We start from the raw sequence: 106869 nt of genomic DNA, 5'->3' as shown, positions 1-106869 counted from the left end.
GGTGTTTGAAACTTTCTTGGACAATTTTTCTATTTACTTTTTTTTATTGTCATATCCCTTCACGTAGTTTGGCAATGTTAATTATTGTCTATAAGCATCAGCCTCAAACCAAGTTCCTTTCCTCCTGGAAGTTTTAATTGTTATCTCCAAATTTTTTTTCAAGAGAAAGTTCCAATAATTGAAGAAGGGTTTCTGGAACATTTCCCCCCTTTTTAATGCTCTTAGTAATGTGCATGCTACAGTATTTCAACTACATCTTTGGCTTGGATTAGATCCATGGTTTGCATGTTTCAAGTGAGGCGTGAATGGTATAGGAGCTTGAAATCTCAACCTTGACTGAGGTTCTGCCAAGTTGTTTTGGAAAGCGGTTGCGGAGACATAAGATTTGTTTGGGGGGGGGGGGGGAATGAAAATTTGACTTTAAAAGGTTGGATGGAGGAAAGAGTCTTATACCTTATCGTAGGCAGTTGTTCAGGGTAGGCAGGTTAGGATACTGATGCAGATTTATCACCAAATTGGGCTTCTTTTATTAGGAATAAGTCTAGGGTTGGGTTATATACATGTTGGGCCTTTGGTCCCATGGGTTTTCTATGTAATGGGCCTAAAACCTTTGTACCTAGGTACCTATATTTTAGCCCCATTAAAGTGGCCTATTACATAACCCAACCCTAGACTTATTCCTAATAAAAGAAGCCCAATTTGGTGATAAATCTGCATCAACTATTTAATGTAGTCCTAGGTAGGAGTAATCCCACTAGGAGCCAAGGTAATGGGGTTTCCTAGTAGAAGTAGGACTGTAGGAGAAAAGGGGTAAAACTGTAATTTCAGACAATCGGCTGGGTGGATGGTGCTGAAATTTGAATCAAGTCTCTCTTAGGGTTTGAGGAAGACTCGATCAAATTTTTAGCAGGTTTTAATGGTTAGATTTGGCTGGGCAGAATTTTCACGAAAATCACCTTGTAGGTGACCTTCTAGAAGGAAGAAGAATAGTTGCAGAATTTCTTACTTGTTGCAGGTCTTCAATGGCAGCAGCTTTGAAGATGAACAATGGGGTCTCCCGATCTTCACGATGCAAGGAGATAAGTAGCAGTCCTCCTGATCTTCACGATGCAAGGAGTTGATTGGAGATCCACCAATCCCTTCCACCTTGATAAACCCACAAGGATGCAACACTCTCAAGGAGCAACAGCAGCAACAAAGGCAACAAGCATAAAGCTGAGTTTTATTAATCAAATTCGTGTTCAATGCTGGCTTCCCTTACAAACTTATATAGAAGACTCCAAAATAGACTTAGACACTATAAATTAATGAAGAAAAAGAGGAAGAAGAAGGAGAGAAACCGAGAGGGAGAAGAGGAGAAGAGATGTGCAACTTGGGAGTTACACGATATGTGTAACCCTCCCTCTAAACTTCAATATATAGCCACTCAAAGGCAAAATAGGAAAACAGATAAAATAAAAGAAATAAACTGAATTACAAATCTACCCTCCTCACCCCTCTCTCGGTATTAGCTATCGACGCTAATTACCAAGCTCATACAATTCATGATAACACTCCCCCTCAAGCTGGAGCATAGATGTTAATCATGTTCAACTTGTTACAAATATAATCCACTCTTGCACCTCCCAAAGACTTTGTGAACACATCTGCAAGTTGTTCTCCTGTACGGACATGACCAGGAGAAATTAAACCTTGTTGTAACTTTTCTCGAACGAAATGACGGTCAACCTCAATGTGTTTCGTCCTTTCATGAAACACCGGATTTGAAGCAATATGGACATCAACTTGATTGTCACACCACAGTTTCATTGGAGAACCATCGACAAAGCCAAGTTCAGCCATTAATTGTTTCACCCACATCAACTCACAGGTAACATGTGCCATAGCCCTATACTTTGACTCTGCATTGGAACGAGCAACAACTGTCTGTTTCTTACTCTTCCAGGACACCAAATTTCCACCAACAAACACACAGTAACCTGTAGTAGATCTCCTATCAACTGGAGATCCTGCCCAGTCAGCATCTGAAAAACCTACTATCCGCTCATGGCCATGATCACTGTAGAGAAGACCACGTCTAGGAGCCTTTTGAAGATAGCGTAAGATATGTATAACAGCCTCCCAATGAAATGTCTGAGGAGCAGATAAAAACTGGCTCACCACACTAACAGGAAAAGCTATATCAGGCCTAGTCATTGTTAGATAATTCAATTTTCCAACAGGCCTCCGATACTTCTCTGTATCAACTAAGACCTCCCCATGATCTGCAACAAGCTTTAAATTAGGATCCATAGGAGTATCTAGAGGTTTAGAACCTAGCATTCCTGTTTCTGACAGAAGATCAAGAACATATTTTCGCTGTGAGAGCGAAATTCCTTTCTTTGACTGAGCAACTTCCACACCCAAAAAATATTTCAACCTTCCCAGGTCCTTGGTCTGAAATTTCTACTGCAAGTGTGTCTTCAAACCTTCAATACTAGAAACATCATCTCCTGTGATGACTATATCATCAACATAAACCACAAGGAATAATTTTCCAACTTCAGAACGGCGAAAAAATACAGAATGATCACTATCACACTGTGTCAGCCCAAACTCTAACACAACTTCAGTGAATCTGCCGAACCAAGCTCTAGGGGATTGTTTCAGCCCATACAGAGACTTCTTCAATTTATATACCAAACCAGACTCCCCCTTAGCAACAAACCCAGGAGGTTGCTCCATATAAACCTCTTCATTCAAATCACCATGTAAGAATGCATTCTTGACATCAAGCTGATATAAGAGCCAATGGTAAGTGGCAGCAAGTGATATCAAAATATGAACAGAAGTAAGCTTTGCCACAAGAGAACATGTATCTAAGTAATCCACACCATATACTTGGGCATAATCTTTGGTAACCAGGCGGGCTTTCAAGCTAGCCAAGGACCCATCAGGGTTCACTTTCACCACATATACCCATCGACAACCAATAGCTGATTTCCTTGCAGGTAAGGGAACAAGATCCCAAGTCTGATTTTCTTCCAATGCCAACAATTCCTCATTCATAGCAGCCCTCCAACTAGGACTAGACAATGCCTCTGCGACAGACTTAGGAACAAGATGATTTGCAACAGTATGTAAACAAGAATGAAAAGTGGAAGACAAACCATCATGGGAAACAAAGTTAGAAATGGGGTGTTGGGTACAAGCCCTAACCCCCTTATAACGAGCAATAGGAACATCAAGATCAGAATAAGGTTCCAAAGGAGGAGGACCATTACCTGTTGCAGGATCTGTCGGCAAAGGAGGAGATGGTGTAGAAGTGATGTAGCGGGGGTCCAAGCACATACTTTCCATTGGTGACGTTGAAACACACTAGGTTGAGGTGCTGGTGATGAGGCAGCCTGTGGAGCATGGTGAACAGTAGACTGAACAATAGAAACGGGAAGATCATCATCCAAGTCAGACACATTATTAGAAGAATTATCAAACGGTGTAGACTCAAAGAAAGAGACATCAGCTGTAACAATATATTTTCGCAACTCAAAAGAATAACAACGATAACCCTTTTGAGTACGAGAATAGCCAACAAATAGACACTTGAGAGCCTTGGGATCCAACTTGGAAACACTAGGACGATGATCACGAATAAAACAAACACTACTAAACACACGGGGTGGCAAAACAAACAGTGGCGCAGAAGGAAATAACAAAGAAAAGGGAATACCACTATGTAAAATGGAAGAAGGCATACGATTAATGAGGTAACATGAAGTTAAAACAGCATCTGCCCAAAAAGATTTAGCTACCTTCATTTCAAACAGTAGGCAACAAGTAACCTCCATCAAATGTTTATTTTTCCTCTCAGCTACACCATTTTGCTGGGGGGTGTAAGCACAAGAGGACTGATGAATCATACCACGTTGAGTCATAAATTCAGCAAAAGGAGCAGAAAAATATTCCTTAGCATTATCACTACGAAGAACACGCAAAGGATTCGAAAATTGATTATTTCTTTTATTCACAAATGCACAAAAGATAGAAAATTACTTAGAACGATGTTCCAGGTAACCCTGGAATAATCATCAACAAAAGTTACAAAGTAATGAAAACCCAAAGTGGAAATGACAGGACATGGACCCCAGACATCTGAATGAACTAAAGAAAGAAGTTGGTCAGACCGTTTATTGACTCTAGAAGGATAACTCACACGGTGGAGTTTCCCAAACTGACACGACTCACAATTTAAACTAGAAAGTGACCGAAAACGACTATCAAGAAGCTTCAAACTCTCCAACGAAGGATGACCCAAACGACAATGAATCTGGTGGGGTGATGCCACACTGGTATACTCCATAGATGAAGTGTCCTCAAGTATGTAAAGTCCCCCCGATGCACGACCTCTATCAATCATCCTCTTCGACGAAAGATCCTGAAATACACAAGAATTAGAAGAAAAGGTTACAGAACAATTATGGGTTTTAATAAACCAACTATAGATAAAAGGTTAAAAGGAAAATCAGGAACATAAAGAATGGAAGACAAAGAAAGAGAAGGTGTAATATGGGCAGTACCAGTACTAGTCACTTTAACCAAGGAACCATTAGCTAAAGTGACACTCGAAGAAGATTTCTGAAAAGAAGAAAGTATACCTGAAACGCCAGTCATATGTTTTGAGGCCCCTGAATCAATGATCCAGGAACGGGAAGAGACAGTCGAAAGGCATGCAGTGGCATTACTTGTCTGAACAAAGGTCGCAGTTGGAGGCTGGGCTGACTGAGAAATCTGGAACTATGTATAACGGGCATATTCATCATCAGACATCTTCACAGTCTTACCTTCAGGCTGTGGAGATACAGGAGACTCAGTAGTAGTAGAGTTAGCAAACTGTTGCTGATTTGGTTTGCCATGAAGTTTCCAACAGAAACGTTGGATATGTCCCGGACTACCACAATGATGACAAGTTCGCACTGAACCACCAGAAGTATCAGAGTTACTTTGAGTACCCGAAATAGGTGCCTTACTAGAAAAACCAGCCCCACCACCACGACCACGGCCACCACCACTAGATGGGAAAGAAGCCAGGGCTGAAGTATCACTATCAGTAGTATGCTCTCGAGAAACACGAAGAACCCTGGAAAAAGTTTCAGATAAAGTGGCTACCTTGTCACCACCAAGAATTTGGAAACGAACAAAGTCAAATTCTTTTCCAAGGCCTCCCAAAAATCCCATAACAGCAAGTTGTTCCTGCTGACTTTGCATCTGTTCCACATTAGCTGTGATAGGAAGTAAGGAATTAAGCTCCTCATACATTCTCTTAAAATCAGCAAAATATTGGATCAAAGTACAACCCTTTCGATCAACTCGGTAGAACTCTTGGGACAAGTCATAAATGCGGGAAATGTTATTTTGTCAAAAATACAAAACATTAAGATACTCCCACAACTCTTTCACTGTATCAATGTGTGTTACCAAATCCACGATTTGGTTCTCAATAGAATTCAACATCTGTCCCAATATTCAAGCATCAACTGTGTCCCACGAAGGGTCATTCTCAGGCTTAGTGTTGAAGAGGTGTTGGTGCTGATCACGTCCAGTTAACACTAGCCTAACAATTTTCTTCCACTACAAAAAATTTATAATCCCTTCCAACTTCTTCTCGTTAATGCGATTGGAAGAGGAAGAAAAAATTTCTGTAGTTGTTACAGACTTTGAACCTTCACCAGATTTCAATTCATCACCCATTGTGTACTTGATGAAGTGAAGAAAGATAAGATAAAGGATGCTGAAAGCAGGGACAGAAATCGACAAAGGCAGAAACCCTGACAAAAGTCGACGAAGGCAAAAACCCTGATAAAATTCGACAAAGGCAGCAAAGGCAGCAATCGATTCCTTCAAAAATCCTGTTAAAAATCGAGTTGTCTTCTTATAGAAAAATCGATCTAAGAAACCCTGTGAATATTGTCGATTGATGCTTGAGACTCCAACACAACCTTCACTCCATCAAAACTCGTTCAAATATATCCACAAACCAAAAAGGTGACCTAGTTCTTAATTTATGTCATGAACTAGTCTCTAAACAATCCCAAAATACAGCATAGGGTGCTGCACCCCTTCAAGCAGAAAATAGGAGAAACCGCAAGGTCTTCAAGTCTTCAAATACTTCTTAAATCTTCAATTGGATGCTGTAGATAAGAGAAGTAGTGATCTACGAAATTTGTAGCAGTCCTTACAGCTCTGATACCATGTAAATTAATGAAGAAAAAGAGGAAGAAGAAGAAGAGAAACCGAGAGGGAGAAGAGGAGAAGAGATGTGCAACTTGGGAGTTACACGATATGTGTAACCCTCCCTCTAAACTTCAATATATAGCCACTCAAGGGCAAACTAGGAAAATAGATAAAATAAAAGAAATAAACTGAATTACTAATCTAGCCTCCTCACCCCTCTCTCGGTATTAGCTATCGACGCTAATGCCAAGCTCATACAATTCACGATAACAGACACTAAAAAGGAAAGGCCTAACCCTATCCTTAACCTATTAGGTAACTTAAACTGAGTAGGAAACTGAAATAGACTCAAAATAGAGTCTTAATCCAGCCCAGCTAAACAACTAAAAGAAAAACTAATAAAATCACTTAAATTGAACCACTGGTTCAAATTAGCTTTGGACTGGTTCAATTTAAAACATTAAAAACATGAAAATAAACTAAGTATAGGGCTAATCCCGTATGCAACCTATGTACCCATATTTTAGGCCCATTAAAGTGGCCTATTACATAGAAAACCCATGGGACCAAAAGCCCAACATGTATATAACCCAACCCTAGACTTATTCCTAATAAAAGAAGCCCAGGTTGGTGATAAATCTGCATCAGATACAAGATCGTGAAACCACCTTAAACATAGCTGGTGGTTACTTATGAGTCTCTGACGCTTTGAATATTACTGGTGATGTGAATGTTGGCTTGTTTTGAGAAGACCCTGGACACTTCAAAAAGAGCTGCACCGTTGTCCATCATGTGTGGACACATTCTTACACAGACCCAACCACTTCTATGACCACGAGAACCGCTACTGTTACTGCTAATTTTACTACTACAACTGCAAAACACAAACACGGACATAATGATCTTACATCCAACTTCAAACCCACTGTCATGATGTTACATTTTTTATTTTTCCTGTTTCATATGTATGCTTTTATGAAGGAGCATAGTATAAAGTATATTGGGTTATAAACACTGAACTACAACAAGAAGTCCTGCAAGTCCTTTATTTATTTGTAATCTCACCTATGATTCTCCAGCCAATTATTACACGATAGAATGTTGCTAATTGGTTTCATATGTATGCTTTTATGAAGGAGCATAGTTTAAAGTATATTGTGTTATAAACACTGAACTACCTACAGCAAGTCCTGCAAGTCCTTTCCATTATTCGTAATTTCAACTATAATTTTCCAGCCAATTATTGCATGATAGGAAGTCTGTTCCCTTTTTCAATGCCTAATCTTCATTTTTAATTTGATGATTTTACATCGCTTTTAGCCTCCAAGGCAATACATTAAGTTTTGTGAACATTGAATGACTTGATAGCTTAGTCCATTTTTATTAGTGTTACGTGTGGCGTGACATTGCCTTTGTAAAGAACGGTTAACAGGAATGTTACGTTTTCTCTCCTTTTTGGTGTTGCAGTCAGAAAATATTGTACTTGCAGAAAAGCACAAAATCGAAAAGGAGCAAAATGCTCAACTTAGAAATCAAGTTGCTCATCTTCTGCAATTGGACCAAGATCAAAAAATGCAGATACAACAACGAGATTCAACCATTCAGGCACTACAGGTAGTTCTTATACCAAATTTCCTTATGTTCCTATTGGTATGGTAGGTTCATTTATATGTATCTGTTGGAACATCCTCATGCATTGCCTTGAATAATATGTGTGCACCATCACTTTGGTGATTTGTTGGTGTTTGTTGTGTGACCATGGTTGTTTTAAAGCTCCTTCCTACCGTGCATAGTTATCAAGGCGATGCCTTGCTTGCCAGGTGGCTTTGTATTCCCAGGGGGACCAGTAGCCAACTATCCATGTTTGTGACTTTGTGTAGAGTCTCAGGATACCAAACATTCAAAAAATCCAAAAACGAATAAAAAAATAAAGAAAAAGAAAAAGGAGGAAGAAGAAGGAGAAAAGCAAAAGGTATGACGTTGGTTTGGTAGTGTTGATGACTAAGGGAGTGCTGCCAAGGCAAGGGGAAAACCAAAGGAACTAGAAGAGGTGGAGGAGAAGGAAGAAGAAAGCTACATCCTTGGTCCTTATTGGCAGTATCACTATTGCTGCAAGTTGAATTCTTTAATCTATTAAACAGGAACTAAAAGATTTGCTGAAGTGTCTATATTAAATGAATGTGTCTAGATACATTGTGCACATGTTCCACATGTTAGAATAAGGAGGCATCTGATAATTGTAATCCTTTCTCCCATCTATAACCCTGCTGCAGCCCTAGTGACAAGCAATGATGATGCTGATATTTCCAAAGTGAAAGCACAATTAGAAAAGGAATTTGAAATAAAGAATTTGGGACCTCTCAGATACTTCCTAGGAATAGAAATTGTCCGCTATGGCAAGGACATCATTATCTCCCAGAGGAAGTATGTCCTAGATGATGCAGATTCATCATCGAAATGGGCTTATTTCTTTAGGAATAAGTCTAGGGTTGGGATATGTATATGTTGGGCCTTTGATCCCAAGGGTTTTCTATGTAATATGCCACTTTAATGAGTCTAAACTAGGGGTATATAGGTTGCATACGGGATTAGCCCAATACTTAGTTTATTTTTATGTTTTTTAATTGAACCGGTTCAAATTGGTTGCATCCAATTGGCTCAATTTAAGTGATCATGTGACTTGGTTAAGTGGTCATGTGACAACTTAAGTGGTTATGTGATGTAAGTTGGGCTGGATTAGGACTCTATAAGTCTAGCCATGTTTTGAGTCTATTTCCTTTAGTATTTTAGTTTCCTAGTCAGTTTAAATTACCTAATAGGTTAGGGATAGGGTTAGGCCATTCCTTTTTAGTGTCTAAGTCTATTTTTGAGTTTTCTATATAAGTTTGTAAAGGAGGCCAACATTGAATACGAATTTGATTAATAAAAATTAGCTTTATGCTTGCTGCCATTGCTGCTGCTCTTTGTGAGTGTATGTCCTTGTGGATCTCAAGGTGGATAGGGTGGGTGGACTCCTGCGACTCCTTGCGTCTGTCTAGTATTGGGAGGTTCTTCTTCTTCTTCAAGCTGCTGCTGCCTTTGAAGGAGATCGAACCAGTAAGTAATTTTAGTTTCCCACATATATCCTTCCCCTCCATCCATCAAACCCTAATCTCCATTAAACCTGGAACTCCTACCTTAACTAGGACTCCCTCATAACTTCACATCTGTCCATCAGTTTCAAACCAAACTTCCAGCATACCACCCCCACACTTATCCCTACACTTTATCCTAAACCCAGCTCATAACTCCCACTCTATCTCCTCCATTTCTCCACTCCATTAAACCCAAAACCTGCAACTCAATTCTGTCCAGAATTGCAGAATTTTAAAACCTTCCCAAATCCTATTATTTATATGCCATAAAAGCACCCTAGACCTGCATATTAAAGCCATATAAGACTCATTCCCAAATTCCCATCCTAAACCCTAGAATTAACCTAAAACCTAGTGCTGACCATTCGAATCAGCAACCCCTTTTACTATTGATTCTGTTATCTAGCTCCTAGTAGGTCTCCTACCTATCTAGGACTACATTATTTGGTATTAGAGCTATGGCAGAGGGAAGCTCCAACCAAGCCTTGAAAGACCCACCTCCATTCATTTTTAAGACCCGAGTTCGTCTACCCAATGGGGGCACAACCATATTAATTGTTGATGAGAGGCGACGTAACAACATTATTTCACAATCCGTAGTAGATATGTTGTCCCAGTCAGGAGAGATTTGCATCATGCTTACAGGTCAAGTCTTTGTTGAATTTGAGTTTTCCTCATACTCTGACGGTGCTTGGTGTAAGCCGGTACCATCTCCAAGGAGCGTTATTGCAGTAGGTTGTAATTGGTTGGACGAGCGACAAGGTTGGGTTGAACCTGAAAACAACTCGTGTGTCCTACCTGATCGACACCGTCTATACCATTTGTTTACTCTAAAAGGGTTATAACCAAAGGTGACCACATCGACTATATAACCATAGGGACTGTCGAACATGTCAACTCAAACGCAAGTGACATCGACTGTGTTTGAAGTTTCACCAATGGCGGATGTACCAACAAAAGATTTTACTAAGGCAATTTGTGTTGAAGAGATTCAAGAACCGATAGCTAAAGAAATTCAAGTAGACCAAGCTGCACCAGTATTTGAGATCATAATTGAGAAGCTCGGCCATCAAATTGATGTGGAGGTCCAAAACACAATTGTAGAAGATTCTACTGAAGAGGTATACATTGAAGAGAGCAAAGTAGCCAAGGCTGAGGATATGGAAGATGAAGTGGTGATTGAGAACACTCCACAAGAAATCATCGACATCCAAGATGTTGTTCTTGAAGAGGTCGAGCACATAGAGTTTGTGTTAGCATTATTAGGAGTTCTTTTTTTCTTTAGTTCAAGTTGGATCCTCTTTCTTTAGTTCTTTGTATAATCCAGCTTGAGGGGGAGTGTTGAGAAGTGTACCACGATTGGGGGAGTGTCCCTATTGTGGTTGAGTCCATTATGGTTTCCTTTATTGTTTTATGTTTTTAATTGTTAGGAGTTAGGAGTCAGTTTCTTAGTCTAAGTTGGCTACCTATTTTAGATTAGGTTTAGTTTCCTTTTCCTTTTATGATTGTAATGGTTTTATTATAAATAAGATACTTGAGGGAGGAAGCAAGAGAACACATACGGCTCCTCCCCTTGCAGCTACTCTTCTCTTCTTCTTTCTTCTCTCTATTCTCCTCTCTAAGGTTATTGGTTACAGGTCCTTGGTTTTCTACATGGTATCAAAGCCCTAACCAGTACCTGTTTCTCTCTGTTATTGCGGTTTTGAGAGTCGTTTTTGGGTTTCTAGTTTGAAGAAGAAACCATAGTTTATAGAAGAAGAAGAACTAGGGTTTCATATACCTTTGAAGATTTGTATGAAAATTCGTACCTGTTCTGCTGATGATTGAAGCCTAAGTTTGTTCCTACTGCTGGCCGTTCTGCTGGTTGTATAACTATTGATATCTGGTCACAATTTCTGGTTTCGATTCACTGGTTGTTGTTGATCGAAATTTATTCCTGATTCTTCGATTGGGTTTGCTAGTCATGATTTGCTGAATCCAAACAAACCGACGCCTCTGCTGCAATAATCTCTGGTTTTCTTATTTACATTGCTGATTCTATTTTCTGCTAATCGATATCCTGCTACTAACGTTGGCTGGGTTTTCCGCCTCTGATTGCTAGTTACAGAACCAGCTACTTTCGATGGTCGGAGAACTGATTGTGGTTTCTGTTTTCAAATATTCCTCGATTTATTTTCTTCTAATGGTGTTTATTGTTCTCACCTCTGCTGATGGAGTCTCTCGAGTCTTGTTATCTTTTACTTTTGGACCTTGGTAGTGAGGTTGAAGACGATCACTGTCGTGGTATCTTTCCCTTTGGCTACAGCCAGCAAGATATTTGGTTACTTTCTTTTAATTGACCATAATCCATTCAATCCCAATGACATCGTTCTTTGTTATATTCCATATTTTATCTTTTTCCTAAATTGCCCTTGCCTTTATGCTTAATTCGGCTTCTATTTATCACTTACATTTGCTTCCAAGATTGCCCCTACTTCATAACTGGTAATTCCTATTGCATCCCAGCGCTTCTTTGTTTACCAAAAGCCCTTGAAAAATTCTGGTTATTTACCAGATTGCCACTCCTCCCTTAAATTTGGCCTTGCTTGTGCATATATATATATATATATATATATATGGATTTCATTTAAATTACAATTCTGCCATTCCCCTATTTGACTACCCAATTGACCCTTAAAATTCTGGTTTATTACCAGTTTGCCCTTTGGCTTGGATTGTATTTAATAGTGGATTTCCACCAAATTACAGCCATGCCATTTTTTGTCCAACACCTTTCTCTTTCAATAATTCTAATTCCCTTCATATCCCATACCTTTGGTAATTACCCATAACACCATTGGAAACTTCTGGTAAATTATAATTTTGCCATTCCTTCCTTTTTTACTTACCCATAGCACCTTTGGAAAATTCTGGAATATTATGTTTTTGCCCTATCTTTTACATTATCTCTATTATGTCCACGTGTACTACACGTGAGGGGGGGATTATGTACAGAACACCTACAGACATTGCAGAACGCAGAACTTGCAGAACATTGGTGCAAAACATAGATCAGTTTTCTCCACCATTGCCATTGAGTATCCTTCGTTATTGGGTTGAGTTTGCCGTAAGGGGGAGATTGAAGTATTGAAGAGTATTGAAGATAATTGGTTGTTGCCTATTTGAAAGTTTATTTGGGAGCTGCATTCATATGTCAAGCTGGATTCTGCTGCACCTTAGTTTTTTTTCCATTTTGTTCAAGTTGGGCATTAGTACATTGTATGCGCCAACTTGAGGGGGAGTGTTAGCATTATTAGGAGTTCTTTTTTTCTTTAGTTCAAGTTGGATCCTCTTTCTTTAGTTCTTTGTATAATCCAGCTTGAGGGGGAGTGTTGAGAAGTGTACCACGATTGGGGGAGTGTCCCTATTGTGGTTGAGTCCATTATGGTTTCCTTTATTGTTTTATGTTTTTAATTGTTAGGAGTTAGGAGTCAGTTTCTTAGTCTAAGTTGGTTACCTATTTTAGATTAGGTTTAGTTTCCTTTTCCTTTTATGATTGTAATGGTTTTATTATAAATAAGATACTTGAGGGAGGAAGCAAGAGAACACATACGGCTCCTCCCCTTGCAGCTACTCTTCTCTTCTTCTTTCTTCTCTCTATTCTCCTCTCTAAGGTTATTGGTTACAGGTCCTAGGTTTTCTACAGTTTGTTATGCCACTATGGTTCTCTGAAGAGAAAGCTCCACGCCTTGAACACATTATTCCTAATATTCTTGCCTTACCAAAGTTCTGTTTGGGAGTGGTCAAAGCTGCTACTCATATGTTGTTTCCCCCTCATCAATGCAAAAATCGAGGACGAATGTTTTCAAGCTGGGGAGAGTTGATGCAGATTCATCATCAAAATGGGCTTATTTCTTTAGGAATAAGTCTAGGGTTGGGATATATATATGTTGAGCCTTTGATCCCAAGGATTTTCTATGTAATAGGCTACTTTAATGAGCCTAAACTGGGGGTATATAGATTGCATACGGGATTAGCCCAATACTTAGTTTATTTTTATGTTTTTTAATTGAACCGGTTCAAATTGGTTGCATCTAATTGGTTCAATTTAAGTGATCATGTGACTTGGTTAAGTGGTCATGTGACAACTTAAGTGGTCATGTGATGTAAGTTGGGCTGGATTAGGACTTTATAAGTCCAGCCATGTTTTGAGTCTATTTCCTTTAGTGTTCTAGTTTCCTAGTCAGTTTAAGTTACCTAATAGATTAGGGATAGGGTTAGGCCATTCCTTTTTAATGTCTAAGTTTATTTTGAGTCTTCTATATAAGTTTGTAAGGGAGGCCAGCATTGAATACGAATTTGATTAATAAAAATTAGCTTTATGCTTGCTGCCATTGCTGCTGCTCTTTGTGAGTGTATATCCTTGTGGATCTCGAGGTGGATAGGGTGGGTGGACTCTTGTGACTCCTTGCGTCTGTCTAGTACCGGGAGGTTCTCCTTCTTCAATCGAGCTTCTTTAAGCTGCTGCTGCTGCCTTTGAAGGAGATCAAACCAGTAAGTAATTTTAGTTTCTTGCATATATCCTTCCCCTCCATCCATCAAACCTTAACCTCTATTAAACCTGGAACTCCTACCTTAACTAGGACTCCCTCATAACTTCAGATCTGTCCATCAGTTTCAAACCAAACTTCCAGCATACAACCCCCATGCTTCTCCCTACTCTCGATCCTAAACCCAGCTCATAACTCCCACTCTATCCCCTCCATTCCTCCACTCCATTAAACCCAAAACCTACAACTCAATTCTGCCCAGAATTGCAGAATTTTAAAACCTTCCCAAATCTTATTATTTATATGCCATAAAAACACCCTAGACCTGCATATTAAAGCCATATAAGACCCATTCCCAAATTCCCATCCTAAACCCTAGAATTAACCTAAAACCTAGTGCTGACCATTCGAACCAGCAACCCCTTTTGCTATTGATCCTGTTATTTGGCTCCTAGAAGGTCTCCTACCTATCTAGGACTACATTACTAGACCTTCGTAATGGGACTGGTATGCTTGGATGTAAACTAGTAGACTCCAATATCGAGGTCAACCATCATCTTAGCAGCAATGGTGGTGAACCAAGTTGACAGAGGAAGTTATGAGGGACTTGTTGGCAGACTGATATACCTTTCCCACACCCGACTCGACATTGCATTGTTAGCGGGTTCATTCATGATCCATAGGCTGCTCATCTCGAGGCAGGATATCGGATCCTGAGATACTTAAAATTTGCTCCTGGAAAGGGAATCTTATTCTCCAACATTGGAAACCTCAGAGTCGAAGCCTTCATCGATGTTGATTGGACTGGCTCAGTTGATGATCGACATTCGACTTCAGGATATTGCACATTTGTTGGAGGTAATCTGGTTACCTGGAGAAGTAAGAAGCAATCAATGGTTTCTAGGTCCAATGTCGAGGCAGAATATCGGGCGATGGCACAAGTATGGCTTAAGGTATTGCTCAATGTTTTCCGGATAACTGCTGACGAGCCTATCCGTTTTTATTGTGACAATAAGGCTGCCATCAGTATAGCTCATTACCCGGTATAGCATGACCGGACGAAGCATATTGAGATCGACGGACATTTCATCAACGAGAAGCTTGAGCAAGGCTCCATTTGCATTCCTTTTTTCACCTTGGAGATTTAGTTAGCTGACGTGTTTTCGAAGGGCTTACATTGTAAAGTTTTTCATCCTATCATATGCAAGTTGGACATGCATGATATATATGCACCAACTTGAGGGGGAGTGTTAAATTGTCTAGATACATTGTGTCTAGATTCAATGAATGTGTCTGGATACATAGTGCACATGTTCCACTTGTTAGGATAAGGATTGTGACTCATCCTTACCTAGCATCTCATAATTGTAACCCCTTCTCCCATCTATAAATAAAGGTGGCCTCTGTCAGTCTAAACAAGCTAAATCATTCTCTTACATTCTAGTTGTCAACTATATTGTTTACTGTTATGCCCTTAGATTTGTTTTTATTTACATTCACTCATTAACTTTTGTTACTTGACTTTAATGCCCATGGGTAACCAAAACAATACTTTAAAATCCTTAGTCCTTTACACCATAAACCCATACCCACCCCTATTTCACATGGTATGCCTTATTCCATAATGTGGTGCTTAGGTGATGTAGTAGCATTGGATTGACTGAACAAATATGACAGGCTTTGGAGCCAAAGCCTAAAAAATACAGGCCATCCATATCAGGTTGATAGTAGCTAGTTTTTATTTTTTTCAAAAAAATCTCAGGGGTCTTTATGTAAGTTTCTCTTTTAAATATATTTAAAAGCCAGCTATTAGAACTGTGGTGCGTTCTGGTTGTGGGTCCAGTTTAGGCTCTTTTTTTTTTAAAAGAAAGTCTTATTTAAGTTAATTGTCATTACTTTTTTTTGGATGAATAAATATATTACCATACCCCAGGAGGGGGCAGGAAAAGAGGGGAAGGGATATACAAGGGAAAGAGGGGGGGGGGGAGCAACGACAAGCCTACCTACGTAGAGGTGGAGGGAAATAAAATAGACAAATCCAGGCCCTAGGAGGCAGCGATATGCCTGTTCCTAGGGGAGTCCAGAACCGGATGATGATGGGTGCAACTGAGTTTGGAAGAGATTTCAAAGGAGATGGCTTTCCAAATCAGATCATAAGATCGAGAGTTGGAAGTCCATCTCCTAAGGTTCCGCTCCATCCAAATGTGGTAGATAGCAGCTCCAAAAACCAGCTTTCCAATGGTGTCGGATATCGAGGACATAGAAAAAGACATGTCTATCCAAAGCCATTCTCGCTCAAAGGGAAGCGGTCTCCTGCTACGGGGCCAAATCGAGGAGAAAGCTTTTTTCCAGATGGTAGAGGTAAAAGGGCAAGCAAAGAAGAGGTGGGGGGTGTCCTCAAAACCATTCCAACAAAGGGAGCAAGCAGGGGGGACAGGGATGTGTCGTTGAAGCAGGAAGGCTTGGGTTGGGAGGCAAAGGCGAAGGGATCTCTAGGCTGTGAAATTGTGGCAAGGAATATGGCCTTTGAACCAGATGAGATTGTGTCAGGGAACGATGGGAGCAGGCTCACAAACAAAGTTCTAGGTAGAGCTAGTGCTAAATAGGCCATTGGGGGAAGGCAGCCAAAGGGTCTTGTCCACAAGGGGAGGGGGAGGGGGAGAGGGGGGGGGGGGAGAGCAGGCCAAATCTGAGAGACAATGGAGGGATTAAGGAGAGGTGGAGGGGACCAAGAGCCAGAGGAAATGAGGGAGGAAAGGGAGCAATCTTTTCGGAGACTAGAAGAGTAGATCATTCTGGGGCCTAAGACACAATAAAGAACTCCAAGAGGGTGCCAAGGGTCAAGCCAGAGGGAAGTGGAGGTGCCATCAATGACAGAGGATGAGATACCACGAAGGGCAAGGGGGCAGAGGGCAAGGATCTTGTGCCAGATCCAGGAGGAGTCAGAGGGGATTGCAACAATCCAGATGGAGTCAGACTTGAGAAGGTGAGAATAGATCCAGTTGACTCGGATGGAATCCTGACGGCAGGAGATTTTCCAAATAAGCTTAAGAATGCTTGCGGAGTTGGAGTCCCGGATACGCCGGATCCCCAGACCTCCCTCGGATTTGGGTAGACAGATAGACTTCCAACTAACAGGATGGAGGAATCTAGATGAATCATTCCCTTTCCAGAGGAAAACACAGAAGAGGCACTCCATAGCCTGGATGGTGGCTTTGGCTAAGCCGAAAATCCCGTTTCAGTAGATGTAGGAAGCTTGGAGGACAGAACGGATGCAAACAAGGCGACCAGTGTAGGAAAGGAGTTTGCTTTTCCATAGTTGGAGACGTTTGCGGATGTTATCCAACATAGGAGCACAATGGTGATTGGAAAGCCTGGCAGGGATGAGAGGGAGGCCAAGGTATTTAACTGGGAGGGAACCAATGGAGAATCCAGTCAGACGCAGAAGGGATTCTTTATTGGAATCGGGGATGCCTGAGAGGAAGATTTGTCATTACTTGTTAGGAGGTTGAAGTCCATTAGAACGATATTTTCTTTTGGGGAAAGTTTTCATACACAGCTGTGTAAGCCATGTATGTGAGAGGGTGGGAGTTTCAAGGCATTAATTAATGGGTGGAGGTTTATGACTTTTCCAACTCTTTGTGAGAGGGGACACGATCGTGCATGCTTACACGGCCGTGTATGAAAACTTCCCCCTTTTCTTTTTTAATATAAAACCCTAAAAAACCTCCCAGTTGATAGTTAATGAAAAGACATTGTTTTATATCGGAAACTTGAGAGTCTGAGACTCTTTTCTCTCCTTCGTTCTTCCCCCGTGCGATGTTTTTTTCTCCTCTTTTTTTCTTTCCTTCGTTCCTTCTCTTCTTCCCTATTCTTCCATTATCACAAGGCACTGCAGGTGCAGGTTTCAGCAAGCATCTCCTCTGGAAACAGTCTTGACAACAGTTCAGTTTGAATCATATATTTACCAGTTCGATATTGGTTCTTCTCTCACTATTATTTTTTTTTCTTTATTAATTATTAAGTTTCTGTTTTGTCTTTCTCTGATTTGACAATATAGCTAGTGGTATCTGTACTCTACTATTCTTCTCTATCTTCTCTATTCTGGAATATACATATTCAACTATAAATCTGTCACTTCTGATCTTTTCTCTTACATTCCTATTCTTATTGTTGGTTATTCTGATATCCTTCATTATTGCACACCTGATTTCTTATCTGTTCTCTGATATATCCTGTTAAGTTCCTGCGTATCATTGTCCGTCACTGACAAGTCTCAAACCTACTTAGCTCCAAGTTTCAGGGTCTGCATTACTAGGTGTGTGCCTAGGTGCCCTGCCATCACCATGGTTAACATTGGTGCCACGGAAACTATGCCAATTTGTTCCATAATTGGAGACTTGGAGTCAGTTTTTACTTTCTTGTATTAGATGTATTTATGTTCTATTAAGCATTAACTAGGAAGAGGCTAAGGGCATGGTACAGTATTAAATATTTTAATTACCTTTGATATCAAATTGATTGTTTAATAGTAATCATGATATTCTACTTGATTTTGCAAAATCTTTCTGTGGTATTCAGAACAAGAGCAGCTTGGCCTTTAACCTGGGAAAGCTGCCTTGGTGGATCATTCTAGCTTGGGACAGGATCTGCATAGAAACAGGTCAAAAGTTGGATGATTTGGCAGTTCTGTATCAAAATCCATTGCCTATTGGTTGATTGTCCCTGCCTCCATGGAGAGGATCAAATCTATCTGGCTGTTGAACAGTCTTCATGTTCTTTGGAGGTTGAAATTGTTGTCAGTTCTGATAACAATGACTTATACTTTTAATGATTCTTCTACTTCAAATTGTCCTTTTGGTTTGATTTGATGTTGGTACTTCGTACATTTCAGATTTCTTCACTAATCAGATGTTTACAAAAGCAAATTAGCTTAAATGTTTTGCTGGAAGGTACTTCCAATGAATATACTTGAACATCTGGCATGATATAGAATTCTCTTTTACCTTATTTATTCATTGGTGAAGTAATTTCTTTTTTCACCTAATTTTTTAAACTGTTTTTATAGGCCAAAGTAAAGAGCCTTGAACAACTGAATGAAGTCCATCACTCTGGTTGTGTGGGGTCAACAATTGCTTCAGAGACTAGGTCTTCTGATGGTATCTCAGTTATGAAGGCAGCAGGGGACAGCATGGATTCTTTGGCAGTTACCCAGAAACTTGAAGAGGAGCTATCAAAGCGGGATGCACTTATTGAGGTGTATTATACATCCTTGACTCTTACAGTTGCAATAAATCACGACTTACTAGTAGTTTGCTACATACGCTGTTCTGATTTCTTACCTACTTGATTGCTAAGATGCAAAAGTGCCATACTGCTATATGATGCCTGCCACATGCTCATAATTCTGAACTTGATTCAAACATACTTTTTCTGTTGAGCGAAAATGTGGTATAGTTTTTCCTTGTATTGCCTTCACCGGTTTGCCCATTAACTCTAGCTCTGTTAGCCATGAGCCATAACCATCCCCTTCAATATTTTCCTCCTTGTTGAAGAACATTTGAGTTGTCAGTTGGCTATTAATCTGACTGTTTCTTCATTCCTACTTCTATTTAGCTCAAATTGTACTGTCCTAGTGTCCTTAGTTTGTTTTTAAGGTTCAGCATGGGGTTCTTCTCTGCTTGCTGGGACATCATTGGTGTTGAGCTAACCAAGGCCATTAAGAGCTTCTTCTTCAACCCCCATCAGATCCAAAGCATCAATCACACCTTTCTTTGCCTTATCCCCAAGTCTCCTGGAGCCTCTTCCATTGCTGATTTCAGGCCCATCTCCCTTTGTAATCTCCTCTACAAGTTCATTGCTAAAGTTCTTGCCAACCACCTCCATCTTGTCATCGACTCCCTTGTTAGCTCCAACCAGTCCGCCTTCATCTCTGGGCGAAGCAACTCGGATAATATCATCTTTTGTCAGGAAATTGTCCGAGGTTTCGACCACAAATCACTCCCCGTCTGCACTTCTGAAAATTGATATCCACAAGGCTTTCGACTCCATCCGCTGGGATTTCATCACCAAAGGCCTTCTCAAAATGTCCTTCCCTCCCATCTTTGTTAACTGGATACGCTCCTATATCTCCACTCCCCGCTTCTCTGTTCTTCTGAATGGCAGCCCCGCTGGTTACTTCCCGTCCTCTGTTGGTATTCATCAAGGTTGTCCTCTCTCCCCTTTCCTTTTTTGCCTATCCTTGGAGGTGCTTTCTCGCAGCGTCCAATCTAAAACTGACCTTCATGTCATCTCCCCCATCCCCAAGTGTAAGCCTACCAGCTTGACCCACCTTGCCTTCGCCGATGATCTCATGATCTTCTCCAAGGCTGACCCTCTCTCCATTGAGTCCATCATGTCCTCCCTTCGCCTTTTTCAGGACCTTTTCGGCCTCCGCATCAACCTCCTCAAGTCCCAAATCTTCCTTGTTGGTGTATCAGACACCACCAAAGCTTCCCTCTCCTCCCTTACCGGCTTTACCCTTGACACCCTTCCCGTCCGCTACCTTGGCCTCCCCCTTATCCCTGCTAGGCTCTCGGCTCACCACAGCTCCCCCGTTTTAGATCTCCTCCGTAAGAGGCTGCAGCTTTGAAAAGCCAAGCTTCTATCCTATGTAGGTCAGCTCGAGCTCATCAGATTGGTTCTCCAATCTTGTTACATCTATTGGAGTGGTGTTTTTGGCCTCCCCAAGGCTACCATCAAGGCAGCGGAATCTATTATGTGTACTTTCCTTTGGAAAGGTGTGGACTCAGCCAGATTTCTTCACCCTAAGAGTTGGTCTTCCCTTTGCCTTCCCAAATTTGAAGGAGGGCTTGGGCTTCGAAGGATAAAAGATGTCAACATTGCTGGTTCGATCAAGCTTATCTGGAAGCTCCTCTCCAACGAAACCAGCTTTTGGTCTTCTTGGTATGCTGGGCCTCTCCGTAGGGACTCTATTTGGACTGTTTGCTCAGAGGCTGACTCCTCCTGGGTGTGGCGCTGAATTCTTCAAGTGAGGCATATCGCCAGAGAGGCCATTTCTTGCAGGATCGACGATGGTATGTCTACCTCTCTTTGGCTAGACAAATGGCACCCTTCAGGTGTTCTCTCTACCCTTGTCAGCCCCCGTGACATTTACTCCTCCGGATTGGACAAATCATCCTTAGTTGCCTCCATCATCACCAGAGGTTCATGGTTCTCCCCTCTCTCCCCCCTCCCCTGGCAGTCCTTTGGAGCTCCCTCCCCCCTATCCCCCTGGCCATCGAGGTAGAGGTGACTCCACCTTGTGGCTCCCTTCCCCCTCTGGCAGTTTTAGTTCCCACTATGCTTGGGATATGGTTACACATAGAGGGCCCCCCTGTCCTTGGCACAAAGTAGTCTGGTTTAAAGGGCACATCCCTCGCCACAGTCTCACCGCTTGGCATGCCCTGGCGAACTGCCTCCCCACTCAGGCTTTCCTTATTCATCGCCATATGCAGGTCTCCCCCAGCTGCTGCCTCTGTTGGAATGTAATTGAAGATGCAGATCATCTGTTCTTCTCTTGCCCCTTTGCTTCTTCCATCTGCACCCGTGTCCTTCGGAATCGTTGGCCTAACCGCCGTAGCCCTCTTCCTCTCAATAGGGAATGGGTTTGGATTGATATGACGTTCGGAGGAAAGACGATTTGTGATTCGGTTGGCAAGATTGCCTTTTGTGCCGCTATCTCCCACATTTGGATGGAACGCAACCTTAGAAGATGGACGCCCAACTCCCGCTCTTTCGACAAGATTTGGACTGCCATCTTTTTTGATGTTTCATCTAAAGTTAGTTCCCTCCCCCTTTCTGATGTTAAGGATACCCCAAGGAACAGGCTCGTTGTTGTTTCCTGGGGTCTTCCTCTTTCCATTTTGTGCCCTAGCTAGCCTTTAGCTTTGGTTGTTTTCCCTTGGGCTTGTATATTCCTTCTCCTTTCTTCGTAATTTAAATTTTTATTCATCCAAAAAAAGAAAAGTAAGAGCCATATAATGGTTTTATCTTACATGTTGTGCTTGGTGGGTCAAGCCAGAGATGGGCCTGCCAATTAGGATTCAAGGGTGCGAATTGGACTTGAATCCAAGTCTCTGTAACATAAGACCCATTTAAATAGGAAATTTATCTTTACAGAGGTAGAGTTGGGACTTGGGATGAGGCTGAGTTGTTGTTGTTTATATCTACATATGTAGGTGTTAACAGACATCTTCTTGAATATGGGAGAATATTTACCGCTCACCCTTAAGGGGGTCTCTTTGTGTTTTTGTTGGCTCAAAGGTCAAAGAGGAAGAAATTTTAACATGCTTCTCAGCAGCAATGTAGCAGTGTGCCTGTGGAACTATTAAGTAATGTCTTTCTGCATGGTTAACCCTTCTTTCTCAGACATATTTTTACTCACAATTGAATCCTCCTTGGAATCTTGTTCCTACACTATCTGTTATTCTGTTGGGTCGCATGCAATGAAAGATCCTGAAGATTGTTAGGTAAACACTGGAGGACAGCTAGGCTGTCTTGATGTGAATCATCTGGGATAGAGTTGCTTTGACAATGCTAGAGGGTAGACTTCAGTTGTCCAGTCTTGTCACTTCTTCTGCTCTTTTTTTTTGATAGGCCCCTAGGAAAGTTGAACTCATGATCTCTTGTAACAATAACACAACCCGAATCAGTACCTGGACATAAGGCTGGGAGATGAGAAGAGAAGAGAAGAGACGAGATAAGTCAAAGAGAAGATGAGAGAAAACTGCCCATGGTTTGAGTGAGGAGCAGAATGCTCAAACCGTGGGTGGGGGGATGTTTATTTTGATATAGAAGTAAGAAATTGCAATTAGGTCTTGGGTCCACAACTTAAGACTATTACTTAAGGACAGAAACAAGAAAGAACATGTTGTAATATGGGTCCAAGGATAAATCTATCCATGGGGGTATTCTTGTATGTGGGTTTTAGTCCCACATTGCTTAGTTATATTTTTGTCATATGATTTCAATATTATAAATAAAGGCTGGGTTGTGATCACATTGATCAAGCTAGTATTCACAGAATTCCACATGGCATCAGAGCAAAAAATATTCCGGGGATATGGGAAGTAAAATTTTTTCGTTTTTTTCTCTCTTCTTTTTCTTTTCCGCCGTTCTGCCCTAAAACCACCCACCGCCAGCCCCTCAACCACTTCCGCCACCTACCGCCAGCCCCTCCACACTTCCGTCAGCCACCAGCACCCACCGCCAGCCACCGCCAACCCTCCACCGCCTCCGCCAGCCACCGCTGACCACCGCCGGCCCTCTCCCTTTCTCCCACCACCTTCGCAGGTCCCTGCCTCCTTTTCCGCCACCTCTACACACCTCGGGAGGGCCTCCACTTTGTTCGATTTTTTTTTTCATCCCTTGGTGGTGAGTTGACTCCCACCAGGGGTTTGTTTTTTCCCCTATACATGTTCTGATTTTTTTTGGGGATTTATCTCTGCCTATTTTTCTCCAGCCACCATGCTTGACGAGTCTGAGATCACGACTGCTTCGACTGGTTCTGACGATTCCAACCAGCGGGACTTTGTTCCCTTTCCGGTGAATCCCATAAAGTTGAATGGCAGCAATTATCTTCTATGGTCTCGTTCTTGTTTATTTGCTATTGGTTCCCGTGGGCTCTCTGGTTATATCACGGGCACTAAGGTCAGGCCTACAGAGGCTGGATTGGCTTAGGATTGATGGATGAATTTCAATTTTTTGGTGATGTCCTATTTGGTTAATTCCATGGACCAAACCATTGCTGGTCGTTATCTACTCCTTGATACCGTTGCAAAAATTTGGAAGACGGCTCATGACACATACTCTCAGGTTGGGAATGCAGCCCAATGCTATGAACTCTGTCAGAAGCTCTATACTACCAAGTAGCTGGAGTTGTCTCTGTCCCAATATTACAATACCATGTGCACACTATGGCAGGAATTGGATTTTTTGGGCACATTTAAGGCTACCACAGATGTTGACGCGACGGCCTTCGGGAAGTGGGAGGATGGTCTATGGCTGTTTGATTTTTTGGCCGGCCTCAACATTGAATTTGATAATATCAGGTCCAATATTTTAAATCGGGATCCTCTTCCCTCTTTGGAGTAGGCCTATGCCATACTTTCGGCTGAGGACATGAGGCGCACTGCCATGGTTCATCCTGTCACTCAGGAATGGTCAGCCCTTGTTTTTGGTTCTCAATCTTCCCGTGGAAATTCCTCTCGTCCTCCTCCTACTGATCGGCCATCTAGTGATCTCCCGCATATTAAATGCGATCATTGTGGGAAGGACTGGCACACTAAGGATCGATGTTGGAAGCTTCATGGTCGTCCTGTGGATACTCGTGGGCGTGGAAGGGGGGGTTCCAATCGGCCTAGTTCCTCTCGTGCTAATCAGGTTGCCACTGAAGATCCATCTAAACAGTCTCTTTCTTCTGTGATGGCTGAGTTGCACAATCTGCGGGATATGATGAATCGCTTGGACACATCTTCTTCGGCATCTGTATCTCCTTCCATGGCGGCTTCAGCTTTGTCTCTACTTGCTCCATCCAATGCATCTTCTTCCACAGGTATTTCTTTTGGTGGGAATTGCACCTCGGTCATGCCTGACTCTTGGGTTATTGACTCAGGAGCAACCAACCATATGACAGGTTCTTCCTCTGTTTTTACCACATATACTCCTCTTTCAGGCTAGTCAAAGGTTCGGGTTGCTGATGGGTCTCTTCTATTTCTGGGAAGGGATCCGTTCAGTGCTCCTCCTCTCACTCTTTCCTCTGTTTTACATGTTCCTAAGTTTACTACTAACTTGCTGTCCATTAGTAGTCTAACTAAGGATTTGAACTGCAAAGTAATATTTTTTCCAACTCATTGTTTATTTCAGGATTTGGAAACGGACAGTACGATTGCATGTGGTAAGGTGGTTGGTGGTCTGAACGTGCTTGAAAATTCCCGGCCAGCATTGACATCACAGCCGGCATCTTCTAGTTTTGATTCTGCATTGCTTGAGTTAAATAATTGGCATCGTCGTTTGGGCCATCCCTCGATTGAGGTTTTATATACTTTATTTCCTAGTCTGGTAAAACAATGTAATAAACACAACTTTTCTTGTGATGATTGCACTTTGGCAAATCAAACTCGGAATATTTTTCCTACTTTAGACAACAGAAGTTTGACTCCTTTTGGTTTAATTCATTCTGATGTTTGGGGCCCTGCCCGTTGTGTTTCTACCTCTGGGTTTAGATGGCTTGTCACATTTATCGATTGTTTTAGCCGGACGACTTGGGTATATTTGATGCATAGCAAGAGTGATGTGTTCAATTGTTTTATGTTATTCCACAAAATGGTCTAGACCCAGTTCGATGCCAAGGTGAAGATTCTTCGCTCAGATAATGGCAATGAATATATGGATGGTGCTTTTCGTTCCTATTTGGACAGCCATGGGATCATACACCAGATTTCTTGTGTTGACACTCCCGCTCAAAATGGAGTGGCTGAACGCAAGAATAGACATCTACTGGAGGTAGCTCGTTCCCTTATGTTCACCATGTCTGTCCCTCCTCGTTTATGGGGTGATGCCGTGCTTACAGCTACTTACCTAATCAATCGACTTCCATCTCGTGTCTTGGGTGGCCGCTGTCCCTTGGAGATGTTGGTTGGCAAATCCACCTTTGTGGTGCCCCCAAAAGTGTTTGGCTGTGTTGTGTTTGCACAAAATCACCACGTCCATGGTAAGGTCGATCCCAGAGGATTACGGTGCATTTTTCTTGGTTACTCACCGACTCAGAAGGGTTATAAATGCTACCATCCTCCTACCAGAAAGGTGTTGGTTACTATGGATGTTGTCTTTCAGGAGTTGGAGGCTTACTTTCCACCGCCGGTACCTCTGCAGGGGGAGACTCAAAGATATGAAGAGGTCCCGCTGATTGCTCCTTTAGATGTTGAGATACCAACCATTGAAGATGTTTCTATTGAACTAGAGGATGGAGTTACAAGTCAAGAACAAGAAGTGGGACAGATTGAGCAACAGGTGCAGGGGGAGAGACTTGTGAACCAGAAATACACTCGGGGAACTGATTTTCCTACAGATGGTCCTCAGTACAAAGAGAAAGAAACCACCACTGCTGCACCACCTACGCAATCGGCATCTGTTCCTACTCCAAATCTTGCTCCTTGTCATACTTCGGGTAAGCCCCCTCTTGATCCTAGTCTTGATTTACCCATTGCTGTTCGCAAACAAAAAAGAAGTTGCACTCAACATCCTATCTCAAACTTTATGTCCTACAACTCTCTAACTCCTGCCTTTCAAGCTTTCATATCCTCTTTGTTCTCTGTCTCTATACCGAACACTTGGCAGGAAGCAATAGCCGAACCAAAATGGAAGGAGGCAATGAATGAAGAAATGCTTGCCCTTGCGAAAAATCAGACCTGGGCTTTGGTAAGTTCTCTACATGGGAAGAGGCCTGTTGGTTGTAAATGGGTCTTTGTTGTGAAGCACAAGGCTGATGGTTCTGTGGAAAGATACAAGGCGAGATTAGTCGCCAAAGGGTTCACTCAAACCTAAGGAATCGATTATCAAGAGACTTTTGCCCTTGTTGCGAAGATGAATACTATACGGGTCATCAATTCTTGTGCTGTAAATCAAGGATGGGAACTTCAACAACCGATGTGAAGAATGCCTTCCTACATGGAGACTTGGAAGAAGATGTCTACATGGAGGTACCCTTGGGTTTTACCTCCTTAGAGACTCAAGGGAAAGTGTGCAAGTTAAAGAAGGCCCTGTATGGTTTGAAGCAGTCCCCAAGGGCTTGGTTTGGCCGATTCCACAAAGCTATGATCGCATATGGGTATAAGCAAAGTAATGCAGACCACACATTGTTTGTTAAGAGAGTGGGACAGCAAGTTACCCTTTTGATTGTCTATGTTGATGACATAGTAATTACAGGCACTGATGCACATGAGATTCAGAAGCTGAAAGCTTATTTGGGCACCGAGTTTGAAGTCAAGGATTTGGGCAAATTGAGGTACTTCCTAGGGATTGAGGTTGCCTATTCAGCTAAGGGCATATCTGTCTCTCAAAGGAAATATACCTTGGATTTATTGAAAGAAACAAGGATGCTTGGGTGTAAACCAGCAGATACCCCTCTGGAGCCCAATACACATTGGAAGAGTAAGGAAGGTGAGCCAGTGGACAAAGGCAGCTATCAGAGGTTAGTGGGTCGATTGATTTACCTCTCACATACCCGGCTAGACATCACCTTTGCTGTAAGCCTTGTCAGCCAATACATGCATGATCCTCACTCTTCTCACTTGGAAGCAGCATACAGAATTCTCCGTTACCTCAAGTCATCTCTGGGGAAAGGAGTATTGTTCTCTCTGCACGGCCATCTCCGGATAGAGACGTACATTGATGCAGATTGGGCTGGCAGTCCTGATGATAGGAAGTCCACATCTGGATCTTGCACATTTGTTAGAGGTAATCTAACTACTTGGAGAAGCAAAAAATAAGCTGTTGTGGCTCGATCTAGTGCTGAAGCTGAATTCCGAGCTATGGCACAGGGTATTTGTGAGCTCCTTTGGCTCAAGGGCCTTCTTCAAGACTTGGGGATGAGTGCTGATCTTCCTATGCGACTCTACTGTGACAGCAAGTCAGCAATCAGCATTGCTCACAACCCAGTCCAACATGATCGGACCAAACATGTTGAGATTGACTGGCACTTCATCAAAGAGAAGTTGGAACAAGGAATTATTTGTATTCCATTTATTCAGTGTAGTGAACAGTTGGCTGATATCCTTACCAAAGGAATCAGTACGAAATTGTTCTTTCCTACTATTAGCAAGTTGGGCATGTTTGATATGTATGCACCAACTTGAGGGGGAGTGTTGTAATATGGGTCCAAGGGTAAATCTGTCCATGGGGGTATTCTTGTATGTGGGTTTTAGTCTCACATTGCTTAGTTTTATTTTTGTCATATGATTTCAATATTATAAATAAAGGCTGGGCTGTGATCATATTGATCAAGCCAGTATTCACGGAATTCCACAGAACATTATAATAATACCCCCTAAAAATCGGTACCAACTTAATACTCCCCCTCAAGCTGGAACATAGATATCAGCCATGCCCAGCTTGGATCACCCTGGGAGAAATACATTTCAAAACAAGGTTTTGGTAAACAAGTCTCCAAGTTGATTACTAGAGCTGACAAATGGAGTGGAAATCAATTTCTACATCACTGCATCACAACCAAATGACACTCCACCTCAATATGCGTAGTCCTCTCATGAAAGATTGGCTTTCTAGCAATATAAATAGCTTCCTGGTTATCACAGAACATGTCTATAGGTTTGTTGATCTGAAACCAAACTTCTGTGCAAAGGATCTAAGCCACATCAACTCAATTGCAGTTTGAGCCATAGCTATATATTCAGCTTTAGCATTAGAACTAGCTACAATAATTTGCTTTTTACTCCATGTAACAATATCACCTTCCGACAAAGGTACAATAGCCTGTAGTCCATCTTCGATCACCATCAGCACCAGCCCAATTAGCATCAGAATAACCAATAATATATATATATATTAACCCGAATATTACCGGGGACCCGGGCTAGCCCCTAAAGCTTTATTAAATTCCAAAAATAATAAAGAATACAAGGGGGGGGACATTCCACCTTACCCCAACCCAAGAAGCAAAGCGCACATTAACTCTCAAAACCATTCATACCAAGCCCATACAAAAAAGACAGTAAACCACAAGTATTACTTTCTAAGGACAGGCAGACCCGCCTCGTCTTCCCTTAGAATACCCTGTAAATCACCCAAAGGCAAACTACCCGGTTGGAAAGGAGGACCCAGAATCACAAGCAAGATTGACCAACCAATAAGCCGCCCTGTTGCTCTCTCGAAACGCAAAAGACACATATGCCCTTGTAGCAGATGATAAAGCCAGTACCTCCTAGAACCAGTACCAACCCTTCCACAAGTTACGCCTCTTGAGGTTAACCATTCTGACAGTGGAAGCGGAGTCCGAGCTTACCACCAAATCAGAGAAACCCAGCTTCTGGCACAGGAGCAAACCATCCCTTAAGGCTCTCAGCTCAGCAATCGAATTAGTGCAAAAACCATAAAAATTAGAGAAAGCAGCCAGGACCACTCCATTCGAATTCCTAACAACTCCTCCACCCCCCCCCCCAATATCCAGGATTGCCCCGACAAGCACCATCCACATTAAGCTTAACAGAGGCGAATGGTGGGCACCAATAAACTAGGAGAGGGCGTTTCAGCTTGGGGGAAGGCGTCACGAGGCCAAAGCACTGGAGGATCAAACCGTCTCTAGAGGACCCCTGTCGACCAACCTTGGAGGTTAATGGAAGGTCTTTCACCCAGGTTTTAATGCACTCTATAATGGAGCTAGCAGTACACCTTATTTCCCCATGTCTTCTATTGTTTTTTATTTTTTATTTTTTAAACCCGAATATGACCTGGGACCCGGGGAAGCCCCTAGACTTTTATTAAGCTCGATACGGGGTCCCCCTTGTCTCAATCCCCTAGTAGATTTGAAGAAACTTGAAGAACTGCCTCCCAATACAATAGAGAACCAGCAATTCTCTGTAGTTTTCCTGATTAAGTTAATCCAAGCATCAGCAAAACCAAACTTTGAAAGGAGCAAGTAGAGGAACCTCCATTCCCTTTAATCTGTCTTATGTGGTTTATCTTCGATGAATGGTGCTAGAGTTATATCACCCACCTTTGCTCATAACGCTTTTCATTCCATGTCTCCATTTAATTTCTTAATTTTCTTCAGGTGAATTACCCTTAACAACTCTGTCTTCGATTCTTTCCGTTTCATCTTTTCTACTCTGTTTGGGCCATCTCTCTCCATGTTTGTTTGAGATGTTTTGGTCTCTCTGCCTGTAGGTTGTGCACTTGCATTATTCCTGAATGATGCCATATTCCTTTTTTTTTTCCTCTGCTAATTTGAAGTCTATAATAAAAACAAATCCAGGCAATCTATTTATTTGAGAACTGCACCATTTTTCCACCACTAATATCTGAGTTCTTTAACTACATACATGTGGCAGCACCAAAAAATATAATTACATTCATATGGAGCCTGAAAGGGCTCCCCCCCCCCCCCCCTCTTTTTCCTCTGAAGGATTTCTCTAAGATTTTTTTTGTGGTCTGGGATTGCCTGTATCAATGCTTCTTGTGAAGTTTTTGCTAAGCGTTCTTCCATATGAAACATAGCTACTCTTTGTAGAGTTGGAGTTTAATTATCCCACCATGCGTCTATGCTTCCTCTGCCGTTACCTGTAACTCACTTCTGTTTATGAAGTCAGCGAAGCTCCTCTCATACTTTCTATTGTCCTGTTCGGCACCATATCTCTCTTCTCATATGTATTTCTAACCACAGGAGTGTACCTCCTACGATCTATGTGTCATCCCTTCACCTGTATGCCTGTTCTGCTCCACATGAAATACCAAAGTTATCCATTTAATTTATTTCCTGATTCTATCATTCTTAATTCATTGGTTGACAGATTTGTGTTACTTTAACAGAGGTTGCATGAGGAAAATGAGAAGCTATTTGTTAGATTAACAGAGAAAGCTAAATTTGGTGGATCTCCCCAGGTTTGTACACTTCTAATCACACTGTACAGACTTTTGCATTTTCATGGTATTTACATTCTTATATTTCGTTGTAGATGACATTTACAGTTCACACCATTCTGCTCCTTTTATCCCTCTTCATTTTGAGAGAGGATTTGTTATGTGTGTAGTTCAATTGCTAGCGGTAATTGTTTCCCTGAAGTGTTCTGTTCCATGTTTTGGCTTTGTCCCCAATGTCTTAGTTAATCCCTTGTAGCATTCTGTATACAATTATTTTTTGGTATATTGATGCTTCAGTTGCTAAGGAAAAGTTCTATGAAATCTGCTTTGTTGGTGCCATTTGCATGAGCTATATGGTAAAATTTTTGAAGGAACTTATTTTGATTTGCATGGAATTTGTGATTTGGTCCTAGTTACTTTGCTTTTGTGGGAGTCTGCTCTACCTTAATTTAGGGGTGTTTGTTCTTACGACCTTTTGTTCAACTGGGAAAGGTTGTTGATTCTTTATACGATGCTCTCATTCCATTCTATTTTTTTTTTGGGTGTAATCCTTGCCCTTTTCTTATAGAGTCTTTTGTGGTTTTGAAAATGGTTTTGAAAATAAATGAAAAATGGCATTGTAAATTATGGTTTTCATTTGAAGTTTGGCTTTGGTTTATGAAATATGATGATATTTATATCTATAAAACAAATTGATATCTATCATCCTGTTCACCTTTCTAGCTGTCTCTTGAATTTAGGATCTTATCTCATTGGCTTTTCATCATTTTTTTTGAAATACATTAATGCTTTTGGGACAGCAGTTGGTTGATTCATATTCTTTAGTTGTATTACTGGTCCTCTGCAGTGTTATTTAGGCACATTGAGGCACATGCCTCAGGCAATGCGCGAGGTGGTTCAAGTTGCAGCGCATCACTGCGGCGCTTGCCTTTGTGTGGCTTAGTTGAGGTGCAAGGTGTGTGATGCGTGTACCACAGTGATGTGGCCTGTTTGGCATCTTGGTTTAAACATTTGGAAATTACATTTGCTAGTTTTCATGTTTTTGGTTCCTTAGATTTACATTTGATGCTTTGAACTTAAATAAATGATGTGTGTGGTTGGGATTGCATGGGGATACTAACCATTTGCTAGTTGATACTTTGGTTTTATGCTTTAATATCTGTACTGAAGCATGTGTTATGCATATGTATGTTACTGTGCTTCAAATTAAACTTTAAATTCTGCCTTGGCATATGAGTTTCTATTTGCTTTCGTGCTTAATCTATAGTTTGATGTCCAATTACTCACAAATTTCTAATGGATTGAGTGCTGATATGTTTATTTGGTGAGGAGTGCATCTTACATCCCCGAGGCACACCTTACGCTAGGAAGCTTTTGCACCTTGAGTGCAACTTGCTGTCTTTGGCCAATGTGTTGGCATGGTCATGACACATACAAAGGCACGTGTGTGCGTGGCTCAGACTTAATGACGGCCTTTGTTCTTTGCACGATGCATGTTCAAGCTCTATGGCATCATGCTGGGGTTATGGAAGAAGGAAGGGGTAATTTGGGAAACCAAAGAGTTATGATGACCCGAATATGACAATATGAATTTTTGAGGGCGTTGGTGTCTCCTGAAAAAGGGGCAATTGATTAAGAGTTACCTTGAGGAGGGGTGGTGTGCCTCACCCCCCTCGGTGCCATTACATCAGGCAAGGCGTCATGACATGCCATAAGAAAGGCTTGGTAGGCATTGTGGCTGCCACAAATGAGGCATTGTGTATTTGTGTGTGGGGTTGGCTTAGTTGTGCATGCATCAGTAGCATAGGTATTCCATGGGTGGAATACCTTGCAGGTCTCCACATCGGCTCCTTCCACTGGTCCCTCTTGAGTTATTGTCTCTGACGCCATTGATCATATGACAGGTATGTCTTAGTGTTACGATTCCTATTCTGTCTGTTCTGGTAGGGAGAAGGTTAGAGTCGTTGATGGCTCCCTTTCCATTTCTGGTAAGGGCAATGTCCATGTTACTTCCTCTATTTCCCTTGACTCCGTTCTTCATGTCCCTAACTGTGTCACTAATCTTTTATCTGTGAGCAGCTTAACCAAGTCCTTGAATTGTTGTCTCTTTTTTTTCTCATTCATTGTTATTTTTAGGATTTGGTGACGAAGAGAATTATTGGCAGTTGACGTGAGGAGAATGGGCTTTACCTCCTGGAACCCCACACACTTGTTTTGCTTACAGCTCAGTCCTATGCGTATGGAAATAGTGACAATAGTATTGTGGATTCAGTGAAGCTTTGGCTTCAACGTTTAGGCCATCCTTTTGTTATTAGGATAACAATTACCACATTTGTTTTCCTTCTGATGTTTTTCAGTGTGAACCATGTATGTTTGCCAAACATTGTCGTTCTTTTCATCCATATCATGGTGATAGATCTACTGTTCTTTTTCATATTGTGCATTTTGATGTATGGGGACCTGCCCCACTACTTCTTTGTTTGGTTATTGTTACTCTGTGTCATTTGTTGTTGATTATTCTCGGTCTACTCGGACTTATTTGATGAAGCATAAAAATGATGTTTATGATGCCTTAAAAAATTTCTATTAGATGATTTGTACTCAATTTGAAACCAAAATTAAAATTGTTCGTTCTGATAAAGAGGGGGGGGGGGGAGTACATGTATGGTGGACTCCAAAACTTTTTTACCGATGGTGACATTATCCATTAGCTTGCTTGTGTTGACACACCCCAACAGAACGGGGTAGCTGAGAGAAAAAATAATCATTTGTTGGAAGTCACTAGTAGTCTACTATTTGGCATGCATGTCTGATGTAGGACAAAACATGAAGAAGAAGAGGCCAAAACATTGTTCACGTTACTGTTCACTTGAACAGTGTCACAGCCCCTTATTTTGCCTTGGTGTTGAATGCTACTAGAAGATCTTGTGGGCCCAAGACCAGATCATGTGAAGACTTGATTAGAAGACTCAATTTTGTCTATGGTGGGGGAATTAGGAGTTTAGTTTAGTTTCTATTTTTAGAATTATTCTCTTGGATATTTTATGGTTGTCTATTAAGCAACCTTAGCTCTTTAATTTCCAATTCCAGATTTAGAAAGTAGGCTTAACTTTTATTTAGAAGTTTCTATTTTCCGTAAGTTTCTATTTTTAGTTTGTTTCCTTTTCTTGCAAGTTTCTAATTTTCTCTTACTTGTAAGGCAAGCATAGTTGCCCATAAATCTGTAATGCCCCTTAGAGGCCCCCCACCAACGATTATAATGAGGCTGAGAATTGCTTTTGTGCAAAATTTTATTATCCTATTCTGTGGATGAAGGGCTGAGAGAGCTGAAACCCGAAGGGCTGAGAGAGCCGAATCTCCTTGAACCTCATTTACTTGCTATTTTCTTATTTTCTTCTTCTCTCCATCTTCTACACCAACGGAGCTTCATCCTTGGTATGTTTTGTGACTGCAACTATTGCAATCGATCACTGTTGAAGCCTGGAATTATTATTCAATCAAGTCTTGACTGTTGTTATTGATCATCTTCAGTAAAAGGATCAAACCACCCTATGGCAGACCTGTTTCTGCCCTGCTGCCTGCAATAATCAAATCAGCCTTTCTCTGAAGTTTGAGCTCTGTTCCAGCAGGGTTTTGGAGGGTTGAATTAGATACACAAGAGGGCCACTCGATCCTAATTCCAGCCCAGTCTGCTGGCTGGTTTGGCCTATAAATCTTAACCTTCTAATTTGGTATTGCTTCCATATCTCCCAACTCCACCATCAGAATTGAGTGAAACTTTCAGCAGTGCTTTCCCTCCATACAAGCTTCAATCGATCCAAGTTTGGTTGTAGTCCCATGGCAGGTTTGGTTTGAAACCCTAACTTTCTAATTCTACCCTTGTTTCTAATTTGGTTTTGTGGGTTATTTGGGACTAGTATTCTAGTCTTACGTTAATGTCCCTAAGACTTTTTGGTCTGATGCCCTTCTTCTTGCTGCCTTCTTAATCAACCGCATGCCCAATTCCTTGGTTCTAAATTTCCTTTGGGTGTATCTGTTATGTTCATGTTAATAAGTCTGCTCGGACTAAACTTGACCCCAAGGCACTCAAATGCCTCTTTCTTGGGTATTCCTCCTCTACAAAAGGCTACAAGTGCCACCATCCCTCTTCCAAGAGGCGACTTCTCTCCAAAGAAGTCACTTTCTTTGAATTTATCCCTTTCGTTAATCCTCATCAACATCCTCTTTAGGGGAGATAATGGGAGTGAAAAGGCTGCTGATGTCACCCCTCTTCCTTCATCATTACCCATTCCTCCATTTCTGTTTGATGTTAGGAAACACAAAGAAGTGAATGTTGTTGATGTCGTTGATCATTTAAAGAGTTTTGGTAATTAGAAAGAGTTGCTTGTGTACCAAAGAAAAGCAAAGAAGACATGCTAAGAGTCCTCTTTGGATCCACATCCTGATATCCACCTTCCTTAGTTAGGTAACACTTCTATTCCTGATTTAGACCTCCCTATTGCTATTCGAAAGGGGGGGGGGTAGAGCTTGCACTAATCCTTTAGCCAAGTTTATTTTCTATGATGCTATCTCTCCTATATGTATTTCCTTTTCTGTTTCTCTTTTCGCTGTTTCATTCCCAAGAATGTTACTAAAGTCATGTCTGAGGAAATTCTGGCACTTGAGAAGAACTGTACATGGAAGCTAGTTGATCTTTCCAAAGGGAGAGCTCCAGTTGGATGTAAACGGGTCTACACGATCAAGTATTGATCAGATGGTGTTGTTGAGAGATATAAGGCCAGGTTGGTGCCCAAAGGATACAGTTAGATGTATGAATTTGATTATCAGGAGACATTTATTCTTGTGACTAAACACAACTCGATAAGAGTTCTCTTATTGCTGGAAGCCAATAGAGATTGGCCATTGTATCAGTTGGAGGAAGAATGCTTCTCAATGGTGACTTAGAAGAGGAAGTGTACATGTAACCACCTCCTGGTTTGAAGTTCCTTTCAATTGAAGAGAAAACATGTCTTCTCAAAAAGGCATTTTATGGCCTCAAACAGTCCCCAAAGGCTTGGTTTGAGAATTTTGGATAGGCCATTCTAAAGAATGGGTATTCCCAGAGTCAAGCAGACCACACTTTATTTACCCGGTAAGGTAATGGTACCATCATAGCTCTTATTGTCTATATAGATGACATTATGGTGACTGGAAATGACAAGGTTGAGATAAGTTGACTGAAGTCCTACTTGACCCAATAGTTTGAAATTAAAGATCTTGGACCCTTGAAGTATTATTGGGGATTGAAGTGTCAAGGTCTAAGAAGGGAATAAATATTTGCCAAAGGAAGTTTGTGCTGGATTTGTTGAAAGAAACAGGAATGTTGGGTTGCAAACCAGCAAACTCTCCTATGACTGAAACCACAAGCTTGGAGAAGATTGTAGTCCATCCGTTATTGATGCAGGGAAGTACTAGAATCTAGTGGGGGAAGCTAATTTACCTCTCATTGACTCGTCCAGGCGTTATATATGCAGTTGGGATGGTGAGTCAGTTTATGCATGCCCCCAAAAGTGGGCACTTAGATGTTGTATACCGCATCCACAGGTACTTGAAGTCCACCCCAAGGAAAGGATTATTACATGCTAGACAAAACCACTTAAGGATAGAGGCTACACTGATGCCGATTTGGCTGGTTCAGTTTTTTACAGATGGTCTACATCAGGCTATTGTACATTTGTAGGTGGTAACCTGGTCACATGGAGGAGCAAAATATAGCATGTGGTGGCCTGATCCCATGTAGAGGTAGAGTTCAAGGCTATGGCACATGGAGTTTGCGAACTCCTATGGTTGAGAAGATTGGTTCAAGAGTTGAGGTATGATATTGAGGCACCTATGAGACTCTATTGTGATAAAAAGGCTGCCATCAAAGAGAAGATTGAATCAGGTCACATATGCACCCCTTTTGTGAGGACTAGTGATCAATTGGCTGACATCTTCACCAAAATGCTTATTCCTTATTAGTTTAGTACTCTTTTGTTCAAGCTGGGAATGTATGATATTTATTCTCTAGCTTGAGGGGGAGTATTAGAGTTCTGTTACATATATAGGCCAGAATACCGTAGGGGTATTCTGGTCCTTTCCTCTGGTTTTATTCCTTTATGTTTATTCTTTCTTTTCCTTTGTTTATACTATGTATGCTGTGTAGCGGCATTTGTCCATGTAACTCTTATTTATTAGTATAAATAAAGGGCTTAGGGGAATCGTATTGATTCACCGAAGCATTAATCAATTCTGTTTTATATCATGGTATCAGAGCCACGATATCATTGATTCTTTTTTTCAAAAAAAGGCCATGGTGGTCTATATTTGCTTGATGATGGCCGTCTCTCTCCACCAGTTCCTTCTCCAGTACATCAGAACTCCTTGGTCTCTTCTGAACTTTACCAATGGCACTCTAGATTAGGTCACCCTCCATTAGGAATTTTAGCTCATTTATTTCCTTTTCTGGTCACCAAATGTAATAGGGACAACTTTTTTTGTGAGGCTTGTGTTCTGGCCAAACAGACACGTGCAACTTATTCTTTATCAAATAAAAGGAGTTCTTCTTGTTTTCATTTGGTGCATTCCGATGTTTGGGGCCCTAGTCGTAAGACATCTATTTCTAGCCATCGTTGGTTTGTCTCATTTGTTGATTGTCATTCTAGAAATACTTGGATTTATCTTCTTCAAACTAAAAATCAGGTTTTTTCTTGTTTTCAACATTTTCATAAAATGATCCAGACCCAATTCCAGGCCACTCTTAAGGTTTTACGAAGTGATAATGGTTCTGAATATAAGGAATCCCAATTTCAGCAATACCTTGCTAATCATGGGATTTTACATCAGACTAGTTGTGTTGATACCCCGGCCCAAAATGGTGTGGCTGAAAGGAAGAACCGCTACTTATTGGAAGTGGCACGGGCATTAATGTTTGCCCGACATGTTCCATCCCAATATTGGGGTGATGCTGTTCTCACTGTTGCTTGCCTTATTAATAGGTTACCTTCACGGGTTCTGGATTCCCGTAGCCCATCTGACATTTTACTTGGGGATTCCTCCTTTGTGTGGTACCTCTCAAGGTCTTTGGCTGTGTCTGTTATGCTCGGGATACTAAGTCCACTGGCAAGCTTGAACCCCCTGGGTTAATGTGTATTTTTTTGGGTTATTCTCCAACCCAGAAAGGTTATAAGTGTTACCACCCTCTTACCTGTCGTACTATGGTCAATATGGATGTGGTTTTTCATGAAACACTATCCTATTATTCTTCCCCACCTCTTCAGGGGGAGAGTTCGAGTGAAGATGTGGTTCATACCCTTGGGTTTCCCCTCCCTTCATCACCTATAACTACTAACCAACCCTCCCCGGCTGCTGTCCAGCCTCCCGTGGCTGCTGTCCAGCCCCCCGAGGCTGCTGTCCAGCCCCCCGTGGCTGCTGTCCAGCCTCCCGTGGTTGCTGTCCAGACTCCCATGACTGCTGTGCAGCCTACCGTGGCTGCTGCCCAGCCTCCTGAGGCTACTATCCCTTCGCCTGAGGGAAATCCAATATAGGGGGAGATCATGGAAACAGGTGGTGGTAATATTCCTATTCAGGAGGAGCTGAATCCAGTACAGAGGACCATTCGTAACTTTCAAAGGACCATTGACAATTCCTCCATTCTCACTTATAACCGGAGATGTTCTAATAGAGGGCAAAATCGGTCCACTGCAGCACCGATACCCATCTAGTTGCCGCCTCAGGATCCAGATCCTCCTTCTCCTGGTGAGCCTTCCTCTTCTGATTTACCCATTGCACATCGCAAAGGTACCAGGACCTGCACTTTACATCCCATTTCCCATTTTGTTTCTTATAGTTCTCTCTCTCCGTCTTTTCATACCTTTGTTTCCTCCCTTTCTTCTGGTTCCATTCCTAAAAATTGGCAGGAAGCATTTACAGATGGAAAGTGGAAGGCAACAATGTTGGAAGAAATGAGAGCATTGAACAAAAACAATACGTGGGATCTTGTAGCTCTTCCTCCAGGGAAAAAACCAGTGGGTTGTAAATGGGTGTTTGTGGTCAAGCGGATGCGGATGGTGCAGTGGATCGGTACAAGGCACGTCTAGTTGCTAAAGGCTTCACTCGGACATATGGCATTGACTACCAGGAAACTTTCGCACTGGTAGTAGAACTCAATACTGTAAGGGTATTGCTATCCTGTGCAGTGAACCTTGGATGGGATCTTCAGCAATTAGATGTAAAGAATGCCTTCCTCCATGGTGAACTAAAAGAAGAAGTATATATGGACATTCCTCCAGGTTTTTCAAGTCCTGCTACCAAGGGTAAGGTGTGTCAACTGAAGCGTGCACTCTATGGCTTGAAGCAGTCACCTAGAGCTTGGTTCGGTAGATTTCACAAGGCTATGCTTTCAGTGGGCTACCAGCAAAGCAATGCTGATCATACCTTGTTCATCAAACGTGTGGGTGATAGGGTTACTCTCCTCATGGTCTATGCTGATGATATTGTAGTGACCGACAATGATGGTGATGAGATCAATAGGTTGAAGTTGTTCCTTGGCCGTGAGTTTGAAATTAAGGATATGGGGACTCTGAAATATTTTCTAGGGATAGAGGTTGCTCGCTCTTCAAAGGGCATATTTCTGTCTCAAAGAAAGTATGTCCTGGATCTATTGTCTGAAACAGGGCTGCTAGGGTGTCATCCTTCTGACACTCCCATAGAAGCTATGACAAGACTCAAGGAGAAGGAAGGCACACCAGTTGACAAAGGTCGTTATTAGCGGTTGGTGAGCAAACTTATCTACCTGTCTCACACTCGACCTGACATTGTTGTTGCAGTTAGTATGGTTAGCCAGTTTATGCATGACCCGTATTCTTCTCATATGGAGGTAGTCCTTCGCATCTTACAATACTTGAAGTCTGCTCCGGGACAAGGGATACTTTTATCTCCCAATGGTCATCTGAAGGTTGAGGCATATACTAATGCAGATTGGGCTGGTTCAAGTGATAGGAAGCCCATCTCTGGATATTGCTCTTTTGTAGGTGGGAACCTTGTCACCTGGCTTAGTAAAAAACAGAATGTGGTGGCAAGATCCAGTGCTGAGGCTGAATTCCGTGCGATGGTTCATGGCATCTGTGAATTGTTATGGCTTAAGGGGCTGTTGCAAGATATTGCGGTTGCTGTCCAACTTCCAATGATGTTATATTATGACAATAAGGCTGCCATAAGCATCGCTCATAATCCTGTCCAACATGACCATACTAAACATGTGGAGGTGGACAGACATTTCATCAAGGAGAAACTTGAAGCTGGACTAATCTGTGTTCCCTATGTGAAGTCTACTGATCAGCTGACTGATGTGTTCACGAAGGGGCTGAGTGGCAAAGTGTTCACGAAGGGGCTGAGTGGCAAAGTGTTTCATCCTTTTCTAGCCAAGATGGGCATGTGTGACATTTTTGCACCAACTTAAGGGGGAGTGTTAGATATATAGGCCAGAATACTGTAGGGGTATTCTGGTCCTTTCCTCTTGTTTTATTCCTTTATGTTTATTCTTTCTTTTCCTTTGTTTATACTATGTATGCTGTGTAGGGGCATATTTGTCCATGTAACTCTTATTTATTAGTATAAATAAAGGGCTTAGGGGAATCGTATTGATTCACCAAAGCATTAATCAATTCTGTTTTATATCAAGTTCATACAAAAAGGGTACTTTAGGTATATAGGTGTTATGTTGTAATATTGTTATAATGTGTTTATTCCTTTTTTTTAAAGAAAATTTTTTACCACCCTTGATCATAGAACTAAAACTTGCGAGATCTCGATGAGTTTTTCGGTTTCTCAAGACCTCGAGACGAGATCTCATGCGATACAAAAAACTACCCAAAACACTTAATATTAATTCCAGATCTCGCGAGAGAGTCGAGATTTGGACTCTGTCTCGACCGAGAGGTTGTTTGGGAGCTGTTGCCACTGGTTTTTCACCATTTTGTGCTGGATTTCGTCGTAGAAGTTGCCGGAGACATCATTCAGCTATTGTGGTGCAAGATTTGTGCATGATGATGACATGAGTATGAAGACCATGCTCGCAAGTTTCGGAAGCATGAGTATAGATACTACTAGTGAGCGTCAGTCATGGCATTCGTGTCAGCCTCATCATGACTATGATTATGGCCAGGGGAGCACCGGTTCCGAATATAGTGGCTATGTTCAGTTTGGGCAGTCAGCTCTTGAGTTCGGCAATCAAAGCACTGTGTCAAGTTTTGTGGACATATTCCCAGTCCCAAACTAGCTACAACCGTACATGCCTCAGTATGACAGTAGCAATGAATCTCACGCCTCATGGCAACCGGCTCTTCTATACCCTAAGATAGGGGACTTGGTAAGATGTTGATGACAACACTTATATGCGTTCTGTGGCCAACTATGTGCAATACTACAGTAGCATTGTTACATGAGAAGAATATACAGACCGAATTGTTCTAAATGAGTGATAAGGTCACATTTTATGGGATGATAGATCATAGATGTAATATGTTAAATAGATTGATGTATTGTATGCTTTAATATTTCTAATGCTTATTTAAGTTGTTTTACATTAATTGAATGCTTTGATTGCTTTTTATTACTAAATTCTGTGTAGAGTAGGGTATTTTAGTACGTCGTCGCCTACCAACCTAGGGTCCGAAGTGAAACTCCTATTTGGACTTTGTTTTTGCAAAATCTGATAGTGCCATTGTGTTTAAATGGCCTAAAATGGGCTGAGTACCAAGTTTCAGCCCCAAAATAGGTCTAAAACCCATCGAAACCAGCCATTGAGTTGGAAAAAAAATATTACCCAACTCGAGATCTCGACCCAACTTGGAAATTTGGCTGGTCGAAACCTGTACTCGAGACGAGTTTTAGTTCCTTGCCCTTGATTATCTTATATTGGCTTGGGCTTCCGTTGTTATGCTAAGGGATTCAATAGGGGAGAGAAGTGTATTCTCTCCCACAACTTTCCACCGCCATCTACTCTTCTTCTTCTACCTCTTCCATCCATCATCTCCTTCCTTCTTCCTTGATAACTTGATACCTTTGATTTACAACTACACACACAGAAAAAAAAAATTCCCGTGAACTACCCTATGAAGTAGGGAGAATATGTTCAATAGCTTACTCTTTACTTTTGAGACTTTTGGAGATGTTTTTTTTCTTTTACTACTTAATATACTAGCTAAAAATGTAAATAATATAATGAAATGTATTTTTCTTGGGAAGTGGGTCTTTTTAAGTATATAGTTTTACTTATTCCTTGGTATTGAGTTTTCTTTAGTAATAGGTACCATCATTTCATATTTTCTGGAATCTTCTGCATGAATCCCATGTTAATCATATGACATTAGTTTCTTAGTACTCTATTTTGTCAAGGTTTCAAGTCCTTCCACCAGAGAATTGTTGGATCTTCAAACTCGGGACTCGGGAAGGTACGCTTCTTTTTTTGGCTGTTGATTGTTGTTACCGTTTTAGAACTTCTTCCTTCATTGTTTCTCTCTGTGTTAGTTGTTTCGTTGACCGTGTTTGTTGTGATATCTTGGCAGGAGTGATAACAGAAAAGGACATTCTCCTGATGTTCTTCCCTTGCCATCAGCCACAGATAAGATCGATGGCACAGTTGCTCTGGTTAAATCAGGCAATGAGAAAGTAAAGACTACGCCAGCTGGAGAATATCTTACCTCTGCACTGATGGACTTTGATCCTGAACAATATGAGAGCCTTGCAACTGTTGCTGATGGTGCAAACAAGCTTTTAATGCTGGTATTGTTTTTCATAAATTTCACTTTGGCAGTCTCAAACACAGCCTTAATGTAGAGAAAAGAATAGTTAATTGGATGATAAGCTAAACTAGACGAGGCATTTAGTTCTTGTTGTTAGTGGTATAACTTAAAAACTATGAATGTTGTATGTAGACTCATGAGCCTAATATAATCATACTTCGTTAAATCTACAAGTAGATTTTTGTTTTTTTTTTTCACTTTGTAAGAATTTGATTTAAAACTCATCTCTTATCACCTGCATATCTATTTGTTATGTTCAATTTGTTGGGAAAAACTAAATAATGACACCTAATTATGTATGTGGGGGGCATGTCACATGGTCCACCCAAGTCCATCCAAGTCTGCCACTTAGAGAGATTACGGATATCTAACATAATGAGTCGTCATTACACTCATCAGCTACCTTAGTTGTTTCCTACTATTAGACAATGCTGAGAAATATATGAGCTCTTTTACATTTTAAATGTATTTCATGACTGGATTATTGTACTTTTGCAAAACATTGTATTCTTGTTTGTGTTGGAAAGTATGAAGCATAGTTGTCAAGGTGTCGCCTAGGCTACCAAATATCAGTCAAGTAAATGTTTTATATTTGTTATTTCATTTACTAATGATATTATTCATGAATAAACAAATACCCCCTATTTGAATCCAATAAAAATAGTTAAAAAGATCAATTCCAAAAAGATAAAAAGTCAACCCCCTAGTTCAAGGTCAGAAACTAGATTTTTGGCGGTAGGTGAAATTTTTAATTTTCTAATGCTGAGTATTTTTCTCATATCTAAAAATTCTATAAATCTTAATATAATAAAATATTGCTAAAAAAAAAGTGGTAAAATATTCATCTGTTTTGATATTTAAAAAATATATTTTCATTCAGAGTGATTTTGATAGCATTCATCACACCAAATAAGGTTTGACTGGAACATAACTCCTTCAGTATAAATTAGATTTAAGCAATCTTGGATTTGTTGGAAAACTGGTGTTGTATTCTACCTAATACAAAAAGTCTCACGTAAAAATAAAATCATTTGACCAGTCAAACTTCTTAGAGAACAAGAACATTTCTCTAAATCAAGAGCAGTTTAATTACTTATAGATAAGATCATATTCTAAGAATAGTATAAACCAAATGTCAGACTAGGTATACTAGGACAATGACCAATTCCAATAACAGTATAAACCAATTGTATGTTCTGATTGTTTCAAACTTCCAATAGCTTGCTTCTTTAGTTCTGTTGTCTTTTAATTCTATGTTGATTTTTGATGACTTGATGTGGCTTAATATTGATTTTTGATGTCTTGATGTGACTTAATATTGATTTTTGATGACTTGATATGGCTTAATGTTGATTTTTGATGATATAAGGTATATATTGTAGCATACTAAATAATGTTAGTAAAGAGGGGAAATAAAAATAAAACTTGGGCGCCTTGGTTCCCTAAGCGCTTAGGCACCCTCCACCGACTTGGGTCGCCTTGACAACTATGGTGTGAAGACATTTTTTTTAGATACTTTTTAATGGACTTTCATTGTTTATTGTAGAAAAAAAATTACTTGTAAGGGCCTGATGCTTCAAATTGTTCACATAAGGACAATCTTTATTTTTTCTCATTGAAACAAGTGTTTCACAGCACTTGCTTTTTGGGACAAAAGGATATGACCAATGTACGACCATTTCCTAACTTTATAAATAAGAGACACTTTTTAATTGAGTAAAAAATCCTTTTACATTATACTGTCTTTCAGTTGCTCCCATCACATGTTTGTTCCCTTTTTTCTTCTACTATCCTTCCTCTTCTTTCTTATGCCTTCTTCTGTCCACTGTTTGAGTGGCAGCAGTGTTGGTCAGCATTGTAAAGTTTGGATTTTAATGACCAGCATCGCTAAATTTGGATTTTAATTTTCATATCTCTGTGATTAAAGAGGTGGGAATCTGTCATAAAAATGCATAAAATCATTCAGTTGATTCCGACTGACAATGGCAGTAAGACAATAAATTCTGTCAACACAACTAGCAGGCCCATTTCCCCATTATTGTTAGCACCAAGAGCATAGTGTTTGATAATCTTAAATGTTTAATGTCTCAGCATCATCCACTGCTCATACAGGTTTCTTCTCAATTGGGGCTTTTACTAGCTTGACCTTCTCTCCAAATGTCCATGTTGATGCTCATTACTGCTGTAGCCCAAATTCCCTGCATGTAGACCTTCACCTTAGCAGCCTGAGATTGAAGATTCTAATTAGTCGACTTAAAGGCCTGTGCCTAGAACTAATTCAAGGTGCAATCCGTGCAACTCAATTCGCCTTGTGCCTATTGCACATTGTCTGGATTTCCCATGGCAACAAAAATTGATTGTAAATAATAAAATGGTAATTTACACATACCACCCCTGAGGTTTGCCGAAAGGATGATTTTACCCCCCAGTTTTGAAAAATTCTGCGTACCCCCCTGAGGTTTGCAAACGGTAACAAATAAGCCCATTCCGTCAGTTCATGACTAACTGCGTTAAAATTTAGATTTGAACTGATGGAATTGCCCTTGCAAAAAAAAAAAAATAATAAAAAATCTGCAACTCATCTTCCCCAAATCAATTGGGGAAGATGGGTTTCACTCTGATCCCAAGAGCCTTGACCACTGCCTCAAACCCATTGAGCATAACGTTATCTTCATCACTGGTCTGCTCTTGTAAAGCATATAAGCTTCCACCATAAGTTCCTCTTCCAAACGATCATTACTATCAGAAGCACCCAAGTTCGTAAGGACTTTCCCAGTTGTCTCCATCACCATCCGCCTATATGGTTCACTCTCATCTTTAAGATCCTCAAATAATCTTCCTATGATATCAGCGGCACCAACTTTGTTTGCAATCTCCACAGTTGTATCTACCAGTTGCCTATAGTTTCTGGGATCCAGTGCCATCCATCTAACCCAGAAATTAGGAAAGAAGTCAGGCAAAATCATAATACGAATGTAATCAGCGTCTAGTTATGTGTTCATACACTGCTTCGTGAGGGACGCGAGTTGTTGCTCTATCTTCTCCCTCTCTTCCTCGTCTATTGATGCCATGTTTCCTTCTCAGAATCGTTCTCACAAAAAAACAGAGGTTACAAAACCTTAGGATAAGGATTTCAAATCGTCAAAAAACCCTAAATCTTCACTTGCTCCCACATGAACTGTGGATTCAATGGAAGAGTCAGAAAACAGATTAGGATATCAATTACCGAATGGTAATGAAGAAATAATAGATTAGGGTATCAATTTTTTCCATTTCCATGAGATGTCGGTGATTCCTTCCCTGGAAATACTTATATGTTTAGATTAATTAATAAGGAGTGGATTATACACACATTTTTCATGGATTATTAGGCTGCGTGACTTACTGCACAGTCATCGGAAGAAACAGATTACAAATGGAGAAGAAAGGAAGTAAACCCTAAAATCGAAAAAACGATTGTATTGCAGAGAGACAGAGAAAAAGAGTTGGGGAAGATGAGTTGCAGGTTTTGTAGGGAATGCTGGAATTCTTTTTTAGGCTGGCCTCTTCTTCTCTTCAATCTCTCGCGGGAAGGTCTTCAGATCTGCATCAAGGATCATGATCAATTGCTACTCTTGAAACAGCTTAATGACAATGGCGATCCTTGATTTGAGATCTGCTGCTTGCTATCTCACCTTCGCACTCTTGGTTTTCAAGAGCAACTCTTGGTAAGTTAACGAAATTGTTGTGTATTGAGAATCCATCACGCTTTGGGGGATGGAATTTCGTTGATGTCTCTGTTTATTGCTTGTTGTCGGAAAGCCGATCAGCCTGATCAGATGGCTACAATCCCTAATAATCCATCTTCCTCTTCTGCAAATTCGATTTCGAGGAGAAGTGAAGAGATTGGAATTGGTTTCTGCATAAAACCTGCAACTCATCTTCCCCAATCGATTTGGGGAAGATGAGTTGCATTTTTTTTTTCTTTTTTTGCAAGGGCAATTCTGTCAGTTCAAATCTAAATTTTAACACAGTTAGTCATGAACTGACGGAATGGGCTTATTTGTTACCGTTTGCAAACCTCGGGGGGGGGGGTACGCAGAATTTTCCAAAACTGGGGGGTAAAATCATCCTTTCGTCAAACCTTAGGGGTGGTATGTGTAAACTACCCATAATAAAAAGATGTCTACACTATCGTCGGAATTTTTTTCTGCCATTTCTGAATTGTATTTCTGGTGCATATTTTAAGGGGATTTGCCGTCCAAATGAAACTTTAACCAATTCTTTATACTGTTTATAGCTACTACATTCTTGCTCATTTAAAAATCATATAATGACTAAATTTGAAAAAAAAAAAGATTTTGTTCTTATCTTATTCGATCCACTGTTGGCATGAAGAAGTAGAACTCAACTCAGCTAAGCCTTATACCAATTAAATGGGGTCAGCCACGTGGAGTTTGTTTCTCCATTCAACTTATTCAAAGCCATTGGCATGGAGTAGAAGTCTGTCATAAAAATTATCTGTATCCAATTTCATACTTCAATACCCAATCTTCAATAAGAAAAGGTTTGTGAAGAAATGAGACGTGAATTTAAAAAAGGTTGAAGTACTCTTCAAATTGCATGTATGGATTTCATTACCTGGTTGATAAATGCAATGTTTGTTTCATCAACTTCTAGTGTAAGAAAACTGGAAAAAATATTGTACTTTGTTTCAACTCCTAAGTTGGCAAGCCTTGGCACAACGTTTAAGTTGTGCTATTGCAACCTGTTGGTTATGGGTTCAAAACTTGGAAACAGCTTCTCTTCTGTAGCAGGGGGAAGGCTGCGTACATTTGCCCCTCCCAGACCCTGTTGTAGCGGGAGCATCGTGCACTGTGTTGCTTTATTTTTTTCAACTCCTAAATATTACTCCAACCCAAAATTAGTTTAGAACCTCAAACAAAGTATTGCTAATCATTTGAATAAATAAAATTGTCATAGTCTGTTACTTTAAGCACTCTTATGACATTCTGCATCATAGTTGTCAACATAGTACTAAAACTCGCGAAATTTCGGTCGAGATATCGAATATTTCGAGTATCTTGACCTGTCCGAAACGAAACGCAAGTCTGAAATGAAAAAATGCAATATTTCGAATATTTCGGAAATTTCGGAAATTTCGATGAAATTTCGATCATCTCGTTTCGGAAATTTCGGAAATCTCGGTAATTTCGGTCATCTCGTTTTGAAAATTTCGGAAATCTCGGACATTTTTGGCATTTTACACCCACAGAAAAATACCATATTTCGACCGAGATTTCGACGAAATTTCGGTATCTCGGAAATTTCGGTCAGACCGAAACACCGAAACGAAACGAGATTTAGTACCATGGTTGTCAAAGGCGACTAGGAATCGTTTGATGTGCTGACAAGGTGCCCACCTAGGCGTCATTTAGGTGCCCTAGGTGTGCAGTATATGACCACATGTAATATAGCAATGATAATTATATATAGTTATGCTGCAACATAGAAGCCATATCAATGCAATATGCTATAAGTATGCTAATATTGATATAATAAACAAAGCATAGGATATAATATAAGCACATTCATCAAAAAACACAGCAATAAACATAAAGGAGAGAGAATAAAGCCTACTAAAGTGAGAAATAGAAGTTGCGCTATTACAACCATCAGGTTGCTGTCAAAACTAGGGATGTAAATGGATCGGATTCGGATTGGATATGGATATTCCTTAGCCGAATACGGATACCTCTAAATGGATTCGGATGCGGATCGGATTTGGATTTTCGATCATTCGTTTACATCTCTACCTTGTGTAACTCGGACCTTCCTCCCCCTACTGGATACAATTCACTCTCAATCCATATCTCTTAGATCATGATTCTTTTTTCATCATATTCTAGAACATGTTGAGTGTTAAAAAACCCTCAAAATCATTATTTACTTAATTTTTTATTATTAAGTATTCGGATTTTTTTTGGGACGGATTTTTATCGGAGTATTCGGATTTTTTTCCGGATATCTTTAAACGAATACGAATGTCCCTAAACGGATACGGATGCGGATTCGGATTTCGGTTATCCATTTACATCCCTATTCAAAACATGGAAACAACCTCTCCGTGAAGCTGGGGTAAGGCTGCGTACATTTGCCCCCCCCAAATCTTGCAGTAGTGGAAGCCTCATGCACTGTGATGCTCATTGTAAAGAGAGAAAGCAGGGATTAGTGGTGTGTGCTCTTTGCCGATGATATCGTTTTGGTGGATGAGACAAAAGCAGGGATTAACACTAAGTTAGAGCTATGGAGATCTACCTTGGAAACAAGAGGCTTTAAGATTAGTAGAATGAAGACGGAGTATATGATGTGTAATTTTAATCATTCTATTATTGATACTGACATGGTGCGAATTGAAGAAAGAGAGATGCCCATATTTTGATATGTACCTTGGAAACAAGTGGCTTTAAGATTAGTAAAACGAAGACGGAGTATATAATACCACAAAATGACTATTTTAGATATCTGGGGTCAATCATAAATATAGAAGGTGACATAGAGGATGATGTTTCACAAAGAATTAAAGTGGGATGGATGGATTGGAGAAATGTGTTTGGAGTCCTATATGGATGACATATTCCTTTAAAGCTTAAAGGAAAGTTCTATAGGGCTGTTGTACAACCGGCTATGATGTATGGGGCAGAATGTTGGGCAGTTAAGAAGTGCCATAATGAGAAGCTATGTGTAGCAGAGATGAGGATGCTAAGATGGATGTGCGGAAAAACTAGGAAGGATAAAGTAAGGAATGAACGTTTTAGAGCTGACTTGGGGGTTGCCCCGATCAATGAAAAGTTCCAAGAGAGTCATTTGAGGTGGTATGGTCATGTTCAACGGAGGCCTAGGGACGCCCCCAGTAAGGAGGAGTGATATGATCTAGTTGAAAGTGCTAAAAGAGCTAGGGGCAGGCCTAAAATGACCATGGGAGAAGTTTTGAGGAAGGACATGCATTGTCTAGGTCTTGAATCAAGTATGACCTCGGATAGAACCTATTGGAGGACAAATATCCCTCTTTAATCTTTCATTTGTCATTTTCCATTTTTCTGTTCTCTTTCATTTTCTCATCCCTCTGTTCCCCATCTTTCCCTACTTTGTTTTGTTTGGATCCATGGCGCTGGAGAAGGTTGCATGGCGACCTACGCCAGCGTCCCTCTTTGATTTCTTCTTCCTGTCTCTCTTTCCCTCTTCGATTTCTTCTTCCTGTCTTCTTTCCCTCTTCGATTTCTTCTTTGATTTCTGAATTTTCTTCTTAAAACTTGAGAAACAATAGAGAAAAAATAAAACATGGCTTGAGTATACATCTATTAAAACATTAAAAATAAAGAAAATAAAAAATAAAACATGGTTGACATGCTCGCCATGGCGAGCGACATGTCGATATATCGACATGACACCCCTCCACCGACTTGGATCGCCGTGACGCCGTGACAACTATTGTAGCCGACCCCATTAAGTTTAGAAGGAAAAAAAGAAAGGGAAAATCTTCTTACTATGGAGGGTGATATAAGAGAGAAATAATGGGAGAATTAATGAAAGGATAGATAAGAAAGGAAAGAAATAATGAGAGAATTACTGTGGGATTGGGATGGAGAGAAGAAATTAGGAAGAGAGAAGAGATCCCTTACAAAACCAAGAGAAGAGCGAATACATCCCACAACGCAGTTACCAGACAAACCAAAACAATCCTTTCAAATTCCAAACCGTAGGAGGGGTGGTTACAAATTTACATATTTATAATCTGTAAACGTTCTTAAATTGACTCTTATAAGCATACATATCAAGGCGGCTGCCTAGGGGTCCTTGCCACTTTTTTTTTGGCATCTTGTTGGTGTCGCCTTAGTCCCCCCCCCCCACCATCTTGGTTTGCCTAGGTGGCGTAGCAACTATGCTTAGAAGGAATTCTTAACACTCTCTTACGCTAAATAAATAACCAAATTAATAAAACTCTTACTAGCCAAAATAACTAACAATAGGACTCTTGGATAGCTAAGATAAGGACTCTAGACATGAGACCCACAAATAAAATCATAATTTTCAGGCACCCCCTTAAAACCCCACTTTTGGGCTTTATATTTCAGCCCATTACAACAATAAAATCCAAAAACTAAGTCCTGACCCACGCTAATACTAAAACGTGTCCCAATTTCCAAATTTTAACCGGCCCTGCATTATGATGGGACTACCCATGAGTTCACCATTTCATTTTACCCTCAAAGTGAAATTATTTAATTGAGATTCCCTTTAAAAGAAACAATGACGACTTGACGAGTTCATAGGCAATTTTCTTAAAGATTACGAATCCATCCAACATTCAGTTGTTATGACAAAAAAAATTAGTGGAGGTTTTATCTATATGCCTATTATTTGCAATCAAGGCTGAAGAAAAAACTGCTACATTGCTGTATTACAGGTCTTGGCTGCAGTCATCAAAGCAGGGGCTGCAAGAGAGCATGAAATACTTGCTGAAATCAGAGATGCTATATTTTCATTTTTCCGGAAGATGGAGCCAAGGAGGGTAATGGATACAATGCTTGTTTCTCGTGTTAGAATTCTATATATAAGATCTTTGATTGCTAGATCACCCGAGCTGCAATCCATCAAGGTAATTAGACTTTAAACTCTGTATTTCTATTGTTTAAAATATATGCCATCACCTGCATATTTTGTAGAGATGAGAAGGTTACACTGCTTACTTCCTTTTAACTGACAGGTTTCTCCAGTTGAACGCTTCTTAGAGAAGTCTAATACTGGTCGCAGTAGAAGCTCCAGTCGGGGCAATAGTCCTGGTAGGTCTCCAGTACCTTATGATTCCATCACAAGGAGCTCTCTGGTTGATGAGCACTTTCATGGATTTAAAGTAAATATAAAGCAAGAAAAGAAGTCTAAGCTCTCATCGGTTGTTTTGAAGCTCCGAGGAATTGATCAGGTACCTACCTCAAACTTTTATTGTAAGAGCAAAATGTTCTTCATGTAAAACCTGCTCGATTTAGATAAGGAAAATCGTACAGATTTTATGAAACCATGTGCTATGGCTCGAATCTGTAGTCAATCCTATTTCCGATGGGAGCAGTTGACAATTGAATCCCATTTTTCCCATTATTTTCGTATCCGTATAGTGCGAAAAGAAGGCCCGGCTCCAAGTTGTTCAGGAATAGTGGCGTTGAGTTTCTCAACCCTTTGCCTTAGGATTAGTCAGCTCTATTTCTTGATGGAGGCAGGGAAGGAATTATTGGTTGAGATTCCTAAGTGTATTTACTCATTTTCCAAGAAATGATCACTAACTAAAGCATGTTATGCTCACTACACACAGTTTTTTTTTGTTGACCTTATCATTTGTATTAGTTACTGTTGCTGCTTTCATGTTAGAACACTGTTGTGTACCGCTTATATTGTCATTGGGAAATTGTACCAGTTTCTCTTGTAATAAATTGGATCTCGTTATTTATTATATGAGATTATTGAGCATGGGCAGGAGGCATGGAAGCAGCATATTACTGGTGGAAAGTTAAGGGAGCTAACGGAAGAAGCCAAAACTTTTGCAATTGGGAACAAGGCTCTTGCAGCTCTCTTTGTTCATACTCCAGCCGGTGAGCTGCAACGCCAAATTAGATCTTGGCTGGCAGAGAACTTTGAGTTTCTTTCTGTTACTGGCAGTGAGGCCATAGGGGGAACAACTGGACAGCTGGAGCTTCTTTCAACAGCCATTATGGATGGTTGGATGGCTGGTCTTGGTGCAGCATTGCCACCCAATACTGATGCTCTAGGACAACTTCTGTCCGAGTATGCCAAGCGGGTTTATACTTCTCAATTACAGCACTTGAAGGTACTTGGTATAGCTGAAACCTAGCTTCTCAAAGCTACTCTTCTAGACTTTCAGATCTTCCTTCTGAGTCCAAACTCTTCTTTGACTTCCCTCAATTAAATTTTGCGGAGCACTCTTTTCTGTGAGTGGTGCTTTTGTGTGTCATCATGAGATGCTGTGGTGTTATTCAGTATCACTTCCTTGGAGTGATATACTGATATGAGGGTTTTTTATTATTTGAGGTGATTATGACTAGAATTGTGTTTGGCACAAATTTGATTCTTTATGATTTTTAGGTTAGGGATCTTTAGTGGTGGTTTTTCTTGAGCAAAATATTTTCCTACGAGTCACTTCCTTGTTCTATTTATATAGTAATTTTCATTTACTGTGAGACACTTGTATGAATAATAGAACTGCATTCCAGGAGTACCACTCCAAAGTTTGATAGTTATACCAAACATGGCCATTATTGTCAACCCTTTTTCTTATGATTTTTTTCCTGTAAGATATGCTAGCACTATAGATATTCTATTGCTATTAAATATTTGGTTCCAACTGTCTTGTCTTGCACAATACTGGAAACATTTTTCTATAGTTTGTTGTTTTGCCTTATTTGTGTCTCCTGCATTATAAATTCTGAAGAAATATGTTTCTTGAATAATTTCTTGAGTTTAACTGCTATCTGTACTGCATTTTTAAATTTGTTGCTTTTTTTTCCTAATTATTTTTCAACTCTGATATTGTATGTTTGTGCTTATTTCATGTCTGATCATTGTCTCTCTGTACTTGGGGTGAAGTCTTAAAATAACAACTTAGCAGTTAAAACAAGTATATAGAGTTGATTGGTGCTTTAGCTTCTGTACTATAGCTACACAATATAGAGTTGATTGGTAAAAGAGGATCCATATAGCTGGCTCCTTATAGTTGGGATAAGGCTGAGTTGAGTTATACTATAGCTACACAAGTTTTCCGTGGATTACTGGTGCTGATATGATGCCCAGAAAACTCCACATGGTACCAAAACTGGGCAAACCACAATAAAAGAAAGGAGTAATAGACTGGTGACAAAAGCAATTTCATAATTTTTAAAATTTGCAATCAAATTAAAACTCAAGTGTGATAGGCTGGGGACATACAAAACTTCTTAATTTTTAAGTATTTGCAATTGATTTTATATCATGTATGTAATTCCTTAGTGCTGTCAAATAAGTCACATCATTCTTTAGTTTGTCACCCATTTTCTCTTCCTATTTCCACACTCCTTCCTCTCCCCCCCCCCCCCTCTCCTTTTTTTTTTTTCCTTCAAATTTTTTACCAGTATCACTGTGGCAATTAGATATTCGATTCATTAATCACTTTCAAGTGATCATTATGTTTTCTACTATTATTTAGTTTTTATTGACATGAAGATCTTATTCAGTCATAATGGATATTTGACCTCCTTGAGAGTTCCAATTTTGGTAATGTTTGAATTGGAGCTTGAGTTGTACTTTTTACAGTTCTCTTAAGTATAGTTGCACACACGTCTTCAGATTGGTGAACTTCCAAATATCATTGTGATATTGACAAGTTTTCAGTTTTGACTTTTCAAGTGATTCATTTGAAATAAGCATGTATTGTTTTCTTTTTTCTGTATTTGTATAGTTCAATGTTTTAGAGTCCATATTCTTGATACCTACTTTGGTCTTTTACTAGGATATTGCTGGTACCTTGGCAACAGAAGAAGCAGAAGACTCTGCACAAGTAGCTAAGCTTCGTACTGCACTTGAGTCTGTTGATCATAAGAGAAGAAAGGTATCAATTTATGTTCATCAATCATATATGTAAAACTGCCAACTTATCTATTCTTCCACTGGAGAAAGTTGATATACTTCTTTACATCACATGAGGATATTTTCTTTTGGGTGAATAAAATTTAAGGGAAAAAAAATAAACTACTTAAAGTAGCCTAATCTGAAGACCCCAAGAAGAAACAATCTGGCGGTTCTTATCACAATCTGAGTCAGAAGCACTAAGCTGATTAAGTCTAGTCTAAAGGTTCGAGATGTAGTAGACCATCTATGCTTGTTGCTTTCCCACTAAATATGATAAATAGGAGTACAGAAAGCCATCTTGACGACCCGATTCCATTTACATCACATGAGAATTTTGAGCTCTCTCATGTTGTACTTGGTATCTAAATCCTAGGTAAATAGTCTGTAGCCAAGAACTTGTTTTCACATGCATTGAATTTGTGATATGGTCAATATATTCTTCAATAGACTGATGCAAGACCTCATTGAGGGAAATCAACTCACTTGAGAAATATTAAGTATAAAGCTTTCAGATTCTTGGGGTTTCTCTGTTAGAGGACTAGGTTTATGATTAAGGCTATCGAATTAGGGTCCTATGGGATATTGTATTTGGAGATGGTTTTGGATGAAAGATTTGTAAAGCGGTGGGATAATTATAGGGTTTAATTTCAAAGTAATATAATTGAAGTCAAATTGAGTAAAGAACAGAATTTAGTAGTTCTGGAAGACAATTAGATTATACAGTGAAGTTCCAGAACCTGATCAAATTAATGTCGAGAATCATTGAATTTTAACTGGGTTCTGAATTGGAAGTGACAAACCATGTGTTATCAAGAAGTCACTTTCTCTGATGATTTAATTGGTGTACTCTAAGGGATTGACCTGCAGATCAGCAACGTGGTTCCAATAAACGAATCTATTGCAGATAAAACCAGAGAAAGGAATCTGATATGTATGAAAACTGATTAAAAAACTGGGAGTACAAAAAAAAACCAAAATTTACCTTGGTCTTCTATACAAAAGAAGTTTGTAATACAGTGGCAGCAGAATGTTCTTGCCGAAGGGAAAATGCCAGGAGTGCCAATGCTTTTCAGCAACTAACTCCTTTGTTTCTTGTATTTGAAGCTCTGTTGATATTTCCTTCTAGGATGCAGTATTTTTTCCCCTTTTTATTAGGAGTTAGTATGTCTAGTGGTGGAGGATGGAGGTGGTTTTATGTGTTTGTTTTGTTTGGGTGTCAGGCTTCTTTTAGGGGTTGGGAGTTGGTGCTCTAGGGGGAGGGAAAGGGTGTTGATTTTTCGTTGCCTTTCTCTGCTTTTGGACTTCTGTTCCTTGTTTGGGTGGTGGATCTCTTGTCTCACTCTCCCCCTCCCCCAACCCCCCCCCCCCCCCACCACCAAAAAAAAGAACGTTGTTTTGCTTTATCTTTATCCTTCATGATGGGTGCACCAAGGGCGTGAGGAAAGGCACGCTAGCTCTTTGGAAACCTGTACAGGACTGTACTATAGAAGCTCGGTTAGGTGGGGTTTGTCTGAGATGAAAAGGCTGTTTTTTTATGGTTTCATTTCTGTCCTGAGGGGGTTATTTTAATACTTCCAATTGGAATGAAATACTTATTTATTGATTTAATTCAATTGAAATAAATCCTAGTAAACGTAAATCTGTTGACAAATCTATTAATCTCATTGACCATGGGTGATTCTTGAGGTTGCAAAATTTAGGTACTAGTTTAGGCTATACAATCGAAGGGTGTGACCTGATAGCTGGCCCAAAGTAGACTCATATCAATGATGAAGGGCAGAGGACTGTGTCCAGCCTGCTGAACATCCTGTGTTGGGAGAAATGCCCAATATTTCACGGTTGTCACTGGTACATTGAAATGTCTAGTTCCCAAATTTTTTTGATGTGGATGATTTGATTCTTACTCCTGCACGTGAAGTTCAAAGAAATCTAAAAAAATCTGTCAACCAATGTAAAGTCTGAGCCTTGTAAGTTGTATATCATCTAATATGAATGCAAAGTGTAAGCCTTGTAACATGTTTCTAAATACCCTATCATATGTAACTGTGAATGATATATTTGGTTTGCTGACAATATTTCTATCACCAGATTCTGGAACAAATACGAAATGATGCAGCTTTACTAATGGTAGGACAAGGTGGTTCGCCTATTCAAAATCCTTCCACTGCAGTGGAAGATGCACGGCTGGCATCTCTGATATCCCTTGGTGGCATATTAAAAGGAGTCAAGGTTTTTACTTTACTTCAGTTGAATTTTTTATTTACTTGAAGTGGGGATTGTTTTTCTTATAAGTCAATTTTATAAACAGGACATAATCAGACAGGCCTCTGTAAACTCACTAACCAAAAGTAAGAAGAAGGCCCTACTTGCTTCTCTAGATGATCTTGCAGGACAGATGCCTTCTCTTCTTGAGATTGATCATCCTTGTGTCCAGAGACAAATTGCTAATGCTCATAGTATGGTTGAGGTATGCCTCAAATCTTGTATTCGCAATTAGAGATGTTTTTATTCCAAGTAATTCTTTATATCCTAAGTACAACTGGTTGATGAGGAAGATATGCAACCATGCAATGGTATGTTTATTGTCCAGAGATTTATCAAGAATAAACAATAAATGAAATTTTGGGAAGTGGAAATTATTTTGCTTTATAATATTCTCTCACAATGTGGCTATTGGGTTATTAATAGCTCATTGGATACAGATTCATGGATCTCAAAATCCTTATTGTCTGGGATACTGGCTTCTCTTCAATGTTTTTGTAAATGATTGCACTGGAGTTTAGCATTTAAAACAGCTGGTGTATAATAATGAAAACCATTTTTTATCAGAAAATGAAAATCGTTTGGTAACCATTAGACATAATAGAGTATAAAATGAGAAACCGTTTGGTAACTACCTATGGGTAAATAATTTTAATTGGTGGGTGAAGGGATTCCCCCGTCACCCATCTTCCTCCCTATGTTAATATACTATTTTATATATTATATATATTATAATAATAATAATATAAGTATTATATTATTCAGAATTTATAATATAATATTTGGAAGAAAGAATGCCACCCGGTCGCGCAACACACGCCACCCTTATGCCTAAACATAAGGGGTGCGTATAATGACCGCCGCACCACCCTAGAAAGATGGAAATGACTAGGGGTGTGGCGGTCATTTTGAGTGCCCCTATGTCTGGGCATCGGGGCAGCGTGCGGTGCTCGACCATGTGACGTCCTCTTTTCCATAATATATATAACAAAGGTCTTTTTTGTTATATTATTTATTATATAATATTAGATATATTATAGTATGACCGCAGATAGAGTTGTTTGGAGGACAAGGACCCGTGTAGCCGACCCCTTGTAAGGGAATGTTCCTGGGATGCTGCTTTGAATTTTTCCTTTACTTATTTTCTATTCTTCTTCCTTTTACTTCTTTTTACCTCTCTTATTTCTTTTACGGTCATAGCCTCTTCGGATTCATGTAGCCGACCCCATTTAGTTGGGATAAGGTTATGGTTGTTATTGTATTATATTAGATATAATATATACCTAATGATGCAGAATGATCACCAAATAGGGCTTATTTCTTTAGAAATAGGCCTAGGGTTGGGTTATATACATGTTGGGCCTTTGTTCCCAAGGGTTTTTTATGTATTAGGCCACTTTAATGAGCCTAAACTAGGGGCATATAGGTTGCATACGGGATTAGCCCAATACTTAGTTTATTTTCCTATTTTTAGATTGAACCGGTTTAGAATTGGTTGCATCCAATTGGTTCAATTGATCTAATTTAAGTGAAGTGATCCTATTGGCTAAGAGGTTCTCATATCCTATTGGCTAGTAGGGAATCTTCTTTATTTTAAGTAGCTTAAGTTGTTTTTAAGTCAATAGGACTCTATTTTGAGTCTATTTTAGTTTCCTAATCAGTTTAAGTTATCTAATAGGTTAGGGATTGGGTTAGGCCTTTCCTTTTTAGAGTAGAAGTCTATTTTTGAGTCTTTTATATAAGGTTGTAAGGGGGCAAAGCCGGGAACACGAATTTGATTAATGAAAAAGCTTTTGCTTGTTGGCTGCCATTGTTGCTGCTCCTGTGCTCCTTGTGAGTGTGCATCCTTGTGGTTCTATCAAGGTGAAAAGGGACTGGTGGAATCCGGTTGACTCCTTACGCCGTGACAGCTGGGAGGATCTTCTTCAAATTCGAAGGTGGCTTTATCCTTCACAACTATCGAAGCTTGCTGCCAGTGGAATCTTCAGTAAGTTTGACGCCAAAATTCTTCTTCTAATCCTCTAATCCTTTTACCCAATTGATCCCCTTTATTTTTGGTTTGAATCCCATAAACCCTAACTCCATTAAAGCCCAAAACCTGCAACTCAATTCTGTCCAGAATTGCAGAATTTCAAAACTCATCCAAACCCTAACTTTTTTATACTATATTGACCCCCTAGACCTGCCCATTAATACCCTATAAACCCCATTCCCAAATTCCCATCCTAAACCCTAATTTTGCCCTAAAACAGCCCCTAATCAGCCCCAAACAGCAGGCTTGTCCAGACCTTGCTTTTATCTGGCTCCTAGTAGGATTATCTCCTATTCTAGGACTACATTACCTAATATATTATATATAAAAATATTGTATATATTATATATGGAAGGAAAGAATGAGACCATAGTTGGCAACCTAACTGTAGAAGAGAAAGGGAACACCTCCCAGAGCCAAAACACAAACGCCAAACTCTCCGCTAGCTGCACAAGTGAATGCAACAACAACACAGCCTTATCCCAACTAAATGGGGTCGGCTACATGGATCCTTTCAAAACAAAGGAAAGTAAGAGAAACTTAAAAGAAATTGGATAAGAAAAGTAAGTAATGGAAACTGAAAGATGAAAGTAAGAGGAAAGAGGATAACCCAGAAATTCAGGAAAATCTCAGCTACATGGTGTCGATAACATGGATCCTTGCCTTCCAATAGGCTCTATCCGAGGTCATACTTGGTACAAGACCCAGACTATGCATGTCATTCTTCACAACCTCACCTATGGTCATTTTAGGCCTGCCCCTAGCTCTTTTAGCTCCTTCAATCGGCGTCAGATCACTTCTCCTTACTGGGGCATCCCCAGGCCTCCGTTGTACATGGCCAAACCACCTCAGGCGACATTCTTGGAGCTTGTCTCTGATCGGGGTGATCCGCACATCCATCTTAACATCCTCATCTCTGCAACACATAGCTTCGCTATATGGCACTTCTTAACTGCCCAACATTCCGCCCCATACATCATAACCAGGCAGACAACAGTCATGTAGAACTTTCCTTTAAGCTTTAAAGGAATGTGTTGGTCACATAGAACTCCGGTCGCACCTCTCCACTTCATCCATCCTACTTTAATTCTTTGTGAGATATCATAGTTCAAGATCTCGTCTCGTCTCACCATTTCGGGTAGGTAAAGATTTTTGAAATATCCAAAATTTACCGAAATTTCGCCGAAATATGGTATTTTTTCTGCCATATTTCGGCAGTTCATTTCGGTGGGTTTTTGGCCATATTAAGGCCTAATACTTCATATACACCCCTATTCAAGCTAAATAAACACATTAAAACCTTCATATTACAAAAAAATGAACTCAAAGTAGTGTTTTGGGTTTGCACCCTTGATTGACAGTATACGGTCGGGGACCCTGATGTATAAATAGTTACATACACATTGTTTAAGTAATATACCGAAATTTCACGAAACATACCAAAATTTGGACTTTTTTCATTTCGTTTGGTCATCTCGTCTCGGCAGTGTCAAGATATCCGAAATATACCGAAATATTGGTGATATATCGCGAGATTTTGAACCATGGATATCATCATCTATGTCACCTTCTTTGTGTATGATAGACCCCAGATATCTGAAATAGTCACTTGGCAGTATCTCACGCTCCTCAATTTTACCACGTCATCATCCATCATAGTGTGACTAAAGTTACACATCATATATTCCGTCTTTGATCTACTAATCTTGAAGCCTCTTGTTTCCAAAGTCGATCTCCACAACTCTAACTTAGCGTTAATCCATGCTTTTGTCTCATCCACCAAAACAATGTCATCGGCGAAGAGCATAGACCACGGTACCTCATCTTGGATGTTCTTGATTAATTCATCCATGATAAACGCAAACAAATAAGGGCTAAGTTCATCCACGGTACCTCGTCTTTGACCAGCACAAGTGAATATTGTATAATATATACAATATTTTATATATAATATAATAATATATTACGTATTATATTATTTATAATATATAAAGAAAACTTCCTTTTTATATTATATACTATACAATATTAGATATAATATAATAATATAGTATGTATTATATTATTCATTATTTATTATATTATATATATATATATATATATATATATATTTTTTTTTTTTTTGGGTGAATAAAAAATCCATTACCAAAGAGAGAAATACAGCAGCCCTCAAATTAGGAGGGGAGAAGAATAAGAGGAAAATATAAAAAAGGCAAAGACTCAGAGAGAGGAGTCAGAAGCCTGAAGAGAGATAGAGGTAAGCCCCCAGGAAACAACAATGAGCCTGTTCCTTGGGGTATCAATACAAGTGGAGGGGGGAGACGAGCTAAGTTTAGCTTTAATCTCAAAGAAAATGGAATCCTAAATCTGTTGAAGAGAGCGGGATTTGGTCGTCCATTTCCTGAGGTTGCGTTCCATCCAAATATGATTGATGACAGCACAAAAAGCCAGCTTTCCGACCGCGTCACAAAGGGAGTGGCCACTTAAAGTCTATCAACCCAAACGCATTCTCTGTCAAAAGGAAGAATCCTATGGTTTCTTGGCCAGCATTTAGCGAGGATGTCTTTCCATATAGAGGAAGAGAAAGGACTAACAAAGAAAAGATGGTTTGAATCCTCATCCGCATTTCAAACAAAGATCACAGCTTGGGGAGACCGCAATATGAAGGTGCCGAAGGAAGGACTGCGTTGGAAGACAATCTGAAAAAACTCTCCATGTTGTAAAGCAATGGCGGGGGATGTGGTACTTGAACCAGACTAGATTCCTCCAAGGGGCTAGAGGGTTGCGAGAGCGGATATGATCCCAAGCGGCTTTGGAACTGAAGGAGCCCGAAGAATTCCGCAGCCAAGTAACACAATCACCTCTATGACAGAGTATAGATGAAGAAAACCAGAACCGAGAATGGAGGAAGAAGAGAGAAAGAGAAGAAGATGAGGAAGAGGACAGAACTGTTATATTAATCAGTCTCCTTCATAATGCTTGTATTTATAATCTCAAATTACAATAGAAAGGGGAACTCCTAATCAGATTAGGAATTCCTAATCATAATAGGATTCCAAGTTACAATAGGAAAAGAACTAGAACTAGAACTAACAACTCAAACTGAAACTAAGACTAACAACTCATAGTAGAATTAGGACTTGACATAATTAGAAACTAGGACTCCAACTAGGACTAGGAAAATAGAAGATACGCATATCAACCAATTCACTGTTCACGTGAACAGTATCACGTGAACAATACTTCAGTACTCCCCCTCAAGCTGGAGCTTACAAATCACCTAGACCCAGCTTGGTACAATTTCGATGAAAAGCAGGTCCAAATAGAGCCTTTGTAAACATATCACCAAGTTGATTGGTAGTAGAGACAAAAGGAGTAGCAATTAACTTCTTCATAACAGCATCCCGAACAAAGTGACAATCAACCTCAATGTGCTTGGTCCTTTCATGAAATACAGGATTGCTTGCAATATAGATGGCGGCTTGATTATCACAAAACATTTGCACAGGCCGAGTGATGGAAAATCCCAATTCTTGGAGCAAGGATTTTACCCACATCAATTCAGTTGTAGTATGTGCCATTGCTCGATATTCAGCTTCAGCATTTGATCGAGCAACAATTGTTTGTTTCTTGCTTTTTCATGTGACCAATTTACCACCCACGAAGGTACAAAAGCCAGTAGTAGAACTCCTATCACCATCAACACCTGCCCAATCAGCATCAGAAAACCCAACCAAATTAGCATTTCGATTAGGTCGATAAATAAGACCTTTACCAGAGCACTCTTAAGATAGCGCAATACACAGCAAACAACATCCCAATGAATTTTCTTTGGACACTGCATATATTGACTAATAACCCCAACAACAAATGATATATCTGGACGAGTGACTCTAAGGTAAATGAGTTTGCCAACTAATCTTCTATATCGATGAACATCTGAAAAATCCTCACCCTTAATGGACCCAAGTTTCTGATGGGGATCCATGGGAGTATCTGCTGGTTTAGAAGCAAGCATTCCAGTGTCAGTCAGAAGGTCAAGAACATATTTCCTTTGAGATAGGCTAATACCTTTCTTGCTTCGCAAAACCTCAATACCAAGAAAATACTTGAGAACTCCCAAGTCCTTCATCTGAAAGTATAGATGAAGAAAACCAGAACTGAGAATGGAGGAAGAAGAGAGAAAGAGAAGAAGATGAGGAAGAGGAGAGAACTGTTAAACTAATCAGTCTCCCTCATAATGCTTGTATTTATAATCTCAAATTACAATAGAAAGGGGAACTCCTAATCAGATTAGGAATTCCAAATCATGATAGGATTCCAAGTTACAATAGAAAAAGAACTAGAACTAGAACTAACAACTCAAACTGAAACTAAGACTAACAACTCACAGTAGAATTAGGACTTGACATAATTAGAAACTAGGACTCCAACTAGGACTAGGAAAATAGAAGATACACATATCAACCAAATCACTGTTCACGTGAATAGTATCACATGAACAGTACTTCAACAACCTCTATTATGGGGTCTCCTAGGGATAGAAATCAAGATATTCCAAATGTTATTGAGCGCAGGGCTGGAGGAGGACGGGACAGACCAGCCACTCGGATCAAGAATATCAGCCACCAAAGATGTACGAGAGAGACCAGAGCCATAGATAGTTCTAGAGCTGACTTGATGAAGAAGAATTCCCAAAGGGTGCTAGTGATCGAGCCAAAGCAAAGTGGATGCTCCATCGCCAATGCAAGATTGGATAGCTCCTTGAATAGAAGAGCGATTAAATAGGATCTTGCGCCAAACCCAAGATGCGTCTGAAGAGGCTGAGACTGTCCAAATTGAATCAGATCGGAGGAGGCCCGAGTAAATCCAATCCACCCAAATGGTCCTTTGTCTAGAAGCAATCTTCCATATCAGCTTGATTATGCCAACAGAGTTCACTTCCTTTATCCTTCTGATGCCCAAACCTCCTCCTTCCAGCGGAAGACAAACTAAGGCCCAACTAATGGGCCGGAGAAATCTTGTAGAGTAAGAACATTTCCAAAGGAAGGAGGACATTAAGGGATTCCAAAGACTTGATGGTGGAGTGAGGAAGCCCATAGATCCCAGACCAATAAATGTAGCAAGATTGCAAAACTGATTTGATGAGAATCAATCGCCCCGCAAATGAAAGAAGTTTGCCTTTCCAAAGTTGAAGCCTTTTCCTAATGAGATCAAGCATTGGAGTGCAGTGATGAGCGGAGAGCCTAGTCGGGATCAAAGGCAAACCCAAATATTTAACCGGAAGCTGACCAACAGGGAACCCGCATTTTCCTATCAGAGCCTCTTTTTCCAATTTAGTGACTCCAGCAAGGAAGAGGAGAGACTTTGTTGGGTTGATCTCGAGGCCCAAAAGATCTTGGAAGAGCTGAAGGCATTGCATATTAGCCTCGAAAGAGTTGATGGAGGCTTTGGAGAAAATCATAATGTCATCAGCGAATGCCAAATGGGAGAGCTTAAGGGCTTTGCAATTGGGGATTGGAGAAATGAGCTGCTGATCTGTGCAGATTTGGATATCACAAGATAAGTCTTCGAGAGCCAAGGTGAAGATGTAGGGGGAAAGGGGGCAGCCTTGACAAATATCCACCAAAGAAGCAAAGTAACCAGCTGGGCTACCATTGACTAGAACTGAGAACCGGGGAGAAGAAATGCAGCAATGGATCCAATGGATGAAGGGTGGGGGGAAACCCATCTTGACCAGTACCTTGTCAATAAAATCCCAACGTAAGGAGTCAAATGCTTTGTGGATGTCAATCTTCAGAAGGGCAGCTGGGGAGTGGTTCTTTCTTGCAAATCCTCGAACAATCTCATTGCAAAGCAAAATGTTGTCAGTGATATTTCTACCTAGAATGAAGGCCGATTGGTTTTTCACTGACAAGTAGATCCACAACAGTCTTGATTCTGAGAGCAAGGATTTTGGCAATAAACTTGTATAGTAGGTTGCAAAGGGCAATAGGCTTGAAGTCCGACGTTACTGAGGCATCCTCCCTTTTAGGGATGAGACAGAGGAAAGTGTGGTTAACTCCTTTGATTTGACTTGGGTTGAGGACGAAACTTCTAATAGCCTTAATGAGGTCTTCCTTGATAATGTCCCAAGAAGATAAAAAGAAACCTATACTGAATCCATCCGGCACAGGAGTCCCATTCAACTTGAGAGAGTGAATAGTTGTAACAATTTCTGCCTCATTTGGAATGGACCAAAGGGACTCTAGAAGCTCACTTGGAATGAATTTGTTGAGCAAATTGTTTGGAATCTGACCTTGATCAACCGAGTGACCGCTGAAGAGGTTCTTGAAGTAATCCACAGCTGTATCCTTAATGTCCTTAACTCTAGAAAGAGGAGAACCATCAGGAGCTACCAAAAGTAAGATTGAGTTGTGGTTGGTTCTAGCTTTCAAAGAGCGATGAAAATAAGCTGAATTAGAGTCACCTAACTCCAGCCACTTGATCCTTGACTTCTGCCTTAGAAAACTTTCCTCTTGGGAAAGGAGCTTGGAGAGCTCAATGGATGTAGCTTTCTCTTCTTCAGCCAAAGTGGCATTAAGACTGTCAGTTTGGAGCTGCATCTGTATAGAAGAGAGCTTGTCCTTACATTCTGAAACAAGCTGAGAAATATTTCCTAAAGTATTGGAGTTCCAATCCTTGAGGGCAGCTTTCACATTCCGAAGCTTCCTACTAGCAAAAGCAATGAGGGGAGAGGAAAAAGCTTGGACAGGCTTGTCCCATGCAGCCTTAACAGTGGTTAGGAAAGAGGGATGGGAAGACCACATATCAAATTATTTAAATGGCTTGGGACCAAAGGAGGTATAAGGCTGGATAGATAGGGAGGTGGGACAGTGGTCTGAAATTTCAGGGGCATCAAAGGAGGCATGGGAAGAGGGGAAGGAAGAAAGCCAAGATTCATTAACAACCACACGATCAAGCTTGCAAGCAATACGAGAAAGACCTGACCTTTTGTTGTTCCAAGTGAAAGTAGGACCAGTCCAACGGAGATCATTTACCCCAATATCCTCTAAGCAATCATTGAAAGTCACCACCCTGCTTTTCATGGTCAAATCTGATCACATTGAAGTGTCCTCCTAATCCCCAAGGAAAAGCACCAATTTGACTGGCAACATTACGAAGATCATCCCAAAGAGAAACCCGCTGGAGAGGGTTATTTGAAGCATAAATAACAGTAAAGAGGAAAGAAGTTTGGCTTAGGCAGTCTGAAAAACTCAACTGAAGGAATTGAGCAGAGGAGAGGAGGGAAATTTTAATTTTTGAAGGATCCCATAGAACACAAATACGGCCATTGGGGTGATGATTGAGATTGGTTAAGAAGGACCAGCCAGGGGCAATGGAATTAAGGATACTTTCTGCATTAGAGTCTTTGAGATGGGTCTCTAATAAGCAGCAAAAATTGTAATGATGGAGCCTGATATGAGATCGAATAACCGCATGCTTACAAGGGGAATTGAGACCCCGAGTGTTCCAAATATGGCCGAGATTCTTTTGGAAATGGATTGGGGGAGTAACTTAGGCCCATCGAGCCTAGAAAGCACACTACGGGACATAGAAGAGCTTCGGTGGCGCCTAATGTAAGCGCAGTCCAGAGAAGGCATTGCAAGCCTGGCAGAAGGAGCAGGGGAATTCAAAAGGGGGTGGTTGAGTAAGGGAGAGTGAGTGGAAGAGTGTTTGGAGGCATGGGTCGACTCGACCCGAAGACCTGAAGGGGTGTGTAGCCGTGTAGGGAGTTAGGTAACAGAACAGATGGGATGGGGCCCAAGATAGATGAGGTGAAGGGGGAAGAAGAGTTAAGAGCAAAGTGGGGGGGGGGGGGTAACGACAAAGAGGGGGATGAGATGGAATTAAAAAAGGTATTAGGGGGGCCCACAGGAGTGTTAGCATAAGAAAAGGATGTAGCAGGCGAAACCTGGGAAAGGGGAGTAGGAGAACCTCTCACAGGAGCGTCATCAGTTTGCAGAGGAGGAATAGGCCCCGGCAAGCAGAGCGACAACTCTCGAGAAGAGTTAGGGCTACCTGCAGCAGATGGCGATGCCATTCGTGAGCGAGATTGAGGAGCGACAGAGTCAATGATCCTCTCGGGATATGGTTCCAGCTCTGCTTCAACATCAGAGGATAAAGTTGCGAATCTGTTTTGTCCGCTGGGTAAAGGAGATCCCAAGATGCTTCGACGATGATCCTTAACGGCAACAGAGGCCCGCGCGAGATTCCGGCTGGCTTTCCGGCTGGACTTCTAGTGACGGAATCTGGCCATGGATCTTCCCCTGGAACTAGTTCTGCTTCTTCCTCTGGAATTAGGAAGAGCGTGTTCCTCTTCGGCGGTGGTAGGAGTCAACGTTGGGTTGATTTCATTAAGAGGTTGCTCAGCGATGGATGAAGAAAGCTCCGTTGGACCTCTAGGAGAGCAGAGAGCAAAGTCGTGCCCAAACTTCTTACACACAAGGCAGTGGGGGGGCTTCCAATCGTAGTGCACTTCCTGATCGAACGAAAAATCCTCCCCTTCATTCACGGTGATGAAAGAGGGTAACGGCTCATCAGCAGCCACTTCAATGCAGATTCGAGCATAGGCTAGGCGAAGTTTCCTCATCGTATTCACATAAGAGAAAAGGGGCTTGCCTAGAACAGACCCAACCGTGCGTAGACCCTCAGTACACCAGTAATGGAGAGGAAGGCCAGGGAAAGAGACCCAGAGGGGAATAGTGGAGAGATCAAGCCGCCGGAGCTGAAGGTGACGATGCCATTGACGAAGAAAGATCGGTTTCTTCCCAACTAGCCAAGGACCCCCTTCGAGCACACGGACTTTGTCAAGGTAGCTGGAGAACTTGAAGATGAAGAAGCCATTATCAAGAAGGAAGGTTTCAAAGGTGCCTTGGATTCTCCATTGCTTAGAGAGGGAGAGTTTGACAATGTGGAAGGGAGGTCGAGAGCCAAGGAAATGGCCTACCAAACAAGCTTCCCAGATTTTGGCCTCATCGGCAAGGAATCCGGAAGGACACATAGCCATTTTTGCGCAACCAACAACAGTGGGAGAAACATAATGCAGAGGGAGTCCTTCGGGTGAGGAAGAAGAGGGCTGGTTTGAACGAAACAGGGAACTCCATAGGGGAGGAGCAGGGGCAGTGTGTGGAGGAGCTTCAGGAACTGGAGCAAAGGTGGTGGGAGGAGGAGATTCTGAGGTAGACACAGGATGGGGATCAGAAGGAGCAGACATCGTGCCGGGAGTGGCAGTCAGCTCTCATTTATTATTATATTATATTATTATGTAATATTCCTTGTTTTTTATATGTTATATAAATGTGTGTGTGTGTGTGTGTGTGTGAGAGAGAGAGAGAGAGAGAGAGACTTTGTTTATAATTTTCATTGATTTTACCATCTTATCCCCACTTAAGTAGCAATTTTGCACATGTTCATTAATGGTACCTGCATAAATGGCCAAAACCGATTTTTCACCAGATAAATGGGTCTTGACTCTATAGTGTTTTTCTATTATTTTGATTTATTTAAATAGAAATCGGGCCCATAAATGATACCAAACACTTGCAAAATTGTTTCAGAAAAAAAAAAAAAAAAATTGATACCAAAGAGAGCTATGCAATCAGACAAAAATGGTTGTAATCTAAATGATGTTGTGACATTAAATAGAAGCAGAAAGATACTATGACAAACACAAGGATGAATTTTATATCCTTCCATGTATAAAACTGATGATAACTGTGCTCACTGAAACCAATGGTTGAGAAAGCTGCAAAAATAGCCAGCTTTTCCATGCCTTTGTCATGTCTTGCTTTTAGGCAGAGAAAATGAAATTTTCACTATCTTATGGGTCATGCTAGCTGAACCTAGTAGAAGTTGTTCTTTATCGATGATGTGCAAGTAAGCATGCTTGTAGCAGAACCTAGTAGAAGTTGTTCTTTATCGATGATGTGCAAGTAAGCATGCTTTTGCAAATGTAGGGACTGCCAATTTATTTGGTCCCTCAAAGAGCGACACATATGATAGAAGCAGATTAATGGACCCAATGTTGCATGAGTTGGTGAGGACCTTTCTATTTGACTGTTCTCAACTTCAATGAAGTGTATCTGTCATGGATTTAGAAACTTGGGGGTTTTTTCCCCCTTTGGCAGGGAAGGGTGGAGGTGTTGCTGTTGTGATGAGCTTTTTTGTTATTAGATAGGGAGATAAGTTGATTCTCCTAGTCCAAATTGAAGGCAGTTGTATTCTAGTAATATTTCCAGAAGGATGAGGGGATGAGGGTATAATATGAAGAATTTCAATAAGTATATATTGGGTCCTCTTGTGGCTGAAGCAACTCTCTGAAGTCATTTCATTGGCCTCAAGCAATACTACTACTAGTATTCCCAGTAAATGAACTCGTTATTGGCTAAGAATAGTTCATCTAGCCAGTTTGAGAGGCTAAAGGCACTCTTTTCTCTTTGTTTTCTAATTTCTGTAGTTACATAGATGAGGGGCTGTTATTTGGTGTGATGGTAAAAGCTCGAGCTGCCACCATGAGGACACAGGTTCAAGACTGAGAGTGCTTGGCTGCACTTACATAATAAGAATGCTAATGGAGGCATTTAGTTTAAGAGGAGGTTTAGGATCTACCATCATTAGTCTAATAAATGCTTTAGTTTTACTTTCTCTGGACTCTATTGATTATAATGTAATGTTTATTTCATACCTATATTTCTGTTGAGATTCAGTTACTTCTGATGACCTTTCATAATGGTTCATGTTAATTCCTCTCTATGGACATCTGCAGTCCGTTCCAGAACAAGATGACCATCTTCAAGAAGAAGCACATGCTCTCCATCCACCTGCAGATTGGGGGCTAGGGACAGAAACAGATGTGTCACAGTGGAATGTCCTGCAGTTCAACACAGGCTCGACTACCCCCTTCATCATAAAATGTGGAGCAAACTCTAGTTCTGAGCTGGTCATCAAAGCGGATGCTCGAGTGCAAGACCCCAAAGGTGGTGAGATTGTGCGGGTTGTCCCAAGGCCAAGTGTTCTGGCAAATATGAGCTTGGAGGAGATGAAACAGGTACTTGCTGAACTCCCTGAGGCTTTAAGTTTGCTTGCTCTAGCAAGGACAGCAGACGGAACCCGAGCTCGGTATTCTAGATTGTACAGGACTCTGGCAATGAAGGTTCCCTCATTGAGAGATGTAGTCAGTGAACTTGAAAAAGAGGGAGTAATGAAAGATGTAAAGTGAATAGGTGCTAAGGGTGGATTGTTTGAAGATCTCCATGTTTGCTTTTAACGGATGGCACCTTCAGATAATCAAATGGGGAACTGTGAATATAATTTGGACCAGTTGTCTATACAGATGCTCTTTGTTATCCTGGTGAATCAGGGAGCTGTTAATATCAGGTCTGTTGTCTAAATATGGTGGAAATTGGTGGTATGTATTTAGATTATCTGTTCTTGGCAATTAGGTATACTGTATCCTGATACAGTTGCTTGGACTGTTTGTTTACACGGTGTATTGGTGGTCAATGTTGGCAATTTTGATGGGGGGTTGTTTTATGTGGTTATGCATTATATTATTTTTGGATAGCAGTTGTATCGTTATGTAATCCAATGTTTAATCAGGCGGCTGTTTACATCATTTTGGTCAGTTTTCAAACAGCGGAACTGTAATAGTAGTATTTTCTCCACGATTTATTTTTTGGCAATGTAGTATTTTGTATCATACTGATTTGTTGGTAGCTTGCCTTGTGTTTATTATGTGGTGATATGATGTTTCACGGATTTTTTGGGAATTGGATCGGCAGTCACCCGATTCGAATTGGAATCGGTGCTCCCTGATCCTAATTCTTATTGTTCACAACTTTGCAATTTGGATCGAGTGATCTGATCCGATCTGGACGATCTAAAAACTTAACATTGATAACACTTGTACCTACATGCAAACCTTTTGGAAGAGCCAAGGACTCTTGTAGAGCCATTCTATTTGCTTCATGGCTGTTGATGTAAAACATAGTTCCAAATAGCTTCCAATTATTGTGAATTCATTGCCGTCTTTGTGGTTGACCTCTTCCTTGATCTTGAGACCCTATAACTTGTTCAAACATGCCTTCCCTCCTTTGGGTATCTCTGCTCCCAATACTCGTTACTGTGGCAACCTCCACCACTCAATGTATTGGCAACACCAGTGTTGATGGCATGATCCCCGAAAGGTTGTGCCAAGTTCACCTTTCACATTGCCCGACTGCAGAGTGTCCCAATGGCTCCATTGTCGATGATATCAAATTTGAGCTCCCCCCACAGTTTGGCAATATCCAAATTGAGCTCAGCATCTCAAGTTGAGCTCGGCATCCAAGTGAGCTCGGCATCCAAGTGAGCTCGGCACTCAAGTTGAGCTCTGCCAACAACTCGACGATATTCAAGTTGAGCTCTATTCAAGTTGAGCTCGACATTCAAGTTGAGTTTGGCACTCAAGTGGGGATTGGGCTTCTCTTAGGAACAAGGGTGCGTTGCATATTTTGTGGCACGGCACCACAGCTCACCACGTGGACGAGATCCCCTTGGGACGGCTTGGATCGAGCTGGGAAAGCGAAACATGGTGCACATGCAATGTATAGGAGGATTTATGGATTTTGAAATTCAGATTTCCAACTCGATCCAGGCTGTCCAAAAGGGAGCTCGTCCACATGGTGAGCTTTGATGTTAAGCCACAAGATGTTCGGCACATCCCTGCGTTGTAGAGGAGTCAGAAGTAATTTTTGAAACTCCAGAGGTGGTAGACATAATTTTCCCCTGTTTGAAAATTTTTTTGGTAGAAGATATGATGCAAGCTAAACAAGCCATTTCCCTTGTTCATTATGTATTATTTATGTTCGGAATATGTTATTTTTAATTCTTTTAAGGGGTCAACAAGCAATAAAGGTATTCAACAAAAGATAAATAAATAAAGGTTAATAAAAATAAAAAATAAAGTTACATAGAGAGGAGGACAAAACCGAAATTTGGATATGATTCTCCCACATATTTTTATCAAAAATCAAAAGTCAACAGGCTTGGCGCTCATTTGGTCAATAAATTATAAAAATAAGAAGGGAAGTTCATTGACTCTAAACAACAGGCTTGGTGCTCAAGAAAGACGACTCCATTAATGTCTATAAAAGCAAGTTAGTAGATTAACAGGCCTTTCATAGCCAGAGCCAGAGCCAGAGCCAGAGCCATAGCCATAGCCATCCTTGTTTTAAAATGGAAGAAGTGAAGTTAATTGGAGCTTCGCCTAGTCCATTTAGCTACAAAGTCATTTGGGCTCTAAAACTAAAAGGTGTAGATTATGACTATGTAAATGAGGATCTCACCAACAAGAGTCCTATGCTTCTACAATATAACCCAGTTCACAAGAAGATCCCAGTCCTCGTTCACAAGGGAAAGCCAATTGCAGAGTCAACAATCATCCTCGAATACATTGAAGAGATGTGGCCATGGAACTCCTTGCTTCCATCCTTATGAAACAGCCGTCTGTTTTGGGCTAAATTTGCCGATGATAAGGTAATCTATTTTCTCACAAAAATGCTAAACTCATGTTCTATCATACGAGTTTTCATTGAGCCATGGTGAATAAGAATTCATTCACCGCGGGGCTTTATATGCATGTGGGAGGATATTTTGAGAAACATACTAAAACCCTATAAGAGTCTGTGAACCCTAAGATGATGGGACTTGGGTTTCCTCCAGCCGTGGCGGGAGCTGGAGGATCCAGCCCAAAAATAGGGGGGTTTGGTTAATTCAGGGGCCACCCCCTGTTTTTGCTAGGCTGGATCCCCCCAGCTCCCACCACAGCTGGAGGAGAGCCAAATTGAAGATGATTTGGTGAAGGAAATTAAGCTCTCTCTTTCTACTATCTATGTTATGTAAGGTGAAATGTTGAATCAAGCCAATGAACTGCTTATTTGGGCTAAAATTTTCACCTCAAGACATGAACAGATGAACTAACTGTTGCTTTTCTAATAGGGCTCAGTTATTTGGAAAGTTTTTCGGACTATTGGGGAAGAACAAGAGAAAGCTATAAAAGAGAGCTTGGAAATGCTTAGAACCATCGAAGAACATGGCCTTGGAGAAAAGAAATTTTTTGGTGGAGATGAGATTGGATTAGCTGATTTGGCATTTGGAGGGCTTGCTCATTGGTTGGCTGTGATTGAAGACATAGTAGGGGTGAAATTGGCCGAACCCCATACTTTCCCTCTCTTGGATGCATGGATAAAGGATTTCAAGGAAGTCGCAGTGATCAAAGAGAACCAACCAGATTTTGATGAAATGCTGGTCTTTGTCAGAGGTCATAGAGAGAATATTCTGGCAAGAATGGCATCAGCTTGATACTAATAGCATTCTAGCATCTAGTGTTCCTGGTCCTTTATAGCCTTCATTTCCATCTATCCTTTTTTTTTATGAAAGTTTAATCACACAAACCACACACCAATCCCAAAAGGTTAAACGACTTTTGGGACCGTGGAATGGTTGATATACACAACACACACCATACTCACACACCCGATTTGAGACTAAACCCACCCATTTCCATCTATCTTGCTATATGTGATTTCTTACCGTTGGAATTAATACCAAATAAATTAGAATATTAGCAACCATGCATGTATTGTAGGAGAGCTTTCATCATGAATAAGAATTACAAACACTTGGTACTTTGGTAGGGCTAAGTTGTGCCATATATGGGTTATTGCCCGCTATGAGTGCAATATGGGTTCTTACAAATCAACCTTTAAAGAAACAACCCCTTAGGCCTTCCAGTAATTGTTACACTCACTCACCAAGGTATATCGAATGCTATATATATATTCAGATGTAGCTTTTTCTTCTAACGAACAAAGCGACGGATCATCTTTTTTCTTCATCTGTGCTTGTTGGTGAGGCCTTGGCCTTAAAACTTGGGCTGAGTAGGGCCAAGGCGGTTGGAATTCGAAGAGTGTGTGTCTTCTTGGATTCCCAAGCTCTTATTCGTTTCATTGTAAGTTTTCCTAGACTTGGATTTTTGGACTCCTCTTTTTCATCCCAACTTTCTCAAAGCCGGAGAAATCACGTATCCTGATTGGATCTGGCTCTCCTCCAGCCTTGGCGGCTTGGTGGGAGCTGGAAAGTCCAACCCAGCACAAACACTCAAAAACAGGGGGGTGTATGGTCATTTCATAGGGGCCCACTTGGGTCTCACCTGTGAAATGACCAAAACCACCCTTTTTTTGCTGGGCTAGACCCTCCAGCTCCCGCCACGATTGGAGGAGAGCCAAATTGATCCTGATTACCTTTTCCAAATTGCTAAATGGGAACGTGACCTTCAGCTAACTCCCTACCCAACTGATTCCCCCAAGCCCCAATTGCAAGGGATCGTGATCGTCTAAGCCGCGTTGCCCGTAGTGGCCTGACCAGCTCACAAACAACACGCAACGCAATGAACGCCTTACCTCTGCTCGGGCAAGGCACTCGGATAGGGGTAAGGTGGTCATTGCCTTGCGCCCTGTTTGTGCGTCTCTCAGACCGCTACAGGCAGTGCACCACAGAGGATCTGAATTGCAATTGCAAGCCCTTCCTTCCCCTGTTCCCAATTTTTATTTGAACCTCCCAACTGCTAAACACCCCCATCATTATTATCACTTATGGTAACTGCCAACCCATCTACAAAAGAAGCCAGGTCGACAACTATTGTTATTTCTAAACAATCAATTCTCCTTAGCAACTATGAATTATGGAATTACAGGAACAATCCAAGAAGCTGAAGCAAGAGGAATCCAACAAGGTGCATCAGGGCTACGTCATTGGGATTCAAAAAGTTAGAAATTTAGATCGATTCTACACAAGAATCGTTATCCCCTCCAATTTGTTGTCCCCTTCAATTCCTCCAATTCCTCACATGGAATAGAAATGACCACTCTACCCCTGCCCGAAAACACTGTCCTAAGTGGAGTCCACTCCCCCTATCAGAGGAATTGGAGGTGATAATTATTCAAATGGTGCAATGGCTGACGAAAACGGTGGATTATCCCTGGCAGTGGGAGCTCTTTGCCACTCTCTTTGATTGGCACTCATCTTTTAAGTATATGAACTTTGTATGTATCAAGAAAATGGACAGATCAGTAATTAGCATAGCCCACAATTTAGCCCTTCAAGTTAAGGAGTAAGAAATTGAATGACTGTATTATAGATGATGTGGCTAATTTCCTTTTCCAGTAATTTTAATGAAGTTTCTTCTATTCACCAAAAAAAAGAGAACTTGTTGAAAAAGGTCAGACCTATTAATCTAGCATTCCAGCCAAGGTTATTAAATTGGAATTGGGGGTCGAATCGGTCCCAACTCCCTACCGATTCAGATCAGACAAATTCAGTCCAAAAAATCTAGAATCGGTCCTTAGATCAGAAAACTCAACAATCCGGTGATCAAAACCCTAGAATGAAAAGACTTAATTACTTTCACTTATTTGTTGCCTTAAACTAATTGAAAATGACCATTTTACCTTTTATTTTATTTTTATAAATGAAAAGACCTAACTGCCCTCATTTATGTATTACCCTAACCTAATTTGAAAAGACTATTTTACCCATAAATATTTGTTCCTAAAAACCCCAAAATGCCCTCATCTTCCCCAAATCATCATCTTCTTTTACATACCCACCACCACCACCCACCATTGGCTTTGGGTTCTAAGACAAATGCGAGGAAGAGGACTATCATTGTTGAGGAGAAGAAACCGAGTATCGAAATGATCGGTGAAGATGGAGTATCAGAAGCCAGCAGCGAGGATGAGAAGTTTTCTGGTGGGAAGGATCTCAGCCATTCGATTAGGGGTGCGACGGTTCTTGAGAGACCCAAAGATTTGTTGCAGACGGTTTTTATTTTGGATTTTTTTAAGGGAAATTATCAGCGCCACCCCCTCACGTTTGCCTATATTTTAAGGCACACCCATTAACTACCATAATATCAATGATTACCCAATTTTAAACGGTGTTAACCATTAAAATTATTTTGATCGAAATACCCCTCACACTAAAACATTAAAAAAATCTTGTCTAAATCATTTCTTAAACGCACATTGTACTCCCCCAAGAAAAAGAAAAAGAAGCCCTCTCTTCCTTCACTTCCCAAGCCCCCAAAACAATGCCGCCAGAACAAGCGCCACCGGAAACAATCACCACAACACCATTAATAACGGTAGTGACGGCGACGGCCACGAAGAAAAACGTTGTTTTTCTAGTGAAAACTATTAGCTAGCCATTTCTTCCACCCTAAAGCTGTGGGCCGTATTCGGGCTTGATCAATTCTAAACTGAATCAGCCGATATAATAAATTTTTGAAATGGTGATTTCAACTCTCCATTTTATTTATGGTGAGGGGTTCCCCATGATGCCAATGTGGAGAAAGTCTCCAACGCCACACCAATGGTGACATGGACAATGGTATCATTCACATGCAGCTCACATAGTGAGTTATGAGATGAAATAAAAAGAAAAAAAAACATGTGAGAAGGGGGAAAGAACATTTGCATCGTAGGAAATTTTTCCATTTATTGATAGCAATGATGTGATGATGGTTTTATCAAGTTCAGCATCATGCAATAATTAGAAATTTTCAAATTTGCATTATTTTTTTTTTTTTTCATTTTATGAAAAATCCATTATTACATTATTCATTTGATTGTATAATTTTCAGGGGAAAGTTCCTTGGACTACACTGTATAATCAATGGATGGTCCACCTAGAAGGGTGATGGAACAATTCCGACCATTATATGTTTAGGAAATGCTTTAGATGATTTCACATTTACTAATATTTTCCCTTCATTTTTCTTTGGATTTTTTAAATTTTATTTTGGCACTTGATTGCATAGAATGTCCATAAAATGCAAGCACCATTCGATTACCAATAAAATTGGTTGGGCTATTGTATTTTTAGTGAAATCATAGTTTTGTTATGTTGCATTGAGCAATGGATGTGCATGGACCCACTTGGTACCAAAGGCCAGAAGTATTATGTGTTAGGGTTTAGGGTTTAAGCACAAGGTTGCTTAAAGCAATACACTCTGCATATCAAGTTTGGAATAATATAGATTGCTGCTTCTAGCTAGTATTTATAGGAAAGACTAGGGTTTCAAGTTAGATGGGCTAGTTCTATCCAGTGGGATCCATCACAATCGATCTTATTCCTTATTCAAGTAGACTTATAGTAGAACATATATTAGGGTTATAGAATATACCCAACATTATGCAGGGATTGTTCCAAATTCTGAAAAGGTCAGCTATTTAGTCAAAATAATCAAGAGGATTAGTTGTAGAAAACGTTTAAGACTTTACCTACAATTTCATTTTTCTTCTCTAAGTTGGATTTGTTCTTTGTTTGAAGCCATCAAATATTTTTTTTATTTCAATGCTAAAGAAAACTTTATTAAGATTAGAAATTACGTTAAAAGATGCTGTCTGATTTACATAAAGAGAGCTTAGAAATCCTAATAGTAGTGGCATAGTTATGAGCTATAGTTACTTGATTCTTATCTTTTTTTTTTTTTTTGTAGAATTGATTCTTTATCTACTTTAGTAATTACAAAAGAATAGTAAAAGAACTTAACATGTTTTTTAGGTCACACTAGAAATATTGAAGATAACTGCTTGTTCAATTGGTTGATTACTTACAAGTAGAGACGTAGAGTGTAGGTTCCCAGTAGTCATTGTAGTGTTGGTTGATCCCAAAACCAGATCCTTTCCAGCGCGTCCAATGATGGACACATTTGACATGTGATGAGTCATAGAATCCCCATCTGACAAAAAGTGACACATGGACGGTTTGAGGCTGAACTCGAAGGCCGAGCCGAGCACAAATGGTGCAGTGCCGAACAGAGCCGAACTCGAGGACCGAACCGAGCCAAGGGACTCCAAACCAAACACCAGGGGGTAATCACCCCACTAGATACGATCGAGCACCAGAGGCGAGCATCGCAGTCGCCGAGCACTAAGCCGAGCGCACCAAGCACGGTCGAAAGGGTAATCGTCGCTAAGCACGAATGCCTAGTCAAGCCCCAGTCCAGTCTGAGGACCAAGCCGAGCCAAACGGTGCGGCATCAAACCAACCTCCGAAGGAGAAGGCCATCACCTTGATCACCAACACGGCCGAGCACTATAGTCGAGTACTATGGCCGAGCACTATGGCCGAACACCGCCAAGCCATGAGCCGAGCCCCCTCAGGTCAACCATAGGCCGAGCACCCTGCCGACCCGAGTTCGACTGGGCTCACACATACTCCTGGAGGTAGCTCCCACACCAATTGTGCTGGGCACGAAGCCAAGCGCCAAAAACTTGATCGCCCGAGGCCAAGCACCGAGGACACGACTGTCCAAGGTCGAGCCCTCCCCAAAAGCAACAATAACAGCCCACAAGGGATCACAGAGCCACGTCGGCATGCCCCGACAATCACGAGATAAGAATAGAGCTACGATCCCCACCACGATACGGAGTTATACTCCAATAAGGACTCTTACCTTAGTGAGAGTCCGACCTCGAAAATAACTCTTCACTTCTCCCCGCACGAAAGAGCCCTACCAACAGAGGACTCCTCCAACCGTCTCACCTCATTCTATAAAAACTCAGGTATGGAGCTCAAACGCTCATCTTACTTTCACTACGCAGTTATGTTGTTGTATTGGAGACCTGACTTGAGCGTTGGAGAATCCTTGGCCGGAGCCACACCGGCACTCTTGCGCTCACTCGGTTTTTGCATACTCATTCATGGGCGAACCGAGCATCGGAGGTTTTCATCCGCAATAGATTTGACATCGTCTATGGGGACGACATCAGCAAGCCAGTGTCGTTTCTACCCATCGCAAGAGCAAGAACAATGGTTGTGCAAACAAGATCGGGGTAGCATGGCTCTGCCTCCCGCGGGGATGAGCCGTTGCCTGATCGACAGGCAAGGCACTCGCCACCCCCCCCGAAACTTCATGACAAGGAGCGGTTGGAAGACCCCCACGAGGAGGACAAACTCAGCGCAGCACGGGTGTAGTCGCCAACCTGGCACCTCTGGTGAACGGAGGGAACGGAGGAAGTGTGTTGGACACGACAGCGGTGGAGCGAACCCAGGCCGAGCCAAACCAGAACGGGTTGAACCTACTGTCGCCGCCACCCTTACCGAAGAACTCGGATCCTGAGGCTCCAGCGAACAATCAACAAGTCATAGACCTTCAACTTCTACTGTAGCACACTAACGAGATGCTGCGTACACTCATGGGTCGGATGGCCCAGGGCGGGTTGCTGGGCCAGTAGCTGATCGCGCCCCCTTTGGTACCGATACCCGTCGAGGGAAACATGTAGTAGAATGGCAGCAGGCGGCGGGCCTAGCTGAGCCGAGCAGCATCATCTCATCCGCCCCATCAAAAAACTCCTCCTCTACTTCCCAATAGGAGTGCTCAACGGGATGAGATGGAGCATCGTCAGAGCCCAAGGGCAGGGCGAGAGATTGAACCAGCAGCGTCGATCGCTAGAAGATCAGTATTTTTTGGACGGCTTGGAGAGGACGGGCAGCCGAGGGGACGTCAAGAACAGCAGGAGGAGCCCAACGAGAGACATGTAGTGAGGAATGGAGAAAGATCTCGCCCTAGCCCTTGGCGCCAAAGCCCACTTCTCCGAGAAGAGCAACAGAGAAGCCCTCGCAAGACCAACTTCTAGGAGGAAAGAAGACAAAGAAGGGGCGAGGCTGACCGAGCCAAACACAATGGCAGACCTCGACGGGATGACCGCGCGAGCCGATCCTGAGCTGAGGAGCAAAACGGCCTACCTCGGCCAAATAGACGAGATAACCTACACCAAGCTGACGAGCTGAATGGCCGAGCACCCAAAACTGGGGTGGAAAGGAGGCTACGAGAGTTGGCAGAGCAGGTGGAGGGATTGAAGAAACAGGCGACCCCAGATGACTACTCACTGGTCAGAAGACACCCTTATCCTCCCGAGATCATGACTGTACCTCTACCGGCCGGGTTCAATCCGCCCCCTTTTGATCGGTATGATGGAACCACAGACCCGACGGATCATATTAACTACTTCAATGCGATGATGACTATGTATGGGGTAACAGAAATCATCTCATATCATGCCTTTCCTTCTTCTCTTAAAGGCGCGGCGACCTCGTGGTTCTCATGGTTGCCGCCGAACTCCATCACAAGCTTTGCTCAGCTCTGCCGGGCCTTCGTCACCCATTTTTAGAGTAGCATGAAGCATAAAAAGACGACGGTCAATCTCCTCAACGTGAAACAAAGGCCGGACGAGTCGATTCGAGCAGTTGTTTCCCGCTTCAACAAGGAATCCTTGGATATCAAGGACCTGGATGAAGCCACAGTACACACGGCGATGAACAACGGACTTACAAACATGGACCTCATCAAGGACTTGGCCCGAAAGCTGACTAAGAATATGGCCAAGCTCTTGAGAGATGTAATGAGTTCGCAAACATGGCGAAGGTGCTCCAAGCCCTGAAGAAGAGTAAAAATGAGGGAGAGAAGAAAAGGTTAGCGATCGATGATCGAAGGGATAAAAAGCGGACTAAGACTGACCGTCGAGCCGAGAGCTCAGACCGAGCTCAGAGTCTCGAGTACACTCCCTTAAACACGTCGTGGAAGGAAATTCTGATGCAAATTCAAGACGACGGATACATACACCGACCTCAACCGATGCAAGCCGAGTAATCCCGAAACCCTAACAAGTACTGCCTATTCCATAAGGACGTAGGCCACATCGAGGAGTGCTACCAACTGAAATGAGAAATCGAAGAGCTGATCAAAGCAGGGCACTTAAAGCGGTACATCAAGGGGAGCCCAGAAGAACGTGGAAGTCGATGATCTGAAGACTGCGATCAAAGGAAGTCCGAGCTGAGGTCCGAGAGTCGGAGGGTCGAGCACGATGAGGACAAAGTCCGATCCAAAAAGAAGGATGACGGATCTGGGCCGAGCAATGAGAAAGGAGCTCTCATATACACCATCCTCGGAGGGCCCGGACAAGAATCCACTCAGAAAGCAAGGCGAATGCGCTGTTCGTCGGAGTCGCAGAGATGCCGAGCAAAAGGCCGAAGTCTGAGGCGACGATCTCCTTCTCTGAGGCTGACCTCGAAGGTATAAGTTTACCTCACGATGATGCTTTGGTGGTGCAGGTAGAAATAGCAAGGAGACCCATTCACCAGGTATTGATCGATACGGGAGCATCCGTGGATCTTATGTCGCTAGACGCATATCGACAATTCAGTTTTGGGGATGAGGCACTCAAACCAGAAGGCACCTCACTCCATGGATTCTCGGGGGCCGCCGCCACGATTAAGGGGTCTATAGACTTCCTGGTCACATTCAAGCAAGCTCCATACCAAGCGACGATCCAAGTCAAGTTCATGGTGGTACGGTCAGTGGTGGCCTTCAACGCCATACTTGGTCGCCCATCGCTTACCACCCTCCAAGCTGTCATCTCGTCGATACACTTGAAGATGAAATTCCCCACGGAGAATAGCATCGGAGAAATTCGAGATGATCAAAAGAGAGCTCGAGAGTGCTACGCCACCTTTGTTAAGCAAAACAAAGGAAATATCTGAGGAATGGCTATGGGCATTGAGCACCTCCCTGAAGACCAGCGGGATGAGCTCACCGAAAGGCATGGAAGGCCCATAGAAGACCTCATCCCGTTCTCCCTTAGTGACGAAGACCCAATGAAGATGGTACAGCTCGGGTCACTGCTGAGCGAAGAACAAAGAAATCGGCTCGAAAATTTCTTAAAGATGAATGCCGACGTCTTTGCTTGGTCGACCACCGACATGCTCGGTATACCAAGGCACATAGCCGAGCACAAATTCCATGTGGATCTGAGCCGAAAGTGGATCCAACAGAAAAGAAAGAACTATGCCCTCGATCGGCAAGCCATGATCAAAGAAGAGCTCCAAGTGAATCTAGCTGTGACTCCGATAGCGGTCAATGCGGTACTGATCAGAGAGGAGGGTTGAGCACAAAAGCCCATATACTGCATTAGCCATGTGCTTGTTGATGCCGAGACAAGATACTCCAAGTTTGAGAAAGTAGCATTCACCCTTGTCACGGCTGCGAGAAAGCTGAGGCCCTATTTTCAAGCTCATCTGATCATGATGTTAACCGATCAGCCCCTTAAGAAGGTACTGCACAAGCCCGATGTGTCAGGTCGGTTGATTGCGTGGGCGGTAGAGCTGAGCGAATATGATATAAGCTATCGCCCGAGGACCACAATAAAAGCACAAGCCTTGGCCGACTTTATCGTCGAGTGCACCATGCCTGACTCCGAGGCCTGAGGTGAGAGAGCAGCGGAAGGGGCCGAGGTCGAGCAATCATGGACCATGAATGTAGATGGCTCAAGCAACTCTGGTGGTGGTGGAGCCGGGCTGATCTTAGTTAGCCCCGAGGGATTTCACATCCAATACACCTTGAGATTTAAGTTCCCCGCCTCCAACAATGAGGCCGAGTATGAAGCCCTTCTAGCCGGACTCCGAGTAAGCAAAGTCATAGGAATCAGGCGACTGAAGGTACGAAGAGACTCCCAACTTGAGGTGAACCAGATCAACGGGGAGTATGAGGCGAAAGATGAAAGGATGGTAGCTTATCTGAGTTGAGCACAAAAATTGATAGCTGAGCTCGAGCACTTTGAGATGACCCCGAATACCAAGAAAGGAGAATGTTGTGGCTGATTCCCTGTCAAGGTTGGCCAAGGCCGACCTCCCACATCTGAGCCGATCAGTGTACATCAAAATTTTGGAAAACCCATCCCTACAAGAAGAGAAAACGCTCTACTGCGGAATACAACATACCAACAGAAGACAGCGAGGTACTACGACTCAAGGGTGAAGGAACGATACTTTCAATAAGGAGACCTATTCCTCAGAAAACTTAGCGCGTCTCAGCCAATGAAGCAAGGAAAGTTAGTGCCCAATTAGGAAGGACCATATATAGTCTCCAAGCAAATTCGCCTAGGAACGTATCGCTTGCAGACTCCGGGGGGCAAGAAGGTACCGAGGCCTTGGAACTCGAAAAATTTGAAGAAATTTTTTCAATGAAGTATTCTGTTCAGCTCGGTTTGGTCCATTCAGGGGCCACCCCCTATTTTTGCTGGGTTGGATCCTCTAGCTCCCGCCACAGCTGGAGAAGAGCCAAATTGAAGATGATATGGTGAGGGAAATTAATCTTTCTCTTTCTACCATCTATGTTATGTAAGGTGAAATGTTGAATCAAGCCAACCAAATGCTATTTGGGCTAAACTTTTCACCTCAAGACATGAACAGATGAACTAACTGTTGCTTTTCTTATAGGGCTCAGTTATTTGGAAAGTTTTTCGGACAGTTGGGGAGGAACAAGAGAAAGCTATGAAAGAGAGCTTGGAAATGCTTAAAACCATCGAAGAACATGGCCTTGGAGAAAAGAAATTTTTTGGTGGAGATGAGATTGGATTAGCTGACTTGGCATTTGGAGGGCTTGCTCATTGGTTGGCTGTGATTGAAGACATAGTAGGGGTGAAATTGGCCGAACCCTATACTTTCCCTCACTGGGATGCATGGATAAAGGATTTCAAGGAAATCCCAGTGATCAAAGAGAACCAGCCAAATTTTGATGAAATGCTGGTCTTTTTCAGAGGTCATAGAGAGAATTCTAGTAAGAATGGCATCAGCTTGATACTAATAGCATTCTAGCATCTAGTGTTCCTGGTCCTTTATAGCCTCCATTTCCATCAACCCTTTTTTTTTTTTTTTATGAAAGTGTAATCACACAAACCACACACCAATCCCAAAAGGTTAACCGACTTTTGGGACTGTGGAATGGTGGATATACACAACACACACCATACTCACACACCCGATTTGGGACTAAACCCACCCATTTCCATCTATCTTGCTATATGTGACTTCTTACCATTGGAATTAATACCAAATAAATTAGAATATTAGCAACCATGCATGTATTGTAGGAGAGCTTTCATCATGAATAAGAATTACAACCACTTGGTACTTTGGTAGGGCTAAGTTGTGCCATATATGGGTTATTGCCCGCTATGAGTGCAATACGGGTTCTTACAAATTAACCTTTAAAGAAACAACCCCTTAGGCCTTCCAGTAATTGTTACACTCACTCACCAAGGTATATCGAATGTTACATATATTCAGATGGAGCTTTTTTTTAAAATGAACAAGGATCTCTTGGATGGATTGCGACGGATCATCTTTTTTCTTCATCTGTACTTGTTGGTGAGGCCTTGGCCTTAAAACTTGGGCTGAGTAGGACCAAGGCTGTTGGAATTCGAAGAGTGTGTCTTCTTGGATTCCCAAGCTCTTATTCGCTTCATTGTAAGTTTTCCTTTCATCCCAACTTTCTCAAAGCCTGAGAAATCACGCATCCTGATTGGATCTGGCTCTCCTCCAGCCTTGGTGGCCTGGTGGGAGCTAGAGGGTCCAACCCAGCAAAAACACTCAAAAACAAGGGGGGTGTATGGTCATTTTATAGGGGCTCACTTGAGTCTCACCTATGAAATGATCAAAACCACCTTTGTTTTGCTGGGCTGGACCCTCCAGTTCCCGCCACGACTGGAGGAGAGCCAAATTGATCCTGATTACCTTTTCCAAATTGCTACATGGGAACGTGACCTTCTGCTAACTCCCTACCCAACTGATTCCCCCAAGCCCCAATTGCAAGGGATCGTGATCATCTATGGCGCGCTGCTCGTAGCGGCCTGAGCGGCACACAAACAGGGTGCAACGCAATGACCACCTTACCCCCGCTCAGACAAGGCGCTCGTACAGGGGTAAGATGGTCATCGCACTGCCCGCTGTTTGTGCACCGCTCAAGCCGCTACAGGCAGCGCCTCATAGAGGAACTTCCCCTATTCCCAATTTTTATTTAAACCTCCCAACTGCTAAAACTCCCCATCATTATTATTACTTATGGTAACTTCGACCCATCTACAAAAGAAGCCAGCTTGACAACTGTTGTTATTTCTAAACAATCAATTCTCCTTAGCAACTATGAATTATGGAATTGCAAGAACAATCCAAGAAGCTGAAGCAAGAGGAATCCAACAAGGTGCATCAGGGCTATGTCATTGGGATTCAAAAACTTAGAAATTTAGATCGATTCTACAGAAATGATGCAATGGCTGACGAAACCGGTGGATTATCCTTGGCTGTGGTAGCTCTTTGCCTCTCATTTTTTAAATATATGAACTTTGTATGTATCAAGAAAATGGACAGATCAGTAATTAGCATACCCCACAATTTAGCCCTTCAAGTTAAGGAGTAGGAAACTAAATGACTGTATTATAGATGATGTGGCTAATTTCCTTTTCAAGTAATTTTAATGAAGTTTGTCCTATTCACAATAAAAAAAAGAACTTGTTGAAAAAGGCCAGACCTGTTAATCTAGCATTCCAGCCAAGGTTATTAAATTGGAATTGGGGGTCGAATCGGTCCCAACTCCCTACCGATTCGGATCAGACAAATTCAGTCCCAAAAATCTAGAATCGATCCTTAGATCTGAAAACTCAACAATCCGGTGATCAAAACCCTAGAATTGGCTGGATTCGGGCTTGATCAATTCTGAACTGAATCAGCCGATATAATAAATTTTTGAAATGGTGATTCCAACTCTCCATTTTATTTATGGGGAGGGGTTCCCCATGATGCCAATGTGGAGAAAATCTCCAAAGCCACACCAATGGTGACTTGGACAATGGTATCATTCACATGCGGCTCACATAGTGAGTTATGAGATGAAATAAAAAGAAAAAAAAACATGTGAGAAGGTGAAAAGAACATTCGCATCGTAGGAAATTTTTCCATATATTAATAGAAATGATGTGATGATGGTTTTATTAAGTTTAGCATCATGCAATAATTAAAATTTTTCAAATTTGCATTTTTTTTTTTTTCATTTTATGAAAAATCCATTATTACATTATTCATTTGACTGTATAATTTTCAGGGGAAAGTTCCTTGGACTACAAGTCCACTGCAGAATCAATGGATGATCTATCTAGAAGGGTGATGGAACAATTCCGACCATTATATGTTTAGAAAATGTGTTAGATGGTTTCACATTTACTAATATTTCCCCTTCATTTTTCTTTTGGATTTTTTAAATTTTATTTTGCCACTTGATTGCGTAGAATGTCCACAAAATGCAAGCACCATTCGACTACCAATAAAGTTGATTGGGTTATTGTATTTAGTGAAACCATAGTTTTGTTATGTTGCATTGAGCAATGGATGTTCATGGACCCACTTGGTACCAAAGGCTAAAAGTATTATGTGTTAGGGTTTAGGGTTTAAGTGTAAGGATTTGTAAACCACAATCAATCATTCATATGCCCATACAGATCTAGAATGCATCAATAATAGAAGAGGAATAAAACATATCTTTGGGTTTTGAGAACTGAAGTCGATCCCTAAGCTTTTCCTTCCCTTTAGCCTTCCACAGCCTTTTCACTCTTTCTCCCGTGAGTAGGAATACAAAATAACAAGTGACGGTTGTGCGGACCTTAGGGTTGAATATATATTATATTCTCCCTGACCCTAACCACACTCCCACAATGTGTAAGGTCAGTTATACTCTTGACTTAAACCTAGAGTGAATTATTAATATTTACCTTATGGGCCCAATAAAGATAAGATATATTAATAAAGCCCAAAATCCAACAATCTCCCACTTGGGCAAAATTAATACGCATATCTTTATTGGAATTGGTCAGAATCCCATTTTCACTCAAAATTACTTTGATTCTTATTAATACCCACTTGTGTCGAACGACAGCAGAAGATATGCATCAATATACGGCATACAACTTTCTCTCATCACAACCACAAATGATCTATTAACTCGAACCGCTTTGGGTATATGTATCAATAAGGAAACAAGAGCATAACAAGTGATCAGCAAGTACATGCTCATTTCCTCGTAGGTCCTCTACTTTGAAAATCCTCACAGGTAGTACACTTTGACATTAACTCATACTTGGGCTAAACTGCCATAAACTGGAGTTAACACCATACTTTGGCTTAACGCCCACGGTTTTATCCGTCATTTTAAAGAACTTTGTCTTTTTACTGCCTATGGCTAATCGCCACTTCATTATCTATGGCTAATTGCCATTTTGTTATCTTTGGCTAAATACCGCAATCGTAAAACCTTGGCTAAATATTGTCATTATGTACATATAAGACATGTCATACAACAATATACAAAGAAACCATAACCAGTAAATGCATCAAGATGACAAAAAATACAGATATCACTGGTCAAATAAAGAGCTCAAATAACAAGGGGAGCAACATCCTCCCACTAAACCGACATATCATGAACATAATAGTCATAATTGTTAAAACAACACAAACTCTCACTAAACCTCGGGAATCACACTGCCATCACCCAAACAAATATGACAAGTACTATGCTGTTCTATACCTCCATGAATCTAGGGACTTTTGCTCATACTGTACTAGTTGGTCTCCTTAAAACATGACCTCAGAGAAAAACCCTATTGAGCGAAACCATAGAAAAAGATTCAGTCACCAATTGCCCAGTAGGGACGTAAACACCATCGACCTCTCCCTTAGTTACCTTTTCTCTGACAGGAAGATGCTTTGTCCCTATACATCTTGAGCTGTTCGCCTTTTGTTGTTCCTTGGGTAGATAACTGCAGAATTCTTGCCTCACCTCAACCATAAGGGTTTAGGGACAGAGTTAGCAACCTTTAGTTTTGCGGTGAAAAGCCTAATTAAACAATCCGCTCAATCATCTCAAAATCGCGATCACGCTTCTTACATGGTGGATAAAGCAACAACAGTCTAATAGCCATCTGCTTGACACCTTTCCATTTCCCTAAAGAACTCCTCCACCCACCAAGCAGACACAACCAGAGATCGATTCCATGTCATTAGTTCAACCACTGGAGTCTGAATTTGATTATCTGACCACTCCAAGTTTGTCATCTCTCCCGTGGACTCGCCCAATCTCTAGTACACAGTAAGTACTGCACTACCTCCTCAGCTGTGGTCCAATGACCCAGTCCTACATTGGACTGAAAACTCCCAAGCACGTTAACTACAAAGGCACTATCAGGTTGAGTGCACACCTGTGCATACATCAACTTTCCCATAGCTGATGCATGGGGCTTGTCCTTTCATGGAATCAGTCTCAAGAATCTCCTTTGAACACCATTGCTCCTTCAAGTTGTCTCCTTTTGTGGATAGGTGCATTCTCCTCAGATCATTGGATAAGTCAAACCTCAACAAGATCCTGTTAATATAAGCCCTTTGTGGCAACCCAAAATGGTCTTCCTTTCCACCACAACTTATCACGAAACCATGTACATGGGTGTTCTCTTCTATGTCTTTCATCTCAGGATCGCTGGAAAGAAACTGTTTGGTCTCCCAAAATAGGTCAAGATCACTGTCGACTAGCAGTATATCATCTACATAGGGCACACAGAAGATGAACCTACCCCTAGTAGTTTTCTAGTGGATGCAATTTCCAATTGCACACACTTAACAGAACCATACGAAGTCAAAATCCGCACGAACCTCAAAATCATTGTCGTGCAGCCTATTTTAGTCCTTACAGTGATTCCGACAACTTAAGAATTCGATAGTCCTTCATTTTTCTTCTCAAAACACTCATGCTGACGCGTGTGAACTTGCTCTACCTGATCATTTGCAGTTCAACTTACTAGGTTGGTGGTAGCTTACCAGTTTTTCTACATCTGTGACTCCACTGTTTGGGTGCTACAATAATGATTCTAAAAGATTCCTATGAGGACACTAGATGAACGGCTACCAAGTAATCAAACCCTCTCCTTCTCAGTGAAAATCTTTGGTACTGCTAGGTATTGTGGTGTTCTGTCTTCCCCTGAAGGCCAATATTGGTTCTAAAATAGCTTTGATGCAACAACCTTGCATCCCTAAGGAAGCTCAATCAATTTTTCAAACACCATTTCATCCTTAAATCCTTCCAACCATCTTACAAGCGCAACCATTTTACCCTCATTCTCAAGAGACTTCGCACAAGTGATCTTATCAATTCTACTCTCTGAGCCTGGGTGTCAAACTTATGATCTTACATCCTCACTTGAAACCCCAAAGCTATCACTCGCTTTGGATTGTAAAATTCGAGAGGATAGGTTCTCAGGTAGTCCTTGGTTGTGTTAGATGGGGTATTTTAATTGACTTCTATAGTTTAAAAATATCATACCCCAAAATTTCAACCTAAATAGAGGCTCAGGGTTTTCTAGTTTACTTCCTTCTTAAATGTTGACTAGCATCACCACTACTTTCGTGACACTTCCAAGCACTATGGGACTAATTTTCTTTCGAACGTTATCATCTTCCCCTTGATGCAGTCAACACACTTTCCTAAAACTTCAAGGGCTAAGTATCAATAATGCCTTCCTCTATTCCTCTATAGGCCCGTCCTAACATCTATTCACGGTGATTGATTAAACTATGGGAGAGATTAACGGTTCATGCAATCATCAATCATATGATTAAAACAAAATAAAAGAACCAACTGATGAGAATAGCCAACTTTATTAAAAATAGTGTACATGCTTATCCAAGTAAAACAAAATTCTTCTGAATTTAAATAAAACTATATGTTTTAGGAAAACAAAACAATAAAAGAAACATGAACAGAATGGTTTAAAGGTTCTCAATGGCTCCTATGGCTTCTATATCTTCATATCCTCATCACTCACTAAGACCTTTACTTCCCATTCACCCCTTGATCATGAAACAAAAACTCATCTTCTGAGGGCTGTGGTGAATGGTCACGTGACCTAGGAGTGTAGAATGATGATTTTGGTTTATCCACTTCCTCAAATTCGGCCTCATCTCTTGGTGGGGACCTCGGAGTATAGTAAGGTGAGTCTGACTTATCCACTACATCAGAGAGGATTTTCTCAATTGGTCCGCACCCAGGTGGCCAATCCCTCATTCCCAAATGGTCTCGGCATCTTGGATCCTTTGAAAACCGCTGCACGTGCCCTCATGATAGCCCTATATGTTCGTACATTCAAGCGCATCTTTTTACTTCCTACTCGAGTGCGGTTTCCAGTGCGCTGGGAAGAATCTAAGGCACAGGTATTATAGTTTTGCATCTTGAAATTATCGCCTACAACCAACTTTTCTTTGGTGGGTGACATCCTATCAAATAAAATATCAAATCAATAACTAGCATTTGCCGCACCCATAACTTCAATAATTATCCAGTGTCAAGACTGTGTCGATTCCAACAAAACAAACCAGCGCAGTAGCCAAGAATTTTAGTCTGGTGTACATTCCTAACCTATACTTCCTGAGACGCAGTGGTCCACAGTCATTGCCTACACCTTACTCAGTCAGGATAGCATACACAAGTTCTAGTCACTACTAAATAGATAAACGCGCACTATTGTCCATGGGAGCATAACTAGGGTGTGTTACAAACATGCCATAAAAGACAAGCTGATGCTGAAAGCCACATAATTTACGAGCAACATAATCGGAACATATCTTCCCCTCTCTGGGCATAAGATGTGTAGAAGCTTTCATAAAGTCGTAAAATCAAAAGTGACTACAGTAGTCCTATCACTTTTGAGCATAAAGAGCCCCAGGGTGCCAATCCTTCCTATACTTACATGTGCATGCCTAATCTCTTTAAACTTGGGTAGCAACTCTCCTAAGCATATACTACCAGCTTTGCTGCCATGACCGAACTGCAGAGGAAATTGATGTGCCACTGTGGTGGTCAACACCTCAATCCCCTATAGTTCTCATATATGAAAAACTGCAGCTAATCACATATAGTAATGTACTTTCTTACAAGCACATGTAGTATCGTCAACCACCTTAACTAATGCTAGTGTGTAAGGTTTTCTATGCACAATCAAGACCTTTCGTTAATTTAAGTCTTGGGTAGTGTTAATACCTATAACTTATAGTCCATGCCAGTTTCTAATAAACTAGCTTATAAAACCAGAAGAGTATCAACCGGAACTGCATTTCTAACCTCTGGGTTTTGAAATGCACTGGTCCTCTTCACACTTTGCTGGTTATACAATACAATGTTCCAGCACCTCATCGAGAGTGTCAACCGAATCTACGTCCCTAACCTTTGGGTTTTGAAATGCACTGGTCCACTCAATACTTTGTAATTACTGCAGGACAGCACCAACCTATGAAAGAACTATCACCTTTGGGTAAACAATTATCCCTAAGCTAGTCTCTCCCTATGTGTGTGTGTCTATTACTTTGGTCTTGGATGATGTTACCTTTGGGTGAGCATCACCATTCTTTGCTGCTCTAAGAAAAACCTTAAGTTATTGAGCATTATAATAAAATCAGATTTTACCACTTTGGTGGGTTCCGACTGACCTTATTAGAGCACCCAATTACTCATGATGCAGCCATGAGATGTTTGTCTATAAATTCAAACAATAATAAATGAATCTTATCACACACGACGATTTTATAAAAGAAAATTACTGTTGTTCTGCATTGCATCATGTCATAGTATTGCAAGTGTATGACGCCTCATAAAAGATAGAAAATAAGATAAAAGGAGAAGTGCAGGAACACACCTTTCAAGAGTTGTAAAAACACAAAAAATGATCACTGTGGGTCCCAGAGGTCACATTTGAAGCAAGCGAGGCATACCATTGCGTAGCCCTCAAAAAAACAAGCACAGCAAAAAAAAGGGGGACCTCAAACTCCCTCTCACACGCGGTTTGAATCCGGCGCGTGATATCACACGTGGCCGGTCAAACTAGTCGAACCAACAAGTCTGAACCGGGTTGGACCGGACCAGTCTGACTCGAGTTGAACTGGATCGATCGGACCACATGGGTTATTTTCTGGGTCGCAAATCCAGGTCATTTGACCCACCCAATCGGGTTTGGGTCACGGATCCGGGTCACCCGCATTTCTCGGGTCGGGTTGCCCATTCGGGTTGGATCCGGGGTCGACCCACTTGGATAGGGTCTAAACTGGCCCCATCTGGGTTGGGTTCGATCTGGTCCACTTGGGTCGGGCCCGGCCTGGTCTAGCCCACTCGGGTTGGACTGGGTCTGACCAAGTCATGACCCGCCTGCTCACCGGGTTGACTCGAAAACCCTACCGAGTCGACCCAGCGATGAATCGCCCGCCGCCATAAATTTTTTTTTTTTTTTTTAACGAAAATCAGGCGTGTGAAATCCACGCGCTTTTTCTGGCTGCGTGTGCCGTGCGTGGAGACGTTTTCAGTGAAATGGCTTACATGGCCGTGACCGCCTCGACCTCCTCTTCCATTCCATATAAAAATTTTAAAATTTTGGTGGTCGTACACCACCGAGAGCGACCGTACAAGGTCAATCCAAAATCCAAAATTTTCAAAAAACTCTTTTCGTTCACAAAGATGGATTCCAGATCCATATGGATTGGCTCTGATGCCACTTGTAAGGATTTGTAAACCACAATCAATCATTCATATGCCCATACAGATCTAGAATGCATCAATAATAGAAGAGGAATAAAACATACCTTTGGGTTTTGAGAACTGAAATCGATCCCCAAGCTTTTTCTTCCCTTCAGCCTTCCACAGCCTTTTCACTCTTTCTCCCGTGAGTAGGAATACAATATAACAAGTGACGACTATAGGAACCTTAGGGTTGAATATATATTATATTCTCCCCGACCCTAACCACACTCCCACAATGTGTAAGGTCAGTTATACCTTTGACTTAAACCTAGAGTGAATTATTAATATTTACCTTATGGACCCAATAAAGATAAGATATATTAATGAAGCCTAAAACCCAACATTAAGGACAATGTTGCTTAAAGTAATACACTCTGCATATCAAGTTTGGAATAATATAGATTGCTGTTTCCAGCTAGTATTTATAGGAAAGATTAGAATTTTAGATTAGATGGGCTCTATCCAATGTCACCCATCACGAATATACCCAACATTATGCAGGGATTGTTCCAAGTTCTGAAAAGGTCAGCTATTGAGTCAAAATAATCAATAGGATTAGTTGTGGAAAACGTTTAAGACTTTACCTACAATTTCATCTTTCTTCTCTAAGTTGGATTTGTTTTTTGTTTGAAGCCATCAAATGTTTTTTTTATTTCGATGCTAAAGAAAACTTTATTAAGATTAGAAATTACATTAAAGGATGTTGTCTAATTTACGTAAAGAGAGCTTAGAAATCGTAACAGTAGTGGCATAGTTATGAGCTATAGTTACTTGATTCGTATCTACTTTTTTTTTTTTTTTTTTTTATGGAATTGATCCTATCTACTTTAGTAATTACAAAAGAAGTAAAAGAACTTAACATGTCTTTTAGGTCGCACTAGAAGTAAAAGCTTGTTCAATTGGTTGATTCCTTACAAGTAGAGTCTAAGTTCCCAGTAGTCCTACATATGGGCAAGCAAAGTTAGATAAGTAAATCATCGGGGGGGGGAAAGTCAGAGGTATTTATAGTGTTGGTTGATCCCAAAACCAGATCCTTTCCTGTGTGTCCAACGTTGGACACATTTGACATGCATCCCCAATACATTGCCCAACTGTTGGTTATGTCGGAGAAGATTCAGGTCCTAGATTTCGAGTCTGAATCAGGTCCCCACATGGGATCAGGATTATCTCCAGGGAGCCCAACACCCAGGGTGTTGCCAGGGGGCATCTATCGACTGAACTGTACCGCACACATCTTGGCTCATGCCTAGGGATGTGTGTGGTACAATCCAACAGTTGACAGCTCCCTAGGCGTACTAGGCTCCTTGGAGACAAGCTACATTCCCCCACATGTGGACGATGGGGACAGATCTGCACCTGCATGGGGTGTGGGACCCATCTCTGGTGTGTAGGGCCCATGGTAGACATTCCACTCTAAAGTGGGACCCCTTACGGATCTGTGCTAAGCTGTTTAGCCTCGTGGCATTTAGGGCCTGAAAATGGATAAACTTTAAGGACGCTCTTGACCTTTGTCGGACGCTTTGACTTTTACAAAGAGCAGATGAGAGTCTGAACTTGAGACAAGCAACGGCCCGGTTTCATTCGTGGAGATATTCAGTCAATGCGCTTTCGTACCTTTTGTTTGCCAGCTCACTGTTTTCCTAAAATAATTTAAACTTCTATCCAATAACATTTTGCCACGTTGAACTAAAATTGGTTGGAGTCGGCCCTTAACTAGAAAGAAGCAAATGAGAAGAAATCTAATTTTCAGAGAAAACACGTGTCACACACTCGCTGATGAAAAAGGCGAGCTGCGTAAGAGACTACCTGGGGTCCCTATACGGGATATGAAAAGACATAAAAATCCTCATTTTTTGGCTTTTTGCTCACCATATTTTAACAGAAAGATGTACTTTTTGATAAAAGGGTGACCTACATTTGTAATTGTGGAAAGACATAAAAACCCTCAGTATTTGCTCACCATATTTTAACAGAAAGATGTACTTTGTGATAAAAGTGTGACCTATATTTGTAATAGCAAGTTTCTCCTCTTCCAGTCCTTTCACGGTTCACCTTCTTCCTTTAGAATGAAACCCAACACATCGCTCTCTTGTTGTCTCGCTAAAGGGTAGCGGAGAGAGTGAAAAAAGTGGAGGAGAATCCATGGAGGAGGGAAGTAACGGAAGAGCAGAAGCTCAACGATGTCTAGAAATAGCAGATAAGCTTCTCATGGCTCGAGATCTCATAGGAAGCAAGAATTTCGCAGTTCAAGCTCAGGAAGCCGACCCTTTCCTTGACGGAGTAGAGCAGATCCTCTCCATCGTCGATGTTCTTCTGGCAGCCGAGAAGCGGATCAACAATCACTTGGACTGGTACGCAATCCTGCAAATCGGTTGTCAATCTAACGATCTGGAACTCATAAAGAAAAAGTACAGGAGACTGGCTTTTCTCTTACATCCAGACAAGAACAAATCCGTCTTAGCCGCCGATGACGCCTTCAAGCTTGTCGTTGATGCTTGGGCCGTTTTATCTAACCCATCCAAAAAAACCCTCTACGATAACGAGCTTAATCTCTTCTCCAAGCTTGTTTCAAACCACAATCTACAACAACAACCAGTAAAGCCAAGTCCTCGAGGCAAGAAGAGAAAGGCATCCAAAGAGCAAATCTTTAACTCAGCTAGCAACAGGACTTCATCGTTGATGTCGACTTTCTGGACGACGTGTCCGTACTGCTATAATCTCTATGAATACCCTAGGATATACGAGGAATGTTGTCTCAGATGTGAGAAATGTAAGAGGGCTTTTCATGCTGTCATGGTTAAGTCTCTCCCGCCGGCTGTATCCGGAGATGATGAGTTCTTCTATTGTTGGGGTTTCTTCCCTCTGGCCTTCTCAGAAAATAAATCTGGTAGCGGTAAACCTAAATTTCCTAGCTTTTCTAATTGGTCGTCTTCACCTCAGATGCGTCCACCCCATCTTCAGCCTGGAGGGAATCGTAGCTCTGCAGACAAAAATGCTGGGTTTCCTAATTGGATGCCTTTCTCTTCCATGTTTCCACCTCAATCTCAAGCTGAAGGTATTCGTAATGCTACAGCAGACAACGTTAATTTAGATGTCGATGGAGATGATGATGATAGTTCGGTGGATATTATTGAAAAAGGGCATTTTCCTGCTCAGGTTAAAGAGAGACCTTTGTCAAATAAGAAACCTAAAAAATCAGTAGAGAAAGCGAATAATAGAGATCAGAACTACCCGGGGAAGGCTCAGGAGGAGGATGGTGATGGAAGGACGGAGGCGCCCAATGTTGCAACTGCGAAGCCGCAAAAAAGGAAGAAGACAGTTGCAAAGAGAACTCAGAAACAGAAGGGTAGAGGCCTCCAGAGTAAGAAAGAAACTGTGGAATTTGATTTGAATGGGGAAGTGGGGATTGAGGTTGAGGATTCTGAACCTGGGGAAGGAACAGATACAGGGAGTGGGGATGAAAATGTTGCTACAGGGATTGGCTTCTTTGAGGGACTTGATGATTTGCTGGGAAATATGCCAATATTTAATGTTGTTGATGATGGTGGAAAGGTTGAAGGTGATGATGCATAGTTTGGGATGATTCCTGGCTGTTGTTTGTAAGCTTGTTGTAGTGGTTGATGTAACAATCTGCAGCCAGATTTTCTGCTTTACTGGTTGCCTGTTAGGGCAGATGTAAATTTTGCTGCAATGTATTCGTATGCTATTTAGAACCATTGGGATGACTTGTTTTTCTTTATGTAGATTCTTCCTTTCTGTGAACATGGCATGCTGTTTATTAGGCGGAAATCAACTGGAAAACCGGGTCTGAGATGAGCTCAATTGTCTTACTTCACTGGAGAAGTTTTGGTCTGTTTGTAGTTTCCGTATTTTCGTCAAGAAGTTATGGTCTACCCTACTCTTGCAATGTGTTTCTCATATGCCTGCAGATGAATAAGTAGTTTAACTTTGTAGTTCTTGAATATTTGGCTTAGTTGATTGTCTTACAATACTGGTAGGTTATCCAGTTGAATTGCATGCACTAGTGATTCTGTGAAATTGAAGATATGAATAAGGTAGTATTATTGGTAGCACTTTTAATTTGCTAGGGCTCTCTTTCTCCCAAATGAAGTAATTAAACTTGAAGCTGCATTTTGAGTTACCTTTTCCAGCCTTCTTTTTTCTTATTCATTTAGTCCTCTTTATTTGTTTCAGCCTTTGGTAGTTTAGCTCTGGAGGTAAGGTGGTTCTCTATTGTCTAAGCCACGGATGAGGACTCGAGTCTTTTGTTGTCTCTTTAGGCCTCAGCTTCATAATTTGCTTTGCCGTTACTTCTTTGGCATATGCTTATTAGCAGGAAGCTTTTTTGGTTTTTCCTTCTGAACTCCCTCAGCCAATAATATATTTGCTTTGTGTTTGTCTATTGTACTATATGAATATTTGAAGACACAATTTGAGTTCCATGGGACAAAACACATAATTAAATGGCCAGAAATCAAATAGGTCCTAAAGATTGTATGGTGAAGAGAAGCCATTATCAGCTGTTTTCAGTTATTTCTGGGGGTATAGTGTAAATTAGGAGGCAGAACTTAGTGCCAATAGTTGGCATCTTAACTAACTTCATATCATGGGTTTTGGATTTTACCTTCTTGAACCTCTAGAGCATCGGCGTCAACGTGCGTGTACATGCCACACAGAGACTTAGAATACACCATAAACAGTGATCCTACACATTTCATCATTTTCACTGATACATCCTATTGCACCTACCGTCTCCTCTGTGGCTTTATATTGAGTAAGTCATTTTTCCCTTGCATGAGTTGGGATTGATTTTTCCCTGAAACCATTTCTGTTTTCTTTCACCTCCTGATCTCTTTTCATGGTTCACATCAGTTCTCGCAATCTTTGATTAATCATATAGATGCTATCATTTGCTAAAGCATTCTGTCTCTCTTTTCCCTCTGATTCTTTCAAGATTGTTTGGTTAATTATTGTACAATCAGTTGAGCACAACTTGCAGAGACTGGTTGCCATTGTGGTCAACACAATCAGCCTTGTAGTCAGTTGAGCATTGATGGTCAACACACTCACTCAGGTGGGCTGAGATGCAGGCATGAGGCATGTGGCATGTGGCATGTGGATGGTCAGTTTGAAGATGAGTAGAGTTGATAGCTGGGCCGAAATAGCCGGATAGTTGGCAGAGGTGTGGCCGATGGCTTTGGTAGCTGGACAATAGGTTTGGCAAGGTGAGCAGTCTTTAGAGTTGAAGGATGAGCTGTAATGTGCAAGGGCAATTAGCTTGGTTGACTGACAAAGCAAGAGCATTTGCATGAGGAAGATTGCAGATGAGGAATACCGTGGGAGCTGGAAATAATAACATAAGCATGTCAGTTGTTGGGAGCTGCCAACAGAGTTTCAGTTGTCAGTTGTATGAACAAATAACAAGCTTGTAACAGTTGACAGTTAGTAGCTACAGTTTGCAGTTACATGGGCAGTCAGGAAGCCATGTGGCATGTTGACTTGATTAGAGAGGTGAAAAGGTAGGCTACTATGCTTGTTGACAGCAGGGTTGAAATGGGTTGCTTCATCTTGTGCTGGCACTTCATGAGATAATTCATGACATCAAACACTCTCACAAATGAGTGTGGTATGACTAGGTGGCATTTCCAGAGCCTTGTGTGGCTAGAAGAAGTTGAGATAATCACTGGAATACATGGGCAGATGGCAGCCTCTCTGATGATTCGGCGTGGTCAGCAGAGTCCTTAGATGCATTGTGATGAGATGGAGTTGCTGTGAGGTAAACTGGAGTGGATGTTGATTTGGTTCAGGGAAGCTTGAAGGTGAAGTATAAATGATTTGCAGTGGAATTTTGTATGTGCAATATCTTCAAGAGTGTTTTGAGTTGTCTTCAAGGTAGATTATGTTAAAGCTCAGAAGATGAGATTTTTATATCTCAAAATCATTGTTCCAATGCCTCGAGAATCAAGACAATTTGAGGTTGGGCGGAGGAGTTATGACCATAGTAAATACACATATAATACGCATATCCAAATGCATGAATAAAAAAATGTATTTTTACGACTTCTTCCTTAGATATGGAAAAAACTGTGTATTTTATAACTTCACCTGTTAAACACGTATGATTTTGTAGAGCATTCTTGCTATACAACCATTATTTTATCCTAGGAATGGTTTCCATGATCACAAGATGCTCTTTTAAGAATTTTTGGCTTGCAGTCTTAATTAAATGTGTGATGCATAAGTTTTTTTAAGCCTTTTTCGCTTGAAATTTCAGTTACACCTGTGCTGCATATATCATGTATTTTAGCTTTTAGAAGAACCTGTATGAAACACGTACATATAATTGCCCGTGCACATGTTTTATTACGTCAGATTTTTTAAAAGTATTATTACCATTTAATCCATTTATTACACGTAGGTATCCATACCAGATTTTTTGCCGTACCCAAACTTACTATTGTTATGACATGGACAGTGAAAATGATAGAGTGACTTCAAGCTCCATTTTGAACCTCTCCCACTAAACCTGAGATGAATCTCAAAACAAGAAGATTAAAGCTATTTCAGTCATCTTTCTATTGGCTTTGGAATCTCATTAATCCTACGCCGACCGAAGGAGATATAGTCTCAACAACATATGCATAGAATTATAGTTTTGCAAATGCAGTAAGTTCATTGAATTTTTGAGCAATCCTACTTGCAGATCTGTAGAATCTCAAAAGAGGAAAGTTATAGAGCTATGAGACTTCTTTCCAGCCTCTTTGTTTGAACTAGAATTTCCCTATGGCTCCGTTTGATTGCTTGGAAAATTAATTGGAAGGAAAATGAAATTTTCAAATCTATTAAAAAAACTTTTATAATCATTAGCCCACATAATTATATTATTAACTCCAAATTATTCCATATTTGATTATAAAAATTCACTTCTCATTTAAATTCGTAATTGGATGCCTTTCTCTTCAAAGTAGCCTCTTGTAACCTTGATTGGCTCAAGCATGCACCTAGTTTTTATCGCTTTTGTCCTTCTATTACAACCAATGAGGCATTACTTACCGGTCGGATGCCTAGGAGAGATCCAGAATGGCTTCCGAATACAACTAAGAGCCCCACCACCATTGGAATGTTTAAATTTGTACATGACAAGGCTACATTATAGATTTACAGTCCAACATAATGATCCACATAAATAACTACATTTGTACAAGTCATTTTAAATCTGTATACAATACAAGGTTATGAAGAAATGACAGATTTTTTAATTTACACAGTTGCGAGCATTATAATGGGAAAAGCTTTCTATGCTGATAGCTGAAATCCATGTGCTCTTACATGCATTTGTATGTTGATGAAGTGTGTACCCAAGCATTTTAACCGCTCATAATCTTTTTTTCGCATGCAAATGAGCACAGTACCATGTAGTGACCCAAGCCAGCGCGGGTGAACGAGATGCATTTCATCTTTGAACAAAGAGGGCAACTCCAACCAAGCCCAACCAAATGGTTACAGCAATCCAAAAAGATTGGTTCTTCTCCCACCCACCCGGTGGTCGCCAGACCAAGAAGTCAGCTAAATAGTCCCTGGAAGAAGGAAGCTGATTGGTTGTTACCTCATTTCTCCTTTGATCACTATCCTTGTATTTGTCACTCCATGTCGCTGCATAGCTGCAAATAAAAGCCAGCACTGTCAATACACTTGATCACATACATTGCTAGAAGCCATGAACTTCAAGACAAGACTGAAAAGAACTTATCCTATAGAAAAGTAAAGCCAAAAAGTCCTACATTTAGTCATCTTTCTCGGTATCTGTCTCGCAAGTATAATTGTTCAATCTGAAAGAGATTAGTAGAGTCCACCAGAGTGCACGCCCAGAAACCGAGATTTGAAGCTGGAGATACTGTCTTCATTGTTTTAGCCAACTATCTCCAATTAGGAATAACATGTCTTGACACATTGATTAAGGTTGAATGTTGTTAATCCTCTAAATTGAAAATTTAGACAGAGAGAATGTACAACAACTCGGCCTTTTCCCAACTAAATGGGGTCGGCTACATGGATCCTTGCCCTCCACTCAGCCCTATTCGACGTCATACTTGATACAAGGCCTAAGCTATGCATGTCTTTCCTCACCACTTCTCCTAAGGTCATTTCAGGTCACCACCTTTCTCGTTTAGTTCCATCAATCTAAATCAAATCACTCCTCTGTACTAGAGCATCCAAAGGCCTCCATTGAGCATGGCCATGCCACCTCAAACAACTTTCTTGTAGTTTTATCATGTACCGGAGCTGCTCCCAAATCAGCTTTAATATGATCATTCCTTACTTTATCCTTCCTAGTGTTGCCACTCATCCATCTCAACATCCTCATCTCCGCTACACTCTATATGATGCTTCTTAATTGTCCAACATTCCGCACGATACATCATAGCCGATCGTATCACTGTCCTATAAAATTTTCCTTTTAAGTTTTAAAGGAATATGCCGATAACAAAACACTACGGGCACACCTCTCCACTCCATCCATCCTATTTTAATTCTCTGTGAAACATCCTCTAAATCACATTCTTTATTTATGACACACAGAATGTACTACGACAGAATTAGAAAGAAGAGCCTAATATTATTATAAGAAATATATTCAAATTAGTTCACCATGACATCTGCTTGTTTACCCTGGGCTCACAGGAATCATTTCCATTTCTCAAGAAACAAGGAATCCCTAAGTAAACTAGATCAATCACCATTGGAGATTGTAATGATCATGGGAGACCATAATGATAACCACTCTAAAACATGTCGATAAACCATAATGATCACAGGAGAATCAAAGTGAAGGATCCAATGGACAACCAGAGAGATTGTAAAGAGGGGCAAGTATTTATTTCTGATCCATAACAAGTACAAAGGGCGTACCCAGTGCATGAGGCTCCCGCCACTGCGGGGTCTAGGGAGGGCCATAATGTACGCAGCCTTATCCCCAGTTCGCGGAGAGACCGTTTCCAGAGAATTAAACCTGTGACCACATGATCACAATGGAGCAACCTTACCCTTGCACCAAGGTCCACCCTCTCTGATCCATAACAAGTAGAGAGGAAAAATGAAAATTTGGACACCCCCCCCCCCCCCAAAAAAAAAAAGGGTTAATGGATAGTCTTTGCAGGTATGGATTGTCACTAGAGCCCCCAATCTCCAACAGATAGTCAGTGGGGAAGCTGATTGACACTGGACCCTTGATAAGTGCTACCTAGCTGATGAACAACTTAATATGAGGCAGCATAGAGGATAGAAGAAAGCTCACACATATATGGTAAGATTTTAGATGTCTGATCATGTATGTAGATCTTTAGCCAGTGGTATATGGCCACCAAACTGATAAAGAATCTGTGGGGAGAGGATAAAATGCCACGAACAAATGAGCAGGAACATGACACAACTGAATTAGGAAGATAACCACTGCATAAGCAAGAGACTGCCACATGCAGAAGCAATCCAGTTCACGCTAATGGACAAATCATAGCGTGAAGCATAGACAAAAATCTACATGAGTGAACAGTCTGAAAGAACAGCTAATTGACAGCATAAACCATAGACACAAATCCAAATGATTGAACGGTTGAAAAGAACTAATGTTGAAAGTGTATCGGCAGATATCATGTCATTGATACGGGAAAACCGAAGAAGAAGGTGCAACAAAAGTGCAAAGCAGATACTGGAGAGCAAAAAGATCAAACCCTAATATTAATATAACAAAATCTGCTTTTTGCATAGACAAATTAGATGACATTAGAAAGATTAAAAGGAATATAAGCCTTAGGTACAATAAGACACAGATAATATCCCTGATTGAATGGATAGCCAAACAGTCAGCCACTGCTTTCTAGCAGAGCTCAAAAGGCTGGGACCTAGGAGTTTTGAAATCTTATAAATCCAACTCCTCTGCCTGATGCATATAAAGCTAATGAATTTAACTTCCATACAAAATCACTGTCGGTAGTTCTGAATTGAGTATTAACAGTTAGGACAATCAATATTAACACATCTAGCCATTGGTAATACATATAAAAGACCTACAGCACAACCAGATTATCCAAAGCAACCATCTAATGCAAGGAAAGGATATGATTCCTTGCACCGGAAGGCACCAAGGGTTTCAAAGCACAAATAGAGAAGAAAGCCAAATTAAGGCTTATGGATTGTCAATAAACTGATGATAGAATTGCCTTTGCTTTACACATAGGCCCCTTTATATAGACTTGGATACCTTAGCCCTTAAGAGATACACACACTTCAAGAATGGATTTGATGCAGAATGATCACCAAATAGGGCTTATTTCTTTAGAAATAGGGCTAGGGTTAGGTTATATCCATGTTGGGCCTTTGTTCCCAAGGGTTTTTTATGTAATAGGCCACTTTAATGAGCCTAAACTAGGGATACTTAAGTTGCATACGGGATGAGCCCAATACTTAGTTATTTTTATGTTTTTAGATTGAACCGGTTTAGATTTGGTTGCATCCAATTGGTTCAATGGGTCTAATTTAAGTGAAGTGTTCCTATTGGTTAATAGGTTCTTTTATCCTATTGGCTAATATGGAATCTTCTTTTAATTAGTTGTTTTTAAGTTAGATTCTTTTATTTTAATTTTAAGTTAGTAGGGGTAGTTAGGACATTTTAGTATTTTAAATTAGTAATTTGAATTTGATTAGATCTCTTCCACGATTTAAGTGAGGAGGAGATTAGATTGTATTAGGATTTGGCTTAGGCCTTTAATTATAAATAAAGGAATCGTGGGAGGCTCCCCCAGAACAGATTTGAATTTAAAAAAAGAGATTTTCGTGGCTAATTGCTGCTCCTTGCTCTCCAAGAGTGTGTGCATCCTTGTGGGCTTATCAAGGTGGAAGGGTGGGTGGAATCCTGCGACTCCTTACGCCGTGACGGCTGGGAGGATCCCTATTTCGAAGGTGGTTTCATCCTTCAACAATCCAAGCTGTTGCCGGAGGAATCCAGTGTAAGTTTGGGTTTTAATTTTCTGTTTTATCCTTTCTTTCCTTCCCCAATCGATCCCCTTTCTTTTCTGTCCTATTTCTCATAAACCCTAGACTGCTACATTCTGCCCAGATCTGAATCTTAGTTCTGTCCAGATCTGCTTACCTATCAGAAGCCATCCAAATTCTGACCATAGCCTCCCCTCAACACCATCCCTACTCAACCCAAGTTGCTGCCCCTTCCCATCACTCCAACCCTAATTTCTGTAAAAAGTTCCATTAGCCATTAAACCCTAAAATTACAGATCTCCCATTTCGGACCATCAAAACAGGCCCATATTAGGATCGAACCTCCCTCCCACAGTGCCCTAAACTCGATCCCAAGCCTAGCCCTAAACCCCCATTAAAAACCCTAGTTTTGGCTATTTTCCTTAGTTTTAGAACCCGAAACCCTAACCCTAATTTCTGCAGGAAATTAAAACTGATTCAAATTCAGATATTTTTATACCATAATGACCCTCTAAACCTGCAGATTAAAACCCTATAAACCCCATTCCCAAATTCCCATCCTAAACCCTAATTTTGCCCTAAAACAGCCCCAAATCAGCCCTAAACAGCAGGCTTGACCAAAGCTTGATTCCAATTGGCTCCTAGTAGGATTATCACCTATTCTAGGACTACATTAGGATTTCAACCACACATTCCTCACATCCTACTAGGCACAAACAATAATCTAATATTCCCATGCAAAACCCACCGTTTTATAGAGAGTCAAACTGCAAGCCCAAAAAGTAACAAATACAGCACTTAACTTAATAATGCATCTAGTTTCTAGGAGTAATAAACACTTGACTCAGTAAACAAAGAGAAACTCTAGGAAACATACAAAAACTGAAATAAAGATTTTGATTAATAACCAACAAATTGGAGTACTACTGTCCAGTGCCTGAACAGTAACTACTACTTGTGAACTATCTTTTCCCTCATTCTATCCATGTGATCCCCAATCTGGTCTGCAAGTTCATCTATATCAGGGTATTCCAGATGCTTTTTTTATTTTTAATTTAATAAAACTGACACTAACATTTTGATCATAAATTCATAAAACCATTAATGTTGATATGCTTATTGTATGTCCTGGTAAATGATTCTACTTAATTGTCTGAAGTTCTGCGATGAGAAAATCTAGTTAAAAGTCATCAGTTAATATACCTGACAGAAATTTATCCAGTATATATATGGTTGCTTGTGACAGAAATGAGGGAGGGCAAGATGGGGATAAACAAATAGTTTAAGTCAATGGCATCAAAATGAGTTTATTAAATCTTAAACATCGTAACTGTCAACAAATAAATAAATAAAACATAACATGTACAATTTGAAGTTTTTGTACCGGGGAGAGAGAGAGAGAGAGGAATGAAACATCTCAATAGCCTAGTCCAGCAAATGAACCTTTGAACACATGTTCAGAGAACTGAAATGTCGGCAATCTTTTCCAGTGCTTTAAGATAAAAATGTCATTAAGGATTATAAAATGCAGAGTGCATCTTAGCCTATATCTAACTTCTGAAGAGACGAGCAAACAAAGTATTTGTGACGTTGCATTTTGAGTCGACAAGATAAACTCTAAAGGCGATACACAAACATACATGGATATAATCACATGCCTGCTGAGTTAGTAAAATTACATTTAAGCTTTTCAAGAAAAATCCTTTGAGGGTGGGCCTTGGTGCAACAGTAAGGTTGCTCCATTGTGACTAAGAGGTCACGAGTTCGAGTCTGGAAACAGCCTCTCTGTGAAAGCAGAGAGAAGGCTGCGTACATTATGACCCTCCCCAGACATCGCAGTGGTGGAAGCCTCATGCACTGGGCATGTCCTTTTTAAGAAATATCCTTTATTGCACCACATATCAAGAATGGCCTGACGATAGCAGTGCACATACATGGATATGATCACATGCCTGCTGCGCTACTAAAATGGCATTTAAACTTTTCAAGAAATATCCTCTATTGCACAACATAGCAAGAATGAGGCATCCGACAATAATAGCGCTTTAACCATGTTAAGCAGAAATACTAAATGTTTCAAACTTGACAAGTAACCCACTCATGAGACTAAAATGACCCAAGGAGGTAGCCAAACGGTATAACAGTGGGGTTCAAAAAAAGTGAATTCATACAGATACCGACAGTCTGTGCGTGCACACACACACATACACACAATGACAGAACATACTCTGACATGTAACCATGCATCCACTGATGAACTAGAATGAATCAAGTATATAGCCAATGGTCAAATAGTGGGTTCGCAAAGTATAATCCTAAGGTCATGATAGATAAGTGTGCACACACACACACACACGGGCCTCAAACACATGCACACACATGTACACACACAAGAACTGATCTGACCAAAAGAACAAGCAAACGAGTACACTGCAAACAACCAAGGTTAGAGCCTACCAAGAACAGGATGGAACTTATATCATCTATGGACAACCAAAAGCAGATTAAAAAGGCCCAAAAAACAGAAAAAAGAACAGGAGAGGAAGAGAAAATATGAATATACAAAATGCTAACATCACAAATATATTAGCCTCATGAGCCTTACTGCCCAATCCTCATCAGGTAAAACAAATTTTCTTTTCTATCCCCCTACTTTGCAGGTATGGGCAGTGAGCGATCAGCTTCACAGATCCTGTGACTGACTCTGAGGTTAGCAAAGCCCATAAAAATAAAGATGACAATATTTTCATAATTTCCTCCAATAACAGAAAAACAGCAGGTATGGTGGTTCCCATAGCAGACAACTTCAGAACTTCTGAGATTTGGAGAACAAAAGAACAGAGAATGCTTGCTCGGTGCATAAGCCTAGGAACATAAGGCCTCAAATAAATTCTCCTAAATTTTTCTATCATTACTTCCTGTTCAAAGAATCCAATTTGGAAAAGAAACTCCTTTCCAATGTTGGCCTGCAAATGTCCATATCTCCAAGCACTGAAACTTCCGGAAATGCATACCCTCTAAGTTATCCTGGTTTCAGAAGCCACATTTTCCAATATGTTAAGCTGAAGTGACTCCAGCTTTGTAGAAATAACTGAACATAGCACCAAGAATTGCTATGGGTTGATGGATTAGAACTTGACCAAATCACAATGAAGTGTCATTTCATGAGTGACCCATGAAATCTGAAAAGACTTATAATTACCTAATCATGTTTCTTTCTTTCTTTTCTTTACATAAGTTTTCTTTAGCACAGTGATAGGTGGTCAAGTAGCCACTGGAGCGACAAGTAATCACATAGCCATGTATTACTCACCCAAAAATAAGAAGCATAAGTCACATACTTTACAAATGAACTGAACCAAATAAACCTCAACTAACCTGTCATAACTGGAACCAATCAATGGTATGGTGACCATCTCTTCGGCAGATATCTTAAGCCTTGGTGCCTGCAAGATGTAGCGGAGCTCAGCAGCTTGGCGTCGAATACTGACACAGGGATGTTGCTTCTCCAGCTGTTGATAGAGAGAAATACAATCTGCATGGCGGTTCTTGGCCTCATAAGCCATAGCGAGCCATATTTGTATCTGATATAACAATTGAACTCTGATTGTTAAATAAAAATTCAAAGGAAAAATGCCAAAAATATCCTGCTTTCTTCTACATCAGAACTGACCTCTCCACCAAACAGAGTAGACCTGGGAATGATTGTGAGAGCACCTTCTAAGAACTCAATAGCCCGACCATACAGGCCCCTCCCATAAGCTTTCTGACCCAACTCAAACATTAATTTGGCCGTCGCTCTCCTCTCCGCCTGCTCCTTCGCCACCTATTGTTATTCACAATCGAATGAGGCCTTCAATTATTCAACTATTTTAAAACCAGATTAATGGTAATTGAAATCTGCTAAAAGAAGAGGGTAATTTGAAACTACAAATTTAATTCAACCAACTTAACTGCGAAAGGATATATAATACAATCATGCCCTTAACTGAACCTTAAAGCTTTTCACTTCAAATCTATCAGATGTCATTATTTTGAGTTTTTGGGTAATTCTAGCAAGAAATGAGCAGAATAATGAAGT

At 40.9% G+C, this 106869-nt stretch overlaps 3 protein-coding genes and 1 pseudogene across 3 annotated transcripts; 3 read left to right on the top strand and 1 right to left on the bottom strand.

Moving 5' to 3' along the window:
• Positions 1 to 7629: 7629 nt before the first annotated feature.
• LOC122647662 (kinesin-like protein KIN-14B) lies at positions 7630 to 70028 on the top strand. Its single transcript, XM_043841020.1, has 12 exons — positions 7630 to 7824; positions 18942 to 19130; positions 30458 to 30529; positions 41924 to 41979; positions 42094 to 42310; positions 50777 to 50968; positions 51077 to 51292; positions 51839 to 52189; positions 53864 to 53962; positions 56071 to 56211; positions 56291 to 56449; positions 69084 to 70028. Exons 1-12 carry the CDS (start codon positions 7645 to 7647, stop codon positions 69534 to 69536), a joined length of 2325 nt encoding a protein of 774 aa, XP_043696955.1. The 5' UTR covers positions 7630 to 7644; the 3' UTR covers positions 69537 to 70028.
• A 1490-nt stretch (positions 70029 to 71518) lies between these two features.
• Positions 71519 to 72658, top strand: LOC122647665 (annotated as a pseudogene).
• A 21222-nt stretch (positions 72659 to 93880) lies between these two features.
• LOC122647666 lies at positions 93881 to 95741 on the top strand. The gene has a single exon (XM_043841022.1). It carries the CDS (start codon positions 93942 to 93944, stop codon positions 95370 to 95372), a length of 1431 nt encoding a protein of 476 aa, XP_043696957.1. The 5' UTR covers positions 93881 to 93941; the 3' UTR covers positions 95373 to 95741.
• Positions 95742 to 98966: 3225 nt separating this feature from the next.
• On the bottom strand, positions 98967 to 106682 carry LOC122647664. The gene is made up of 3 exons (XM_043841021.1): positions 106462 to 106682; positions 106167 to 106372; positions 98967 to 99460 (listed from the first exon to the last, which is right to left on the bottom strand). The coding sequence occupies exons 1-3, from the start codon at positions 106570 to 106572 to the stop codon at positions 99253 to 99255; spliced, it is 525 nt and encodes a 174-aa protein (XP_043696956.1). The 5' UTR covers positions 106573 to 106682; the 3' UTR covers positions 98967 to 99252.
• Between the last annotated feature and the right edge of the window lie 187 nt (positions 106683 to 106869).

Source organism: Telopea speciosissima, unplaced genomic scaffold (assembly GCF_018873765.1).
Source record: "Telopea speciosissima isolate NSW1024214 ecotype Mountain lineage unplaced genomic scaffold, Tspe_v1 Tspe_v1.0110, whole genome shotgun sequence".
NCBI lineage: Eukaryota > Viridiplantae > Streptophyta > Magnoliopsida > Proteales > Proteaceae > Telopea > Telopea speciosissima.
Note: the sequence above shows the minus strand (reverse complement) of the source record. Positions and strands in the feature narration are given on the sequence as shown.

Excerpts from the sequence above, each read along its gene's own strand:
- LOC122647664 (XM_043841021.1), bottom strand. The coding sequence starts at position 106,572 with ATGTTTGAGTTGGGTCAGAAAGCTTATGGGAGGGGCCTGTATGGTCGG. Across the intron at positions 106,373-106,461 it reads CTACTCTGTTTGGTGGAGAG|ATACAAATATGGCTCGCTAT; the intron begins GTCAGTTCTGAT and ends TTGTTATATCAG. Across the intron at positions 99,461-106,166 it reads ATTGGTTCCAGTTATGACAG|CTATGCAGCGACATGGAGTG; the intron begins GTTAGTTGAGGT and ends TTTTATTTGCAG.
- LOC122647666 (XM_043841022.1), top strand. The coding sequence starts at position 93,942 with ATGGAGGAGGGAAGTAACGGAAGAGCAGAAGCTCAACGATGTCTAGAA.
- LOC122647662 (XM_043841020.1), top strand. The coding sequence starts at position 7,645 with ATGTTACGTTTTCTCTCCTTTTTGGTGTTGCAGTCAGAAAATATTGTA. Across the intron at positions 52,190-53,863 it reads CTCAATTACAGCACTTGAAG|GATATTGCTGGTACCTTGGC; the intron begins GTACTTGGTATA and ends GTCTTTTACTAG. Across the intron at positions 56,450-69,083 it reads ATGCTCATAGTATGGTTGAG|TCCGTTCCAGAACAAGATGA; the intron begins GTATGCCTCAAA and ends GGACATCTGCAG.